Raw genomic sequence first — 144,179 nt, 5'->3', positions numbered from 1 at the left:
AACGACAACTCTTTGTACTCTGTTTTTAAGCCAATGTTCTACCCAAGAACAAGCATTTTCATCTAGACCGAAAATCCAAATAGATCACATCCACTGCAACACCCTGATCTATACTTCTACTTACTTCTTCGTAGAATGCAATCAAGTTAGTTTGACACGACCTGTGCTTCATAAAACCGTGCTGATTTTTGCTGATAACCATGTTCTTCTCAAGGAATTCTTGAATATTATCCCTTAATAACCTTTCAATTATTTTACCAGCCACAGAAGTTAAGCTCACATGTCTATAATTTCCAGGTAAGGATTTTGAACCCTTTTTGAATATAGGAACCACATCTGCCTTCCTCCAATCCTCCGGAACACTTCCTGAAAGAAAAGAATCTTGAAAGATTAAAAACAGAGGTTCACTTATTTCTACACTTAGTTCCTTAAGTACACGTGGATGGATACCGTCAGGCCCTGGAGCTTTGTTTATATTAACTTTCTTTAGTTGCTGCAGCACCTTGTCTTGAGTTAACCAATTACAATTATTCTGCAAGTTTTTAGTAACAATCATTTACACATCTATTGCCATGGGTTCTTCCTTAATATATACAGAGGAGAAATATGTATTTAAAATTCCTGCCTTTTCCTGGTCTTCATTGACTAACATCCCCGTTTCAGTTTTTAGTGTACCTACACTTTCATTTTTGTTTTTTTTAGAATTTATGTACTTAAAAAATGCTTTTGGGCTGGTTTTGCTCTCTTTAGCTATCATTTTTTCATTTTGAAGTTTAGCAAGTCTAATTGCCTTTTTGCACGCATTATTTGCTTCCTTATATCTTTTATAAGATGCATCTGATTTGTCCGATTTAAATGCTTTAAATGCCCTTTTCTTATTTTTAATCTCTTGTTTTACTTTTCTAGTAAGCCACATTGGTTTTAATTAGTTTCTTTTATATTTATTTCCCAATGGTACATACTGAGAAATGTACCGTATATACTCGAGTATAAGCCGAGTTTTTCAGCACATTTTTTGTGCTGAAAAACCCCAACTCGGCTTATACTCGAGTCACTGTCTGTATTATGGCAATTTACATTGCCATAATACAGACCGGGGGAGAGGGGGGCTGGCAGAGCTGTACTTACCTGTCCTGCAGCTCCTGTCAGCTCTCTCCTCCTCCGCGCCGTCCGTTCAGCACCTCGGTCAGCTCCCAGTGTAAGTCTCGCGAGAGCCGCGGCTCTCGCGAGACTTACACTGTGAGCTGACAGAGGGAGCTGCACGGACGGCGCGGAGGAGGAGAGAGCTGACAGGAGCTGCAGGACAGGTAAGTACAGCTCTGCCAGCCCCCCTCTCCCCCCCACTGAACTGCCACTGGACCACCAGGGAAGGAGAGCCCCCCTCCCTGCCATATATCAAGCAGGGAGGGGGGACGAAAAAATATATAATAAATATAATATAATAATAAAAAAAATAATAATAATTCAATAAATAATAAATAATAATAATAAAAATATATAATATTAAAAAATAAAAAATAACATAATTAATAAAAGAATTAATAATATTAAAAAATACCCACCCCCACCAACACATACACAAACACACACTGCATCACACACACTCACACTTCATTCATATACACACACTGCACTCACACACACACACACACTGCACTCACACACACACACACTGCACTCACACACACACACACACACTGCACTCACACACACACACACACACACACTGCACTCATACACACACACTGCATTCATTATATACACACACTGGAAATAAATATTCAATTAATATATACGCACACACACTGCACTCTAACGCACTCACACTGCACTCTAACGCACACACTGCACTCATACACACACACACTGCATTCATACACTGCACTCATACGCACACACTGCATTCATACACACACTGCACTCATACGCACACACTGCACTCATTATATACACACACTGTAAATAAATATTCAATTAATATAATTTTTTTAGGATCTAATTTTATTTAGAAATTTACCAGTAGCTGCTGCATTTCCCACCCTAGTCTTATACTCGAGTCAATAAGTTTTCCCATTTTTTTGGGGTAAAATTAGGGGCCTCGGCTTATATTCGGGTCGGCTTATACTCGAGTATATACGGTACCTTTCTAATATTTGTTGGAAGATGATCCATTTATCCTCAGTGTTCTTTTCACTAAAGAGTTTATGCCAGTCAATATATTGTAAAGCTTCCCTTAACTTATTGAAATTGGCCTTTTTAAAATTATGTTTTAGTATACCCCATGTGTTTTTGTTTTTTTGAGTTTATTTCAAAGGACACTATATTGTGATCACTATTTCCCAAGTGCTCACCTACTTGAATGTTGGTCAAAAGATCAACGTTGTTTGTTAAAACCAGGTCCAGACAAGCGTCCATTCTAGTTGGTGCTTGTACTAGTTGTGACATGAAGGTGTCATTTAACAAGTTTAAAAACCTAATTCCCTTTGCTGAGCTACTAGTCCTTCTGTCCCATTTTATGTCCGGGTAATTCAAATCTCCAATAAATAAAGTGTTACCCAGATTTGCAGCTTTCTCAATTTGCTCAAACAGCTGTTGTTCCTCGTCAATATTAACATTAGGTGGTTTATAACATATGGAGAGAAAAAACGGGTCGCAAGAGTATTCTGAGAACGGACAGCAACTGAAATAGCCTGCCCTTCGGTAGGTCCCCGCTCAGAACTCAAGCTGATTTTAGCTCATCTTGTGCCATTACAGAGAGAACATATCTGAAGCATATCAGACTGGTCCCACCCATACGGGTAGTCCAGATCCGAAATGCCAGCAAGTTCTCTCTGCACGAGAGATACAGCAACCCCAGACGATCGTTTCAGCCTTGTTAGGCATCATCAGTGAGGCATAGCTAATATCTCTCTAGGCACCGTGAGCAAGGGGTCCACGTCTGGATTACCCTTTAAACTTATGGAGAGAAAAAACGGGTCGCAAGAGTATTCTGAGAACGGACAGCAACTGAAATAGCCTGCCCTTCGGTAGGTCCCCGCTCAGAACTCAAGCTGGTTTTAGCTCATCTTGTGCCATTACAGAGAGAACATATCTGAAGCATATCAGACTAGTCCCACCCATACGGGTAGTCCAGATCCGAAATGCCAGCAAGTTCTCTCTGCACAAGAGATACAGCAACCCCAGACGATCGTTTCAGCCTTGTTAGGCATCATCAGTGAGGCATAGCTAATATCTCTCTAGGCACCGTGAGCAAGGGGTCCACGTCTGGATTACCCTTTAAACTTATGGAGAGAAAAAACGGGTCTCAAGAGTATTCTGAGAACGGACAGCAACTGAAATAGCCTGCCCTTCGGTAGGTCCCCGCTCAGAACTCAAGCTGGTTTTAGCTCATCTTGTGCCATTACAGAGAGAACATATCTGAAGCATATCAGACTGGTCCCACCCATACGGGTAGTCCAGATCCGAAATGCTAGCAAGTTCTCTCTGCACGAGAGATACAGCAACCCCAGACGATCGTTTCAGCCTTGTTAGGCATCATCAGTGAGGCATAGCTAATATCTCTCTAGGCACCGTGAGCAAGGGGTCCACGTCTGGATTACCCTTTAAACTTATGGAGAGAAAAAACGGGTCGCAAGAGTATTCTGAGAACGGACAGCAACTGAAATAGCCTGCCCTTCGGTAGGTCCCCGCTCAGAACTCAAGCTGGTTTTAGCTCATCTTGTGCCATTACAGAGAGAACATATCTGAAGCATATCAGACTGGTCCCACCCATACGGGTAGTCCAGATCCGAAATGCCAGCAAGTTCTCTCTGCACGAGAGATACAGCAACCCCAGACGATCGTTTCAGCCTTGTTAGGCATCATCAGTGAGGCATAGCTAATATCTCTCTAGGCACCGTGAGCAAGGGGTCCACGTCTGGATTACCCTTTAAACTTATGGAGAGAAAAAACGGGTCGCAAGAGTATTCTGAGAACGGACAGCAACTGAAATAGCCTGCCCTTCGGTAGGTCCCCGCTCAGAACTCAAGCTGGTTTTAGCTCATCTTGTGCCATTACAGAGAGAACATATCTGAAGCATATCAGACTGGTCCCACCCATACGGGTAGTCCAGATCCGAAATGCCAGCAAGTTCTCTCTGCACGAGAGATACAGCAACCCCAGACGATCGTTTCAGCCTTGTTAGGCATCATCAGTGAGGCATAGCTAATATCTCTCTAGGCACCGTGAGCAAGGGGTCCACGTCTGGATTACCCTTTAAACTTATGGAGAGAAAAAACGGGTCGCAAGAGTATTCTGAGAACGGACAGCAACTGAAATAGCCTGCCCTTCGGTAGGTCCCCGCTCAGAACTCAAGCTGGTTTTAGCTCATCTTGTGCCATTACAGAGAGAACATATCTGAAGCATATCAGACTGGTCCCACCCATACGGGTAGTCCAGATCCGAAATGCCGGCAAGTTCTCTCTGCACGAGAGATACAGCAAACCCAGACGATCGTTTCAGCCTTGTTAGGCATCATCAGTGAGGCATAGCTAATATCTCTCTAGGCACCGTGAGCAAGGGGTCCACGTCTGGATTACCCTTTAAACTTATGGAGAGAAAAAATGGGTCGCAAGAGTATTCTGAGAACGGACAGCAATTGAAATAGCCTGCCCTTCGGTAGGTCCCCGCTCAGAACTCAAGCTGGTTTTAGCTCATCTTGTGCCATTACAGAGAGAACATATGTGAAGCATATCAGACTGGTCCCACCCATACGGGTAGTCCAGATCCGAAATGCCAGCAAGTTCTCTCTGCACGAGAGATACAGCAACCCCAGACGATCGTTTCAGCCTTGTTAGGCATCATCAGTGAGGCATAGCTAATATCTCTCTAGGCACCGTGAGCAAGGGGTCCACGTCTGGATTACCCTTTAAACTTATGGAGAGAAAAAACGGGTCGCAAGAGTATTCTGAGAACGGACAGCAACTGAAATAGCCTGCCCTTCGGTAGGTCCCCGCTCAGAACTCAAGCTGGTTTTAGCTCATCTTGTGCCATTACAGAGAGAACATATCTGAAGCATATCAGACTGGTCCCACCCATACGGGTAGTCCAGATCCGAAATGCCAGCAAGTTCTCTCTGCACGAGAGATACAGCAATCCCAGACGATCGTTTCAGCCTTGTTAGGCATCATCAGTGAGGCATAGCTAATATCTCTCTAGGCACCGTGAGCAAGGGGTCCACGTCTGGATTACCCTTTAAACTTATGGAGAGAAAAAACGGGTCGCAAGAGTATTCTGAGAACGGACAGCAACTCTTGCGACCCGTTTTTTCTCTCCATAAGTTTCTCTGTTCTGAGCTTGCCCCTCCTAACGTCTCCACCCTCCTTATACTGTGCTAAAGCCCATCTCCTTTCTGTCTTATCTCCATTTTGTAAATTGCTTTGACCCTCCCCCCCTACTACTAGTTTAAAATCTCCTCCAACCTTCTAGCCATCCTATCCCCCAGCACTGCAGACCCTCTCCCGTTTAGGTGCAATCCATCACTACTATAAAGGTTGTACCCAATCGCAAAGTCGGCCCAGTGCTCTAAAAACCCCAAACCCTCCTTCCTGCACCAAGACTTCAGCCACGCATTAACCTCTCTAATCTCCCGCTGCCTTTCCACTGTAGCGCGTGGCACAGGTAATATCTCAGAGAATACCACCTTGGAGGTCCTTTTCTTAAGTTTGCTACCTAATTCCCTGAAATCATTCTTTAGGACCTTCCATCTTCCTCTTACTTTGTCATTGGTACAAACATGGACCATGACCGCTGGGTCATCCACATCCCTCCCAATAATCCATCCACTCTGTCAGCAACATGCCGGACCCGAGCACCCGGGAGACAGCAAACTGTCCGGTTGAGCCGAACAATCTAATACAGGGAAATTCTATCACTCAATATTTCAGTCAAAGTATGCAATACATTGATTAACTTAGTGCACGTGTGGGGGTTCTGAGAATATGTGGGTTTCCCAATGTTGTCATAGGTCAAGAATCTCGGGGCCCTCCGATTTCTTCTGCCTCTACCTAGGTTGCTTGGTGGTTGTCCACTAATTTCTTCATTACAGGGTCTTTCGCCCACACCATTGGGAAGGGATCTGGTAGACAGAGGTCCAGATCCTCGTATAGAGTTAGAGTCCCTAACTGGTGAATGAGGGACAAAGCTGGGACTTTCAGGATTCAATCCAGATGAGGGGGAAGAAGGAGAAGGAGCAGAGGTAGAATGGACCAACTGTGTTTCTGGCGCTGTCCACCAGTCTCTGTCTTGGCTGGAACCTGTAGCTTCTTCTGTATCATTAGTTGGTGAAGTCCCGCTGGGACCTTCTCCAGGGTTGTCTTCTGATAGGGGACATAACAGGGATTAAACTGATAGGAATCGTACTACTTAACACACCTTATAATAACGCAGAGAGAGGCAACGTAAAGAGACAAGAGTCTGAAGAAGAGGAGTCAGAGGAGGAAGGTGGCTTTGAGGAGGTGGAAGACCAAACACAGCAGGCGTCCCAGGGGGCTTGTTGTCACCTTTCGGGGACCCTTGGTGTTGTACGTGGCTGGGTGGAGAAAGAGACCTTCAATTACATCAGTGAGGACAAGGAACGAGACATGGCTAGCTTGGTATCCAACCTTGTGCAAATGGGGAGTTTGCGGTTGTGCAAATGGACTGTTTGCGGTTGTTTGTGGTGTGTTAAACGGGGAGTTTGGTCTGTCACTGTGAAGCGGGCGTAACCCTTACACTACCTGATCGATACAACATCATACCTGATGTTTTAAAGCAGGTTATTCCAAACAATTTATGCCCTTTATGGATTAAAACCAGACTCTGCATCAACTATGTAATTTTCCATGGGAATTTTGCCATGGATCCGCCTCCGGCATACCACAGTCCAGGTGTTAGTCCCCTTGAAACAACTTTTCCATCACTATTGTGGCCAGAAAGAGTCCCTGTGGGTTTTAAAATTTGCCTGCCTATTGAAGTCTATGGCGGTTCGCCCATTTCGCCCGTTCGCGAACATTTGCGGAAGTTCGCGTTCACCGTTTGCGAACCGAAAATTTTATGTTCGCGACATCACTAGTGACATTTTTAATTTAATTTTAATGTGGCAAAAAGTGGCAAAAGCCACCAAAGTTACATTATCAAACCAATTGGTAAGGTGGTGGTCTGCCATGAATTTTTGGTATAAGCAGTAAGCTCGGTCGTACGCGGTGTGCGTGTTTTTTGCGAGAGCTAATCTTGTCAGCATCTTGCTGTGATTTAGTAAGTCTTCTATTCCATGATTAGTTCCTGGAGTTGGGGGGCGGTTGTGGCCATCGGTGAGGCTGATGGTAGGGACTCCCTGAACACCTGAAATTGAAAGCGGGATAATTGGTCAGCGGCTGTATTGTATATGCCTGGTACGTGGTAACATACCACATGAAATTGGTGACAGGCTGCCAACCATTTTAGTCGTCTGATGAATTTCATGATGGTTATGGATGCAGACCGGCCCTTGTTTATGATGTGGCAAATTGCCAAATTGTCAGAGAAACATCGGACCGGTCTACCTGCCCATGACTGACCCCATGTTACTGCTGCGGCTACGATGGGATATACTTCGAAGAGTGCTGAGTTCCTATAGAACCCTTCGATCTGGCTTACTTCTTCCAGCCATTTCCCCCTACTGCGTCGGTCCAAATGGTGGGGGAATCTACTGAAACTTGTGGGAGGAACATGCTCCTGCCATTCCAGTTTGACAGGAATGCGTTCCACATGTGTAAGTCTGCCGTGGCTTGTTGGTCAAGAGTGGTGCGTCTGTGCTCGTCTGTAAGTGTCGGAAGAAGGCACAGGAGTCTTGAGATGAATGATCTGCCTTGGGGTATAATACGCATAACAAAATTCAGGGAGCCAATCAGTGACTGTAGCTCTCTCCTATTACATGAGCCCATGCGTAAATTATGTTGAATGGTCTGTGTGATATTGTCAATCTTGTCTTGAGGGAGGCTGGCTTACATTGCTATGGAATCCATTTGTATCCCCAAAAACTGAATGACTGTGTCTGGTCCTTCCGTCTTTGTTGGAGACACTGAAACCGCTATGGAGTTGAATACGTTTATAGCTTTGTGTAGACTGTTGGGGGGGGGGGGGGCTGCTTTCTATAAACAGGAAGTCATTGTGGCGAAAGTGACCTCGCCACTGGTTTTTGGAGGGGCCTATTTGCCAGCCTCCTGCCATGTGACTATGACCCCTGGGATGTATTGCCCTTTAAGGAACTGAGTTGGGGCTTATGGACTCATATTATACTGTTACTGACCCTTTAAGAACTGTATTTGGGCATAATGGATTTTTATAATGCTGTTTCTGGCCCTTTAATTACTTTGGAGCAGTGTTGCAACTTTAAATTGGCACTTTGGATACAGCCGACGTGCCGAAGTAGTCGAAGTGGCTGCCATTCAACAAACGAACACGTGGCGGCGGCCATCATTGTTCATTCGAACAGGGTCAGCGGTATGTGTAGCCAAATCCATGGAACTGAAATCGGCTACACATTTCAACGAACACAGCTGACCCTTACCTTCTCCTGCACTACGTTCGAATGGGACTTAGTAATTTTTTCAGTGTGAAATTGACTGACCGCACAGCCCAAATCTATGGAACTGTTTTGGGCAGGAAAATGTGCTTGCGGTCAGTCAAAGGTGACATATCTATCTCCAGAACGGCTGAACGCATTCAAATGATTTTTGGGTATGTTTGTATTTGAAATATGCTGATAAATAATATGTGACTTTTATTAATATTGGATGTATAGTTTTAGAGTTATGGAAGTTGGGTAAAAAGTATGTTTTAAACTGTACGGCTAATTGTGTTACCTCTCAGGCTAAGGGGAGGAGATGTATGGGAGTGTTTGTACTGTATACTACATGTTTAGTGGTTGTTCTGTAAAATCATGTGGGCGGTCCTGTATGTGTTAAACCTGCATAAAAGAAGGCCCTTTGGTGCCAAGTAAACACAGTTCTTCTTCACCCTCAATCTAGAGTCATGTCTCTTATTGGGGGAATTGCTATATCACTACAAGGGATTGCTATGCTCTGCATGCTCCCTTGGATAATCACTTCCAAGCTCTTTTAAGAGCTTGTTCCTGATTCACTCTCTTGGAGGAGAGGTTCACACACTGGAACTTGGAGCCTTGTCGTAGGTCCAGGGTGGGTAGGAGACGGCGAGACCCCAACCAAGCTGCGGCGGTTCATGGGGTCTGCAGTGGTTGTGGTGTCTGTGGAGCACTTGGAGCACTCTGTAAGCGCTAGGAGAATCCTTCAACGGAGGTACCCAGTCGGGATGCCAGGTGATCGTTAAAGTCATCCAGGCAGTGGATGATGCTATGGTACCTGCTAGTATTCAGGAGCAGCCAGCACAAGGTGTCCGCAAAAGTATTGAATATTTTAGGACTGCGCTTTGATCCGAAGGTGAGCCTTGTGAAGAAGTAATACTGGCTTCTCCATTTGATTCCATGCAAGTGCCATAGCGACAGATGGGTGGGGAGTAGTTTAACCCCTTAAGGACACATGACATGTGTGACATATCATGATTCCCTTTTATTCCAGAAGTTTGGTCCTTAAGGGGTTAAAGGCGTTTACGATATCTGTTTTGCTTAGTCAGGCACCTACCCTGCTGAGATGATGGTAGCTATGGTGTCGTCTATGGTGGTGTATTGCAATGAAAATGCCTCTGATGGGATGAGGGAATTGAGGCTGGGTATCACCGAAGCATGAGGTGCTGATTGATCTAGTATACATCTCTGTTTGATGTTTTCCCCATGACCAATTCAATGGGGTTTGTTCTCCAATTAGAAAACGGGGGTTCAGTGAATGGACCTAAGACAAAGCCTTGATCTTCTTCTATCTGTAGCAAGTTGTCTACTGTGTATGTGTGTATGTGTCACTTAGGGCGGACTGGAGGTTGTTGGATTCCCATGTACACCCTGGCATGTATATGAGGCCAGTGTGAAAACCTTGGGAAAACCCGGAGGTCAAATACTCCACCAAATGTGTTCAAGGGTGTTTGGCAAGTAGCCCTGTCAGAACATCAATATTCACGGTAGTTAGGTACGGTTTAATGTGCATTTTATTGGGGCACATAGCTTTCGCGTGTGCCCTGAAACAATGAGAACATACATGCAACAGTCGGCAAGCACTATAGGAGCAAGCCCCAACTTTAAAATTATTGCATAGCTGGGACTTGCCCAAGTACACGATTGGGCGACCCAGTTTGTCTCTGCCTTGCTTCTCCCCCCTTGATGTGCTTGGGGTGGCATTGTTTGGGGTATAATCGGTGGAGACCGGGCAGAGGTTTGCCGTGTGTGTGGTAGCCGTGCATATTGCACAAGCTGGGGACCTTAGCCCGGCAAAGTACCTGAGGAACAGCTCTGTGTCCATTTGGCTCCAGTCCATTCTGGCATTATACTGGGCCAGAGCTGTTGCCGCCTTAGTTGAAAATGAACGGTGGTAGTTGTAAAACGAGGAACCACCGTATTTGTTGCCCAGGTCCACCAGCTTGTGCATATACAGGTCTAATTCTTCCCTTCTCTGCGGGTATACCGAGCACAGCACGTCCCTGTAAATGCCGAAGGTGATTAAAAATCTGGGATTGCTAGTTTTTTACTTAGTCTAGGGTCTCTGGCCTTGAGGACTACTGAGATATCACCATACGTATATGAGCGGTTCTCTGTGACATCCTGGGAGGCAATGAGAAGCAAGACTAGATTAACATCCTTGCCCTCCAGGATGTCTTTCTTTAGGCTTGCCGGTACCATATGGGCTGGGTTGATTACTTGTGACACTAAGATGGTGGGGGTATTACTGTTACCGGGTTGAGCATACCAAGGGCCTGGAATATCGATAGCAAGCGGCTCAGGTGTCACGACTGGACAGCTATGGGCTTCCAGTCTTTCCAGTCTCTCGTTGATCTGCCCCATGGATGACACTAGAGAGGCGATCATGGTGTGCAGATTAGCATTACTCGTGCTACTAGTGCCTTCCCCTGCATCTGAATTATTAGGATTGGCTTGCATAAGCCTGTATAGCACTGCTTTGCGGGACGTAGCTGGAAAAGGTATACTTTGTCTGCGTAACTCAGCCGTGATTCGTGGCATGGTCCACGATCTAATTGACGATGGACTGCTGGTTTCCCCTTTGCGTGTGGGGGTGGCAGTCCTGGTTGGAGTGCTTGGCATGGACAGTTTGTCTAATTCTTCAGGAACTTGGGAGATACTGAAATATATACATATAGGAATTGTGAGTTCCTTATGGAGGGTGCATACAGTTGTTTTAACAAGTGCCAGAGTGGCGAAATAATTTGTTATACTGGTGACAGGTAAGTCCCTAGTAATTTCCAAGTGGCTGGGTTGTTTTTATCTATGATCGGCACGAGGGGGTGATCTGCTGGATGTGGGTTTACAAGTGGTGAGTTTTTGTTAGTGGAGGGTTGTGATGAGTGATACCCTATCTATGAAACATGCGAGGTGTCTAGCTATGGTTTGGCCAGTGGGGGCTTATTACCTTTTACGTGGAGGATGGGTGTTGGCCTCGCAGGACCTATAACTCTATGGCCGAAGGTGCCTGGGAGAAAATACCTAAGTGGCCATGCCGATGCGTCTCTATGGGTTGATTCCTATATTATCACATTGTTGTCGAAACCGAAACAACTTACCTGAATGCACTGTCAGGGTACCTGTTGTCTCTACCTCAGAGGAGGTGAGACACTTAGAATTCCGCCCTCTCAGAGGGGCTGACTCACTCGTTCCTCGCAGTTCTCTCGGCCGTTTACACGCCGGACGCCTCTGATCCGCCTCCTTTTATGACGCGGCTCTAGTAGCCGACGTCATGACGACTATCCGTTCCGACCTGTCAATCAAGTCCTGTGCACGAATCAGGACTCGTCGGGGGCGTGATCATCTATTTAGAACCAGGGTATAAAATAAGGTTTTGTCTATTGGTTCATTGCCCTGTCGTGGTTCTAGCTAGTCTAGTCACTCAGCGCTCTTATTTCTATTTGTCTCTTTGGTTCTGACCCGGCTCGTATTATTTCTACCCTGCTTACCTCTATTACCTTTTTGACCCGGCTTGTCTCTCGTTTACCTGCTCTCTCGTTCCCTCGACCTTGGCTTGTCTCTAGACCATTCTTTGCTTACTCCTTACGTTAGTCCGGCCATTCTAAGGTCCGGTATACGTAACTTCTCCTGTTTGTACTCTGCGTGTTGGATCCCTGTCCCGATCCTGACATGCACAATGTCTGCTTAAACAAGAGTGATTTAACTCCTAAATGACAGAGCATTGAGCAGTAAAATTTCAGGGGCATGATCTATACAGCAAAATTGCTTATTAAGCTAAATGTGTTTTGGTGACTACAGTGTTCCCTTAACCCTATTTCTACATAGTCACCTTATCTGAATATATATTATAGGGTAAAACAGTGCATGTGAATTCTGCACTTACTGGCAGCTGATGTGAAAACAGTTATGGTTATATAGATAAGAAGTACACAGAAACTGCTGTAATAGATGAGAGAAAACTGGATTCAAACATCTCATATTCAAACAATGTATTGAAGAAGGCTTATCACAGCAAAGTTAAAAGCCAACTGAAATGACTATATTACATCACATGGGCACAGTTACATAACAAGATTTCTAATGCTATGTTTACGTATCCCATGTATCCAACAAATATGTACAAGTGAGGCGCAAACATAATATTAACAGGGTTATTCACTAAACTATCAATTAAAAGGGAATATCAAATGTAAGGCAAAAGTAGTTGAACTGGGCAAAAGGAGTTGAGCTTGGCTCCTTCATGTTAGCCATGTATATAGCCATTGTTATAAGCTATGTCCTTTGCATACCTAAAAGAGGAGAAATTGTAATATTTCTGTTCATTTTTATTACTGGAAATGTGTGCTCTGGTGGTCCCTTGACCGAACTGGATTTTTATATCATCTGCTAAAGTTCTATATATGTTTTATACTTATATAAGAAAATAGAACATTTAATGAGAAAAAGGGTGACACAAACATATTCAAGCTCATTTCCTTTTGAAAATAACGATTCTCCAAATTTTTTTGGTAATAGCAATATGCAGAGGTAGAGACATTTCTACATATGGATTTATGATTATGCCCCCCGATACTATTTTTAGCAAATTAGACACACTCTCTCCAGGCTGCTCTTTTTGCTGTAAAATATCATGTGTAATACTAAAATATAGCTGTATGCAAATATTAAATAAATGTTAAATACATCAATTATTAATAATAAATATAAATAGTATATTAGAAAGTAGCATATATGCTAAAATAGTATGGGAAACATGCATAATATTGACACAATTAAGGATGAAAATATAGAGTTAAGAATTAATAAAAAAAATAAAGAATTAATAAATAAAATGTAAAAAAATGCATACTTAATGTAAAGTGTAAGAATGAAAAGTTATATGAAGCATCGTATATGGTAAATATAAAAAGCAAAAAAAATGGGGACATAAATGCAATATTGAAGGATAGGAGAAAAGATTGAATGGTAAAGCGAAGTATGCAAATATAAAGATAATCACTCACCTTGCCATCTTCCTCAAAATGTTCTGCCTGTAGAGAAGGTCAAATATGCCATGTAGCCTATCTGCCTGGTACTTGTATATCATTTTGACAAGTATTGCAAGAACTCCCTATGTGAAATGTGGATTCTTGCTTATTGTTACTCAGTAAGTGAAAATATTCAGAAAATTTAATGAGGGTTGAATGTCCTATTTACTGACCTTTTGTTAGTGCAAATCGTTTGCAAAATACCGAATGCCCCAAAGTAAATAGAGATAACGTGTGTGTGTGTGTGTGTGTGTGTGTGTGTGTGTATATACACACACATATATATATATATATACACACACACACACACACACACACATATAAGTCCAAATTTCCATTTGTTTTAAAAAAATGTATTTAATTATTTATAAAATATTTTACCAGGAAAGATACATTGAGATTTCTCTCGTTTTCAAGTATGTCCTGGGTCCACAAATCATTGCATTGTTACAATTAGGGTACAATAAAATACAAAAACAATATTAATACACAATAAATACAAAATTTCACATAGAACAGGTAGGAAATATATAATCAACCATGACAGGTGCATTCTGTTTTGAGGTATGTAGAGAGGGATCTCTTAAAGGACTTTAGGCTTAGGGAAGATTTTAAATTGTGCGGGAGGTCGTTCCACAATTGCGGTGCTCTGTAGGAGAAGCAGGATCGGGCTATGTGTGTGTGTGTGACCCAAAAGTAGTTATACAGTATTGATTATTTGCATTTTATTGCATTGTGTTTATTACATTTATATTTCTTTAACACTATTTAATCACGTAAGTACTCAAAATATCTTCCATCAAAGACAGTATGGCATAAATTCTGCATCAATGTCTATAAATGCTTCTGAGATTAACTCTTAATTCATCGATTCTTATTCTTAACCCCCCCAAAAAGTCCATTGGTGTTAAGTCGAGTTGATATGGCAGCCATTCAATGCTACCACGTCACCCCATCCAATGCTGTGGGAAGGTGTTGTCAAGGTTGTCCCTTACAGCAAAAGCATCACAAAGAGATGTCGCACCTTGTTGGAAGAACAGTTTGGCGAAGTTAGCGCTGGTTCTGAAATGTTACATTACCACATTGCGCAACAAGTTTAGTTAACTGTTACTATCTACAGTTCTATCAAAGAAAACCAGTCCTACAACTTCACTGGGCAGTGTACCCCACACTGTGACGTCTTGCTAGATGAGTTGAGATGTAATCAGATTTTCATCTACCCAATACACACATTTATGCCTTTTTACGTGGTATGACAATTTTAAGAATCCTCATCTGATCAGATGATCTTATCAAGAAGGTCTGGTTTGTGAGAGGTTTGGTTCTCAAAGAATTCCTACCAACAGTCTGGGTCGTCCTCCAGAAGACCATGTGAAAGTCTGGGATGGTACAGCTTCAATTTAAGCATTAAGTGTTGTAGGCCATTCTCGTTATGGTTAGCTGCTGAGACGCATGTTGTGTGGACTTTTTCAGACTGTTCACAAATTTCAAAGCAACTCTCATCACATTTTCCTCTGTCATAGATTTCCTAGAACATCAAGATTTGTATACATTAACCACTGCACCAGTTGCTTCATATTTATCTCTAGTACAATAAACTATCAGACGTGTTGATAGAGGTGTGTCAAATGCTCTTTGTCACACTTTGCGTACCCACCTGGCATTTTCAGTCTTACTGTACTGCTTTAGAACTCGCTTTCTTTGTTCTTGACTCAAGTTTGCTGCCATCTTTCACAAAAAACGTAAAGACAAATAATGATTTTATCTGCTCTCCACTATTCTTTCTAACTGTCACTCTGATATTTAAATGCCTGAAATTGAACTGCCACTTTGTTGTGTGTCACTGTGTATGTGTACCCATATAATCTGTGTCTCATGTGATGTATTTAATTGATTCCTACTTGATACCTACTTTTGGGCCACCATGTGTGTGTGTGTTTATGTATGTAATTATATAATATCAATTAGAGTAGTGATAATGATGTGAGTAAATAGAGGGCCTGCGTACATATCGAGTTTATGTGACACAGATTTTTATTCACTTTTGTATCACACAGCTATGTTACAATGCTGCCGCCCATCCCATGTGTTCCTTATAAGGGATTAATAAGCATGTAGGGGTGTGTATAAAAAAATACCCCTTTCTGTCTCATTAGAGATATCTTTGCCAGAAGCTCAAGGAAGCAAGGTGAAAAGGTTAGTGTAATAGCCACCTGAGAGGTTTGCCTTGGCGTGGCAGGTGGGCTAAAGTCTCTCATGGCCATTGGAGAAACTAAATAACCTCCATTTGTTTAAATATGCATAGGGATTTGGAAAGAGTGCAGGTAACTTTTTTCTTTGTTTTTTACTGTATGTATTGGGCTGATGTGTACTATTTTCATTACTGTCACACAGGAGTGATGGGAGTTTGAGCTCAGGACTTTTTTTATGTGGCACAGAATGTTAAAAATTTCAGAGCACTGAGAGACATGAGAGGTGTGAATAAATAAATGACTTGTGTTCAAAATAACATATATATTAAGTTTGTATGATGCAGAGTGTAACGGCTACCCAGGTAGTGAGAGGGTATCAGCCGTTGGAGATGTCCTTTTTCCCGTCAAGCTGCTGTGCAGTAGTGGAGTTGCTTATTCCCATCCACGAGATCCAAGAGAAGAGTCAGGCAAAGATGTTAAAATAGCAAGGTAGTTATGCAGTAAATCCCCTTCCAAGAACGAGACGAGGCTACGTTTTGAAGGGTCAAAAAGAACTGCATTTTAATGACAGGGATTCTCCTTTTATGTGATTCTGCAAGGGAGAACCCCATATAATTAACACAACAACCAATAAAACATAAGGTACATCCCACACATCTCCTCCCCTCAGATAAGCTTGTAACCCAATTAACAGAAACACATTTTTCCCAAAGTTCTGGATGTACCCCAAATACCTGGGGTACATGCATAAATCCTATTCTGGGGGACTAACATATAAAAAAAACAGCCCATTCGGTTCAGTGGTTCGGGAGATATGGGACTTTAACCCCTTAAGGACCAAACTTCTGGAATAAAAGGGGGATCATGACATGTCAGACATGTCATGTGTCCTTAAGGGGTTAAAGTTTTGACCGACCGCACAGGCAAAGTAGCCGAAAATAGTTCCATGAATTTTGGCCTTGCGCTCGGTCTTTGTTCGTGTGTTAGAAATCACAGAAAGGCTTGCCATCCATGCAAAACTCGACGTTCGCTAACATCCCCATAGGCTATTAAGTCTTTCTACCAAACTGCAGGGTGTTCGGTAGTTTTGGCACGAAGTTCCGTTGTTATGGAGGTCTCAGCGGTGTTTGCCTACTCGAGTGTCCGATTTTAGTTCCAGACGCTCGACGGCAAAACACAGCTGTTCGGGAGTTAAGATGGCCGCGAACACGTGTAAAAGTCCCAAAATGGCGGCCACCCAGGAACTGAAACAACGCGTTCGTGCATTTCACTTGGAAGCTGAATGTGCAGATGAGGGAGGTGTAGCGGTACTTACCCTTTCCAGGGGCCGTCCGGGGTTCTCTGTTCAAGCCGCGCGCGGTCCTGCTGCTGCACGAGCAGCGCGTGGCTCATCCGACGGCTGCAACAGGAAGGCGGGCAGTGACAGTTCGAAACTGCTGACAAACAGGAGATTGATGTTACTCCTGTCATTCCCCCAGACAGGATAATAGCTACTACTATTTTGTCTATTTCCTCGTCCCTCTTGCAGGCCATACAAGCGAAACAAAGCATGGCACCTAGCGAGAGGCCTACTGATAAACTATTCGTTGATGTTCCCGAGAGACGGGATATTCTGTCATTGTATCATGACACTAAGACTGCTGGACATCCTGGTATTTCCAAAACGGTGTCAGTTGTTTCTCGGTATTTTTGGTGGGATTCCTTACGCAAGGATGTCACTGACTATATAGGTGCTTGTACTACTTGTGCCTGTATGAAATCTTCTCGTAGAGTTCCTTGTGGGCTGTTGCATCCGTTACCCATTCCCGAGAGACCTTGGTCTAACGTGTCCATGGATTTTATTGTTGAATTACCCCCTTCGAATGGTAACACAGTTATCCTAATGATATTAGATCGGTTTTCAAAGATGGCTTACTTTGTGTCTCTTCGCAAGCTGCCCACGTCTAGGGAACTGGCACTTATCTTCGCTAGAGAGGTGTTTCGGTTGCATGGCATTCCCGTATCTATTGTGTCCGATAGGGGTAGCCAATTTATTTCCAGGTTCTGGAAAGCCTTTTGTTCGGAAATGGGTATTACTCTCTCATTTTCTTCCGCATACCACCCCCAGTCTAATGGAGCTGCTGAACGTGCCAATCAATCTCTGGAGCAGTACCTTCGTTGTTTTGTATCCCACCATCAGAACAATTGGTCTGACATTCTTCCTTGGGCTGAGTTTGCTTGGAATAACGCTACTCATGATTCTTCCGGCAAAAGTCCTTTTTACGTTGTCTATGACCAGCATCCCGTTGTTTTTCCGGCTGCTTTCTCCTCACAGGGCATGCCAGTTCTGGATGAGCATTTGGCTGTTTTGCATAATACTTGCGAGCAGGTGCAGCGTTCTTTGGTGGATTCCGCTGCTCGCCAGAAGGTGCAGGCTGACAAGCATCGCAGGGCGGCTCCTTCTTATGTCGTGGGGGACAGGGTTTTGCTTTCCACGCGAAATATTTGCCTCCGGGGGCCTTCTATGAAATTGGCTCCCCGCTTTATTGGTCCTCATCGTATTTTGCATAAGGTTAATCCTGTTTCATATACCTTGGGTCTTCCTAAGAATCTGCATATTCCTAATGTCTTTCACACTTCGTTGTTGAAGCCTTACATACACAACCGCTATACCCGGCATACTCCTCCTCCCCCTCCTGTCTCTGTGGAGGGTCATGAGGAGTTTGAACCTCCAGTACCTGGTGCATTGGAAGGGCTATGGGCCTGAGGAGCACAGTTGGATTTCCGCTGACGCTGTTCACGCTCCTCGCCTTGTGTGTTCTTTCCATTCTCGTTTTCCTGCCAGGCCTGGCCCTCCCCGCCCGGAGGGCGTGTCCTCAGGGGCGGGTACTGTAGTGGTACTTACCCTTTCCAGGGGCCGGCCGGGGTCCTCTGTTCAAGCCGCGAGCGGTCCTGCTGCTGCATGAGCCGCGCGCGGCTCATCCGACGGCTGCAACAGGAAGGCGGGCAGTGACCGCGAGAAGAGGTCACGTGTCCCTCCTGACTCTAAGAGCGCGCCGCGGGTCTCGGGCGTGCTCTTAAAGGGACAGTGGGAGCCTAAATTGGCAAAGGCCTCCCATTGGTCCCTGTCATTCCACACTCCCCATACACTTACCTTTTGGGGGCTTGGATGTGACAGGGGCCAATCAAAATAGATGTTAAGGCATATATACTCACCTTTTTCCCTTAGTTCCTTGCCCTATCGTAGTTTCTGTTACAGTTCCCTTTAGCGCATGTTGTGTTCAGTTGTTTTCCTTCGTACTTGACCTTGGCTTTGTTTCTGACTACGTTATCTCTTTATCCTTATCTGTTCTGTTTGTCGGCTTGCTGTTTACTGTGTACCAGACCCCGGCTAGTCCTAGTATACGCTGTCTCTTTGTGCCCTTGACCTCGGATCGTTCCTGACTCTGTACTCCTCTCATATACGTCGAGTCCGGCCATTCTAAGGTCTGGTAGACGTATCTCCCCTCTGTGTTGTCTTCTGTTAAGTTGAAACCTGCTTGTTGGGGTATATTTTCGTTACATTACGATAGGGCCATGGACCCCGCAGATTTAGCTCAGCAGATGGCTTCTCATGAGGTTAGATTTGTAGAGCAGGATCACCGTATGGATCAGATAGCCCAGGCTCTCCAGACGCTCTTATCTAGAACTATTCCAGCAACCACACCTCTTCTTCCTGAAGTATCTACTTTGACTAATACTTCGGCCCATTTAACACCTCCTCCTAGGTATGGAGGGGACTCTAAGACATGCAGAGGTTTCATTAATCAAATAGAATTCCACTTTGAGATGTATCCACGTTCCTTTCCCACAGATAGGTCTAAAGTGGGGTTCCTTATGCACCAACTTACCGATAAAGCACTTGAGTGGGCAAATCCTATTTGGGAGGCTAATGGACCTATGGTGCATGATTTCAATAGTTTCCTTACGGCTTTTTGTAGAACTTTTGACACAACTAAAAGGTAAAAAAATGCCACCAGAGCATTAATGAGAATTAAACAGGGTTCTAGGTCTGTGGCTGACTATGCCATTCAGTTTCATACCCTTGCTTCACAGGTAGATAGGACCAACAATGGGTTAACTACTGCATTCTTGGAAGGTTACGTCGAGTCCGGCCATTCTAAGGTCCGGTAGACGTATCTCCCCTTTGTGTTGTCTTCTGTTGAGTTGAAACCTGCGTGTTGGGGTATATTTTCGTTACAGGAGGTAAATAACCACTTAATGAAACAGCAGGGTGGTCCGGTGTTCGGTAGTTTGTATTCGTATAGGGAATACGTTAGAAGTCCCGAACTGCTGTATTGTAATATCCACACGAAAACAGGTAAGGATCTTCAATCTGTTACATGGCTCCCCTTTTGTGGAACACACCGGCAGACCCGGATTGATCCTTTTCGGGTCAACTTGGGGCTGTCCGGCCGACGAATAAGGCAGCAGTTCGGTTCGCCTGGACAGTCCATCCGCGTTCCCGTTGAACTTGCCAGGCCAATATTGGATGGAAAAGTTATATGGTTGCAGTGCTAAGCTCCGTCTCAATAAGCGGCCATTATCTCCAGCCACCCTATTCAACCATACTAGAGGGTTATGGTCAGTAATCAGTGTAAATTCCTGTCCATACAGGTACGGGCTAAGTTTCTTTAACGCCCAGACCAGGGCTAAACACTCCTTCTCCACTGCTGCGTAGCTTACTTCCCAGGGTAACAATTTTCTACTTAAGTACACGACAGGGTGTTCTCCTCCATCTTCCCCGACCTGGCTTAGAACTGCCCCCAGTCCGTACATGGATGCATCTGTATGGACGACAAATCTTTTGTTAGGAATGGGGGCAGATAGAACAGGAGCGTTGATTAGTGCTTTCTTTAATGCTTGGAAGGCTGTTTCACAGGAGGGAGACCACAGGACTATTCTAGGCAGGTTTTTTTTAGTTAGGTCAGTCAGGGGCTTAGCAATAGCGCTATAGTCAGGGACAAATTTCCTGTAATATCCTGCTGTCCCTAGGAAAGCCAGTACCTTGGTCTTGGTGTGGGGCGTGGGCCAGTTGGCCACAGCCTCGACCTTGGCTGGTTTTGGTCGCTGTTTCCCACACCCTAGTGGCACTTTTCTGGTTTCAGAGTTAGGCCTGCAGCCCAAATCTGGTCCAGTACGGCCCCTACATGTTGCAAATGTTCCCCCCAGGTCTCGCTATAGATCGCAATGTCATCCAGGTACGCACATGCGAAGTCCTGGAAGCCATCAAGGAGCCGATCCACCAAGCGTTGGAAGGTGGCGGGGGCATTCTTCATCCCGAATGGCATGACCTTGAATTGGTACAGGCCAAACAGGGTGACGAATGCCGACTTGACGATGGCCTCCTTGGCCAGGGGTATCTGCCAGTATCCCTTGCACAAATCAATAGTGGTCAGATATCGTCCACTGTCAATGCGATCTAATAGATCGTCCACTCGGGGCATTGGGTACGCATCCGTCACTGTCCAGTCATTGAGGCATCTATAGTCCACACAGAACCGGGTGGTTCAGTCCTTTTTGGGAACTAAAACGACTGGCAAGGCCCAGGGACTGTCTGATAGTTCTATGACTCCTAGCCTAAGCAGCTCCTGTATTTCTTTTCTCATTTCCTCCTTAACTGCCTCAGGGATTCAGTAGGGGGTCTGTCTAAGGGGGGTTTGTCCCGGAGTCTCCACGCAGTGGGTTGCTAACGTGGTGTACCCGGGTTCTTGAGAGAACGTTAACCCCTCTTTGGTTAACAGTTGTCTAATCTGCCCTTTTTCCGCTGGGTTTAAGCACTCCCCTAGTTGGACAGTGCTGAGTAAATTATTGGGCCCTGTGTGCGCTAGCAGATCTGGGATAGGTAGACTGTCGGGGTCCCCTGTAGCAGGAATACATATAGCCGCAACATCCTCTGGCCTCTCTTGGTATTCCTTCAGCAGATTAACATGGAAGGATTTCTGAACCCGTTCATCTTTGTTGCTGGCAATTACATAGGTAGTGTCACAGACTTGTGCCACTACCTTGTAAGGGCCCTGCCAGGAGGTCTGGAGCTTATTCCCTTTAACTGGCCTGAGCACCAGGACCTTCTGTCCCACCTGGAACATTCTTTGTCGGGCGCCCCAATCATACCATTGTTTCTGTCGACCCTTGCTGTGTGCTGTGGGGATGTTTTTCAGCAGCCGGGAATGGGAAACTGGTCATAGTTTAAGGGAAAAATGGATGTTGCTAAATACGGGGATATTCTTGAGCAAAACCTGTACCACTCTGTGCGTGATTTGAGGCTATTACAGAGGTTCACCTTCCAGCAGGACAATGACTCCAAACACACTGCTAAAGCAACACCTGACTGGTTTAAGGGGAAACATATAAATGTGTTGCAATGGCCTAGTCAGGGCCGGATTAACATAGGGGCTGATGTAGCTGCAGCTCCAGGCCTAGGCCCATGGTATAGGCCCATTTAAAAAAATATATATTTTTATTTTTACTTTTTCACACTACTCTGACTGGTATTTTAAGGCAAAGCCGGTATTTGAGGCTGCCTGGCCATGACGGTATTGCAGTAATACCAGCAATACAAATGCAAATATTTTTCTCAGTATAAACTGAGATTACCCTGCAATACCAGCACCGGCCAGTAGGGGTCACTGTGTATGGACAGAGGCAGGGATAGGATGTTACAGCATCTCCCTGCCTCTCTCTACTCACTGATCCATGGGGGAGCAGATACACAGCACAGAGAGTCCAGACAGTAGCTCCCAGCCTGCAGAGGCAGACTACAGCTCAGGCATGTGAAGGATGGGGGAAAGGCAGCAGGGAGACATGGGGACACTGAGACACTAGGGCACACTGTGAGACATGGGGACACTGAGAAACTAGGGGTCACATGGGGACACTGAGATACTAGGGGACACTGGGAGAGGTGGGGACACTGAGACACTTGGGGACACTGGGAAACATGGGGACACTAAGATACCAGGGGACACTGTGAGACATGGGGACGCTGAGACACATGGGGACGCTGTGAGACATAGGGAGACATATTGGGACATGGAGACACTAGGGACACAGTGTCTTGATGTCTCCCAGCCAGTGTCCCTAGTGTCTCAGTGTCTCCATGGCTCCCAGTGTCCACTAGTCTGCCAGTGTCTGTGTCCCCATGTCTCTCAGTGTCCCCATGTCTCTCAGTGTCCCCATGTCTCCCAGCCAAGGTCACTAGTGTCTCCATGGCTCCCAGTGTCCACTAGTCTGCCAGTGTCTGTGTCCCCATGTCTCTCAGTGTCCCCATGTCTCTCAGTGTCCCCAAATGTCTGTGTCCCCATGTCTCCCAGTGTCCACATGTCTCCCAGCCAGTGTCTGTGTCCCCATGTCTCTCAGTGTACCTATGTTTTCCAGCCAGTGTCCCTAGTGTCTCAGTGTCCCCATGTCTCTGTGTCCCTAGTGTCCCCATGTCTCCCAGTGTCCCCAAATGTCTGTGTCGCCATGTCTCCCAGTGTTCCCATGTATATGTCCATAAGTGCCCCCATGTCTCCCAGTGTCCCCAAGTCTCCCAGCCAGTGTCCCTAGTGTCTGTGTCCCCATGTCTCCCAGTGTTCCCTAGACTCCCAGTGTCTGTGTTCCCATGTCTCTCAGCATACCTAGTGTCTTAGTTTCCCCAAATGTATGTGTCCCCATGTCTCCCAGTGTCTGTGTCCCCATGTCTCTGTGTCCCTAGTGTCTGTGACACCATTTCTCCCAGTGTACCCAAATGTCGGTGTCCCCATGTCTCCTAGTGTCTCCATGTCTCCCAGTTTCCCCATGTCTGTATTCACAAGTACCCCCATGTCTCCCACGAGGGAGATACCCATCTCTGAACAAAACGTTTTCCAGAATCTGGAGATAAACTGGCTACCCCTATCGGACACGATCGAAGTGGGAATACCATGCAACCGAAACACCTCCCTGGCAAAGATAGAGGCAAGTTCCTTGGATGATGGCAATTTGACAAGAGACACAAAATGAGCCATCTTAGAAAAACGATCCACAATCATCAGGATGACAGTTTTACCATTCGAAGGAGGTAATTCAACAATAAAATCCATGGATAGATTGGACCACGGCCTCTCGGGTATGGGCAACGGATGCAACTACCCACAAGGAACTCTGTGGGAGGACTTCATACTAGCACAAGTAGTACAGGCATTAACGTAATCGGTGACGTCCTTGCGTAAGGAAGCCCACCAGAAATATCTAGAAACTGCTGAGAACGTTTTAGAAATGCCAGGGTGTCCAGCAGTTCTAGAGTCATGATATAATGACATAATGTCTCGTCTCTCGGGTATATCAACGAACAGTTTATCAGCAGGCCTCTCCCCAGGAGCCATGTTTTGTTTAGCCTGTATAGCTTGTAAGAGGGAAGAAGAAATAGAAAGAACAGTAGTAGCTATTATTCTGTCGGGAGGAATGACAGGGGTAACATCAATTTCTAGTTTGTCAGTAGTCTCGAATTGTCTGAACAGAGCGTCAGCTTTAGTATTACGATCACCTGGTCTGTATGTGATTATGTAATTAAAACGAGACAAAAACCACCTGGCCTGCCTAGAAGACAATCTATTTGCTTCACTAAGGTAGGAGAGGTTTTTGTGATCCGTTAAAATGAGGATGGGATCCCTAGTACCTTCTAGTAGATGTCTCCATTCCTTGAGCGCCAAAATGATAGCAAGGAGTTCACGATTGCCTACATCATAATTCTTCTCTGCTTTGGACATCTGTCTGGAAAAGAAGCCACAAGGGTGTAATGGCTTTTCAGGTGAATCTCTTTGAGACAAGATAGCACCTACCCCAATCTCAGAAGCATCAACTTCAAGAATAAAGGGTAGTGAAGGGACAGGATGCTGTAAAATAGGGGCAGAGGCAAATGAAGCCTTCAGGAATTCAAAGGCCTCAAGTGCTTCTGGTTTCCAGACATGAGTATTACCATCCTTCTTGGTCATTCTGGTTATAGGTGCTACAATGGCAGGAAACCCTTTAATAAAACGCCTATAATAATTTGAAAACCCCAGAAAACGCTGAATGGCTTTCAAACCCTGAGGTAGAGGCCATTCCATAATGGCAGAAAGTTTCTTGGGATCCATACGAAACCCCTTGGCAGAGATTATATAACCCAAGAATTGGACTTCTGATTGATCAAATGAACATTTTTCGAGTTTGCAATAGAGACCGTTAACAAGAAGAGTTCTCAACACTAATTTAACATGCATGTGATGAGTCTGTAAATCAGTAGAATAAATTAATATGTCGTCCAAGTATACTATTACGAATGTATGTATATATTGACGTAGGACATCATTAATAAATTCTTGAAAAACTGCTGGGGCGTTACAAAGGCCAAAGGGCATCACAGTATATTCGTAGTGACCACTCCTGGTATTGAATGCGGTCTTCCATTCGTGATCCTTTTTGATACGTATGAGATTGTAAGCACCCCTAAGGTCCAATTTAGTAAAAAAGGTGGCATGTTTAAGCCTATCAAATAGTTCCGTGATCAAAGGTATGGGGTACGCATTTTTGACGGTGATTTTATTTAGGCCCCTATAGTCAATACAAGGCCTTAATTCGCCATCTTTCTTAGATACAAAGAAGAAACCAGCCCCTGCCGGGGAAGAGGATCTTCTTATAAATCCCTTTTCTAAAGATTCCTTAATATAATCCTCCATAACCAGATTCTCCTGAGGAGATAAAGGATATATTCTCCCTTTGGGAGGCATAGTACCAGGTAGTAAATTAATAGCACAGTCGTAAGGCCTGTGAGGTGGCAACTTTTCAGCCTCCCTTTTATCAAAAACAGATTTAAGAGACAAGTACTGAGGGGGTATGACCATAGGCACGGGAGGAATATTAGTAGAATTCAAAGGGGTGATTTTAACAATACAAGACTCTTGGCAAGCATCACTCCAAGAAACTATTTGTCCTGACTCCCAATCAATAGTGGGATTATGAGTACGCAACCAAGGATACCCTAACACGAGGTGAGAGGAAGGAGAAGTAATGATCTGAAACCGAATGGTTTCAGAGTGTAAAACCCCTGTAGACATATGTAGTGGTACAGTTTCATGTGTGATAACTGGAGAGCATAATGGTCTACCATCTATGGCCTCAACGGCCAAGGGTGTCTCCTTCTCTCTAGTGGGTATGTTATTCTCCTTGACAAAACTGGAATCTATAAAGTTTTCGGCCGCTCCGGAATCAACCAGGGCTAGTATATTCCCTGCTATGCAGTTACTACCAAGGTGCAGGGAAACAGGGAGAAGCAATTTATTAAGAGGCAACTGTGAGGACTCTGATGTCACACCCAAGGCCAGTCCTCTATACGGTCTTAGGTGCGATAGTTTCCCGGACGCACGGGACATTCTTGTCTCATATGGCCCCTCCTACCACAATAAAGGCAAAGTCCCTCCTTTCTCCTATAAAGTTTTTCAGCGTCAGTAAGTTTGGCAACCCCTAACTGCATAGGTTCCTCCTCTGACCCTTTAGATCCCTCGGGAGTCTCAGCTCTAGGTGGGTTAACGGGGACAAAGCGTCTATTTCTGGACCTGGTATATAACCTGTCACGGATCCTGTTATCTATATCGATGCGATAGTCAATAAGGTCCTCTAGGGGTACAGGGAGGTCCTTAGCTGCTACCTCATCCAACATAGTTTCAGACAGACCTTCCATAAACGCAGTAGTAAGCCCATTGTTAGTCCAATCTACCTGTGAGGCAAGCGTACGGAACTGAATAGCATAATCGGCTACAGATTTAGATCCTTGCTTAATTCTCATTAACGCCCTGGCGGCATTTTTTGACCTTTTAGTCATTGCAAATGTTCTACGAAACGCAGTGAGGAAGCTATTGAAGTCGTGTACCATAGGTCCATTAGCCTCCCAAATAGGATTTGCCCATTCAAGTGCCTTATCCGTAAGCTGGTGCATAAGAAAACCCACCTTAGATCTATCAGTGGGAAATGAACGTGGGTACATTTTAAAGTGGAATTCCACTTGATTAAGGAATCCCCTACATGTCTTAGCGTCCCCTCCATACCTAGGTGGCGGGGTTAGATGTGCTGAAGCATTAGGCATATTAGCTGTGTCTGGTATAGGGGTTACAGGAGGCGCAGGTACAGGTACCGGAGCTGATCTGGATAACAGTGTCTGGATGGCTTGAGCCATTTGATCCATACGGTGATCCTGTTCTGCGAATCTAGCCTCATGAGTGGCCATCTGTTGTCCTAAACCTGCGGGGTCCATGGCCCTATCGTAATGTCACGGTAATATACCCCAACACGCAGGAATAGTCCAGACAGTCAAGAGACAAGAAACCAGGATTCGTCTTACCGGACCTTAGAATGGCCGGACTAGACGAGTACAAGAAAAGACAGAGTCCAGAACAAGCCGAGGTCAAGGGAACGGAGAGACAGCGTAAAGTAGAACAAGCCGAGGACTGGTACACAGAAGACAAACCAGCGGATAAACAAGCAAGGATAAAGAGAGAGCGGAGTCAGGAACAAAGCCAAGGTCAAGCACCAAAAAAACAACTGAACGATACAAGCACTAAAGGGAACTGGACAGAAACCACGATAGGGCAAGGTGCAAAGGAAACAGGTGAGTATAAATACCCTAATGTTCACTTTGATTGGCCCCTGTCATATCCACGCCCCCAAAACTTGAGTGTATGGGGAACGTGGCATGACAGGGGCCAATGGGAGACTGATTCTAATTTTGTCTCCCACTGTCCCTTTAAGAGCGCGCCCGAGATGCGCGGCGCGCTCTTAGTGTCAGGCGGGACACGTGACCGCTTCTCGCGGTCACTGCCCGCCCGACTGATCTCGTCGTTGGATGAGCCGCGCGCGGCTCGTGCAGGAGCAGGACCGCGCGAGGCGAGGAGAGAGGACCCCGGCCGGCCCCTGGAGAGGGTAAGTACTGCTACAGTCCCCTTGTCTCTGACACTGGACATACTGAGACATAGGGACACTGGGAGAAATGGGGACACATATACTGGGAGACTAGGGAACTGGGTGACATGGCAACACTGACACTGTGATACATAGGGACACTGATGCCAGGCTGGCCTTCCAATTCTTTGGTGGACAGACATGCTCCCTTTTTGGGCATGTTCGCCCCTTTTGGCAGTTCTGGTCAAGTGATTTGCGTCAGTGGCCCACGCTTTTACCCCGCCCATTGACTTCCTGCTTCACTGGACACTGCTGTAAGGGGGGTATGGATTTACTTGAAAGATGAAAGCATAAATTAGATAAAGAGATTAGCATAGAGTATGTGTTTTCTTATAGCTGCATCCTATGAGTTTCCCTCCAACACCAACTAAATCAGATACATGACGCTTGAGAGGTATGACTGTTTTAGTGTTTTTAGTCGATAAGATTCTGTAATTAGGTCCCATAATATTTGTCAGCACCAGGCCCACTGGGCTCTTAATCTGGCCCTGGGCCTAGTCAAAGCCCAGACCTCAGTCCAATAGAAAATCTGTGGTCAGACTTAAAGATTGCTGTTCACAAGCGCCATCCATCCAACTTGAAGGAGATAGAGCAGTTTTGGAAGGAGGAATGGGCAAAAATCCCAGTGGTAAGATATGGCAAGCTCATAGAGGCTTATCCAAAGCGACTTGGAGCTGTGATTGGGGGGTGAATAGTTATGCACATTGACTTTTTCTGTTATTTTGTATTATTTGTTGTTTGCTTCACAATAAAAAAAAATAATAATCTTCAAAGGTGTGGGCGTTACAGAAGCGTTACTGATTTAGATTTTATATGACAGAGTAGAGTGGCAGTAAATGATTTTATAGTTTACAAGATGAAAAAGTAGTAGAAAGTGAGACTGTTAGGGTAAAAATATGTAGAGGCTTGTGTGCAATGATGCAACAACTAAAATATTGACAATATTTGACACTAAAAAAATGTTGTGCCAAAGTTCCAGTTTTTGATGCAAGGGACATTTAGCTTTGTTCGAGGTTCAAAAAGATAACATTATGTATTTTTTTTTTTAATGTGGCATACAGTTGTGCTAAAACTTTTGCATACCCTTGGAGAATTAGTAATCCATTTTTAAAGAAAACATGAATGAGCAGGCAAAACCATTTCTTTTATTTCTTATAGGATTCATATTCAACTTATAACAGAATGGCATACTCATAAAACAAAGCATGGCAACAAAGAAAAAAATGAAATGACCCCTGTTCAAAAGTCTACATACCCTTACTTCTTAATACTGTGTATTACCCCCTTTAGCACCAATGAAAGCGTGCAGTCTTGTAATAGTTGCCTGTGAGGCCCCTAATTCTTGCAGGTGGTAAGAATTCTTCTTGGCCCATTCTTCTGCAGCCATAGAGGGCTATGGGCTCTCCCTTCCAAAATGCCTCCAGCTCATGCAAAGTCTTTGGTCTTCTTGCATGAACCGCTCATTTGAGATCTCCCTAGAGTGGCTCGATGATATTAAGGTCATGAGACTGTGATGGCCACTCCAGAACCTTCTCCTTTTTCTGCTGTAACCACTGGAGCATTAACTTGGTCTGGTAATTTGTCTGCAGGTTTCCTCGTGCCTTTAGAGCTCACACACCCCCAAATCATCAGTAAGCTACCACCATGCTTCAGGAGTGGGGATGGTATTCTTTTCACTATAAGCCTTGTTGACCCCTCTCCAAACATAGCGCTTATGGTTGTGACCATAAAGCTCTATTTTGGTCTTGTCACTCCAAATTACAGTGTGCCAGAAGCTGTGAGGTGTGTAAAGGTGATGGAGGGCATATTGTTACTGGACTTTTTTGTGACAGTTGTGCAGTAAAGGCTTTTTTTCTGGCAACTCGACCAACCAGTTCAATTTGAAACAACCACACCTTCTTTACCTCTGGGTTTTTCTTTGTATCCCAAAGTCCACAGGAACGGTGCAGCCCTTGAGAAATCTTGAAGGTGAGCATCATAGGTGGGAGTACGGACAGAAGATAGACGTAAGTCTTCAGCACAAAATTTAAAACAGAGAAAGGACACAAATGGCGCTAAATTAATAAGATCCGGTGCAGCAAAAATCACCGAAGTGTAATGTCACCACTTACACTAAAATGTGATAAATTCTAAAAAATAAAGTGATTTGCGCACACAGAGAAGACAGGTGTGAGTTTTACCTCTTGCACAGGGTATTCTTGTGTGTTCACACTACATACAGTATGTATCACCTATATACAGGTAAATAAAATACACATAGTGTAAACTGTAAAAAGCAAATAATGTTTTAAAAATGATGTATATCATCAAACTCACACTTTTCAGAGCCCATTTAAAGTTGGCTCTAGACTTATAGCGCTTTTCATCTCACTCTTGAGATATCCAGTATTGGAAAGATGTGTATATCCACAGGAACTTGGAACTGGTAGCTTGCAGTGATGCTCCAAAAAGTCCAAGGCAGGTGTGTAGTTAAAAGTGATTTATTCCAAAAGTTATTTTAAAATACAAAATAAATATATACACAGTAAAATATATATATATTAGCAGCACAACGCGTTTCAACCTTTCAATAGGTCTTTCTCAAGTGCATCTGATTTTCCAATGGGCTCTAAAGCCCTAATATATGCCAAACAATCAGTTAATTACCTTAATAATATTCACATCTGTGAGTTAGTTCCCACCCATGTCCAAACATGGTCACAGCCGGAAGTGTTATGCCACACTCAATATGGCTACATTTCCGTCTGTGCACTCCTTTCCCCAGCCCCCCCCAACATGTCCGATATTTCATTTATCTTAGCCAGTCCGTGTTCCTTCATTTTGCTGTTTATTCTTTCGGTCTCCATTTCGCCGCGTCACTTCCGTTGATGACGTCGTGATGCAGTCCGATACGTCACTTCCGGTTGTAGTTTTTCCGGTCTCTCATGATCTTCCAGCCGGTTTCAGCGCACAATTGTCCATCATTAAGAAGGGCAAAAAATGCCAATAGTTCATATTGCACATAGATAGGAAAACGTTTAAAAGGAAGGGAAAACGACATATTAATGTTGGAAAAGAGAAAAGGTATTCTTGTCTGGACATTAGTGGAACATTTTAAAAATATATGAAAAAATACACAGTAGGATAAGAAAACATATCCCAGAATGATTCTTAATGTTAGGAAATGCCACCATTATATGGACACTGCCCCCTCCATCCAAAAGTGCAATTTTGAAGACAAAAGATATATAGGGAATCTGTATCAAATATATGTGTGCAAACATACCCTATTATAAAATACTATTAATCTCAAAGTCGATGTTGAGACCCAAGGGAGATAAGGTACGTATTTCAAAGATCCACTTTACTTCCTGGGTACTTAGTTTTTTAGGGAGATCCCCTCCTCTCCAGTGAGAATTAATTTTGTCTATAGCAAAAAAGGTTAAAAAACTAGGGTCTGAGCTGTGTTTTTCTAAAAAGTGCTTGGATACACTATGGTTTATAAAACCTTTTTTGATATTCCTAACATGTTCACTTATCCGTACTTTTAGTGGCCTCGACGTTTTGCCCACATATTGAAGGCCACATGTGCAGTTTAGTAGGTATATCACATTTTTTGAGTGACATGTGATCATAGGTTTAATTTTAAATTCTTTTTTAGTGTTAAAGGATTTAAAAGCTGTTACGTGCTTTTCTTTTTTGTCTGTGCTCTTACACGCATTGCACATCCCACAGTGATAAAAACCTTGTTGTGCTTTTGACCAATTATTTAAAAAATTATCATTTTGAGGTGTAGGTTCTAAAAAGCTTCTGGTTAAAATTTGCTTAAAATTCCTCGCTCCTCTAAAAATAAATCTTGGTTTTGGACCTAAAAACTCATGTATCTCCTCATCCTGGCATAGGATGTTCCAATTTTTGTTAATAATCTTTTTGATCATCCCAACATTGCTGGAGTAGTCAAAAATAAAAGGGATCTGTTCTCTCCTATCAGTTGGCACATCACTTTTTCTCTTATACTTCAGAAGGGGGGACCTATTTAGTGCGGATATTTCCTGGATCTGAGTATCAAGGGCAGTCTTGTCATATCCCTTTTGTATAAACTGTTTCTTTAACAGGCAGGCCTGGTTTTCAAAATCCTGTTGCTTTGTGCAATTTCTGCGTAGCCTGAGGAATTGTCCCCTAGGGATATTTGACAGCCAGGGCTTGTGGTGGCAGCTGTCAACCTCAATATAACTGTTAATGTCGACTTGTTTAAAAAAAGTGCGAGTGGCTAAAACACCGTCACAAACATAAATATTGAGATCTAAAAAGTCAATGCTTGTGTCACTCACACTTTTCGTTAAACGAATCCCCCAATCATTTTGATTGAGAGAATTAAAAAAAGTGCTAAAAAGGTCACCCGACCCCTTCCAAATAATAAAAATATCGTCAATATATCTTTTATATAGGACCAGGTTCGCACCAAAGCCATGCTCCTGGTAAATAAAAGTATGTTCCCAAAAAGCCATAAAAAGGTTGGCATAGCTCGGTGCGAACCTGGTCCCCATGGCTGTGCCTCTGATTTGTAAAAAGAAATCATCTTTAAACCAAAAAAAGTTGTTGTTTAAAATCATCCGTATGCCATCTAAAATCAAATTACGTTGGGTGATATTGTATTTGTTACACTCCTGTAGGTAGAAATCAGTGGCCTCACACCCCTTCTCATGTTCAATAATGGTGTAGAGACTTGTTACGTCACATGTGATGAGGAGATAATCATCTTCCCATTTAAAATTGTTGAGGGTATTGAGCAAGCTCATTGAATCCTGAAGATAGGATGGGCATTTTTTCACCAAAGGCTGAAGATGGAAGTCTATGTACTGGGACAAAGGTGATAAGATGGAATTTATACCCGATATTATGGGGCGTCCTGGTGGGTTGACGGGATCTTTGTGCAGTTTTGGTAATACATAGATTACCGGTATACGTGGGTGATCTAGGGATAAAAAAGATAGTTCCCCTTTATTTAAAATACCTTCTTTTTCACCTCGGTCCAGAAAGATTTGGTATTTTTTCTTTATCTCTTGTGAAGGGTCTTTTTTCAATTTTTTATATGTATTAATGTCCTCAAGTTGTTTTTCTATTTCCTTTAGATATTTTATTGTATCCATTATGACCACCCCACCGCCTTTATCAGCCGGTTTTATAACTATCAGTGGGTCATCTTTTAATTCATCTAGACTTTTTTTCTCCTCAAATGTCAAATTAAAACTGTGTTTGGAAAGGGGTTTTATCTTATATATGTCTTCCAGACATGCCTTTTCAAAGACTTTCATTGAATCTGATTTAAGAAATGAGGGATACAAATTCGATTTCTTTTTCAGTTCTGTGTGTACAATACCCTCACTATCCTCACTTGTTAAAAAAGGTGTAATGGCCATATTAGGTTCTGATTCTTTCCTTTTAAAAAACTTTTTAAGGCATAGCTTGCGACTAAAACGATTAAGATCAACAAAAGTCTCAAATTTATTCAAAGAGCAGCTTGGCGCAAATTTAAAACCTTTGGTTAAAACCTTTGTCTGTGCATTGGTTAAAACTTTTTCGGATAAATTAAACACCTCTATATCATTACACGTTTCCTCCTTGCTCCTAACATGATTTCTCCCTCCTCTCCTTCCTCTTCTATTGCTCTGTTTCTTTTTTTAGGGGTACTTTTTGGGTGGTTTGTCCATCTTCCTCCTTTTTCTAAAAAAATGTTGTCAGACTCATCTTTATTTTCTCTTAAAAGTTCAAACCTATTTTCTAGTGGAGTTTCAAAGTACCTTGTCCTTCGGGGGGTGGTATATTTCCTAGGGCTCTTTCTCCAGTTCTCCTGATTTTTCTGTCTCTCCCCATACTGGGGCCATTTTTGGGGGGTAATAAGTTTTTGGGCCTTCACTGGTCTCTCCCTTAGTCTTTCGTTTTTCCTAACTTGCATGTTTCCCTGGTATCTGTCTCTCTCCTGAGTTTGGATTGATCTTTTATGATCTTGTCTCTGATTTGGGAATTTAGCCAGGGATCTGTTGTGTGTTGTCCTTGGGCCTCGTTTATTTTTCTCATATAGGTTCTGGTCTTTATGGTGATGAGGGTTCTTTCTTACTCGGTTGTTGGCGTAATCATCCATATCTCTTTGGAATTTGCGTTTCTTAGTTGCTACCAAAGAATTCTCTATCCTCTCTATATTTAGTCTTACTTTTTCGGCTAGGCTTTCAAAATCTTTAGTGCCCACAAAGGGTTCTAGGCGTGACTTAATTTCTTTGATTTGTTCATCTATCTCTATTAGATTTTCTTTTCTCTCATGAATAATTATATTTATCATGGTTATAGAAAAGGATTCTAGGGCCGACGTCCAGATTTTTAAAAAACTCTCTTTTTCCCTATTGAAAGTTGGGAATTTTGTAAACCTTAGACCTCTGGGAGTAATTTCTTTCTCTAGATATTTTTCTAAGGTAAAAATCTCCCATTTCACTTTTACCTCTCTGATCATTAATTTTTCTAGTTGGTTTACCATTTCATCCAAGTTATCGCTAATTGTGATGTTAGGTTTAGCTTCTGAATTAATTTCCTCAAATCTTTTTAAAGCATAATTTTCCCAATTTTGTCTTAGTTGGAATAGGGACATATTGTCTGAGGTATGTAAAGCAGCCGTCCTTAGAAAGTGACACAAACAGTACAAAATTTAAAACAGAGAAAGGACACAAATGGCGCTAAATTAATAAGATCCGGTGCAGCAAAAATCACCGAAGTGTAATGTCACCACTTACACTAAAATGTGATAAATTCTAAAAAATAAAGTGATTTGCGCACACAGAGAAGACAGGTGTGAGTTTTACCTCTTGCACAGGGTATTCTTGTGTGTTCACACTACATACAGTATGTATCACCTATATACAGGTAAATAAAATACACATAGTGTAAACTGTAAAAAGCAAATAATGTTTTAAAAATGATGTATATCATCAAACTCACACTTTTCAGAGCCCATTTAAAGTTGGCTCTAGACTTATAGCGCTTTTCATCTCACTCTTGAGATATCCAGTATTGGAAAGATGTGTATATCCACAGGAACTTGGAACTGGTAGCTTGCAGTGATGCTCCAAAAAGTCCAAGGCAGGTGTGTAGTTAAAAGTGATTTATTCCAAAAGTTATTTTAAAATACAAAATAAATATATACACAGTAAAATATATATATATTAGCAGCACAACGCGTTTCAACCTTTCAATAGGTCTTTCTCAAGTGCATCTGATTTTCCAATGGGCTCTAAAGCCCTAATATATGCCAAACAATCAGTTAATTACCTTAATAATATTCACATCTGTGAGTTAGTTCCCACCCATGTCCAAACATGGTCACAGCCGGAAGTGTTATGCCACACTCAATATGGCTACATTTCCGTCTGTGCACTCCTTTCCCCAGCCCCCCCCAACATGTCCGATATTTCATTTATCTTAGCCAGTCCGTGTTCCTTAATTTTGCTGTTTATTCTTTCGGTCTCCATTTCGCCACGTCACTTCCGTTGATGACGTCGTGATGCAGTCCGATACGTCACTTCCGGTTGTAGTTTTTCCGGTCTCTCATGATCTTCCAGCCGGTTTCAGCGCACAATTGTCCATCATTAAGAAGGGCAAAAAATGCCAATAGTTCATATTGCACATAGATAGGAAAACGTTTAAAAGGAAGGGAAAACGACATATTAATGTTGGAAAAGAGAAAAGGTATTCTTGTCTGGACATTAGTGGAACATTTTAAAAATATATGAAAAAATACACAGTAGGATAAGAAAACATATCCCAGAATGATTCTTAATGTTAGGAAATGCCACCATTATATGGACACTGCCCCCTCCATCCAAAAGTGCAATTTTGAAGACAAAAGATATATAGGGAATCTGTATCAAATATATGTGTGCAAACATACCCTATTATAAAATACTATTAATCTCAAAGTCGATGTTGAGACCCAAGGGAGATAAGGTACGTATTTCAAAGATCCACTTTACTTCCTGGGTACTTAGTTTTTTAGGGAGATCCCCTCCTCTCCAGTGGGAATTAATTTTGTCTATAGCAAAAAAGGTTAAAAAACTAGGGTCTGAGCTGTGTTTTTCTAAAAAGTGCTTGGATACACTATGGTTTATAAAACCTTTTTTGATATTCCTAACATGTTCACTTATCCGTACTTTTAGTGGCCTCGACGTTTTGCCCACATATTGAAGGCCACATGTGCAGTTTAGTAGGTATATCACATTTTTTGAGTGACATGTGATCATAGGTTTAATTTTAAATTCTTTTTTAGTGTTAAAGGATTTAAAAGCTGTTACGTGCTTTTCTTTTTTGTCTGTGCTCTTACACGCATTGCACATCCCACAGTGATAAAAACCTTGTTGTGCTTTTGACCAATTATTTAAAAAATTATCATTTTGAGGTGTAGGTTCTAAAAAGCTTCTGGTTAAAATTTGCTTAAAATTCCTCGCTCCTCTAAAAATAAATCTTGGTTTTGGACCTAAAAACTCATGTATCTCCTCATCCTGGCATAGGATGTTCCAATTTTTGTTAATAATCTTTTTGATCATCCCAACATTGCTGGAGTAGTCAAAAATAAAAGGGATCTGTTCTCTCCTATCAGTTGGCACATCACTTTTTCTCTTATACTTCAGAAGGGGGGACCTATTTAGTGCGGATATTTCCTGGATCTGAGTATCAAGGGCAGTCTTGTCATATCCCTTTTGTATAAACTGTTTCTTTAACAGGCAGGCCTGGTTTTCAAAATCCTGTTGCTTTGTGCAATTTCTGCGTAGCCTGAGGAATTGTCCCCTAGGGATATTTGACAGCCAGGGCTTGTGGTGGCAGCTGTCAACCTCAATATAACTGTTAATGTCGACTTGTTTAAAAAAAGTGCGAGTGGCTAAAACACCGTCACAAACATAAATATTGAGATCTAAAAAGTCAATGCTTGTGTCACTCACACTTTTCGTTAAACGAATCCCCCAATCATTTTGATTGAGAGAATTAAAAAAAGTGCTAAAAAGGTCACCCGACCCCTTCCAAATAATAAAAATATCGTCAATATATCTTTTATATAGGACCAGGTTCGCACCAAAGCCATGCTCCTGGTAAATAAAAGTATGTTCCCAAAAAGCCATAAAAAGGTTGGCATAGCTCGGTGCGAACCTGGTCCCCATGGCTGTGCCTCTGATTTGTAAAAAGAAATCATCTTTAAACCAAAAAAAGTTGTTGTTTAAAATCATCGTATGCCATCTAAAATCAAATTACGTTGGGTGATATTGTATTTGTTACACTCCTGTAGGTAGAAATCAGTGGCCTCACACCCCTTCTCATGTTCAATAATGGTGTAGAGACTTGTTACGTCACATGTGATGAGGAGATAATCATCTTCCCATTTAAAATTGTTGAGGGTATTGAGCAAGCTCATTGAATCCTGAAGATAGGATGGGCATTTTTTCACCAAAGGCTGAAGATGGAAGTCTATGTACTGGGACAAAGGTGATAAGATGGAATTTATACCCGATATTATGGGGCGTCCTGGTGGGTTGACGGGATCTTTGTGCAGTTTTGGTAATACATAGATTACCGGTATACGTGGGTGATCTAGGGATAAAAAAGATAGTTCCCCTTTATTTAAAATACCTTCTTTTTCACCTCGGTCCAGAAAGATTTGGTATTTTTTCTTTATCTCTTGTGAAGGGTCTTTTTTCAATTTTTTATATGTATTAATGTCCTCAAGTTGTTTTTCTATTTCCTTTAGATATTTTATTGTATCCATTATGACCACCCCACCGCCTTTATCAGCCGGTTTTATAACTATCAGTGGGTCATCTTTTAATTCATCTAGACTTTTTTTCTCCTCAAATGTCAAATTAAAACTGTGTTTGGAAAGGGGTTTTATCTTATATATGTCTTCCAGACATGCCTTTTCAAAGACTTTCATCGAATCTGATTTAAGAAATGAGGGATACAAATTCGATTTCTTTTTCAGTTCTGTGTGTACAATACCCTCACTATCCTCACTTGTTAAAAAAGGTGTAATGGCCATATTAGGTTCTGATTCTTTCCTTTTAAAAAACTTTTTAAGGCATAGCTTGCGACTAAAACGATTAAGATCAACAAAAGTCTCAAATTTATTCAAAGAGCAGCTTGGCGCAAATTTAAAACCTTTGGTTAAAACCTTTGTCTGTGCATTGGTTAAAACTTTTTCGGATAAATTAAACACCTCTATATCATTACACGTTTCCTCCTTGCTCCTAACATGATTTCTCCCTCCTCTCCTTCCTCTTCTATTGCTCTGTTTCTTTTTTGAGGGGTACTTTTTGGGTGGTTTGTCCATCTTCCTCCTTTTTCTAAAAAAATGTTGTCAGACTCATCTTTATTTTCTCTTAAAAGTTCAAACCTATTTTCTAGTGGAGTTTCAAAGTACCTTGTCCTTCGGGGGGTGGTATATTTCCTAGGGCTCTTTCTCCAGTTCTCCTGATTTTTCTGTCTCTCCCCATACTGGGGCCATTTTTGGGCGGTAATAAGTTTTTGGGCCTTCACTGGTCTCTCCCTTAGTCTTTCGTTTTTCCTAACTTGCATGTTTCCCTGGTATCTGTCTCTCTCCTGAGTTTGGATTGATCTTTTATGATCTTGTCTCTGATTTGGGAATTTAGCCAGGGATCTGTTGTGTGTTGTCCTTGGGCCTCGTTTATTTTTCTCATATAGGTTCTGGTCTTTATGGTGATGAGGGTTCTTTCTTACTCGGTTGTTGGCGTAATCATCCATATCTCTTTGGAATTTGCGTTTCTTAGTTGCTACCAAAGAATTCTCTATCCTCTCTATATTTAGTCTTACTTTTTCGGCTAGGCTTTCAAAATCTTTAGTGCCCACAAAGGGTTCTAGGCGTGACTTAATTTCTTTGATTTGTTCATCTATCTCTATTAGATTTTCTTTTCTCTCATGAATAATTATATTTATCATGGTTATAGAAAAGGATTCTAGGGCCGACGTCCAGATTTTTAAAAAACTCTCTTTTTCCCTATTGAAAGTTGGGAATTTTGTAAACCTTAGACCTCTGGGAGTAATTTCTTTCTCTAGATATTTTTCTAAGGTAAAAATCTCCCATTTCACTTTTACCTCTCTGATCATTAATTTTTCTAGTTGGTTTACCATTTCATCCAAGTTATCGCTAATTGTGATGTTAGGTTTAGCTTCTGAATTAATTTCCTCAAATCTTTTTAAAGCATAATTTTCCCAATTTTGTCTTAGTTGGAATAGGGACATATTGTCTGAGGTATGTAAAGCAGCCGTCCTTAGAAAGTGACACAAACAGTACAAAATTTAAAACAGAGAAAGGACACAAATGGCGCTAAATTAATAAGATCCGGTGCAGCAAAAATCACCGAAGTGTAATGTCACCACTTACACTAAAATGTGATAAATTCTAAAAAATAAAGTGATTTGCGCACACAGAGAAGACAGGTGTGAGTTTTACCTCTTGCACAGGGTATTCTTGTGTGTTCACACTACATACAGTATGTATCACCTATATACAGGTAAATAAAATACACATAGTGTAAACTGTAAAAAGCAAATAATGTTTTAAAAATGATGTATATCATCAAACTCACACTTTTCAGAGCCCATTTAAAGTTGGCTCTAGACTTATAGCGCTTTTCATCTCACTCTTGAGATATCCAGTATTGGAAAGATGTGTATATCCACAGGAACTTGGAACTGGTAGCTTGCAGTGATGCTCCAAAAAGTCCAAGGCAGGTGTGTAGTTAAAAGTGATTTATTCCAAAAGTTATTTTAAAATACAAAATAAATATATACACAGTAAAATATATATATATTAGCAGCACAACGCGTTTCAACCTTTCAATAGGTCTTTCTCAAGTGCATCTGATTTTCCAATGGGCTCTAAAGCCCTAATATATGCCAAACAATCAGTTAATTACCTTAATAATATTCACATCTGTGAGTTAGTTCCCACCCATGTCCAAACATGGTCACAGCCGGAAGTGTTATGCCACACTCAATATGGCTACATTTCCGTCTGTGCACTCCTTTCCCCAGCCCCCCCCAACATGTCCGATATTTCATTTATCTTAGCCAGTCCGTGTTCCTTAATTTTGCTGTTTATTCTTTCGGTCTCCATTTCGCCACGTCACTTCCGTTGATGACGTCGTGATGCAGTCCGATACGTCACTTCCGGTTGTAGTTTTTCCGGTCTCTCATGATCTTCCAGCCGGTTTCAGCGCACAATTGTCCATCATTAAGAAGGGCAAAAAATGCCAATAGTTCATATTGCACATAGATAGGAAAACGTTTAAAAGGAAGGGAAAACGACATATTAATGTTGGAAAAGAGAAAAGGTATTCTTGTCTGGACATTAGTGGAACATTTTAAAAATATATGAAAAAATACACAGTAGGATAAGAAAACATATCCCAGAATGATTCTTAATGTTAGGAAATGCCACCATTATATGGACACTGCCCCCTCCATCCAAAAGTGCAATTTTGAAGACAAAAGATATATAGGGAATCTGTATCAAATATATGTGTGCAAACATACCCTATTATAAAATACTATTAATCTCAAAGTCGATGTTGAGACCCAAGGGAGATAAGGTACGTATTTCAAAGATCCACTTTACTTCCTGGGTACTTAGTTTTTTAGGGAGATCCCCTCCTCTCCAGTGGGAATTAATTTTGTCTATAGCAAAAAAGGTTAAAAAACTAGGGTCTGAGCTGTGTTTTTCTAAAAAGTGCTTGGATACACTATGGTTTATAAAACCTTTTTTGATATTCCTAACATGTTCACTTATCCGTACTTTTAGTGGCCTCGACGTTTTGCCCACATATTGAAGGCCACATGTGCAGTTTAGTAGGTATATCACATTTTTTGAGTGACATGTGATCATAGGTTTAATTTTAAATTCTTTTTTAGTGTTAAAGGATTTAAAAGCTGTTACGTGCTTTTCTTTTTTGTCTGTGCTCTTACACGCATTGCACATCCCACAGTGATAAAAACCTTGTTGTGCTTTTGACCAATTATTTAAAAAATTATCATTTTGAGGTGTAGGTTCTAAAAAGCTTCTGGTTAAAATTTGCTTAAAATTCCTCGCTCCTCTAAAAATAAATCTTGGTTTTGGACCTAAAAACTCATGTATCTCCTCATCCTGGCATAGGATGTTCCAATTTTTGTTAATAATCTTTTTGATCATCCCAACATTGCTGGAGTAGTCAAAAATAAAAGGGATCTGTTCTCTCCTATCAGTTGGCACATCACTTTTTCTCTTATACTTCAGAAGGGGGGACCTATTTAGTGCGGATATTTCCTGGATCTGAGTATCAAGGGCAGTCTTGTCATATCCCTTTTGTATAAACTGTTTCTTTAACAGGCAGGCCTGGTTTTCAAAATCCTGTTGCTTTGTGCAATTTCTGCGTAGCCTGAGGAATTGTCCCCTAGGGATATTTGACAGCCAGGGCTTGTGGTGGCAGCTGTCAACCTCAATATAACTGTTAATGTCGACTTGTTTAAAAAAAGTGCGAGTGGCTAAAACACCGTCACAAACATAAATATTGAGATCTAAAAAGTCAATGCTTGTGTCACTCACACTTTTCGTTAAACGAATCCCCCAATCATTTTGATTGAGAGAATTAAAAAAAGTGCTAAAAAGGTCACCCGACCCCTTCCAAATAATAAAAATATCGTCAATATATCTTTTATATAGGACCAGGTTCGCACCAAAGCCATGCTCCTGGTAAATAAAAGTATGTTCCCAAAAAGCCATAAAAAGGTTGGCATAGCTCGGTGCGAACCTGGTCCCCATGGCTGTGCCTCTGATTTGTAAAAAGAAATCATCTTTAAACCAAAAAAAGTTGTTGTTTAAAATCATCGTATGCCATCTAAAATCAAATTACGTTGGGTGATATTGTATTTGTTACACTCCTGTAGGTAGAAATCAGTGGCCTCACACCCCTTCTCATGTTCAATAATGGTGTAGAGACTTGTTACGTCACATGTGATGAGGAGATAATCATCTTCCCATTTAAAATTGTTGAGGGTATTGAGCAAGCTCATTGAATCCTGAAGATAGGATGGGCATTTTTTCACCAAAGGCTGAAGATGGAAGTCTATGTACTGGGACAAAGGTGATAAGATGGAATTTATACCCGATATTATGGGGCGTCCTGGTGGGTTGACGGGATCTTTGTGCAGTTTTGGTAATACATAGATTACCGGTATACGTGGGTGATCTAGGGATAAAAAAGATAGTTCCCCTTTATTTAAAATACCTTCTTTTTCACCTCGGTCCAGAAAGATTTGGTATTTTTTCTTTATCTCTTGTGAAGGGTCTTTTTTCAATTTTTTATATGTATTAATGTCCTCAAGTTGTTTTTCTATTTCCTTTAGATATTTTATTGTATCCATTATGACCACCCCACCGCCTTTATCAGCCGGTTTTATAACTATCAGTGGGTCATCTTTTAATTCATCTAGACTTTTTTTCTCCTCAAATGTCAAATTAAAACTGTGTTTGGAAAGGGGTTTTATCTTATATATGTCTTCCAGACATGCCTTTTCAAAGACTTTCATCGAATCTGATTTAAGAAATGAGGGATACAAATTCGATTTCTTTTTCAGTTCTGTGTGTACAATACCCTCACTATCCTCACTTGTTAAAAAAGGTGTAATGGCCATATTAGGTTCTGATTCTTTCCTTTTAAAAAACTTTTTAAGGCATAGCTTGCGACTAAAACGATTAAGATCAACAAAAGTCTCAAATTTATTCAAAGAGCAGCTTGGCGCAAATTTAAAACCTTTGGTTAAAACCTTTGTCTGTGCATTGGTTAAAACTTTTTCGGATAAATTAAACACCTCTATATCATTACACGTTTCCTCCTTGCTCCTAACATGATTTCTCCCTCCTCTCCTTCCTCTTCTATTGCTCTGTTTCTTTTTTGAGGGGTACTTTTTGGGTGGTTTGTCCATCTTCCTCCTTTTTCTAAAAAAATGTTGTCAGACTCATCTTTATTTTCTCTTAAAAGTTCAAACCTATTTTCTAGTGGAGTTTCAAAGTACCTTGTCCTTCGGGGGGTGGTATATTTCCTAGGGCTCTTTCTCCAGTTCTCCTGATTTTTCTGTCTCTCCCCATACTGGGGCCATTTTTGGGCGGTAATAAGTTTTTGGGCCTTCACTGGTCTCTCCCTTAGTCTTTCGTTTTTCCTAACTTGCATGTTTCCCTGGTATCTGTCTCTCTCCTGAGTTTGGATTGATCTTTTATGATCTTGTCTCTGATTTGGGAATTTAGCCAGGGATCTGTTGTGTGTTGTCCTTGGGCCTCGTTTATTTTTCTCATATAGGTTCTGGTCTTTATGGTGATGAGGGTTCTTTCTTACTCGGTTGTTGGCGTAATCATCCATATCTCTTTGGAATTTGCGTTTCTTAGTTGCTACCAAAGAATTCTCTATCCTCTCTATATTTAGTCTTACTTTTTCGGCTAGGCTTTCAAAATCTTTAGTGCCCACAAAGGGTTCTAGGCGTGACTTAATTTCTTTGATTTGTTCATCTATCTCTATTAGATTTTCTTTTCTCTCATGAATAATTATATTTATCATGGTTATAGAAAAGGATTCTAGGGCCGACGTCCAGATTTTTAAAAAACTCTCTTTTTCCCTATTGAAAGTTGGGAATTTTGTAAACCTTAGACCTCTGGGAGTAATTTCTTTCTCTAGATATTTTTCTAAGGTAAAAATCTCCCATTTCACTTTTACCTCTCTGATCATTAATTTTTCTAGTTGGTTTACCATTTCATCCAAGTTATCGCTAATTGTGATGTTAGGTTTAGCTTCTGAATTAATTTCCTCAAATCTTTTTAAAGCATAATTTTCCCAATTTTGTCTTAGTTGGAATAGGGACATATTGTCTGAGGTATGTAAAGCAGCCGTCCTTAGAAAGTGACACAAACAGTACAAAATTTAAAACAGAGAAAGGACACAAATGGCGCTAAATTAATAAGATCCGGTGCAGCAAAAATCACCGAAGTGTAATGTCACCACTTACACTAAAATGTGATAAATTCTAAAAAATAAAGTGATTTGCGCACACAGAGAAGACAGGTGTGAGTTTTACCTCTTGCACAGGGTATTCTTGTGTGTTCACACTACATACAGTATGTATCACCTATATACAGGTAAATAAAATACACATAGTGTAAACTGTAAAAAGCAAATAATGTTTTAAAAATGATGTATATCATCAAACTCACACTTTTCAGAGCCCATTTAAAGTTGGCTCTAGACTTATAGCGCTTTTCATCTCACTCTTGAGATATCCAGTATTGGAAAGATGTGTATATCCACAGGAACTTGGAACTGGTAGCTTGCAGTGATGCTCCAAAAAGTCCAAGGCAGGTGTGTAGTTAAAAGTGATTTATTCCAAAAGTTATTTTAAAATACAAAATAAATATATACACAGTAAAATATATATATATTAGCAGCACAACGCGTTTCAACCTTTCAATAGGTCTTTCTCAAGTGCATCTGATTTTCCAATGGGCTCTAAAGCCCTAATATATGCCAAACAATCAGTTAATTACCTTAATAATATTCACATCTGTGAGTTAGTTCCCACCCATGTCCAAACATGGTCACAGCCGGAAGTGTTATGCCACACTCAATATGGCTACATTTCCGTCTGTGCACTCCTTTCCCCAGCCCCCCCCCCAACATGTCCGATATTTCATTTATCTTAGCCAGTCCGTGTTCCTTCATTTTGCTGTTTATTCTTTCGGTCTCCATTTCGCCGCGTCACTTCCGTTGATGACGTCGTGATGCAGTCCGATACGTCACTTCCGGTTGTAGTTTTTCCGGTCTCTCATGATCTTCCAGCCGGTTTCAGCGCACAATTGTCCATCATTAAGAAGGGCAAAAAATGCCAATAGTTCATATTGCACATAGATAGGAAAACGTTTAAAAGGAAGGGAAAACGACATATTAATGTTGGAAAAGAGAAAAGGTATTCTTGTCTGGACATTAGTGGAACATTTTAAAAATATATGAAAAAATACACAGTAGGATAAGAAAACATATCCCAGAATGATTCTTAATGTTAGGAAATGCCACCATTATATGGACACTGCCCCCTCCATCCAAAAGTGCAATTTTGAAGACAAAAGATATATAGGGAATCTGTATCAAATATATGTGTGCAAACATACCCTATTATAAAATACTATTAATCTCAAAGTCGATGTTGAGACCCAAGGGAGATAAGGTACGTATTTCAAAGATCCACTTTACTTCCTGGGTACTTAGTTTTTTAGGGAGATCCCCTCCTCTCCAGTGGGAATTAATTTTGTCTATAGCAAAAAAGGTTAAAAAACTAGGGTCTGAGCTGTGTTTTTCTAAAAAGTGCTTGGATACACTATGGTTTATAAAACCTTTTTTGATATTCCTAACATGTTCACTTATCCGTACTTTTAGTGGCCTCAACGTTTTGCCCACATATTGAAGGCCACATGTGCAGTTTAGTAGGTATATCACATTTTTTGAGTGACATGTGATCATAGGTTTAATTTTAAATTCTTTTTTAGTGTTAAAGGATTTAAAAGCTGTTACGTGCTTTTCTTTTTTGTCTGTGCTCTTACACGCATTGCACATCCCACAGTGATAAAAACCTTGTTGTGCTTTTGACCAATTATTTAAAAAATTATCATTTTGAGGTGTAGGTTCTAAAAAGCTTCTGGTTAAAATTTGCTTAAAATTCCTCGCTCCTCTAAAAATAAATCTTGGTTTTGGACCTAAAAACTCATGTATCTCCTCATCCTGGCATAGGATGTTCCAATTTTTGTTAATAATCTTTTTGATCATCCCAACATTGCTGGAGTAGTCAAAAATAAAAGGGATCTGTTCTCTCCTATCAGTTGGCACATCACTTTTTCTCTTATACTTCAGAAGGGGGGACCTATTTAGTGCGGATATTTCCTGGATCTGAGTATCAAGGGCAGTCTTGTCATATCCCTTTTGTATAAACTGTTTCTTTAACAGGCAGGCCTGGTTTTCAAAATCCTGTTGCTTTGTGCAATTTCTGCGTAGCCTGAGGAATTGTCCCCTAGGGATATTTGACAGCCAGGGCTTGTGGTGGCAGCTGTCAACCTCAATATAACTGTTAATGTCGACTTGTTTAAAAAAAGTGCGAGTGGCTAAAACACCGTCACAAACATAAATATTGAGATCTAAAAAGTCAATGCTTGTGTCACTCACACTTTTCGTTAAAACTGTGTTTGGAAAGGGGTTTTATCTTATATATGTCTTCCAGACATGCCTTTTCAAAGACTTTCATCGAATCTGATTTAAGAAATGAGGGATACAAATTCGATTTCTTTTTCAGTTCTGTGTGTACAATACCCTCACTATCCTCACTTGTTAAAAAAGGTGTAATGGCCATATTAGGTTCTGATTCTTTCCTTTTAAAAAACTTTTTTAAAAACTTTGGTAGCAACTAAGAAACGCAAATTCCAAAGAGATATGGATGATTACGCCAACAACCGAGTAAGAAAGAACCCTCATCACCATAAAGACCAGAACCTATATGAGAAAAATAAACGAGGCCCAAGGACAACACACAACAGATCCCTGGCTAAATTCCCAAATCAGAGACAAGATCATAAAAGATCAATCCAAACTCAGGAGAGAGACAGATACCAGGGAAACATGCAAGTTAGGAAAAACGAAAGACTAAGGGAGAGACCAGTGAAGGCCCAAAAACTTATTACCCCCAAAAAATGGCCCCAGTATGGGGAGAGACAGAAAAATCAGGAGAACTGGAGAAAGAGCCCTAGGAAATATACCACCCCCCGAAGGACAAGGTACTTTGAAACTCCACTAGAAAATAGGTTTGAACTTTTAAGAGAAAATAAAGATGAGTCTGACAACATTTTTTTAGAAAAAGGAGGAAGATGGCCAAACCACCCAAAAAGTACCCCTCAAAAAAGAAACAGAGCAATAGAAGAGGAAGGAGAGGAGGGAGAAATCATGTTAGGAGCAAGGAGGAAACGTGTAATGATATAGAGGTGTTTAATTTATCCGAAAAAGTTTTAACCAATGCACAGACAAAGGTTTTAACCAAAGGTTTTAAATTTGCGCCAAGCTGCTCTTTGAATAAATTTGAGACTTTTGTTGATCTTAATCGTTTTAGTCGCAAGCTATGCCTTAAAAAGTTTTTTAAAAGGAAAGAATCAGAACCTAATATGGCCATTACACCTTTTTTAACAAGTGAGGATAGTGAGGGTATTGTACACACAGAACTGAAAAAGAAATCGAATTTTTATCCCTCATTTCTTAAATCAGATTCGATGAAAGTCTTTGAAAAGGCATGTCTGGAAGACATATATAAGATAAAACCCCTTTCCAAACACAGTTTTAATTTGACATTTGAGGAGAAAAAAAGTCTAGATGAATTAAAAGATGACCCACTGATAGTTATAAAACCGGCTGATAAAGGCGGTGGGGTGGTCATAATGGATACAATAAAATATCTAAAGGAAATAGAAAAACAACTTGAGGACATTAATACATATAAAAAATTGAAAAAAGACCCTTCACAAGAGATAAAGAAAAAATACCAAATCTTTCTGGACCGAGGTGAAAAAGAAGGTATTTTAAATAAAGGGGAACTATCTTTTTTATCCCTAGATCACCCACGTATACCGGTAATCTATGTATTACCAAAACTGCACAAAGATCCCGTCAACCCACCAGGACGCCCCATAATATCGGGTATAAATTCCATCTTATCACCTTTGTCCCAGTACATAGACTTCCATCTTCAGCCTTTGGTGAAAAAATGCCCATCCTATCTTCAGGATTCAATGAGCTTGCTCAATACCCTCAACAATTTTAAATGGGAAGATGATTATCTCCTCATCACATGTGACGTAACAAGTCTCTACACCATTATTGAACATGAGAAGGGGTGTGAGGCCACTGATTTCTACCTACAGGAGTGTAACAAATACAATATCACCCAACGTAATTTGATTTTAGATGGCATACGGATGATTTTAAACAACAACTTTTTTTGGTTTAAAGATGATTTCTTTTTACAAATCAGAGGCACAGCCATGGGGACCAGGTTCGCACCGAGCTATGCCAACCTTTTTATGGCTTTTTGGGAACATACTTTTATTTACCAGGAGCATGGCTTTGGTGCGAACCTGGTCCTATATAAAAGATATATTGACGATATTTTTATTATTTGGAAGGGGTCGGGTGACCTTTTTAGCACTTTTTTTTAATTCTCTCAATCAAAATGATTGGGGGATTCGTTTAACGAAAAGTGTGAGTGACACAAGCATTGACTTTTTAGATCTCAATATTTATGTTTGTGACGGTGTTTTAGCCACTCGCACTTTTTTTAAACAAGTCGACATTAACAGTTATATTGAGGTTGACAGCTGCCACCACAAGCCCTGGCTGTCAAATATCCCTAGGGGACAATTCCTCAGGCTACGCAGAAATTGCACAAAGCAACAGGATTTTGAAAACCAGGCCTGCCTGTTAAAGAAACAGTTTATACAAAAGGGATATGACAAGACTGCCCTTGATACTCAGATCCAGGAAATATCCGCACTAAATAGGTCCCCCCTTCTGAAGTATAAGAGAAAAAGTGATGTGCCAACTGATAGGAGAGAACAGATCCCTTTTATTTTTGACTACTCCAGCAATGTTGGGATGATCAAAAAGATTATTAACAAAAATTGGAACATCCTATGCCAGGATGAGGAGATACATGAGTTTTTAGGTCCAAAACCAAGATTTATTTTTAGAGGAGCGAGGAATTTTAAGCAAATTTTAACCAGAAGCTTTTTAGAACCTACACCTCAAAATGATAATTTTTTAAATAATTGGTCAAAAGCACAACAAGGTTTTTATCACTGTGGGATGTGCAATGCGTGTAAGAGCACAGACAAAAAAGAAAAGCACGTAACAGCTTTTAAATCCTTTAACACTAAAAAAGAAGGTTTTATAAACCATAGTGTATCCAAGCACTTTTTAGAAAAACACAGCTCAGACCCTAGTTTTTTAACCTTTTTTGCTATAGACAAAATTAATTCCCACTGGAGAGGAGGGGATCTCCCTAAAAAACTAAGTACCCAGGAAGTAAAGTGGATCTTTGAAATACGTACCTTATCTCCCTTGGGTCTCAACATCGACTTTGAGATTAATAGTATTTTATAATAGGGTATGTTTGCACACATATATTTGATACAGATTCCCTATATATCTTTTGTCTTCAAAATTGCACTTTTGGATGGAGGGGGCAGTGTCCATATAATGGTGGCATTTCCTAACATTAAGAATCATTCTGGGATATGTTTTCTTATCCTACTGTGTATTTTTTCATATATTTTTAAAATGTTCCACTAATGTCCAGACAAGAATACCTTTTCTCTTTTCCAACATTAATATGTCGTTTTCCCTTCCTTTTAAACGTTTTCCTATCTATGTGCAATATGAACTATTGGCATTTTTTGCCCTTCTTAATGATGGACAATTGTGCGCTGAAACCGGCTGGAAGATCATGAGAGACCGGAAAAACTACAACCGGAAGTGACGTATCGGACTGCATCACGACGTCATCAACGGAAGTGACGCGGCGAAATGGAGACCGAAAGAATAAACAGCAAAATGAAGGAACACGGACTGGCTAAGATAAATGAAATATCGGACATGTTGGGGGGGGGGGGCTGGGGAAAGGAGTGCACAGACGGAAATGTAGCCATATTGAGTGTGGCATAACACTTCCGGCTGTGACCATGTTTGGACATGGGTGGGAACTAACTCACAGATGTGAATATTATTAAGGTAATTAACTGATTGTTTGGCATATATTAGGGCTTTAGAGCCCATTGGAAAATCAGATGCACTTGAGAAAGACCTATTGAAAGGTTGAAACGCGTTGTGCTGCTAATATATATATATTTTACTGTGTATATATTTATTTTGTATTTTAAAATAAGTTTTGGAATAAATCACTTTTAACTACACACCTGCCTTGGACTTTTTGGAGCATCACTGCAAGCTACCAGTTCCAAGTTCCTGTGGATATACACATCTTTCCAATACTGGATATCTCAAGAGTGAGATGAAAAGCGCTATAAGTCTAGAGCCAACTTTAAATGGGCTCTGAAAAGTGTGAGTTTGATGATATACATCATTTTTAAAACATTATTTGCTTTTTACAGTTTACACTATGTGTATTTTATTTACCTGTATATAGGTGATACATACTGTATGTAGTGTGAACACACAAGAATACCCTGTGCAAGAGGTAAAACTCACACCTGTCTTCTCTGTGTGCGCAAATCACTTTATTTTTTAGTAAGTCTTCAGCAGATCGTGGCCTAGACGGTACATACTTGTGTATAAGGGAGCATAGATAGGTGGGAGCAGCATTATGTAGAGATTTGAAAGCTATTATAAAGTTCCATGAGGGAAGGTAGAAGGTACCATATAGATGAGGACTGTCCTCAATTATCTATCATTAGCATACCTCAAATACCCAGACGCAAGACGGAGATAGTGACAAATAGGTCACAGCTTTTATTTAATATTAATACTGGCGCGGAACAGGAGTTTCTGTTTCCTGTACCCGGCCGGACTGACAGGAAGGTGCACACTCAGTGTGCACCTTCCTATCACTCCGGCCGGGCACCGCGGACCGGACAGCAGCTCGGTCATGCTACAGAGGAGGGGTGGGTAAGAACAGAGAGGGAGGGGGTGGGGGGGGGAAATGAACAGAGAGGGAGGGGGTGGGGGGGGAAATGAACAGAGAGGGAGGGGGTGGGGGGGAATGAACCGAGAGGGAGGGGGTGGGGGGGGAATGAACAGAGAGGGAGGGGGGGAATGAACAGAGAGGGAGGGGGGAAATGAACAGAGAGGAGGGAATGAACAGAGAGGGGGGAATGAACAGAGAGGGGGGATGAACAGAGAGGGGGGGGAATGAACAGAGATGGGGGATGAACAGAGAGGGGGGGATGAACAGAGAGGGGGGGATGAACAGAGGGGGGTGAACAGAGGGGTGGTGAACAGAGGGGGGAATGAACAGGGAGGGGGGAATAAACAGGGAGGGGGAATAAACAGGGGGGGGAATGAACAGGGAGGGGGGAAATGAACAGGGGGGAAATGAACAGAGGGGGGGAATGAACAGAGAGGGAGGGGAGGGGGGTAAGAAGAAAGAGGGAGGGGGGTAAGAAGAGAGAGGGAGGGGAGTTAAGAAGAGGGAGGGGGTAAGAAGAGAGAGGGAGGGGGGTAAGAAGAGAGAGGGTGAGGGGGGAGAAGAGAAAGGGAGAGGGGTAAGAAGAGAAAGGGAGGGGGGTAAGAAGAGAAAGGGAGGGGGTAAGAAGAGAGAGGAAGGGGGTAAGAAGAGAGAGGGAGGGGGGTAGGAAGAGAGAGGGAGGGGGTAAGAAGAGAGAGGAGGGGGGTAAGAAGAGAGGGAGGGGGTAAGAAGAGGGGGGACGGGGGTAAGAAGAGGGGGGAGGGGAGTAAGAAGAGGGAGGAGTAAGAAGAGGTGGGAGTAAGAAGAGGGGGAGGGGGGGGTAAGAAGAGGGGGAGAGTAAGAAGGGGGTAAGAAGAGAGTGAGGGGGGAGTAAGAAGAGGGGGAGGGGGGGAGTAAGAGGAGGGCAATTGCCCCCTCCCCTCTCTGCAGGCACCGTGCGGGCAGCCGGCAGGGGAGGGAGGAAGAGAGGACCCGGGAGCTCAGCCTGCAGCTCCTCTGGGTCCTTCTTGCACGAGCACAGATCATTGCCGCGGTTACCACGGCAACGTTACGGCTCTTGCGAGAGTAAACTCTAGCCCTGGAGCTACGGGCTAGAGTTCACTCTCAACACTGTGACCACCAGGGATTCCTGGTGGTCGCAGTGGTGAGAGTAAACTCTAGCCCCATAAACACACTGCCCCCACACACCATACACATTCACACACTGCCCACCATACACCCACACACCATACACATTTACACACATTGCCACACACACACATACACTGCTCACCCATACACACACAGCCCCCCATACTAACATTGCCACACACATACACAGCCCCCTCATACACACATTGCCCCACACACCCTTCACATTCACACACTACACCCCCTCACACACACTGAACCTTTCACACACACTGCACCCCTTACACATTGCACCACTGCTCCTATACCCTACTACAGCCTCATATCCCAGCAGACCCCAGGTAAGTTGTCAAACTGTTCTTAAACGGTTTGACTACTTACTCTGAAAGGGGGGTCCGGCCCTCCTGGCACCATAACGACTACACAGAGCAGTAGTGGTTATTGTGCATGGATTATTTCTTTAAATAATCTACAAGTGCCCCAGTAGCCAGCAAGCCAGCCAGCCCACAGGCCAGCCAGCCAGCCCACAGGCCGGCCAGCCAGCCCACAGGCCAGCCAGCCAGCCCACAGGCCACCAGTTAGGCTTACAGCCAGCAAGCCAACAGCCTGCCAGCCGCAGCCAGCAAGCCAACAGCCTGCCAGCCACAGCCAGCAAGCCCACAGCCTGCCGGCAGTAGCCAGCAAGCCCACAGCCTGCCAGCAAGCCCACAGCCTGCCAGCAAGCCCACAGCCTGCCAGCCGCAGCCAGTAAGCCCACAGCCTTGCAGCAAGCCCACAGACTGCCAGACAGCAACAGTATCTAAGGTAAGAGGAGCTAACTTGGCCTAGGTATCAGCAAGCTATGTTGTGTTGCTATATTGTGAATAGGAACCAGAGTGTTGGAGAGACCCCCCTCCAGGCCACATTAGACTCCATTGTAGTCTCTAATGGGACCTGGAGGAAATTCTTTCTAACACACTCTCTAAAGGACACTGAGATAGCCTCTGCTAGAATGCTCCCCCCCCCTCCATGGCCCATTAGCCCTCAAATGTAGTCTATACTGGGGCCTGGAGGCGACTGTTTCCAGCAGGGACACTGAGATGGCCTCTGTTAGAAAGACCCCCTTCCAAGCCTAATAGACTCCATTGTAGTCTCTAATAGGGTCTGGAGGGGATTCTTTCTAACACACTCTCTAAAGGACACTGAGATAGCCTCTGCTAGAAAGACCCCCCTCCATGGCCCATTAGCCCTCAATTGTAGTCTCTACTGGGGCCTCGAAGGGATTATTGCACTTTTGTTCCTTGTGTGTAAAGATTGCGTAGGGTGTGGCTGGAGGCGGTGCATGGAGGCGGGACATGGGTGGCGCTTGCTGCGGAGTATGGGTGGGGCCTGTAAGGGGGCCCTTGATTTATTTTGCCCTGGTTCCTGGTTCCCTGGTTCCTGGCCATATCCATGGCAGCACAACAATGGTAGCTCTTTCCTAACCCTAATTAGACAAAAACTTAATTAAAACAGAAGGTATACATACACCCCCCCCCCCTACACTCAGTCTTTTTGTTCCTGTCGTATCCCTATAAGACAAAGAGTGTTTTTAAGACTAAAATAAAAAAAAATCTTTTTGGCTTACCTGAGAGTTGTTTACCCTTTGCCCAAAGGGAGTTAAACCTCTCTTCCGTTGGAAGCTTCAGGATACGGCCCTGCGCAAAGGTGACCCCCTGAAGAAACCCCCTTAGTGACCGGGTTGTACTTGCTGTGACCCTTGCGGTAGCAAGACCGTGGCATTACCCTAATTACTGATGTGACCAAGGAGTAGCAGGCAGGACTGGCAGTCATAAAATATACAGAATTTGCAGTGACCCTACAGGTAGCAAAATATTTGCCAAGCCATAATATATCTGCAATATGTAATGGAGTGAAGCTGGTGACAATTACAACTTGGACTATTATGGAAATACCATCATTTTCCTCTTATGCATTATTTTAGTAAATAATATAAGTTATGTCTCCATTTATTACCTTTTTGGCCCTTTTTTTTCGATATTTCTTATCATTTTGGCTGATCCTGAGTTTCTGGGAACCGCCATATTAGTTGGCACTCTATCAGCACCATTGCACGTGCGCGGATCATGTGGTTGGCCTGTTCTGTTTACACGGAGTTGGTGCTTTTGGTAGTACCAATCACGCGCAAGCATGCAAATGATAGCGTTCTTCTGTTTCTGTTCGCACACATGCGTACGAACGGAGCGTTCGCATAGGAAGTGTTCGCGCGCATGCACCGGGACGGTTATATAATGCCGTTCGCGTGCGTTTGGGCATTTGTGTGGTTTCGTCCGGGTGCATGCATGGCATTTGGTTCACGCATACGAATAGCGAGATGATGTCATTCTTCCCATTTAAAGCGCCGACATTCATTTCAGCTGTCTAGACAAGTCCTATTAGCTATTCAATAATAATTTGCTTATTTCTTATATTAATTGCTTTGTTTGATTACTTCAGCTGTCTTTTCTGGTGTAGTGGAGCTGCAATAAGAAAATCCAAAATCTCCACTGGTGTTCTCAGAAGTTGTAAAAGAAGCACTGTTTAGCAGATATATCTCCATCCCCCAGTAACCGGACAACACACAGTTCTGGGAGTCAACTGGTTTATTCAAAACCACACACAGCCTTTTATGCAAAAGCCCCTACATAAGGGTTTCCCATGCAAATTTACAGGGTAATCCTTCCCCTGATCCTCTGTGCCTGAGTGATAATTACCTGGGAAAAACATATAATGAAATGATCTCTTGGGAACAGAAAAATCTACAATTTTTATGACACTCATAACACACATAAAACAACCATATGCCCCCTCAAGTCTTATATCCCCAAATAGCCTGGATCTGAGCGCACAAAATATCTGAAAAGCACTCAGATCCCACGAACACAGCTGAAATGCAACAGGGGTAAAGTTCTTGGGCTCTTTCGGGAGCGTGAAAATGCACAAAATACCGAATGGATGCTTTCACCCGTATGCTGATCATGTGCCCCTCATTCGTGGGAATGGTTCCACTGAACAGTGTTCTTCTCAGATGTATAGAAACAAATGCAGGTGGAGATGGAAGTTCAGTGGTGTTTGCGAGGTCGAGTGTTCAATTTTAGTTCCATGCACTTGACGTCCAAACACCGCTGACTGCATTTGCAGGAGCAAGATGGCCGTCACCATGTGTTCGTAAATATGAACAACGGCCATCCAGCCGACCATTTAGAACACTGAGGTGTGAACCATTATGTAAGTGTTAACAGGGGTGATGGAGGTTAACAAGCATACGGGTGGTCTGGATTGTTTGTGGTTTTGCTCAGTTGTCGAACAAAACAAGGGTAAAAATTAGGTGAACGCGGTTTTACTGAACAAACCAGGGATTCATAAGAGAACATAAGTCAATTCTGCCACATCCGGTAAGTAGAATTTAAAGACACAGTCACTAATATTTCTCTATGTATTCCTTTATGAGCATACTAAGTTTTGTTTGGTATTGTTTGCTTTCATTCAGTCTTCCTTATTCAAATGGAAAAAGAAAGATCAGCAAGAATGGATTCTGATTCATTGGCTTTAAAATTAGGTCACAATCTAAGAGCCATAGGTAAGCCATTTTTTCTGTACAAAAGTTTTTGTACATTCTTTATCTTCTGTATTCTCTCACGTATTAAAACAAAAGAGTGCATATTACTAGCTGTCATTCCCTATATGCCAGCTCTAAGAGAAAAAAGGCTTCAGGATCATCAAGATGAAACAAGAAGAGAGCCTTAGAGGGTAAACGCCTCAGAGCAGACTGTTTAGAGGGTAAATGCCTCTGCTTCAGACATAATGCAATTCATAAAGCAAGTGGTTTCCCAGGGCATCAAGGAGGCAAGTCATCCTCAAAAAAGACCCAGGTATCCAGACCATCTTGAGTATTCAGAGGATGAATCTTCTGAGGAATCCATGAAGGTGGAATCCTACATGGACAGAGATTCTTCTTTAGAGAAAGAGATACAGCCTTCTCCAGAATCTCTACATCCAGCTCAAGTGGACCATCTGATTTCTAGAGTCTGTAAGTCTTTGAGTCTAAAAGACACTTCCAGAGAGAAACCCTCCACATCTAACAGATATTTCTCAGACTTAAGTAGAAAAAGAGCTACCTTTCCAGTCCACGATACCATTAAATCCCTGATTATGGAAAAATGGTCTAAAGGAGACAAAAGGTTCTTGGCACAAGGGTGAATATTATGTCTTAACCCATTCAATAAAGCAGACTCTTGATACTGGGATACAGCTACTAAAGTGGACGCAGCTGTGGTGAGGTTAGCAAAACGTATCACTTTGCCAGTGGATAATGCAGGTTCCCTAAGGTATCCTATGGACAAAATGATGGACTCTAACCTGTCAAAAACCTATGTGATGGCTGGCACTGGCTTCCATCCAGCAGTAGCCCTAACATCAGTCTCCAGGGCTTTAAAGATTTGGATTGAGAACCTAGTTAAAGACATTAGAGATGGCAGGAGCCGTTCATCTCTTCTGGACAGTCTACCGGACATTAAATTGGCAGTGGACTTTACTACTGAGGCCTCAGTGGATATGGTTCAAGCTACAGCCAGAAATCTGGCCTTATCCGTGTCAGCCAGAAGGGCTCTATGGCTTAGATCATGGTCTGCAGATTCCTCCTCCCAAAAAAATATTTTATGGAGACATGCTTTTTGGAAAGAATTTAGATGATTACATTAAAAGAGCTGCAGAAGGGATGAGAGCCTTTCTTCCTTAAGACCATAAGCCAAGAAGACCTTTTAGGGGTAAAAGATCTTCTGATTTTTCTTCTTTTTGAGACAATAGACCTTTTAGCCCAGGGAGTATATGGAAGATCTCAGCCATTGAGAAATGGTCAATCTTCTATCAGAGGAGAAAAATCAAGAGAAATGTCCAGTAAGGGTTCCAGAACCTTATGATGGGGTTTTCTCCTAGCCAAAAGGCTTGGGAGTAATCCACAAAGGACAAGTGGGTTCTAAATATTATTCAGAGGATACTTTTTGGAATTCAAAAAAAGCTACACGTTGCAGTTTTCAAAAGACAAAGTGTCCAGGAGACCCAGAGAAAAAGAAAGCCGTAATACATTTCCTCTCATCCCTACAAGACAAAGGAGTCATTGTTCAAATCCTACATTTAGAAAGAGCACAAGGATATTACTCCCATCTTATAAAAATGTATCAGGAGATTGGAGTCCCAGCCTAGATCTGCACAGGCTCAATGGATTCCTAAACATCCAAATGTTTCAAAATGGAATCTCTCCAATCCATAATCATGACAGTTTTTCCAAGACAGTGGATGATGTCCATAGACTTGAAGGATGCATATTTCCACATACCTATTGCTCTGCAACACCAGAGATTTCTAAGAATTCAGAGCACTTCCTTTCGGATTAAGTACCGCACCTCGAATCTTTTCCAAGGTGATGATCCAGAATTAAGGAAAAAATGTATAGCCGTATTTCATTATTTGGACAACATTTTCATTTTGGCGGTTAGTGGAGAGTCCATACTAATACACAAGAATATTTCCAAGAACCTCCTAATGCAACATGGATGGAAGATAAACTTCGCCAAGAGTCATCTACCCCCCTCCCAGTCGATGATATACCTGGGAGCTCAGTCAGAGGTATGGTTCATCTATCTAAAAAAAGAAGGGAGTAACAGGTTACAAAAGTAAGAAATGTAGGCACTTAATCGGCGGACAAGATTATGAGCCTCCTGGGCTCTATGTCTTCCACCATAGGGCTGACAAGGTGGGCACAATGGAGGATGAGGACCTTTCAAAAGAATTTCCTGCAGCAGTACAGACACAACAACCTTCTGCAGCCTTTAAGAATTCCACCGTTGGTTCATCAATCACTGAGATGGTGGTTACAGAAGAAATACCTGTTTCAACGTTTTCCTTTAGGAAAAATACCTTGAAAAGTATTGACTACGGATGCCAGCCATTGGGGTTGGGGGGCATATCTTCACAACAGTTACATCCAAGGGAAATAGACTATCTCAGCAAAAAGTTCCCTTTCCAACATTCTAGAGCTCCTAGCGGTGATCCAAGCCCTAAAGCATTTCAAGACACAACTCCAGAACAGATGGGTAAAAGTGCGGTCAGGCAATGCCACTGTTGTGGCATACTTCAACCATCAAGGAGAAACTCAAAGTCCAAAAGTCATGAGATTAATGAGACCACTCATGACTTGGGCCCAACAGCACCTTTTAGCTCTGATTGCAGAACATCTTCCAGGGGTAGAACACGTGGCAGATTTTCCCAGTCGAGTGGAGTTAAAACTAGGGGAGTGCCTGTCAGAGGCAGTCTGTCAGAAGATAGTGGAGAGATGGGGTATGTTTCAAGTAGATCTTATGGCAATCCAGAACAAAAGAAAAGTCAACAACTTTTTCTCAAGAGAACCTGATCCCCAAGCAGTAGGAAGAGATGTCCTGTCATGCAAATGGCAGTTTCAACTAGGTTATGTGTTTCCCTCCACTCCTCTACTCTTTCCTCTAAGAAGGGGGGATATGATAAAAACATTTAAATACATAAAGGGAACCAACACAGTAAAGGAGGAGACTATATTTAAAATATGAAAAACTACCACAACAAGAGGACATAGTTTTAAATTAGAGGGGCAAAGGTTTAAAACTAACATCAGGAAGTATTACTTTACTGAGAGGGTAGTGGTAGAGGTTAACACAGTAAAGGAGTGTAAGCATGTGTGGGATAGGCATAAGGCTATCCTAACTATAAGATAAGGCCAGGGACTAATAAAAGTATTTAGAAAATTGGGCAGACTAGATGAGCCGAATGGTTCTCATATGCCGTCACTTTCTATGTTTCTATGTTTCTATGTTATGACAGGAGATAGTAACCATGATCCTCATAGCCCCATATTGGCCTTGCAGACCTTGGTTCCCTCTACTTATGCCCCTTTGCAAGGAAACCTCCATGGGATCTTCCAGACATCCCATCCCTCCTCCATCAGGGGCCGGTCCTTCATCTGAATCCATCCTTCTCAATCTGAAGGCTTGGAGATTGAAATGTAAATTGAAATGGAAAGGCTCAAAGACAAGTGATTCTCTAATGATGTCATTGAGACACTACTAAAAGCTCAACATCCTCTACCTATTACAGGATATGTTTTCTACATGGGCTCATACCAAAGAAATAGACATTTTAAGTCTATCTTCCTAGGACATATTGGAATTCTTACAATCAGGACTTGATAAAGGTCTCAGCTATAACACCCTTAAAGTTCATGTATCAGCTCCTCAGCCCTCACTAATCACAAATGGGCTTTGGATATAGATGTGTCCAGATTCTTAACAGCAGTCAAACCTCCAAGCAAATCTATTGCTCCACCATGGAATCTACCCTTGGTTCTAAAAGCTCTCCAAAGAGCTCCTTTCGAACCTTTGGAGTCTATGCCTCCTTATATGCTGACCATTAAAATAGCCTTACTAATGGCTTTAGCATCAGGAAGACGAGTCTACGAGTTTCATGCCTTATCTGTTGAGGAGCCCTTTAGCCTGAGGGGCTAAAGGCTCATTCCACTAGAGCTCTCTCTTTTTCCTGGGCTGCGGCAGCCAAGGTCTCTCCAGAACTTATATGTAGAGCAGCTACATGGTCTTCTAATATGTTTAGCAAACATTATCACTTGGATGTTAGAGCTGGTCAATTTGATAAATTTGGTAAAAGTGTTATTTCGGCATGTAATTGATTACTTAATAATGTATTTGTCACTTTCACAGTTTTTTCTTGATTTGGGTTAATACACACAGTGTTGAATTATATATGAGTTTTGGTGTATTATTCCCACCCTAATAATATGCTTGGATATTAACCATTATTATGCTGCCATGGATATGGCCAGAAAAAGGAAAATGTATTCATAATTACTGTAATTTTCTTTTCCGGGTCATAGGCCATGGCAGCACAAAGATCCTGCCCTGAGATATTGCTGAAGAACAAGACTGAGGGTAGGGGGGGGGGGGGGGGGGATATGTATACCTTCTGTTTTAATTAAGTTCATGTCTAACTAGGGATATGGAGGAGCTACCCATTGTTGTGCTGCCATGTCCTATGACCAGGAAAAGAAAATTATGGTAAGTATGAATTATGAAAAAATAGAGACATGTATTGATATTTAAGAAGATACAAGAAACATTATACATAGGACAATGATGCCTCAGTCCCCTTCAAAGTAGGCATCCTCAAACTGTTCTCTTAGTGCCTCTTCCACTGGTCAAAAAACTCTGCAAAATCCTTTGTTGGAATCACCATCAGTTGTCTTATCTTTTTTACCTGAATCTCATCGACGGTCTGAAATCTCTTCCCTTTCAAAGTAATTTTAATTTTATGAAAAGCCAGAAGTCACAGGGCACCAAATCTTTCAGCAGATTTGAGACCATCTTTGAAGCATATGTGCCATACTTTTATTTGAGCTGCACCCATTGCATCGTCCACAAAAGCCTTCTGAATTATCTGAATAGGTTCCGCGGAGGGATGTTCAAGCTTCAGTGGTGGTAGCACTTCCAGAGAGCTGCTCTTACACAGCCCACAGAGTAAGCTGCACAACACCGTGAAGGGATATCTCTAGACTTAACTACTGGCCTGTGTTGTGGAGGACTGCAGAGAATCTCAGCAGTGCTGGTGCTTGAAAGGTAGCACTGGCTCCGCTATCAGCACAGCCATTGCACACAAAACGTGTTTGCAATGAATGAATTTCATTTGCAATGGTGCAGAGTATGGGTGCATACCCTGGCAATTGTGTATGCATTTGTGCCGATGTGAAGGGGTTGAAGCTCTTTTATAGTATAAATGTATGCAGATTTATTTACTAAAGTGAGATTTCAATTTGAATTTAAAATTTAAAGCCAGAGAAGTCAACATGAAAGCACAGCTTATTTAGTGATGTTTTTCAGTTCAGCTATTTTAAAATTAGGCTTAAAATGTACTTTTATTTTCACATTAAATTCTCACTATAGTAAATAACCATGATAGTTTAAATATTAATGTATATTGATTAATGCAAATTTAATAATGGTCACCAAAACAATGTTTTTAGGTTTTTCTTTATTTGTTTAATACACAAATTAAAGCATGTTTACAAATATGCAGGCTCACACCAATGATATTTTCCTGTAAGTATTCTAGGCACGATGGTGGGTAATACAGTGAAAACCTCTGATTGCGTTTATCTATCCTATTTGAGTACAGAAGTTAAAAAAGCCAGTTTATTGATAAGTTACGGTGCCAAATAATTGCCTGCCAATATGGCTTTTTGGATACACAGATTTATCAGGCCACGCTAGCTTCGAGGTAGAATCAAAGTTTTTGCATGTATCCTGTTAATTACCAATTTCTGCCAAAGAAAACAGATGTTACAATGACAGACATAACGACTCAACTGACTAAAGCAAGTGACAGAAAATAAAGCTATTGTTTCAACTTTCCAAAGACAGAACTCAGATGGGATGTAGAGGGCTGTGTGAAGCTGCCCCCCCCCCCCCCCCCCTACATTCAGCACAAATAAAACATCCAAAGTGTTTTGTTAGTGCTACACTTGTGCTGTTTTATGCTGTAAAAATTAAGATTTGTGCTGCTTTTAATATTAGGATAATTAGCGATTAAAATAAGGTCACCAAAGGTCAATGAGTCCCCCTACAACAGCCAAACAACATGAAACCGGGCTGGTTAGTTAGTGCTGCGTTTGTGCTGGTTTGCGTTGTGGTGCACCCGGTTGTCTGCTTCTGCTTGGGCTAGATCCACCACATGTAGCACGGCCCATTGTTCTGAATCTGGAGTGTGCTCTTCCAAAGGTGCATGCTGATAGTGGTGAGCGGCAGCCCTCGGTGGTTGTGGTGGCCGCTCCCAGCTGTTTCTGCTCCGCTGAGGGCAATGTATTTTGTAGTGCCCTGGCTGATTGCACTGGTGACATACCAATGGTGGTCTCCGGGTAAAACTAGGCTGTGTCGTGGGTGGTACCGTGTTTGGTCTGGGGTTGGCCACAGGACCAGGTGTTGGAGCGCTGGACCTTACCAGAGGACGGTTTCCACTAGCCTCTCCTTTTCTTCCTTCATGATGCTCATCTGCCAGCTTGGCCGCTTCCTCAACTGTGGCCGGCTTCCTGTCCCTGACCCAGTCCCTGGTGTCTGCAGGTGTGTGATCAAAAAATAGTTCGCGCAAGAGGAGTTGCAGCACCTCCTCCAGCGTTGTGGCCTGGCAGCCCTGTATCCAGTTTTGGGCTGCCCGATACATCCTAAAGGCCCATTCGGTCGGTGAAAAATTTGGTATTGTTGCAGCCGCTGCTGTAGCAGCGGCCAGAAAAATTGATGTTTGTTTCACAGGCAGAAAGTGCCCTAAAACATGGCGGCTTGAACCCTAGTTGGTGGCGGATAAGTCACGCAAGTCAAACGTCATTCAGAGCTAAAATACAGCAGCGTGTGGACCATTTTTAGCCCAAGGCAGCTCATCTCATCAGGCCTTTTTTAAGCGAATGTATCGCCCAGTGTCAGTCCCTTCGGGATCCATCCCTCATTCATCTTAATAAAGGTGAGGTAATCTAGACTTTTTTGACCTAGGCGACTTCTCTTCTCAGTGACAATACCTTCTGCTGCACTGAAGGTCCTTTCTGACAGGACACCTGAAGCGGGGCAGGCCAGAAGTTCTATCGCAAATTGGGATAGTTCAGGCCACAGGTCAAGCCTGCACACCCAGTAGTCAAGGGGTTCATCGCTCCTCAGAGTGTCGATATCTGCAGTTAAGGCGAGGTAGTCTGCTACCTGTCGGTCGAGTCGCTCTCTGAGGGTGGATCCCGAAGGGCTGTGGCGATGCATAGGACTTAAAAAGGTCCGCATGTCCTCCATCAACAACACGTCTTTAAAGCGTCCTGTCCTTGCCGGCGTGGTCGTGGGAGGAGGAGGAGGAGGATGACTTCCACCTCTCCCCCTGTTAGATTCCCGTTGTGCTGTGACATCACCCTTATACGCTGTGTAAAGCATACTTTTTAATTTACTTTGCAAATGCTGCATCCTTTCTGACTTGTTGTAATGCGGTAACATTTCCGCCACTTTCTGCTTATACCGGGGGTCTAGTAGCGCCTTACTTCAGTAGTGGGGAAAGTGATGGAAACCATGTTAAAGGATAGGATTGTTGAACATCTAAAAACACATGGATTTCAAGATCAGAGACAACATGGGTTTACTTCAGGGAGATCATGCCAAACTAATCTTATTGATTTTTTTGATTGGGTAACTAAAATTATAGATCAGGGTGGTGCAGTAGACATTGCTTACCTAGATTTCAGTAAGGCTTTTGACACTGTTGCACATAGAAGGCTTATCAATAAACTGCAATCTTTGAGTTTGGATTCCAATATTGTTGAATGGGTAAGGCAGTGGCTGAGTGACAGGCAACAGAGGGTTGTAGTCAATGGAGTATATTCGAAGCTTGGGCTTGTCACCAGTGGGGTACCTCAGGGATCTGTACTTGGACCCATTCTCTTTAATATTTTTATTAGTGATATTGCAGAAGGTCTTGATGGTAAGGTGTGTCTTTTTCGGATGATACTAAGATATGTAACAGGGTTGATGTTCCAGGAGGGATAAGCCAAATGGCAAATGATTTAGGTGAACTAGAAAAATGGTCAGAGTTGTGGCAACTGACATTTAATGTGGATAAGTGCAAGATAATGCATCTTGGACGTAAAAACCCAAGGGCCGAGTACAGAATATTTGATAGAGTCCTAACCTCAACATCTGAGGAAAGGGATTTAGGGGTGATTATTTCTGAGGACTTAAAGGTAGGCAGACAATGTAATAGAGCAGCAGGAAATGCTAGCAGAATGCTTGGTTGTATAGGGAGAGGTATTAGCAGTAGAAAGAGGGAAGTGCTCATGCCATTGTACAGAACACTGGTGAGACCTCACTTGGAGTACTGTACACAGTACTGGAGACCATATCTTCAGAAGGATATTGATACCTTAGAGAGAGTTCAAAGAAGGGCTACTAAACTGGTTCATGGATTGCAGGATAAAACTTACCAGGAAAGGTTAAAGGATCTTAACATGTATAGCTTGGAGGAAAGACGAGACAGGGGGGATATGATAGAAACATTTAAATACATAAAGGGAATCAACACAGTAAAGGAGGAGACTATATTTAAAAGAAGAAAAACTACCACAACCAGAGGACATAGTCTTAAATTAGAGGGACAAAGGTTTAAAAATAATATCAGGAAGTATTACTTTACTGAGAGGGTAGTGGATGCATGGAATAGCCTTCCAGCTGAAGTGGTAGAGGTTAACACAGTAAAGGAGTTTAAGCATGCGTGGGATAGGCATAAGGCTATCCTAACTATAAGATAATGCCAGGGACTAATGGGCCGAATGGTTCTTATCTGCCGTCACATTCTATGTTTCTATGTTTCTATGTTTCTATGTTTCTATGTTCTTCCGCCCAGCCACGTACAACACCACGGGTACCAGATAGGTGACAATGAGCACCCTGGGATGCCTGTTGTGTTTGGTCTTGCTCCTCCTCCTCCTCCTCAAAGCTACAATCCTCCTCTGACTCCTCTTCCTCACAATCCTCTTCCAGCGTTGCCGCAGGTCCAGCAAGCGATGCTGATAAGGCTGTTTCTGGTGGTGATGGTGACCACAACTCTTCCTCTTCCTCTTCACGCTCATCTACAGCCTGATCCAGCACTCTTCGCAGGGCACGCTCCATGAAGAAAACAAATGGTATGATGTCGCTGATGGTGCCTTCGTTGCGACTGACTAGGTTTGTCACCTCCTCAAAAGGACGCATGAGCCTACAGGCATTGCGCATGAGCGTCCAGTAACGTGGCAAAAAAATTCCCAGCTCCCCAGAGGCTGTCCTAGCACCCCGGTCATACAAATATTCATTAACAGCTTTTTCTTGTTGGAGCTGGCGGTCGAACATTAGGAGTGTTGAATTCCAACGTGTAGGGCTGTCGCAAATCAAGCGCCTCACTGGCATGTTGTTTCGCCGCTGAATATCGGCAAAGTGAGCCATGGCCGTGTAGGAACGCCTGAAATGGCCACACACCTTCCTGGCCTGCTTCAGGACGTCCTGTAAGCCTGTGTACTTATGCACAAAGCGTTGTACGATCAGATTACACACATGTGCCATGCACGGCACATGTGTCAACTTGCCCAACTTCAATGCCACTATCAAATTTTTTCCGTTGTCACACACCACTTTGCCGATATCCAGTTGCTGCGGAGTCAGCCACTTTTCCACCTGTGCGTTCAGGGCGGACAGGAGTGCTTGTCCGGTGTGACTCTCTGCTTTCAAGCAAGTCAAACCCAAGACGGCGTGACACTACCGTATCCGGGATGTGGAATAGTACCTGGGGGGCTGGGGGGGTGCCGTTGATGTGGAGCAAGAAGCAGCGGCACAAGAGGACTCAGCCGAGGAGGTTATGGAAGAGGATGGAGTAGGAGGAGTAGAGGAGGTGGCAGCAGGACTGACTGCAATTCTTGGCGGTGTCACCAACTCCTCTGCAATGCCACGCATTCCTTGCTTGTCAGCCGTCAGCAGGTTTACCCAATGCGCAGTGTAGGTGATATACCTGCCCTGACCATGCTTTGCAGACCAGGTATCAGTGGTCAGATGGACCCTTGCCCCAACACTGTGTGCCAGACATGCCATGACTTCCTTTTGCACAATCGAGTACAAGTTGGGGATTGCCTTTTGTGAAAAGAAATTCCGTCCGGGTACCTTCCACTGCGGTGTCCCAATAGCTACAAATTTTTTGAACGCCTCAGACTCAACCAGATTGTATGGTAAAAGCTGGCGGGCTAATAGTTCGGACAAGCCAGCTGTCAGACGCTGGGCAAGGGGGTGACTTGGTGACATTGGCTTCTTACGCTCAAACATGTCCTTGACAGACACATGACTGTGGGCAGATGAGCGGGAACTGCTCAAGGCGGCAGACGGAGTGACGGATGGTTGAGAGGGGGCAAGAAGGACAGCAGTGGTTGACGTGGCTGAAGATGCTGGACCAGGAGGAGGATGGCGGCTTAGAGTAGGCGTGCTGCTTGTACTCATGTGTTGATCCCATAGGCGTTTGTGATGTGAGATCATGTGCCTACGCAAAGCAGTTGTACCTAGGTGGGTGTTGGACCTCCCACGACTCAGTTTCCTTTGGCACAGGTTGCAAATGGCATTGCTGTTGTCAGAGGCAGACACACAAAAAAAATGCCACACTGCTGAGCTCTGCAATGACGGCATTCTGGTGGTGGACACAGCATGCGTTGATTGGCGTGCTGTCGGGCTGACCCCGGGTGCCGATGCATGCTGTCTGACTGTGCCACTAGCTCCTTGCGACGACCCCCCCCCTGCTTCCAACTCGTCTCCTCCTCCTCTCTGTCTCCCCATCTGAACTTTCGCCATGTTCTTCTTCTTGCCGAGCGGGCACCCACGTGACATCCATGGACGCATCGTCATCATCAACCGCTTCGCTTGTATCTGACAACTCAGAAAAGGAAGCAGCAGCGGGTACAACATCATCATCATCACACCGTACCTCCATGTGTTTAATGCTGCCTGCCTGAGACATATCCCTGTTATCTACATCCTCTAGCAATAATGGTTGCGCATCACTCATTTCTTCAAACGGTGTGTGAATAACTCCTCTGACATACCAAGTAAAGCGGCTGTGGTGCTAGTTTTGGTGGTGGCGGCAGGCGGGTGAGTGCTATCTTGAGAGGTGCCTGAAGCTAAGCTGGAGGAGGATGGTGCGTCAAGGTTCCGAGCGGAGGCTGTACAAGATTGGGTGTCCTGTGTTAGCCAGTCAACTAAGTCCTCAGAACTTTTCAAGTTCAGGGTACGTGGCTTCTGAAAACTGGGCATTATTCTAGGGCAAAAGGGAATCACAGCACCACGACCACGACGGCCCCTGCGGGGTGGCCTGCCTCTGCCTGTCATTTTTTGGGGGATTAGTGGTACTATGCGTGCAAGCTACTGTGAGACCAGATATTATTGGCAATGTGAACTGTAACAGTTCTGCAGAGCACACACTGTAGGCCTGAGACACCCGCTTGAAGACAAGTAACTGCTATTCAATCTATAACAGTGAAAAATAAATTTTGGTTTTAAAAGCACGCTATAGAGACACCAAATATGATTGGCAATGTGCACTGGAACAGTTCTGCAGGGCACACACTGTAGGCCTGAGACACCCGCTTGAAGACAAGTAACTGCTATTCAATCTATAACAGTGAAAAACTAATTTTGGTTTTAAAAGCACGCTATAGAGACACCAAATATGATTGGCAACTGTCAAAGCACGCTGGAACAGGTCTACAGAGCACACGCTGAAGTAGGCCTGACACCCAGACGCTTGCAGACAACTAACTGATCTTCTATTACAGTGAAAAAAAATGATTTCTTTAAAATCTAAAGCTTAAGCTATTGTTAAAACAGATATGAGTGGTGGCACTGACTGTGCAAATGGGCAAGGCATCCAACCTGACACAGAAGCTGGCAGGCAGGCAACCGCTCTTCTATTACAGTGAAAACAAATTATTTATTTTAAATGTAAAGCTTAACCAATTGTTAAAACAGATATGAGTGGTGGCACTGACTGTGCAAATTGGCAAGGCATCCAACCTGACACAGAAGCTGGCAGGCAGGCAACTGCTCTTCTATTACAGTGAAAAAAATGTATTTATTTTAAATGTAAAGCTTAACCAATTGTTAAAACAGATATGAGTGGTGGCACTGGGCAAGTAGGCACAGTATCCAATGTGAACCTCACACAGAAGCTGGCAGGCAGGCAACTGCTCTTCTATTACAGTGGAAACAAAATTTTGGTTGTAAAAGCACGCTATAGAGACACCAGATATGAGTGGCAACTGTCAAAGTACGCTGGCAGGGTTGTGCAGGGCACACACTGAAGGAAGGCCTGACAGAGCCGCTTGAAGGACACTGACTGTCTGCTATTAGCTTACACTGGAAACCTTTTTTCTATGTAAAAGCACGCTAAAGAGACACCAGATATGATTGGCAACTGTCAAAGCACGCTGGCACAGGTCTGCAGAGCACACGCTGAAGTAGGCCTGACACCCAGACGCTTGCAGACAACTAACTGCTCTTCTATTACAGTGAAAAAAAAACATTTATTTTAAATGTAAAGCTTAACCAATTGTTAAAACAGATATGAGTGGTGGCACTGGGCAAGTAGGCACAGTATCCAATGTGAACCTCACACAGAAGCTGGCAGGCAGGCAACTGCTCTTCTATTACAGTGGAAACTAAATTTTGGTTGTAAAAGCACGCTATAGAGACACCAGATATGAGTGGCAACTGTCAAAGTACGCTGGCAGGGTTGTGCAGGGCACACGCTGAAGGAAGGCCTGACAGAGCCGCTTGAAGGACACTGACTGTCTGCTATTAGCTTACACTGGAAACCTTTTTTCTTTGTAAAAGCACGCTAAAGAGACACCAGATATGATTGGCAACTGTCAAAGCACACTGGCACAGGTCTGCAGAGCACACGCTGAAGTAGGCCTGACACCCAGACGCTTGCAGACAACTAACTGCTCTTCTATTACAGTGAAAAAAAAATATTTATTTTAAATGTAAAGCTTAACCAATTGTTAAAACAGATATGAGTGGTGGCACTGGGCAAGTAGGCACAGTATCCAATGTGAACCTCACACAGAAGCTGGCAGGCAGGCAACTGCTCTTCTATTACAGTGGAAACAAAATTTTGGTTGTAAAAGCACGCTATAGAGACACCAGATATGAGTGGCAACTGTCAAAGTACGCTGGCAGGGTTGTGCAGGGCACACGCTGAAGGAAGGCCTGACAGAGCCGCTTGAAGGACACTGACTGTCTGCTATTAGCTTACACTGGAAACCTTTTTTCTTTGTAAAAGCACGCTAAAGAGACACCAGATATGATTGGCAACTGTCAAAGAAGTAGGCCTGAGACCCAGATGCTTGCAGACAACTAACTGCTCTTCTATTACAGTGAAAAAAAATTATTTATTTTAAATCTAAAGCTTAACCAAATGTTAAAACAGATATGAGTGGTGGCACTGGGCAAGTGGGCACAGTATCCAATGTGAACCTCACACAGAAGCTGGCAGGCAGGCAACTGCTCTTCTATTACAGTGAAAAAAAATATTTATTTAAAATCTAAAGCATAACCAATTGTTAAAACAGATATGAGTGGTGGCACTGACTGTGCAAATGGGCAAGGCATCCAACCTGACACAGAAGCTGGCAGGCAGGCAACTGCTCTTCTATTACAGTGAAAACAAATTATTTATTTTAAATCTAAAGCTTAACCAATTGTTAAAACAGATATGAGTGGGGCACTGGGCAAGTGGGCACAGTATCCAATGTGAACCTCACACAGAAGCTGGCAGGCAGGCAACTGCTCTTCTATTACAGTGAAAAAAAATATTTATTTTAAATGTAAAGCTTAACCTATTGTTAAAACAGATATGAGTGGTGGCACTGGGCAAGTAGGCACAGTATTCAATGTGAACCTCACACAGAAGCTGGCAGGCAGGCACCTGCAATTACATTACACAGGAAAAAAAAAAAAAGCAGCCTGATGTTATAGCCCTAAAAAGGGCTTTTTGGGGTGCTGTCCTTACAGCAGAGATCAGATGAGTCCTTCAGGATTGTAGTGGACACTGAATACCCTAGCCTAGCTATCAATTTCCCTATCTAATCAGCAGCAGCTAAACTTTCCCTCCTCTCACTAAGCATGCATCTTCCGAATGAATCGAAAATGGATGCTGGGAGGGAGGTTGGAGGGTGTGGAAGGGAGGGAGTGCTGATGATTGGCTGGAATGTGTCTGCTGACCGAGAGGCACAGGGCCAAAGTTTGCCCAATGATGACGAATAGGGGACGGATCGAACTGCGCATGTGTCCGCCCGCCGCGGCGAACGCGAACACGCTAATTTCGCCTGGAACTGTTCGCCGGCGGACAGTTTGGTACATCACTACCCACAGGGGACAGGCACTGTGGCGTCTCAACGACTCTATCACAAGACCCGGGATTCTGCGCCCAATTGACGTACAGCCTAGGGGACTATTTTCAGTTGAACAACATACCAGACATACACCCTCTCTCCCTTTGGCAGGCAGATCTGTTACGCTCGCTGCGGGATACCACAAATGCACACATTGTCCAATCTGCGTGTTATAGCAGACACCATTAAACACCTAAACGAACTCCATCTAGCCAGAACATCATTCACACTGCAACAACTAAAAATGCGAACATACTCTCAGGGGAACAAAGCGGGGAAAGCACAAGACATGATGCTAAAGAAAAAACAAGCACAGTCTAGAATACCATACCTAATATCCAACACAAATACCAAAATCTACAATCCCCAAGTCATAAACAATGAAATGGCCACCTTCTACCACACATTGTACAACCTGAACACTGACAACACACTCCACCACCCCTAAGACTCAGAAATAGCAAAATTCTTAGCTCCTATTACCTTACCAATGCTAACCCTACCTCAACAGGATATATTACAACAACCGATAACCTGTCAAGAAATACTGCAAACAATAGCCTCTCTCCCTTCGGGGAAATCCCCAGGGCCAGACTGCCTAACAAACACATATTACAAAGCTTTTTCACATATTTTATTCCCAAAATTGGCACAGACATACAACTACATCATACGCACAGGGGACATGCCGCATGAGATGCTGATGGCACACGTAGCGACCCTCCCTAAACCAGCGAAGCCCCCGAATCGGAGTCAAAATCTGCGCCCTATCTCACTGCTAAATACTGATACCAAGTTGATAGACTTGTTGGGTGGACTACGGGGAGAGGAACACCCACTGTGATCCTCTCGCTGGATGCGGACAAGGCCTTTGATAGGCTCCAGTGGCCCTTCCTCCTCGCGGTCCTAGGGAAGTTTGAATTCCCCCCCACAATTGATCAAAGCACTCTACTCGTGCCCCTCGGCACAAGTTGTAAATGGAGGCTTCACATCCCGCAGCTGCAAGATGACTAATGGTTCGAGGCAAGGCTGTCCGCTTTCCCCAATACTATATATCCTAGCACTGGAACCCTTGGCCCAGCTAATTAGGAGCAACCCCCAAATATATGGTATTAAGGTAAAGGATAGGAAATACAAGATAATCCTGTTCGCAGATGACATTCTGCTCACAGTACAACAACCTGACTCCTCCCTTCCAGCCCTACATAGCATCCTCCAACAATACAGAAGATATCAAAAAAACTGAATACCAAGCAGTGAGTTTAGAGTGTGAGAAACATTAAACCAACACTTGATATAGGTGCAGCGCTTAAAAAGTATAATATAAATAATCCTTATGCACTTACCCCTTACAATAGGCACGGGGTGTACATGAAAAATAAACAGAGGAAATATATAGGGTAGTACTGTCAGATAACTTGATATTAGAGTAAAAAATACAAAAGGGGGAACTCACATTGTAAAGAGCCTTTTATGAGGGTATAGGCTCTAAACACATCAACCAGTGTGCCTTTCAAGGTAGGCAGCAACACCTAGGAATAGAAGATGCTCCTTTCTTCCTTCTGTCTGTGGATTATATCTCCAAAACAAAGCACAAAAGAAGACTCCTAGTGCAGATTTATCTTCAATTAAGTAGTGTAGAACACAAATATAAATTTGGTGCTCACCTTTTATAGAGCCTTTTGGGGACTGGCTCTAAGTGCTGTAGGCATCAGTGTCAATTTAGAGGTGACACTTCCCTCAGGTGGATACCAGATATATGGAGGAGATGGAGTAAGGGTATTTAAAAATTTACATTTATTGAGTATCACAAAAAAATATAAAATGCATACGAAGTAGCATGTATAAGTATATTACTACTAAAATGTCCAATCTCCTCTTCTCCCAGAAACGCGTTTCGCCGTCCTTATCGGCTTCCTCAGTCTGTGCTTGTGAGTCTGCTGGTATCCAGTTTATAAATCCTCCACTCGCGCCCTTTTCCTCGCCGTCCTGCAGCTGAATTTCATTTCCTGGTTAGATGCCGTCGCGTCACTTCCGGTTCGGCTTGTATTGCCGATACATCATTTCCGGGCTCCAGTTGTTCCTACAACTCCCGGCATGCTTCAGTTTGTACCTCCGATTTTTTAGAACCTGCATGTAGGGAATGAGCTGTGCAAGAAAAAGGGTCCTCTACCATTGCTCAAGGGATGATATATAATTAGTGTATTGCATAAATCTCTCTTCAGGACAATACATTTAGTAATAGCCATATATCAAATATCTAGATGTATTATAGCATACATACTTTTTCATATTCAAACAGGGATAGCAAATAATTTTCAGTGTGAGGTAGACAGAAATATACGAATGTTAATTAATTTTTAAAGCATACAATGGTCATTATTTGTTAAAATTTCCATAAAAGTTACGTTTGCATAAAAAATAAGTAATAAATAGACAATAAATATTATAAAAAATATATGGTCAAAAAATATACTATAAAAAATGACATAACTCAAAATCAACATTAAGACCAAAAGGGACAAGGGTATTAAGGTTAAAAATCCATTTCATTTCTATTTGGCCAAGTTTTTTGATTACATCTTCCCCTCTCCAATTTGTCTCCACCTTCTCAATAGCAAAAAAATTTAAAAGACTCTGGTCACTATTGTGTAATGTTTTAAAATGAAGGGATACATTATGTTTTTCATAACCTTTTTTGATATTTCTTACATGTTCACTGATACGTATATGTAGGGGGCGTTTTGTTCTCCCCACATAATACAGATCACATGGGCACTGCAGGATATAGATAACCTTTTTAGAGAAACATGTAGTCATAGTTCTCAATCTATATTCCTTTTTGTTATGGGGGTCTTCAAAAGATGTAAGGTGTCTCTTGCTACTGCTAGTGCCCCTGCAGGCCAGACACTGTCCACACCCAAAGAAACCTAACTTATGAAAAAAAGGAGTCGACTTTTTTTCTTTGATGTGGTTTTTAGTTAGAAAACATTTTAGATTGGGAGCACCTCTGTATACAATTTTCGGCTGGTCTGGTAGTATACTATACAGCATAGGGTCATTTCTTAATAAGGGCCAGTATTTTTTCATAGTTTTCCTGATTTGATTGCTGTTCTGGTTAAAACCACAAATAAACGAGATCTCCTTATACTTTTCCTCTTTCTTAGGCTTGTATTCTAGGAGGGATTTACGATCTATATTTTCTATTTCCCTCTCAGTGTTTTGTAGTGCCTGATTTTCGTAACCTTTCTCCAGAAATTGTTCTCTAACTCTATGGACTTGATTTTTAAAGGTGTCTATATCCGAGCAATTCCTCCGAACTCTTAAAAATTGTGACCTTGGAATATTTTTTAGCCACGGGGAAAAATGACAGCTTTTAAGACTGATGTAATTGTTGACATCAACTTTTTTAAAATGAGTTTTAGTTTTTAATATGTTGTTTTCCACATAAATGGTTAAGTCTAAAAAATATACGTATCAGTGAACATGTAAGAAATATAAAAAAAGGTTATGAAAAACATAATGTATCCCTTCATTTTAAAACATTACACAATAGTGACCAGAGTCTTTTAAAAATTTTTGCTATTGAGAAGGTGGAGACAAATTGGAGAGGGGAAGATGTAATCAAAAAACTTGGCCAAATAGAAATGAAATGGATTTCTAACCTTAATACCCTTGTCCCTTTTGGTCTTAACGTTGATTTTGAGTTATGTCATTTTTTATAGTATATTTTTTGACCATATATTTTTTATAATATTTATTGTCTATTTATTACTTATTTTTTATGCAAACGTAACTTTTATGGACATTTTAACAAATAATGACCATTGTATGCTTTAAAAATTAATTAACATTCGTATTTTTCTGTCTACCTCACACTGAAAATTATTTGCTATCCCTGTTTGAATATGAAAAAGTATGTATGCTATAATACATCTAGATATTTGATATATGGCTATTACTAAATGTATTGTCCTGAAGAGAGATTTATGCAATACACTAATTATATATCATCCCTTGAGCAATGGTAGAGGACCCTTTTTCTTGCACAGCTCATTCCCTACATACAGGTTCTAAAAAATCGGAGGTACAAACTGAAGCATGCCGGGAGTTGTAGGAACAACTGGAGCCCGGAAATGATGTATCGGCAATACAAGCCGAACCGGAAGTGACGCGACGGCATCTAACCAGGAAATGAAATTCAGCTGCAGGACGGCGAGGAAAAGGGCGCGAGTGGAGGATTTATAAACTGGATACCAGCAGACTCACAAGCACAGACTGAGGAAGCCGATAAGGACGGCGAAACGCGTTTCTGGGAGAAGAGGAGATTGGACATTTTAGTAGTAATATACTTATACATGCTACTTCGTATGCATTTTATATTTTTTTGTGATACTCAATAAATGTAAATTTTTAAATACCCTTACTCCATCTCCTCCATATATCTGGTATCCACCTGAGGGAAGTGTCACCTCTAAATTGACACTGATGCCTACAGCACTTAGAGCCAGTCCCCAAAAGGCTCTATAAAAGGTGAGCACCAAATTTATATTTGTGTTCTACACTACTTAATTGAAGATAAATCTGCACTAGGAGTCTTCTTTTGTGCTTTGTTTTGGAGATATAATCCACAGACAGAAGGAAGAAAGGAGCATCTTCTATTCCTAGGTGTTGCTGCCTACCTTGAAAGGCACACTGGTTGATGTGTTTAGAGCCTATACCCTCATAAAAGGCTCTTTACAATGTGAGTTCCCCCTTTTGTATTTTTTACTCTAATATCAAGTTATCTGACAGTACTACCCTATATATTTCCTCTGTTTATTTTTCATGTACACCCCGTGCCTATTGTAAGGGGTAAGTGCATAAGGATTATTTATATTATACTTTTTAAGCGCTGCACCTATATCAAGTGTTGGTTTAATGTTTCTCACACTCTAAACTCACTGCTTGGTATTCTGTTTTTTTGGTTTCAATATTATAGTGGTTTTGGAGTATCCACTACAAGTGCATATAGCAGCTATACTAAATAAGTTTGCACCAAATAAGCGTTAAGCGCCTTATAGCCACACCTTCTTTGTATCTTTCTACCAATACAGAAGATATTCCTACTATAAATTAAATGTATCTAAGACGCAGGCAATGGGCATCAACATCCCAAAACGCAAGCTCACTGAACTTAAAAGTACATTCGCATATGAGTGGCGAACAGATTCGATCAAATTCCTGGGAATAGCCCTAACGCTACAGCCAAGAATGACATAAAAACACAATTACAGGGATGGAGAGGAAAATTTATCTTGTGGACAGGTAGGCGACCAAGATGCTAACAGTACCAAAGTTAAAGTACCTTTCTCGCACCCAACCCATAAAACCTCCGACGCACTACCTATGCGAGGCTCAAAAGACAATCAATGCCTTTATATGGAACAACACGAAGCCAAGAATAGCGAAACACCCCAAAAAGTGTGTAATGCGGGCATGGGTGGCGTGGGAACAGTTCCTCTCCCCATGCAGCACATTAGCATTTTAAAAAGCCTTATCTCAAAACGAAATACATATATACCACAGAAATCAACCGACTCCGACAGGCGTGGCCATACTATTGATCACAACAATTTCCATATTATCCACAACACTACTAGCATTGATACCCATGTTGAATGCACCAACTCAGAATATGATCACTGCACTTACGCATAAACGAGGCGTTCCACGCAACCATGGGTCATTATCAAACACGACCTGAAAAATAAGACAATACCACACAACCAAGGACTCTCCTAAAAAGTATCCGTATCAGCGACAGCACTAAGCGGAGGCTGATTGTGGGAAGTGCACCAATTCCACAATGAACATACCTGACATTACCCCCCCCCCCTCCCGTCCCACTCCCAGTTAAGGTTTCATAGACACAAAAAAAAGGTGTACTAACAAACAGCAAAGTGTTTTAAGGCTAAATTGTTCAACATAAGCATGTACCTTACACTATCATGACTAGCTGATCTATGTTAGCATTATATATATATATATAAATGTGTACACATGTATTGAAATAAAAAACTGCAAAAAAAGAAATAAAAATTATACCATTCATTTGTGCTATACCATTTGTTTGTGCGGATTTGGTTTGGGAGATATTAAGAATTATATATGGTCAAACTCTGCCCACTAAAGTGACCTGACAATGTTGACAACACAAACAAAAGTTTAAAAAAAAAACCAAAAACCTGTAATAATACGTACTATACCATTATACACAGGGCAAAGCCTAGGCTCACAGACACACACTCACTGACAGTCACACTGACACACACTCTCAATGACAGACACAAAATCTCACTGATTTGAAATACTCACTGACAGACACATTTATATATTTACACATTCTTGAACACACCCTCTTGTGGCACAGCAGATAGAAAAACAGAGGCAGATACCACCGCATTCCCACCTGCAGGAAGCAAAGCACTATTAGGGACAGAAACCTGTGACTGACTCTCCCACTGGGCCAAGGAACCTTTGAAACCCACTATAAACCCTGTAAACTACCTCTGCTGACTGCTGAGCCACAGTGACAGGTAGCTGTTACGTCTGGGCATCCAGACGCCTAGTGGAAACAGTCTTGGCAGCCTCTTGGCGGTGTAGAGCAGGAAGCTGGAGCAGAACTGGTGGCTACAGGAACAGCAGAAAAATGAGGAAAAGAAGATGGCAGAGTCCCAAGTATAAGTACAAACAAACAAAATATGTGAACACAACCCCAGTGAAAATAGTGATAATTGAAAACAAAACGGAACTTCCCTGTGTTAGATGAAGTATCCAGAAAAGGTCCCCAAAGACTTCCTCTTGTCTTCGGCATAAATACAAAATAGAGTAGGGGATATTTAATAACTTACATATAAGTTAAAAACAATAAGCATATCACCACTGGACGCCCAGTGGTGATATGCGTATTGTTTTTAACTTATATGTAAGTTATTAAATTTCTTTTTTACTTCACTCTGGAACTGCACTTTATTTCTCCATATATTTTCTCTTTTGAGCAAATATTCTAATTCACTGATGGGAGTATGAAGATGAACATAGGAAATATTGAAGAAAAGGATTTCACTCAAAGCTGTTTTACATCTAACAATTTGTGAGTGGCCAATTGTATATCATACATCTTCATTTACTCTCACACAGTTAAACGCTATGTTTTTCCATTTGATCTGTATTTAGCAGAATGTCCCAAGTATAAGTACCTCAGTGGAAGAGGTCAGCAGCTCAGAAACAGCATCCACATCTGCCAGCACAGAGCCTATGGAAGAAGTAGAAGAGAGACCTGTCCCTACAAACCAACAGGTAATTAGCAGGCAGGAGCAGGGTCATAGTGGTAGACAGGAGAGGGGACATGGAGTCTACTTTCTCCTGGGTGCTGCCTAAAGAGTCTGACTGGGAGTGATGAGTGTTGGGGCCTTATTATCCCTGCTGCCCCCTACCCCAACACATACAGTACCTGGTGCACCTGAACGTGCACCACCACGCTGGAAACAGTGGAACATCAGGCGTGCCCCCCCCCCCCCCCCCACAGCTGCACAAGACATATGCATACCATGCACAATGGAGTGGGAGAGGCCACCAGCTAAGGACACTTTGAGCATGCACGAGCTAGGCCGCATGGGGCTAGGACCGTGTACTCTCTTTCATGACAGGCACGGAAGAGAGGGGCTTAGGCATTAAACCTCTGCACACGTGACAGACTGGCTGTGGTGGTCCCCAAGAATTCGGGGAACTGCTGGCACAAATAATCTTTGCCATTTTGAAGGGCAGCAGTTCTAATAGATTCCAAAAGGTAATCAATGTGCGGCAAAATGAGACTAAAAAAGGGAGCGAAAGTAAACTTAAAAAAGTAGAAAATTTACTCAGAAAATTGGGCAAAATTAACTAAAAAAGGGGAAAATAAAACAAAAAAATGTAAATAAAAATGGCAAAAGAACAAAAGACACAAGCAATGAAAAATAAAAAAATAAAGAAAAAAACTTTAAATAAAAAAATAGAGGGAGTGGCGCTAACCAAAGGGGCCTAGAAGCAGGGGCGGGCTGGCAAGGGGGGCAGGGAGGCAATTGCCCCCCAGGCTGCCCTAAACCCAGGGCCGCCCACACCCAGCAAAAAAAGGAAAAATCTGAATCTCCTGCCTCTGGCTGAGGACTCAGATTTCTCAACTTACCTCACTCTCCCTGAAGCCAGTGGACTCGGCTGGCCTCTCCTGATGATGTCAGGAGGAAGGGGCGTGACTTTCACTGATTTCTCACAGGACCGCTGGGGAGTATGGGAGAAGAGCAGAGGAAGTCACGCCTCCTCCTCCTGACATCATCAGGAGAGGCCGACTTCACTGGCTGTTACTGTATGCTGGTTGCTGCTCCTGCTGGCTGCTGCCCACCCCTCCCTGGCCTAAGGTAAGACTCAGGGAGCGGGGAAATACACTTTAGTTTTATTTTTATTCCCCTCCTCAGCCCTGTTCCCTTAGTCAGCCCCTGTCACCCTTCCTCAGCCCTGTCCCCTTAGTCAGCCCCTGTCACACTTCCTCAGCCCTGTCCCCTTAGTCAGCCCCTGTCCCCCCTCTAAGCCCTGTCCCCCCTCCTCAGCCCTGTCCCCTTAGTCAGCCCCTGTCATCCTTCCTCAGCCCTGTCCCCTTAGTCAGCTCCTGTCCCCCACCCCTCAGCCCTGTCCCCTTAGTCAGCCCATGTCCCCTCGCCAGCCCCATACCCTTGGTCAGCCCCTGTCCCCCCTCCTCAGCCCTGACCCCTTAGTCAGCCCCTGTCCCCTACCTCAGCCCCTGCCCCCCTTCCTCAGCCCCTGTCCCCTTAATCAACCCCTTTCACCCTTCCTCAGCCCTTGTCCCATTGCTCAGCCCCTGACCCCCCTCCTCAGCCCTGTTCCCTTAGTCAGCCCCTGTCCCCCCTCCTCAGCCCTGTCCCCTTTGTCAGTCCCTGTCCCCTTAGTCAGCCCCTGTCCCCCCTCCTCAGCCCCTGTCCCCCCTCCTCAGCCCCTGCCCCCCCTCCTCAGCCCTGTCCCCTTTGTCAGCCCCTGTCCCCTTAGTCAGCCCCTGTCCCCCCTCCTCACTACTCAGCCCCTGTCCCCCCTCCTCAGCCCCTGTCCCCTCGCTCAACCTCTGTCCCCTTGCTCAGCCCCTGTCCCCCCTCGTCAGCCCTGTCCCCTTAGTCAGCCCCTGTCCCCTCCTCAGCCCTTGTCCTCTTGCTCAGCCCCTGTCCCCTTGCTCAGCCCCTGTCCCCCCTGCTCAGCCCTGTCCCCTTAGTCAGCCCCTGCCCCCCCTCCTCAGCCCTGTCCCCTTAGTCAGCCCCTGTCCCCTCCTCAGCCCTTGTCCCCTTGCTCAGCCCCTGTCCCCCCTCCTCAGCCCTGTCCCCTTAGTCAGCCCCATGTCCCCCCCTCCTCAGCCCTGTCCCCTTAGTCAGCACCTGCCCCCCCTCCTCAGGGCCTTCCCCCTTAGTCAGCCCCTGTCCCCTCCTCAGCCCTTGTCCCCTTGCTCAGCCTCTGTCCCCTTAGTCAGCCCCTGTCCCCCCATCTCAGCCCCTGTCCCCTTGCTCAACCTCTGTCCCCTTGCTCAGCCCCATGCCCCCCCCCATCCTCAGCCCTGTCCCCTTAGTCAGCCCCTGCCCCCCCTCCTCAGCCCTGTCCCCTTAGTCAGCCCCTGTCCCCTCCTCAACCCTTGTCCCCTTGCTCAGCCCCATGTCCCCCCTCCTCAGCCCTGTCCCCTTAGTCAGCACCTGCCCCCCCTCCTCAGGGCCTTCCCCCTTAGTCAGCCCCTGCCCCCTCCTCAGCCCGTGTCCCCTTGCTCAGCCTCTGTCCCCTTGCTCAGCCCCTGTCCCCTTGCTCAACCCCTGTCCCCTTGCTCAACCCCTGTCCCCTTGCACAACCCCTGTCCCTTTCCCTTTCTTTGCCTCTGTCCCCCTTCCTCAGCCCCTGTCCCCCTTCCTCAGCCCCTGTCCCCATTTCTCAGCCCCTGTCCCCCTTCCTCAGCCCCTGTCTCCCTTCCTCAACCCCTGTCTTCCTTCCTCAACCCCTGTCCTCCTTCCTCAACCCCTGTCCTCCTTCCTCAACCCCTGTCCTCTTTTTCCCAGCCCCTGTCCCCTTCCTCAGCCCCTATCCCCTTCCTCAGCCCCTATCCCCTTCCTCAGCCCCTATCTCCCTTCCTCAACCCCTATCTCCCTTCCTCAACCCCTATCTCCATTCCTCAACCCCTATCTCCCTTCCTCAGCCCCTATCTCTCTTCCTCAGCCCCTATCTCCCTTCCTCAGGCCCTGTCCTCCTTCCTCAACCCCTGTCCTCTTTTGCCCAGACCCTGTCCCTTTCCTCAGCCCCTATCCCCTTCCTCAGCCCCTGCCCCCCTCTCAGCCCCTGTCCCACCCTTTCAGCCCCTGTCCCACCCTTTCCCTGCTCCTTTCCCCTCTCAGCTCCTGCCCCCTTCCTCAGCCCCATGCCCCCCACCACAGCCCCATAACATCCCACTACAGCTCCTCTCCCCCAATTGCAACCCATATCACCCACACCACAGCCCCTTTCCCAAATTGTAGCCATCAACCTGCTTCAGCCCCTACCCCCCCTACATTTCCTAAACCCCCAATTGTAGCTTATACCCTCCACTACTGGTTTTAAAAGTGTAAAGTTTGGCTGTATGTCTGTGTGTGTCAGTATGTTTCTGTGTGTGTGTGTCAGTATGTCTGTGTGTGTGTGCGCCAGTATGTCTGTCTGTGTGTGTGCCAGTATGTCTGTCTGTGTGTGTGCAAGTATGTCTCTGTGTGTGTGTCAGCCAGTATGCCTGTGTGTGTGTGTGTGTGTGTCAGTATGTCTGTCTATCTGAGTTGATATTTCTGTAACAGTGTGTCTTTCTGTGTGTGTCTGTGTGTTTTTTAGTGTGTGCCAAATCAGCAAGTGTGTATGTGTGCCTGTCATTGAGTGTCTGTTTAGGTGACTGCTCCTCCCCGCCCCCCCCCCCCCCTCTTCAATCACATGGGAAAGTTGTTTTTACTCTCCTCTTGGTGCAATGGGCCACTTGACTGGATTTGCCCCCCAAGCCTAAGGCTGCCAGCCCTCCCCTGCCTAGAAGGGACCAGGACACAAACCTGCAGCTGAAAATTCTTCAAGGGTAAGAGGATGTGATACACATTTATAAGGCTTATCTATACCACTGCTGGGCTGTCTTAAAATTAGCATGCCCAACTCCATCTCCTTACTAATTCTGTCATGGGCCCCTTTCTTTTAAGCTATGCTCTCTTCCCAGTGACTTCCATACTGTGTAATACTGCTTTTACCTTGTTTTTGAATATAAGCTTGTTTTAATTTTCTGATTTATTGGAGCAGCATTTGTCATTCTTTTTCACTATGGCCATGGGCATTGTTAGCAGGCAATCCAACTTGGCTTTGCCATTCGTTCATTGATGTTGAAATGTTACGACACTTAAAAAAAATATGACAACAGCCCAGCCTAATTAACAATGCTAAGCTTTATTATAGCACTGGGTTAATATGCACCTTCACCTTCTCATCCATCTAACCTTGCTCCACATGCCTTACTCTACCCTTGCATATCTCCTCTCCCTATGTCCCTTCTTCTCTTCATCCATGTCACAAGATAAAGAGAGGGTAAGAGAGAAATAAATACATGTATACTATGTAATTGTGTAGTACTGTCACTCTTAGTTTAGGTTTTAATTAAAAAAGTTTTAAGGTTTCAGAACTTGCTTATTTCCAGTTTTTTTACGTTTCATTTATTGCTACATACCTACTAATTACATTATATTACAAGCATCACTGAAGCTTTCTCTGGATAACCTTCCTTATTGAAAGATTCAGTCAAACAAAATAAATATTGACAGTATGTGGACGTCTTTTAGTATATGTATATTAAAATCTTGGGATGAAACAGAATGAATGTGTTGTCAGATTAGCTATTGTCTTTGGAACAAATGGATACAGGGAACAGCCGAAAAAGAAGGGAAAATCCACTACAGGCAGAAAAAAATAGAGATAGGTGCATGCTAGCAAAGGTTTTTTTAAGTTCAACACAAAATAAAGAATGCAAAACTAAGTCTAATTATGTTTGCAAGCACTTCTCTAACATACTAGAAACGTGTACTTTTTGTACATGGCAAAACTAAAGATACATTTAGATAATGTTAAAGTGAATAACAGTAGTATTAATACTATACAAATTAAGGGGGGCGTGGCCGACAGCGAAACAGAGCGGACGTCTTTTCACGGAGCTCCGCTCAGAACCAGAGCTAAGACGGAAAATCCTCAATATCGTGGAATTCTGACCCAAGAGACAGACACCCCCCAAAAGCAGAGACAATGGGGAAGAAAAATAAGAGGCACCAAGGTCCGGCCAAGCCCCAACAGCCTGACATCAGACTAGCTTTTGAGCGGCCGGCGAACACACAGGTACCTAAGATGGCGCCTGAGGCCTGCTGCTCACCCGAGGCATCTGAAGCCTCCCTGGAAGAAGAAGACTCACTGCCTTCTCCTAGATCCTCTGCCACAGAATCTGAGGAAGATGAGGCACCTGCCACAAGAGGTGATATAAAACGGCTCCTGGTGGAGATGAGACAGATATGGAGGGGCGACCTCCAGAAAATGCAGACAGAAGTGGAAGGGGTACGACAGAAAGTAATCTCCCTGGAAACAAGAGAAACCTCCAGAGATGAGAAAATAAGCACCGCAGGCCGAGACATACAAGAACTTACCTCACAGGTAAAGCAACTGAAACGCACACTCACCACAATGGAGGTCAGACACAGGCGGAAAAACCTGCGCCTCAGAGGCATCCCCGAAAGAGTTCACAGCACACAGCTCTTGCTCTACTCCCACAGCCTCCTGACAGCCATGGGAATTGCCGATAACCCCGACCTACCACAGATCACCTCGGCGTTCAGAGTGCGGAAGTCAGCGGCAGCACCAGACTCAGCACCTAGAGATGTAATCGTGTTGACCCGAGACATCTCCGTGAGATCCACCATACTCGCAAAATCCAGAGAAATGGGGACGGTATCAGTGGACGGCCACAATATAGCTGTCTACCCAGACACTCCATTCTCCATCCTCGCGGAAAAGAGACAGCTGGCACCTATAGCCAGGAAGCTAAGAGCCGCCAATATCAGGTTCCGTTGGGGCATGGAAGGGTCCCTCCTCACGGAAATTAAAGGAGAGAGCTATACACTCACCTCGGGGGACGACCTGGAGCTCTTTCTACAAAGGGCAGGCCTGACAACCACTCCACAGCAAAGCACCCCTCATCCCACCAAAAACCCGGGGGACTCAGAGAGTGTTAGCAAACGACGACACAGTGTACCACCCAACATCACACTTAAGAAACTGACTCCACTACCTAAAGCTGCGAAACCCAGACCCGAAAAATAACGGAGACCACACAGAGGAAACAGGAGTTATATAGACCCCTTTGCGACACACCGTGCTACAATGGTCCACAGGACTCTGCCAATCGACACTGACCCTTAAGATCCTCTAACGACCACAGTAACAACTTGAATAGCAGAGACTGCCCTACACTGTATTATTGTTTACTACTGTTAACCCTTTAATTCTATTCCCATTATGTTGCCAATATGCTCACATATTACCCTAAATTTTAATATATTGGAAAAAACAATTATATATGTTGTTCTAAATTTAATAAAAAAATACTATACAAATTAAAATATGAATACGTATTTTAAAAAATGGTTTGATCCAGGCAGTTTTTACCTCTACCACTTGCATTCTGAGTGCTCTCATTTTAGTAATTGACCAAACATATTAAAAGTTAACATGTGTTGCGATGGAGCTCCCTATAACCAGGGTGGGTACCTCTGCCAAGTGTGCTTCCTAGCTGTAACCAGCTTCTGCTTGACTAGGGTCTCTCTGGAGCTTTTCCACGCAACCAGGCTACAGCTCTACTTCCAGGCAGGTATTGTCCCCTCTGCCTATTCTGTTGCAGCCCTTCCTCCAGGCAGGTCTGTCCTCTGTCGTCAATGTGATTTCTATTGCCTCTACAAATGCACTGGCGGCTCTCAGGCCAAGAGGGATCATTCAGCCAGCCAACAGGTTAGAAGACTCTGTTACTGGGATTTCTAAAAATCTACACAGGACACAAGTTCCAAAAGGAACTAACATACAATACTTTATTTTACCTGGGACTAGCCCATTTCTTTGTTAAATCAAACTTGCTGTGACAAACCCAATAAAATACAATTAACCAAATCATATTAGAAAGATACTGGAACATAATAATACATAAATATATTAATAAAGGGGCTGGGTAGACAAAAACATGAAATATCTCTCCTGTCTGCACAACCCATAATATGCAAATCTACCTGAATATGCAAATTAACAAGCCTTGCTATTCAGGTAGTGCATATTGCTGTTGGTACCAACAGGTGGCGCTGTACAGGCTCCACAGCAAAATCCACCTACTTGGAAGCATGCATCAACAGTACAGGAGAGCATACAAAACATATAGCAATAAAAAAAAAACACACCCTGCACCTATAATGGGTACAGGGTGACTTAGACATAGGCGTACTGCAGGGTCCTAAATAAAGTATCCGTATGAAACACCAGGTGATGGTGACTACCGTCATACATGTGTTTTAACAATATTACCATATGACTTTTATTTGTATCTTATTCCTTTGCATATATTATGTAAATAACTCTTCCTTGTACTGAATATATCATGTGTAGATTGATGTTCATTAAGGGAAATGTAAATTGTATGTACAATATATGACACTATGGTGTTTTAATTCTAACGAACCCTCCTCTTTTTGTATTTAGTCTTCTTTTTTTAAGCTATATTGGAGTTTAGTTGAGTAGCGGCAGCATGTATTAATGTATACATTCTATTGTATATTTGAATGTTCTTATAGCATTTTAGTGCCAGAAAAATATGAATATACCATTTTGTATTTGATTTCAATAAATGTTATACTGACTTACTTCAAAACAAAACAACTTGTCAATGATGAGGTTAATTAACAATGACAAGAAATTAAATTCAATCTTATTAAAACAGAGATTCGAAAACCTAACACGTATTTCTACTAGTACTTCTAGAATATAGTTGGTAGTTTTTGCACTATTAAAGTAATACATGTTAACATGCCAGTGTTTAAATCACAGTATATTTTTGTTTTCGGTCCATGAGGCACTATTTCAAATTGCTGGAGCATATGCAAGCAATAAAATTACACCGCTTGAAAACATAATTGGTCCTATTTTATTATTTGTGCAATGATCCTTTAGTTTTTCAGACAATGCTAGTCTCGTTGCTAGTGTCAAAACATTAATAACTGAGATTATTTTCATCCCTACCCCTAGGATGATATAATTTCCAAAAGAAATGCTGGTAATTTACTTTATATTATCTGAAGGTGCCTGAAAGACCTTTATATTATATTATATTATATTATATCTTTTGATATTTCACCAAATGCAGGATCCTTACAAGGCTTTAAACAGATCCTCTCTGTTAACTGAAGCCGCCTTTAGGAAACATGCATAGCCCAAGAGAGACATCTTACTGTGAGGTTTTTGCTGTTCACTTAACTAGCTGATACATTTATCGCAATCCTTTCCATCTGAGTAGGCAACAAGAAGTATCTCTCCCTCCCAAGAGACCAATCTCTTTAACAGAGAAGAAGAGATAGTGAGATAAAGTTTGATGGACATAAAATGGAAATGTTTTATAGGTTTATAATTGCTCTATTTGCCCAGAGGTTTTATGCAAACTAGTTCATAGCAACCAATAGATTCGTTCACTAATAGAATAAACAATTATTTAACTATAAATGTAGATACATAAAGATTTATATATTTAGGATGCTTAACAGAATTTGTTGGATGAAAAGTGAAACATTGAAGATTGCATGTTTTAAAAACAAAAAGAATATCTCTGCTTACAAGCAGCTCCAGTAACTGAATGATGAACATTGGGATTTTGGAGTTGTGCAAAAAGGTGTTTTAGGCAATCTTTATTTTTTTAATTATTTACCTTAGGGGTAAAACACAGGTTTTGGTTTGATAAACACTTTCTGAGGCTGTTTTGGAATCGAAGCATTCATGTAGGCCGTCTCTGTCACATTGGATCTGAGTCCCTCTGTCAGTGTGGTTAAGGTAAAATACTTAATTAAGCCAAATAATTGTGTCCCCTGGTGTTCCTGTTGTATCCTTGCACACGGTGAGAAGAATGCTCCAATGATTTCTAAGACCCTTGCTGTACATCCACAATGGCAGCATCATGCGTCCCCCCCCCATTCCCCCTGGTTCCTACGCCCATGAGCATAGCCATGCCCCCTATTTAGCACTAGTGAATTTGGAACTAGGTGGAAAAAATTGCTAGAATGTGGTGGTGGTGGTGGGGGGGGGGGGGGGGGCGGGGAGGAGGGTAAAAAGCATTATAAAACAAATATTTTATTGTACTAATCGTATTAGTCATCCCCCCTAGCATCCTGGAACTACAAAATAGGATACCTAATACCTAAAAAGGACAACAGCGCTAATATTGACAGTCATAATAATGTTAATTTTTTTTTGTGGTATATTAAAAATCTAGTGAATAAGGCTTAATTAAATTTTCATTAGTTTAAAGCTTTAAGTGTGTGCATGTATTAAGCTGCATTCTGATATGCGAATGTAATTATGTCATAACTTTTATATTTTTATTACATTATGCGTTTATATTAAAATACTCTAATGTGCTTACCTGTAATCTAATTATTACTATTTCTATTTTATAATATATCCACTAAACTATCAGCACAAGTACACTTTAACGTACTCTACACATACAAAAAGCTACTGTATGCAAAACCACTTGTAATTTTTAAATAGTGAATTTGCATTCTTCTGTTCTTGATCTTTTTCCATCCGGTATGTCTGGAACATAGATTATATCTGTGTTTGTAATTATTTAGTGCAGAGGAGTTCATTATTTCAGTACAGTTAGTTCCTCGAGAAATTACGTTGCTGACTGCAGACTTTTTATTTATTGAAGAAAAAAAATGAAGTCACTTAGTCTTATATGCTAAACAGATATTTCGATATGGTGCCTCAAAGAAGAGTTTATGATCCTGACCTGGTGCCATCAATATACCATAAAAAGAGTTACAGCAGGCATCTCAAATTCTGCCCCTCTCCGCTCAAGAGGTAGCTGAATCACAATTAATGTGATTCTTTTGTCATATATTGCATTCAAAGAATTCTGGGAGTTGTAGGCCATCATCCTCTGGGGGGTCCAAGTCTGAGATGAGAGAATTACAGATAAGTCACAATGGAACTATGAAATAACTAGAATATTTAATGATAAACACCGCCATAAAAAGGAGCCTAAGTAAATCACAAATGCAGCTGAATTGATGTCATAATGATTGACAGTTAGCATTATGGGCCATTTATAAAAGAGAGCCACAACTTTAAGAAAAGCATTTCATAGCAGAACAAGACAACCAAATAAGTTCCAAATATGCCGATATGACTGGGACTCATGTCACCAAACAAATGACAATGGTTGCAAGCTGATGCTCGATGAAAGAAATATAAACATAAGTATACTATTCCAAATTGAACACAGTATCAAATCAGCACTACCATGGCAGTCTCAACAAAAATGGTACATTACGAGATTCACACTGCTTAAATTTGTGGCAGGGGAACCATTCATAATATATGGTATTTAAGACCAGTTTACAAAACGGCATAGCCTTGTTGTGAGGAGCAAAAAACTGTGGTTGGAACCTATCGGAAAATGTTGTCATATTTGAGTATGTTAATACTCTAAATCACACGGTGCCTCCTCATAAAAAAAAAAAAGAAAATCCTCCTCGTAAAAACAATATCCCTTATAATACTAGATATATGGTACTCACCCCCTCCAAAGCTTCTTGTATAAATACATAGGAATACTCTTTCTTTATAGGTACAAATATTGCATTTAACATTATTGGTAAATCATTTAAAACGTACCGGCAAAGCAGATTGCAAATGTTTCTTGCTGTGAAAAGAAACCAGACTTCTGAGAAAGCAAAAAAAGGACAAAGACAGTGACCAGGAGAGGTGGAGTATAGCTGCAGAGCTTTATACTGAATTACAGAAAGTATGTTCAAAACCATAAAGGTCCCAACCAATATTGTTTTGTTTTTTTATTTGTCTTAATATTGTAATGTGTGTAATATAGAGTTTTTTACTATATTTGTTTACTTTTGTTTTATGATACTGCAAACAATCCCAAGCTATTGTAGACAATTATCAAGCTAAGTTTTTTTTTCTAATTTCACTTTTTCACAAATGAATTTAAAGCTACAACCAGCAGAGGTAAATTAAAGTCAGAGTGCATGCTTCCATATTGTGCTATTTCACTTTCATTATGTATTGTTTTTTGTTCCAAACACATTATTGATAATTGCATTTGACTTAAATGTGTAGCTTATTCACCGCCTTATATTCAACGTATTTTCAAATATATAAAGGGAGAATATAAGTCCAGTCTTTTTTAAAGAGAAACTGGATTTCTTTATCCTTGATGTATACTGGTTATAATACAATATAATCACTCAAACAAGTATTTTAATTATTTTATTTTTTGCTGGAGAGACAAATCTACATCTGTCACACTCAGATATTTGCCAGTGGTAGAGATTTCCATTTTAAACCAGATGTAGCTATTGAAGTTATTTTGTAGGAGAATTCCCAAGAAAATTGCCCATGAAGATGATGATCGACACTGTAGCATCAAAAAAGTCTTGTGGCTGTAGGCTACAAGCTTGTAAACTAAGATAAATAGAGGTTCTAAGCCCATGTATAGCTGAGGAGTATGTTAGTGTGATGGAATTTAGTGTAGCTTTGTAAAAAAACAAAAAAAACAAACACTGTTAATGCATTTTTGTGGTAGTAGAGACAGAACTCTTTTAATATTCAAGGTTGTAAGTAAAGTGATAGATAAAGGTAGAGTGGATCTAGCATGTACTGATGATGGAGCTGTTGAGGTTCAGGTCAGTGAAATCCTTCATACTTTGAACTCTATGTTATATAGACAGTGAAAACTCCTGACTGTTTAGCCATCATTTAACCCCTTAACGCCGTTACAGCGTTCTATGCCATCCTGCATTAAATGTGCTTTAAAGCCGTTGCAGCGGCATAGAACGCCGTAACGGCTTCAAGCCCCTGGAGGTCTGTGGTACTTACCTCCCCCGCAAGCTGATAGATCAATGATCAATCTGCTTTTATGCGAAGATTTACCAGTGATTATCCCAATAGGATTTGTCCTCCATGAGGTGAAAGGGGGGGGGACCTGAAAGGGCCAAGAACAAATCACTGTTCCAACTCAGTCTTTATCAATTTATTCAACGATTCCTGATCTGCTAGGGCTGACTGCAAATTATTACATTCAAGCGTACCAGATGGCAAGTGAATGATACCAGTGTGAAGCCCCCGTGATAATCCCTTAACTAGAAAGTTAACCAAGTGTTGTGAAGGGTGGCTCTTCAACAGTTAAGCAAAACATACAATGTTAATACTTGTGAGTTAGGGTTTAGGAACCATTTTATTCAGACACATGGACTTGGTATGAGCCTGGAAGCAATAGGAACAAATGTGCAATAGTCTGCAAGCACTAAAACCACAAGTGCCTGCATTAAAGTTGCTACATATTTGGGACCTGTCCAAAAATACAATGTCATGACCCAGTTTATCTTTAATTAATTTACTTTTTTAATTCTAATTAATTCTATTTTTATTTCTATTTTTATTTATTTATTATTTATTTATTATTTCTTTATCTTTAATTTTATTTTTGTTTTTATATTTTTATTTTCCAATGAGTGTTTATAATGTCTCATTGTTAGTTATGTCTGATGTTTCTACTTATGTATCCTTTCCCAAGGTTAAGTGATTCACCTGCACACTATTTTGTCCAGCTTCCAGTTTGTTTTTTTTGTTTTGTTTTTTTGTTTTTTTGTAATTCTTTATTTTTGCAGTGCATATGTTGGCTAACATGCTTATAATGACATTTAGTGAGAAAAAAAAATACAGTGAGCTTAAGAGCAGAATTATGAACAAATGTCAGAGATATAGCACTTTTTGTGTTTATAGTGGGGGAAACAATGGGGAAAACTGTACATTGTGTATAGTTATGGAAAGGTAGTTACATATCCTAGGCATTGATCTTGATGGTCAACTATGTTGACGAGCTTAGGCAAGGTAAGTATCTAGAAGATGAGAGAGCTAGAAATCATCATGAGATAAACATGTGTACGTTTACCACCGGGTTTCAGCCACAAGATTATTTGTCACAAACGAGGGAGTAATGAGCGGAGCTGCCCCATGGTAGTACAACAAGTAAGCCATACCAAGATGTGGAAGATTATACTTAGTAGCAGGTTGGTGATATTGGAGATTGGTTTCCAAGATCCCTGTTGCGGGAAAGTATATTATATCGTGCTCATCAGCCGGCTTTATTGGGCTGTTTTGTGTTTATTTTTTGCGGGAGTGCAGATAAGCCCAAGGGAGAATTAAGTAAGCGCCATATCCCCAGAGCTTAGGGGGGGGGGGGGGAGGGGGAGGGTTGCAGTTGGGGAGCAATTATGGGCATTGTCGCATTACATAGGGGTATTTATGACCTGTATAAGTCTGAGGGTCCCGGAGGACATAGCTCAGGGAGAGCATACAAGAACGTAAAAACTTTAACACAAAACAGAGTGCAGAGGTACAACATTAAATAAAACAAGTTTAACGTCAAGCTGTAGGCTAACATAAGGAGGTCAGTCAGTTAGTTGCCTCATCCTGGAGCCGTTGAGTAAAGACCGCTACGTTGTCAACGTCCCACTCGTGTGTAGGTCTGTTCGGCCTGGAAGTGGTGGTAGTGGTCAGTCCCAGAGATTGCAGGAAGCTGTTGGACACTGAGGTGAGTCTAAAGCTCCCAATCCCCCAAACATGAGTCGAGACTTCATGAAGGGGTAAAACGATCTGCTTTTTTATGATCAGCCCTTTTATGATGGTCTTCCAGCAAGGGAACTCCCACATGGGACCTTGTGGAAGACAGTGACAAAATATACAGCACCAATCAGTGTACAGTACAATTATTAAACACACCCACAGTAACAGTGTAACCCCTCCTCTCTATCCTGGAGATAATTAACTTAAGTGATTGAAGAGAACCTAATTATCTCCAGGTAGAGAAAAACATGTCCTTTTTTATATTTTAACAAAACTGTATTAACATCTATAACTTATATTTAGCCGAACATATTCCCCATGTTCCACATACCCCCAGATAGCTTGGATCTGAGCGCATAATATAGGCGAATAGCGCTCAGATCCCACGAACACAGTTCTCAATATCGTCGAGTAAAGTTTTAGTTCACCAATTGTTCGGGAGATTCAATCAGAAAAGAGTTCCATAATTGCAGCTACCTGGGGTCAGTATATCTTGTGTCAAAGGAATGTCCCGAACGGCAAAGTGATTAATGTGTTCGGGAGGTATTAACCGTATGAACGAGGACTTGGTGTGTGTCAGCGCTGTGTGGCAGAATAAGTGTCCGAAAATAGTTCCAGAGGATTGCTGCCTTTCCACCGCTGAGCGTTCAACGACTTTAAAATGGCGACCACCACGTGTTCGTCAAACGAACGAGGACCACCATGCCTTTCATCAATTATCTTGCGGTTAACCGCAAGGTCTGGGTGGTAAATGAGCGGCACACAACCTCAGTGGGAGGTCGGGTGGTTCGGTAGTTGTTCGGTTTTTTGAAACTGAACGAAATCGGCATACATACGCATGTTTAAACTAAATGCTGTTCCTCTGAGGCTTGTTAAAACAGGGATTTCGTTACACCGGGTGTGGCTCTCACTTGAACCCCTAGATTTGCAGGAGTGCTTGCCCATGGTCTCCTGTACCAGTCAGTGCTTTTTATGTGCAGACCAGGTTACCCGATTAGGTTTCTGCTGGAAGCAGTGGTGGCTGCTCCAATGTGAAAGGAGTGTCATGAGTAGTGGGATGGATTGAGACCTAACCTAGCCAGCAATACTCTAATATAGAGCATGAATTTACTAGTGATGAGAGCATTACCATGTAAGGTAAACAACAGTTGGTCAGGAGAACCTGGAAAAGGTATGTATCTAGTACTTGTACCGGGCACCATTTGTTGCTGGTAGGGTAATAGGGTATCTTTACCACTTGATTTGTTGGTGTGATTTTAGTGTGGTTGAGGGATAGTATGTAGTGATCTTGTATTTTTACAATCTGGGATCTCTTAATGCTGTCTTGAGATGTGATGTTTGTAGTGGTAAACTCTCCGGGTTTGAGAAACCCATAGAAAGCTAAGTAGATAGCAGTTTTAATGACATGATTAGTGTGGGATTTGAAAGGGGTTGTATTCAGAAGATCTGATAATGATTGGAAAAGTTGACTATGAATAGGTGATCTAGAAGATGGTGGTATGGGGTTTGAATTTCGAATGCCTTTTAGTATGGTTTTGATTTGATAAGATGATAGGAAACTGTGGTTGTTGGCCAAAGTGTAAGTATATGGTGTTGTATCCCTGTCAGGTATAATTTTAAGATAATGTAAGATAATTTAATTTAAGGTGGCAAAAAAAAAAAATGAAAGCTACAATAGTTTCCATGGAATGTTTATTTACAACCTTTATTTACAAGTCCAACAAGAATCTGTTATAAATACAGAATGCCCTGTTGTATGACTTTCTAGTATTGTCAGACAAAGCTAATTGTGAAAGGAGTCTGCCATGAGTTAACAGATCTCTGAATCCAATATCATGTTCTGCCATGACGGAGCCGGGGTAGCCACCATGCGGGACATATCAGAGTGAAAGCGGGGAAACAGATTGAGCAGCCTAGATATGAAAGCCCTGTCCTGTGGGATAATTTTCATAGCAAAGTTGAGGGAGCTCAAGGGGTGATTCTGTACGATTACAAGATCCAGCAGAGAGATATAGATCGATGCATGATAGGATGCACTCAATCTTATCTCTAGGCAAACTGGCAAGCATATTAACCGAATCTAGCGTGATATTCAGGAAATTAATCAATGTGTCGGGTCCTTCTGTCTTTTTAGGGGAGACGGGGACCCCCAGGTATTAGAATAGCTGGATTGTGGTACTCAGACTACTAGGTCGAAATAAGTTACTCTCGATAGTCAAGAAGTCATCCTAATAGTGAATAACTGTGGGGAATCTACAGACATTGAGCAGTAGCCAGCATAAAGTCTCAGCAAAGGTAACAAAAATCCTGGGGGCCCTCGCCAGCACCGGTGTAATTCGTGTTGGTATTGAGTAGCCTATAACGTTCTGCCTTCCTGGCAGTGGCAGGGTAGGGAATATTCCTGCACCTTAATTCGGCCATGATCCTAGGTATGATCCAGGACCTGTGGGAAGACAGGTTGGCATTGTCCCCTCCATGAGATGGAGAGATGGACCTTGCAGGAGTCCTGGGAATTGATAAATCCTTAATAGCTTCTGGTAGGCAGACATGCTAGAATAGGACAAAAGATTCATAAGTAACCAAATACTGATAATACTGATAATAACGAATGGCAAAAAATTATCTAATAAGGGAGAGGGGAGCCCTGCTATTTGCCAAGCGGCATGAGAGGCTCTAGCTATGTGTTGACCCAAGGGGATTTTGTGGCCACTGAGATTGTGGCGGGGTGGTGGCCTCTCGTGACTAGTAAAGCAAAAGATAGCATGGGAGTGACAGGGGGAGGCCCTTTCTATACCACCATGCGAGGCGACTAACTATGAGGTGCCCGTTGGGCGCAAGTACCTCGAAGTATAAGGATGAGTGTTGGCCTCATGGGACCACTAAGACTAGGCAAGAAGACCAGAAAAACTAAATAAGCGGGTTCTGAAGCATAGCAGCCAGTAGCCAAAGTGGTAGTCACAAGATGGGGAGGGGGGAGAAGTGTAACGACCTCTGGGTACACCTACCTGTCATGTCAGATGGATATAGAGTAGGACAGAGTAGATGAAAACCAAGCAATACCTACGAGAGGTAGTACCTATAACGTGACTGTAGATTGTAGTAAACCAACATGAAAATAATATGGGATGCCTACCAGCTTATAGACTAGGCCTAAAATGAACCAGGCAGAGTTATGACAGAGTGTGATAGTATAACCAGTAGGCCTAGCACCTAATAACATAAAGAGGAATCAATTAGGTTATCTGAGCAGTGAGGGTCAGATCGTTGATACTTAAGACAAATCTAAACCACTAACCAATGTGAATTTGTGGAATCGAAAGAACAAAGATGATAGTGAAATGGTCGAGTAACTTCAATCTGTAATATATAATATCACTCATATTAAAACTTCAAGAGAGAATAACTGATTACTAATTGAGAGGGAAAAAAAATAACAGGACCCACCTAAAGTGATTTGGACAATTGAAATCTGAGTCAACCAGAACCTATGAGACTTGAAAACCTCACAGCACAGCAAAAAGAAGGAGCCTGGCAACCTATAAAAACAGCTTGTTTTTAATATATCAAATAACAGAACAAAATCTAGCAACAATGTGCTGCTCAATTAAAATGTAACAAAGTATTTGATCAAAATTTTATAAAAATGTGCAGGGGTCAGCAGCATATGCATGTAATTATACGAATGTCCGCATGGACTCAAGGAATTGCTATTACTATATTAGGGCATTCGACTGTAATCATACGAACGGCCCCAAACAAGGCAAAATGCAGTTTATCAACCGAACGCTCCAATATAACGAAACTATAACAAACATGTTTGTGCAAATTGTAAGTGATGTTTGTGCGTATAAACTAAAGGCCGAACGGATGAGCACAACCTCACGAAAGTCAATGTATACGAACTGACAAGCAGTAACATGGTGAACAAACTGCCGAACCGTACGTTCATAAGGAGTTTAACGAAAGTCTATACAAAGGCATATGAAATAGAGGTAAGTATGAGAAATAGAGTTGGCCCGTGATGGCAGGGTCGCGAAGGTCAACCAACTCACTGTTACTGCGGCCTTGGGATAGTTAGCGGAAGCGACCGGAGGAGAGGGGAAATATCCTGGAGGCCTTGCCAGCTGGAAACTCAAACCAGGAATTGGCAGGACTCTAAGAGCAGGTAAGGTATCCACGAGGAAAGGTAAGCAAAATGGCGATCTGCTGCAGCCAGAAGTCCAGGTAAGCAAATCGCCAGGAAATCATACCCCTCCCACAACTACAGGCCCATCCTTCCATATATAATTAATACATTGCTAAACACAAATTCACACACCAGTCAAGCCATAGAAATCTCCCTTTAACAGTGCTCTCACTACTGCAAGGGATTCTAGTTAGGCGTATGCAAATGAGCTCAACAAAATCTTTTATATATGTTTTCATAAATTTCTGTTTTTATACTCTTTAGCGCTACCTCTATCTCTCCTGTTTGACCTATCTCTGTTGTGTGTAATGCTTAGAGGGAGCCTTATGTTTTGAGGTGTGTTTCTGTGTTTAATATCTTTTAGTTAGGTGTATTAGAGCCACCATTTTGTTTATCAAATAATGGAGTAATCTACTAAACAGCTCCTTAATTTGGTACCCTTAAACCTGATCGGATTTAGTTATGGTAAATATGATAATTGCCAATGTGGTCAGAATTAGATTGGAATTCGGACAAGGCATACCACAAAGACGGGATGGTTATTGACGCCATCGCTCTGTGCAGAGAGTGAAGTAGGAGCCTGATGGTTGGATCCTACCTTAGTCTGACCAAAGGTGAATGAATCTAGCAGGGGGATCTAGTGTTCTTTAACAGTAGGGACCAGATTTCCTAGTATTTTTAAATATGTTTCATTTAAAATAAATGCCATATATTTTCATTACATGCTGTAAGGATTCTTGTAATAATAATATTAATAATAATAATAATAATAATAATAATAATAATAAATGAAAAAAAATAACTCTTGTGACAGTTGTTCTTTGTGTAAGAGTGAAATATATTAATGATTCATCTGGATTATGATATGGTCTACTAACAAGAAAAGAATAAAAAAATATAGTGTATTAATGCTAATAGTATTTTTATCACTGAACTTGCCGCTTCAGAAGTGTGTATTTTACCATTTACTTCTAAAATGAAAGAACAGATCAAAGTAATAGAAAGTACGTCCTAAAAGTATTTTGTCCTTCCATGTTATATTAAAAGATCTGTCCCTGAGATACAGAAAAGCAGAAAAAAGATAAAGACATTAGAGATCAAAAGAATAATGGCACTGGCCCTACAGAATAGTTTGAACAATAGACAACTAAATCAAAGTATTAAGACGTTATTATGGTTGAAAGAATCTTTAAAACGAAATTCTGTTCCTTCTTTAAAGTGCTTGTATTCTGTGCATTATTGTACTTCAAATGCTCATTTATAGTTCAAACCAATAGTAAAGTGGAATTACTATACTAAAAGTCAGTAATATAATTATATATTATAGCACTATGTATGAACACGTTTATTATTTAATCTGGTTAAATCATTGCTAGAAATGTAAAATTTCAATTAATTTCCTTCTATCATACTTGGTTGAAATTGTTTGCCTCCATTTAAACAGACAAAAATTGCGATGAAAATTATTTAAGGAGAAATAAGATGTTTATTCTTTCAAAGTAGGTCACAAGCAAATTGTATCTGTTGATGAAAATGCTTTACTTGCAACAATAAATGCTTAACAAGTTACGTACTTACCATTTCCTTCAATTTAAAGGACCACTATAGGCATCTAGACCACTTCAGCTTAATGAAGTGGTCTGGGTGCCAGGTCCATCTAGGATTATGTTTACCTATGGGTTAATCCAGCTATGTTTACCTATGGGTTAATCCAGCCTCTAGTGGCTGTCTCATTGACAGCTGCTAGAGGCGCTTCCGCGCTTCTCTCTGTGATTTTCAAAGTAAGAAGACGCCAGCGTTCATAGGAAAGCATTGAGAATGCTTTCCTATGAGACTGGCTGAATGCGCGCGCGTCTCTTGCCTCGCATGCGCATTCAGCCGGTGACGTCAGAAGAGGGAGGAGAGTCCGCATGCGCCGAGGTAGTCCGGCACTGGAAAAAAGGTAAGGGATTAACCCCTTCTTCCCCCTTCAGCGCCACGGGAGTGGGACCCTGAGGGTGGGGGCACCCTCAGAGCACTATAGTGCCAGGAAAACAAGTTTGTTTTCCCGGCACTATAGTGGTCCTTTAAATTTTCTCCACTGACCGAAAAAACAAAAACCACTCTGACACAAAGGTTGTGGCCTCATGACATATTAATAATGGCAACTATAATGCCCCATACCTTCTATGTGAAATAAACTGTCTGGAAATACTAACACATGCAAAACAAGTAGTGTTTTGCATTCAATACACAGTCAAGCATTATTTTAGAGTTAATTTAAGGGTAAGCAAAAATGTCTTCTTAGGGCCTTTCGCTTCCCACCCTTTGGTTGTATCTAAATGTATGTGCACCATAATTTTGCTTTTGTTTCTAACATCTGAGTAAATAATAATATTTATATTGATATGCTGTTAGGGTCATTGTCTTATTGTGACTCTTAAAGTGGTTCTGTCTCCTCAAATTCACATTTCGCCTATTGTTTATTCTTCACTTTTGCTTTCAGAATCTGTTGTTCCTTTCTTAATTTCTGATCTATTTCTATTTAAAACACAAAACAAAGTAAGGACTACTTTGTCTTATGCATTTTCCTACGCGTGACAATCTTGACAAATGGCAGGACCTAAGGCAAGCTTCAGTTCCTTTGTCGAGATAGTGTTGCTTGCCTTAAACTTCACCCTTTGTTAAAGCAAAACTCATGCTTTGGATAAAAAAAAAAAAAAAAAAAAAAAACGGTGTTCAAAAAAGTCTTCCATTGCAAAGGATGCATGTAGGAATGTAGGATGAAGTCTGCAACATGAAGCCTGTCTGTGCGCATTTGCAGTTTGAGCTTGGAATTCTGGTACAGTTATGAAAACATGGTTTCTCCAAATTTCTGTGCCCAAAGTAGACTTTACAAGTAATGCCCAGCAACCATTTCTGAATTTGAGGTTAATTATGTTACCACAACATTTGTGGCAACTATATGTTCACCTGGAGACTTCAATTCCTATTCCAGAACTGGTGTTACACTGAAAATACAGATGTTTAAAATATATAGTACATGGCTGATCCTTTTGGATCAAACCCCAGGATATGTTTTAATATGTTTACAAGCGCGCTGTCTTGGCGTCATACTTGACTCTGGTCTCACCTTTGAGTCTCACATCCAGTTTGTTGCCAAGTCCTGTAGGTTCCAACTCAAAAACATAGCCCGCATCCGCCCCTTTCTTACGCAAGATGCTACCAAGGAGTTTGTCCATGCTCTAGTAATTTCCCGCATGGATTACTGTAACTCTCTCCTGATTGGTCTCCCCAAAAGCCGTACTGCCCCGCTACAGTCTGTAATGAATGCTGCAGCTAGACTGATTTTCCTATCCAGTCGGTCCTCTCACACCTCGCCCCTCTGCCAGTCCTTACATTGGCTCCCTGTATCCTATCGGAGTCAATTCAAAGTGCTAACCCATACATTTAAAGCACTGAACAATTCCAGCCCCTCTTATATCTCTTCACTGATCCAGAGGTATGCCCCTCCTCGTACCCTCCGCTCTGCCCGCGACCACCTCCTGACCGCTGCTCGCACCCGTACGGCCAACTCGCGCTTGCAGGACCTCTCACGGGCGGCTCCTCTCCTTTGGAATAACTTGCCTACTGCCATCAGACTCTCCCCTAGTCTTCAATCATTTAAGAAGGGCCTTAAAACCCATCTCTTCAGGAAAGCGTATGGCCTCCCAGAGTAATCTCTCCCTTACATACCTGTCTCTTGCTCTCTCCTATGGGATAGTGCTTTGCTCTCTTCTCCAGCTCTGCTTCACTCCTACCTGATATTTCCTATCCTAATGTTTCTAATACCCCACCTCCTATAGACTGTAAGCTCATTTGAGCAGGGTTCTCTTCAACCTATTGTTCCTGTAAGTTTTCTTGTAATTGTCTTATTTATTGTTACATCCCCCCTCTCAAAATATTGTAAAGCGCTACGGAATCTGTTGGCGCTATATAAATGGCAATAATAATAATAATAATAATATAGTGTTAGTGCCTGCAGAAATGCAGCATGAAGTCTGGAACATGATGCATATCTGTGTTCATCTGTCTGTTGAACTTGAGTACCAGTACCAAAGGTATTCTGTCTCTAAAAGTCCAACTTAAGATATAAATATATGCATATTGGAAGTAGGTACTACTGTTGAGGTTTGTGGACATCTAACTTCTGCATTACTTCCATCTCTGGTGGCTTCTAATTTTTTTAGATGACAAAGTATACACAAAATGCCCATACAATCGATTTTAATGCTATGTCATAAGCATTGAGTGCTCACAATCTCACTCTCCCTGGCAGCAAAGTCTTTGATCAGAATAACAGTCAATTTTGCTTTGAAGTATGGAAATGTTCCCTTATGGATAAGAGTAAATGGCATAATATAAACTTTAAAAGAATAAAATGAAAAGGTTGTATGCATTTCATTCACCTGCACAATTTTCTTTAGAGACAAATCATGGAGATCATGTAGCACAAATTTTCCCTGTTCCTGCTCAGCATCTTATTCTCTGGTTTATGCCTGCTTCTCAATATTGATGATATTTTTTAGGTCCAATTCCTTTCTCTTTTTAGATAGCCATTATCTAACTGCCTGTGAATCTGTGCATCTGCAGGTAAGCATTTAATCTTACTTAAGCATAAAAGCAATCCTCTACATATAAGTTTCAATGTTAGACTAATTACATAGAGCATACAAGTTGGCTAATAATAATATTAATATAAACAGAGCATATACAATGTTTATAAGATCCCTTCCAATGTATAGTAAATCTCAGACTGCATTCACGCTAATATTTAATTATAGAGTAGGCTATAATTGGACTGGTTCCAAACGTGTATATATCTGATCTTTGAAACTGTTCAACTCTTGTATATCTCATAAAATAAAATATTTAAATAAGCTTTGAAAACATGCTTAATATAGAGATACTATACAAAGTGATACACCAAATTTACATGTACACATGGACACCTGACTACAAGTAGATCTCTTCATATATAAAATTCCTGTTTTCACCTTCTTTTCTGTACCCTTCAAATACCAGCAGATTCTTTGAAAAATAACCATACTACAAAATAAAACATAGAAAAAACACCCAAAATATTCTAAAATACAAAGACTTTAAGCTCGGTTGAGCAGGGTCCTCATCAACCTATTGTTCCTGTAATATTTAGTAATTGTCTCATTTAATGTAAACTGTCCCCCTTTTATAATATTACACAGCACTGCAAAATAAGTTGACAGATTGTAAATGCCAATAATAATTATAATAAATATTCTGTTGTAAAAAAAACTATAGAGGAAGCAGATAGCTTAAATCTATCAGCCCACTATTTGTCAGTCAATATTTTAATATCTTCTCCTCACAATTCTTACTTGAACTATTATATCCCTAAACACACATTTATTTTATTATAATTAAAACATTTATTGTAGTACATTTTTACAAAACATTTTATATTGGTGCTCCATAAGCTGTTTCTTAGCCGGTCTAGTCATTCAGATCACATACAGGGCTCTGCAAGAGCAAGTTGGGAAATATATCACACTTTCAAAAGTATATGTTGTCAAGTTTTATTTTTAATTTTAAAATGTTTACCTGTTATTGTAGGGAGTAGTTTGCAACCTTTACATTTACATTTTAGTTACTTTTTTGAGAGAAGTTTGCAACCTTTACAGTGTCCTTTACATTGTCCACATTAGTGGTACCTGCAGCGGACCCCGGGCAACCCGACCGGTTACCTCTGCTATTACCTTCCTTCAGCCGCTCAGAAACCACTTCAGAGTATAACAAGTCCCATTCCCCCCAGTAACTGGATTACACACAGGCCTGGAGGTAAAACACAATTTTATTGAGCCACACTCTGCTTTTATGCATGTACCTGTGCAAGGGATTTTCCTTTCAAACCAACAGAGGTCATATCCCAGGAGCCTCTGCACCTGGGAGCCAAAGCACAGAAGAGGGGGTCGTTGTCCCTTTGTCTCTCAGGTAGAAAAAAGTCTGCCACACATACAAGGGGTCTTCCACCCCTTCGGACAGGGCATATTCATCCCAGGAACCTCTGTGTCTGGGAACCAAAGCGCTGGAAAAGAAGCTGTTCCTTTTTGTCCCAGGCACAGAAAAGCCCGCCAAAGTAGCCAGTGCCCCAAAAGTGTCCCCAACAACCTCTCCGTTCGCAAGGCCCCGGTGCTGAAACCCGCAAGGGAAGCGTTCATCCATACGAAAGGGCAGCCACCCAGGGGTGCACTCATTAACTACTTCCTTTGCGGTTTCACACTATGTTGCCAGTGCGAACGTTCTGATTAATTGGTGGGAACATTCTAATCGGGCACCATTCCTCATTCGGGAGACGAAAAAGTCGGGAAACAATCCACATACATTCCCCCTGGCTAGCATTTCTCTGTAGTGTAGCGGCCAGCCAGGGAAGCCCTTATTAATGGTTTCCCTTGTGGTTTCATGTGAATGAGCGAGGTGAGAACCTTCTAATTGTACATTCTAACCCATGTTCTAAATGGGATTTGGGGGTGGTCCCTGTTCAGCAGACAAATGAGTTTCTTTCGTGGGAGCTCTTCCAAACGGGGAGTGGGGCACAGTTTATGGAAATTACAGGGGAACACACACAATAAGGAAGGAACTCCATGAATAGGCAGTTGTTCTGCCACTCAGCTCCCCCTTAACCACAAGCCGGGGGAGTACTCACAGATCACTTCTCCAGCTTTGTCTGTCTTGACAACCCGTCACCATTTTGCTTATTGGTTCTGTAGTGAATGGTAAAATCATACAGTTGTAGAGCCAGGCTCCAACACAACAGCCTGGCATTGTCCCCAGTGACCTGGTTAAGCCACACCAACGGGTTGTGGTCTGTGAGTAGTGTGAACTGCTGTCCATAGATGTAGGGCTGCTACACCACCACCAAGCACTCCTTTTCGATGGTGGCATAGCTCACCTCCTGGGGTAGTAATTTTCTGCTGAGGTAAGCTATGGGGTGTTCTCCGCCATCAGCCCCGACCTGGCTCAGCACTGCCCCCAATCCAAACATGGAGGCATCTGTGTGAATAAGAAAATGTTTATTCAGTTTAGAAGCAGCTAGGACAGGGGCATTTATCAAAGCGCTTTTTTTTTTTCGCACTCTGGGGTCCAGCATACTTGTCAGGTCAAATTCTTTCAGGTCAGGTCATGAGAGGCTTAGCTAGGGCACTGTAGTTGGGGCCAAATTACCTATAATAGCCAGCGGTCAATAGGAAGGCCATCACCTGGATCTTCGTGTGGGGATGGGGCCAGTTCCCTACTGCCGCTATCTTGGCTGGCTGTGGCTTCTGCACCCTCTACTAGATGGGGTACATTGACGTTGTGGCAGGCTTATGTAATGTATGATCATATAATGTAACTAAATCCCCATTATTTTTTTGCCTAGATTAGGTGTTTTTAAAAAAACTTTTAAAAACGAATAAAAGCTGTCAACATTGAAGTTGCTGTTTAGTAGATAGGAGAGTGCGCTGGATCTTGTGTATTGTATATTGTCCAAGTATGCGCACGCATAATCTTGGAGGCCATCCAGCAGCTGGTCCACCATCTTCTGGAAAGTGGCCGGGGCATTCCTCATCCCAAATGGCATGACCTTAAATTGGTACAGGCCAAATGGGGTGATGAAGGCCGACTTGGGAACAGCATCTGTCACTAGGGGAATCTGCAAATCTTACACAAATCTATAGTGGTGAGATTCTGGCCACGAACCATCTTGTCCAATAGCTCGTCGATACGAAGCATGGGACCGTCTTGTCATTGAGCCTCCAGTAGTTTACACAGAACCGGGTGGTCTCGTCATGCTTAGGTACCAGCACTACTGGGGAAGCCCATGGACTCTTGGATGGTTCAATTACCTCTAGTTGGAGCATCTCTTGGATCTGCTGCCTCATATTTTCCTGAACCGCCTCTGGGATCCAGGTATGGAGTTTGCCGCAGAGGTTGTTGGCCGGGGGTCTGTGGGTGGCCAGTGGGGTACACCGAGGCAGGTTAAAGTAGGTCTCCCTCTTGGACGACATCATCTACTGCACTTGTCGGTGTTCCCTGTCGGTCAGTCAGTCCACTAATTGGACCTCCTCTATGGACCCGGACTGAACTCTGTATTCCAGGAGGTCAGACAGGGAAAGATTGTCAACATATTACGTGGCTACACCCTCCGTCTGCTCATGGTTTGGCTTGAGCATGTTAACATGCAACTGGCATTTAACCCCTTCACCTGAGCAAGGACTGATAACGTAGGTAGTGTCAAGCAGCCTATAGCCTGTCATGTCAGACCGGTTTCAGAACCAGCACCTTTTGACCAACCTGAAAGCTACGACTCCTGGCTCACCGATCATACCAGGTGCGGTGGCACCTCTGGGCCGCCTGGATTCCTACGCACCAGGTGGGTGGGTTCCTCCAGTCTGTCTCTAAACTCCAGTACATTTGGGAGGATGGGGGTCCCTTCCTGCTCCCCTCCCCTTCTCAGTAGTCTCGGACCAGGTCTAGGGGTCCCTTAACCCTCAGTCAGAATATCAATTAAAACTGAGAGAAACCAGTAGATTCCAGGGGCACCTCCAGGTGAGCAAACAGGAGATGCAGCAGGAATCTCTCCCAATCCTTGCGAGTCTCTGCAAAGGTATGGAGCATCTGCTTCAACGTGCCATTGAAGCGCTCGCACAGGTCATTAGTATGAGGGTGATATCGAGAGCTCAAGATTGGTTTAGTGCCGCATAACCTCCACAGTTCGTGAGTCATCTCAGTAAAATATGGCAGTGGTAATATGCTAGCAAATATATAATGTTGCTTTACATGCAATATAGTGCTGGATTGGCCAGTTGGATATACATATTGCAGTCTGAACTATACTAATTTATAAAATACAATATAAACTTAAAAAGATATATGCAGTTAAAAAAGAAAAGTAAAAGGTTCTGCACAGTTGTCTTGCCTGTCTGTATATCTGTCTATCTATCTATCTATCTATCTATCCTAAATTTACTGGTATGCATCACCAGCATACCTCAAGTAGAACTCTGAGAAGTCCTTCATGGACACAGAAACTCGAGTTTGTTTCCAGAGCTACCCTAGGGTTCCTAGCTTGACATGCAAAGGAGCACAGACAAGCATGTGATTTATATATATATATATATATATATATATATATATATATATATATATATATATATATATATATATATATATATATGTATATATATATATGTATATATATATATATATACATATATATATATATATATATATATATATATATATATATATATATATATATATATATATATATATATATATATATATATATATATATATATATATATATACACAGTATCCCACAAAAGTGAGTACACCGCTCACATTTTTGTAAATATTTTATTATATCTTTTCATGTGACAACACTGAAGAAATTACACTCTGCTACAATGCAAAGTATAAGTGTGTACATTTGCTGTCCCCTCAAAATAACTCACCACACAGCCATTAATGTCTAAACCGTTGGCAATAAAAGTGAGTAAACCCCTAAGTGGAAATGCCAAAATTGGGCCCAATTAGTAATTTTACCTCCCTGGTGTCATGTGACTCGTTAGTGTTATAAGGTCTCAGGTGTGAATGGGGAGCAGGTGTGTTAAAATTGGTGGGGGTTTTTTCTCACACTCTCTCATACTGGTCACTGGAAGTTCAACATGGCACCTCATGGCAAAGGACTCTCCAAGGAGCTGAAAAAAAGAATTGTTGCTCTGCATAAATATGGCCTAGGCTATAAGAAGATTTCCAAGACTCTGAAACTAAGGTGCAGCATGGTGGGCAAGACCATACAGTGGTTTCACAGGACAGGTTCCACTCAGAACAGGCCTCGCCATGGTCGCCCAATGAAGTTGAGTGCACATGCTCTGTGTCATATCCACAGGTTGTCTTTGGGAAATAGACATATGAGTGCTGCCAGCATTGCTGCAGAGGGTTGAAGAGGTGGGGAGTCAGCCTGTTAGTGCTCAGACTATACCCCGCACACTGCATCTAATTGGTCTGCAGGGCTGTCGTACCAGAAGGAAGCCTCTTCTAAAGATGATGCACACGGAAGCCTGCAAACAGTTTGCTGAAGCCAAGCAGACTAAGGAGATGGATTACTGGAACCATGTCCTGTGGTCCAATGAGACCAAGATAAACTTATTTGGTTCAGATGGTGTCAAGCGTGTATGGCAGCAACCAGGTGAGGAGTATGAAGACAAGTGTATTTGGCCTACAGTCGAGAATGGTGGTGGGAGTGTCATGGTCTGGGCCTGCATGAGTCCTGCTGACACTGGGGAAATACAGTTCATTGAGGGAACCATGAATGGCAACATGTACCGTGACCTACTAAAGCAGAGCATGATACCCTACCTTTGGAGACTGGGCCACAGGGCAGTATTCCAACATGATAATGACCCCAAACACACCTCCAAGAAGACCACTGCCTTGCTAAAGAAGCTGAAGGTAAAGGTGATCGACTGGACAGGCAGGTTTCCAGACCTAAACCCTATTGAGCATCTGTGGGACATCCTCAAACAGAAGGTGGGGGAGCGCAAGGTCTCTAACATCCACCAGCTCTGTGATGTCGTCATGGAGGAATGGAAGAGGACTCCAGTGGCAACCTATGAAGCTCTGGTGAACTCCATGCCCATAAGGGTTAAGGCAGTGCTGGAAAATAATGGTGGCCACACAAAATATTGACACCTTGAGCCCAACTTGGACATTTCCACTTAGGGGTGTACTCACTTTAGTTGCCAATGGTTTAGACATTAATGGCTATGTTATGAGTTATTTTGAAGGGACAGCAACTTTACACTGTTATACAGACTGCACACGTACTACTTTATAATGTAGCAGAGTGTCATTTCTTCAGTCGCATGAAAAGATATAAAGGACATTTTATTCATACTTACCATAATTTTCTTTTCCTGGTCATAGGCCATGGCAGCACAACAATGGGTAATACCCAAGCAATAGCCAAGGGAGGGAAAGAAGTACACAAGACTTCCAAAATATGAATACAAATTGACAACACACACACACCTCATAAGGACATTGGAAATGAAAAACTGATTGCCCACTATTGGCACATTATCAAATTGACCAACTCAAATGTACCAAAAAAAATGTCTGAAAATTGATTGAGGACCAAGCAGCCATTTACCTACAAGTTCCATGGAAACTTGGCCACTGTTGCTCAAGAGGGAGAAATGGCTCTAGAGCAAACAGACATTTAAGTACTGTAACCCCTAGGGCTTAGTAGCCTAAAAAACAGCCAAGACTATCCATCTGCTGATGGCTTATATAGAGGCTTGAACATCTTTATGGTCTATTAGTAAAGATAAACAGACTATCAGAAGAAATCCAGAAAGTGGATCTATAAAATTAGATCTTAAGGCATCTATCTAGGACAGGAGGATAAAGTTTTATTACGACTCTACATTCTATGCAAAATAGTGCTTGAGGATCTAATATCCTTCAGTCCATGCCAATGTCACCGATAGAGCTAACTTAAAATTAAGCAATTGTGAAGAGATATACTCTCATGGTTAAAAGGGGTAAAGATTTCCGAGACCTAAAAAAAAAAAAAAAAAAAAAAACAGGGAAGAATTCCACGGAGAGCAATAGATAACTGTGGGATCATATAAATACAGCCAACAGAGATATTTCCATATTAAAGCCCTTTCACGAAAAGAGAGATCAGTGCTGAGACATATATCTCTGGGGTGATGTGGCTAATTCCTAGATAAGTCTTGGATTGAAGAACTTAGAACCTTCTTGGTATTTGAATGAAAACCTAATTAGAAATAGACCAGGAAAAAAGGCATCTCAACTCTGTAAAGGTAGCCAAGGATATAGGTTTTCCATGGCCCTCAGAAGGGTATTAATTAATGTAGTTCAAAAACGCTTATATTTAAGCCCTTCTACATTATCAAAACCTTCAGAATGTGGAAAGTAGCACTGGACCTGATGGAAGAGGGAAGAACTATTTTAGGAGATCCCATGGAGGTACTGAAGAAGATAGGTAGAAGTGGAAACCATGGACTGGGTACCAATATGGAACTGTCAGGATGACTGATATTGGCTCTTGCAAACTATGCAGAAGAGAAATGTTGGATGTGAAGGGTGTCCCTTTCCTGAACATATTTGATTTTGGAGAAAAGTTCCTCAACCCCAGTGGATGGTATTCATAGTTAACACTATCGAAAGGATTTCCATAGGAAAGTTAACATCCGCCCTTGTGACATCTTATCAGATCTAAGGTGGAGGACTTGGATCATAACTCTCTCTGCTGGGGTAATATGCTAGTCTGAAAAGAGCTGTACTGTGCCTTGGACCATGTCGAACTGTATTCCCAGCTATACCCTAAACTGTGAGGGAGCAAGGTGACTACAGCAGACATTCATCTTTCAGCATGAAGATGTAAAAATAAAAGTGATGTGAGGCAAAGGATACATGGTAATAAGCATTTTGAAAATGTACTAGGATTACTACCTTTATAAAGAAGAATGTTCAAGAATCCTGTAAATTAGAATGGATCTCCAACACCTGTTAGAAACAGATTATTTGTGTTCTAGTTACTTTAAAAAAAAAAAAAATCTCACAATAGCTTCCTCTAATTGAAGGGAAGCCATGAGATTTACAAAGCATCTCTTTTCACCTTTTCTCTTCCTCTGGTAGAATAATGACCACTTACATCAAGGTTGAGATCTACCACAGTCTCTTCCTGGTGTGAAATACCTTGGTCAGAGAAGGAAGTTAATGAGAATCTTTGGATCGAAAGGGTCTCCTGAATCTTAGGTCTTGAAATAGACAAGCTTTCCTGCCCTCTGCCGTTCTCTTGATCCATTAATATAGGAGGATGCATCTGTGGACCAGGTACTACGCCAAAGAGCCCAGCTTATAGACAGAAAGAAAGTCATATTTCTGGCTAGAATATAATGCAATGTACATAGGCTTCTTAGCTGAAGACTATGCCTGGATAAATGACTTGTAAATTGTCACGAGACAAAGGAAATTTATCTCTGATATGCTCCTCCAAATTATCCATACCAATCTTAGATCCTTAGAGATTGAGGTAAAACCTTACAGCAAGATGAAAGCCTGTGCCAGCTGCCACATAGGCAGGACCATGTATACTCCATGGAGTCTCAGAGAGATCCTGCATTGTTTACAGGCAGAGAGAAACATTTAGCCAATCTAAGGACTGCATCGACTACTTAGGAGCAGAGTCCCAGGTACTAGTGTCTGAAATTCCAATGGATAAAGACTGAGATACTCCCTTGTGTTGAAAACCTATCTCAGTGTAGAACCATTACTCCATTAAGGATTTTAATGGGACCGGGAACTGGAAAAGATACTCTACACCCTCTGACATCCGAAAAGAAAAGCGAGAGGTACAAGGACTCTGGAAATCAAATGAGCGGATTCTGGAACTACTGAAATAGGCTGAATATCCTCATCTGATGATTCCATATCTCTGAATGGATCCATCTCCAAGGATTCCTAAGAGTATTCATTCTGGGAATTGTCCAGAGGATCCAAGCTTTAACAGCTTCTCTGACATCTTGAGATACCTCCTGTTAATATTGCATAATACACGGCACATGGGTAGATGGGCCTGTAGCCACTTTCAGACAGTCTGTGCATAGACTTTACTTTTACAAGGATCTTTAATCATATGCCTCACAAACAATTCTTTAGTGTGACTTCCCTTGTATGATCCAGATTATTTTCTTCCCGTAGAGCTATCATCATAGGGAATTCCAATTATTGATAGGCACTTTTTTGTTTAGTAATGACAGAAAAAATAGAATGGCTTACCTATGTCTCTTAGAGTGTGACCTTTTTTCCAGGAGCAGAGGGATCTGAATCCATAACTGCATAAGATTCCTTTTTATCCTTAACAAAGAAAATCTCTGCTAAACAAGTAGAGATTGATAGATACAGAAAAATAAGTAATATACCTTCAATAAAGAAAAACTTACCAAAACCAAAAAGAAAAATTCAAAATAAAGGACCACTATAGGCACCCAGACCAGTTCAGCTTAATGAATTGGTCTGGGTGCCTGGTCCAACTAGGGTTAACCCTTTTTTTTTATAAACATAGCAGTTTCAGAGACACTGACGGTTAATCCAGCCTCTAGAGCCTCTAGTGGCTGTCTCATTGACAGCCGCTAGAGGAGCTTGCGTGCTTCTCACTGTGAAAATCACAGTGAGAAGACGCCAGCGTCCATAGGAAAGCATTGTAAATGCTTTCCTATGAACTGTCTGAATGCGCGCGCGGCTCCTGCCGCGCATGCGCATTCAGCCAATGACGTCGCTAGGAAGGAAGAGAGGAGGAGGTAAGCTCCCCGCCCAGCGCTGGAGAAAGGTAAGATTTTAACCCCTTCCCCTCTCCAGAGCCCAGCGGGACGGGGACCCGTAGGGTGGGGGCACCCTCAGGGCACTATAATGCCAGGAAAACAAGTATGTTTTCCTGGCACTATAGTGGTCCTTTAAGATGAAAACTGCACACAAATATAATTACTTAATATAGGAAAAAAAACTATAAGAAAACATTCAGAAATTTTCTGGTTTCCAAAGGTATCCTGGGGATGTTACTTTTACCCAATTTAATGGCACACATTTTATTTACATTAACCCCTTAAGGACACATGACGTGTGTGACACGTCATGATTCCTTTTTATTTCAGAAGTTTGGTCCTTAAGGGGTTAAAGGACCACTCTAGTGCCAGGAAAGCATACTCGTTTTCCTGGCACTAGAGTGCCCTGAGGGTGCCCCCACCCTCAGGGACCCACTCCCGCCCGGCTCTGGAAAGGGGAAAGGGGTAAAAACGTACCTTTTTCCAGCGCTGGGCGGGGAGCTCTCCTCCTCCTCTCCGCCTCCGTTCCTCCCCGTCGGCTGAATGCGCACGCGCGGCAAGAGCTGCGCACGCATTCAGCCGGTCACATAGGAAAGCATTCATAATGCTTTCCTATGGACGCTTGCGTGCTCTCACTGTGATTTTCACAGTGAGAATCACGCAAGCGCCTCTAGCGGCTGTCAGTGAGACAGCCACTAGAGAATTAGGGGGAAGGCTTAACTAATTGATAAACATAGCAGTTTCTCTGAAACTGCTATGTTTATAAAACAATTAGTTAACCCTAGCTGGACCTGGCACCCAGACCACATCATTAAGCTGAAGTGGTCTGGGTGCCTAGAGTGGTCCTTTAAGGACTTAGTCATCCTTGCTGGGAATTGAACCTGTGAACCCCAAGGGATGAACAAATTCTTCTGATGAAGTATTAGCCCACTGAGATATCTCACCACACTTAAATGCAGCAGCTGCAATAAAAGGTTTAACAGAGGCCTAGGAATAAGTGAATCCAGCGGTTATAATAAAAAGGCCCAACAGAGGCCTGGGGAAAAGTTATTCTAGCTGCTATATTAAAAGGCATTACAAGGCCTAGGAAAAAGTTACTCCAGTGGCTGTATTAAACGATACAGAGGCTTAGGAGTAAGACACAGGAGCCTGGGAATAAGTGACTCCAGTTAAAAGGCCTAGGGATTGTGGTGGAATCTCGGTAAAAATAAATTTAGTAGGCCGAGATTACCACGTGGCATGTGGCATATGTGGCATATGCTGACGTATCGATCAGTTGGTTGCACGAGGCAAGATACGATCAGTAGTGTACGGAGCATGTGCAAGAATACAGGATGTAGTATTCCCCCTCCTCCATTGTGCTGGACAAGCCATGCGGTCAAGCAGGAAGTTAATTCTTATTTGTATTGATTGGTCAAGAGAATGTGCGGGTGGAGCTTAATATGGGAGGAGTTATGTGCCTATATAAGGAGCCTGCACTATTGTCCGGGGCTCAGAACTTGTGGTATTTTGGTGACGCTAGTCCCTCTGAGTCCCGATCGGTGATCCAATAAAGAATCTCTTCCTTCCTGAAGAAACCTGTGTCCATCTCTCTGTGCTTCGCTTCCGTCAGTTTCTCCGGTATCATTTGGTGCATTGGCCGGGAAGCTCATCGTTCAACGGTAGCTGAGAGGCAGAGGCGTGAGACGGTCTATCTTTGCCCACGTTCTCTACGGCTGCACCCCTGAACTTCTGCGTGGACCTCCCTTCGTCTCGGCGCCACTGGTCTGTTGTCCAGGAGATCATCGGCCTCTACGTGAGAAGTGCTGGGGTGTCCCCGTCGATGAGTGTGAACTCAGGTTCAGGAACGAGGAGGTAAGACAACTGCTGTTTTAGACGGCAGACCCACTAGGGGTATACCGATTGTGCGGTAGGCCCAAAGGGGTTTAAATCTGTGTATCTGCCCCCTCTGTCGGAGGGAAGGAGCGAAGGCGCACCGCTCGATCGAACGCTCTTTAGTCAGACCGTTTGATTTTGTTAGTCAGGCGGGGCTCTGGTGTAAATAGCCCTAGCCGGACACCGGTGTCTTGTCTAGACTAGCGTTCTAGGGTGTATATTTTGTTCGCTAGGTCGGAGGGACCGGGAGACTAAGCGGCGTCTGTGTAAATTCGGTTCGCTAGCTCTCAACCTATCTGGGCTAAGTGGGAAGGCGTGTAAATTTGGAACCCACTAGACTTTTGATAGTTATCGACTAAGAGGCGTCTGTGTAAATTCGGTCCTCTAGCTCGCTATATGTGGTGCTTGGGCAGTGTGGCTAACCAAAACGTATGTAGATTGTTTTTAGGTAGTCCATCAAGGTACTGGCCAATAGTTTAGTTGGGAATTGTAAATGTGATAAAGATTGTTTAGTAAAGTGTATATCTTGTTAGATAGCGCGAGCTCAGACGTCTAGCGAGAGTGTTAATAGTGTGTTGCTGTATCATAGTGCACGGTACCATAACCCTGTATATTTACTGACACTGTATATAAGTACTAATCACTGTCGTCCATTGCATGTTTAACACCATAACCACTAATAATTGTATTGTGACCTTAAATTGTGCTTTGACCTATGTTAACCGTACTGTAACCGCTATTTGTAAAAGACGATGTTACTGGGGTGTGTTATAGACGGGTAATTCGTATATAGAGAATTATAGCGTGGGTGACTGTATAGTTACGCCAAAGGGCATAATATTGATTATTTAGTGACTGGTGTAACAGCTGTGTGTGTACGGGAATTCCCTGAGTGTTTATTGTGTTATTGTATACGTTTCACTTGGTAACTGTACCACGTGGTGCTGTTGCCAGAGGAAACGGGTGTGACTGTTGAATAGTACGCGTGTATAGTATTCGTTGTCGACGACGTTCCATTGTTAAGTATGGGTGCGTCGCAGTCAACGATTCCGGATCCCTTAGGTTGTATGGTGAAGAATTTTAAAAAGGGATTCAAAACTTGTGACTTTGGGGTTAAAATGTCTCCTGTACGTTTGGTCACTTTGTGTACTAGGGAGTGGCCTACTTTGGTTGCGGCATGGCCGCCACGTGGCAGTTTGGATCCAACTCTGGTACAGCGCTTACACGTGGCTTTATCCGGTAGGCCTGAACTTTACGGGCAGTTTCCTTATATTGATTGTTGGAGACAGGCCGTAAATGACTCGCCAAAATGGCTCCAGACATGCCACGAGGAGCAGTGTCGCCTCATGGTAGCTAGGACTTGTTTGTCCACTAGGACTGGTGTTAGGCCCATTTTGGACACGCCCCCTGAGTCCGAGATCCCTTTGCCGCCCCCTTACTTTCCGTTAAGAGGAAGTGACGCAAATGCAGGAAGTCCTGCAACCCTCCCCTCATTACCCTCATCCACTTCCGCTTCCTCCTCCAGTACAGGATCCACCCCCCCTCGTACTAAATCTCCCCTTCCGGAATCAGAACCAACCCCCATTAAATCCGAATATCCTGATTTGGCGCCACTTCAGACTTCCGGTCAAGCTTCTTCTAGCTCGGCTCGAAGTGTTTTATTTACAACCTTTTCCCAAAACCAAGCTCCCACATCCCCATACCCTATTTCTCCCCGACTGGAACCTATGACTGACGCCCCTCCACGTAGCCCCATACAGACCCGACAGCTGACCGGTGCCCAACAATTAAAACACTATCAGATGCCTCTTCGTCTGAATCCTGGGCCAGCCTATATCGTTGCCGCAGGCCAAATGGCACATGCTGACCCAGTCTTTGTATATGTCCCATTCACGACAACCGATCTCTTAAATTGGAAGACCCACAATTCCTCGTATACTGAGAAACCACAAGCTATGACTGATCTGTTCACCTCAATAGTACAGACACATAACCCGACATGGGCTGATTGCCAGCAGTTATTAATGACTTTATTCAACAATGAGGAAAGGACAAGAATTAATCAAGCGGCCATTAAAGCACTAGAGGATAAAGCCCGTACTTTAAACCAAGCCAATCCATCAGCATGGGCCGCAACACATTATCCCAACACCGATCCCGATTGGAATGTAAATGGTGCTGATATGGTTCAACTCAGAGCCTATAGAGACGCTATAATTGCTGGCATGAAAGCTGGAGGAAAGAAAGCTATTAATATGTCGAAGACAGTTGAGGTGATTCAGAAAAGTGATGAAGCGCCCAGTGTCTTTTATGACCGATTATTGGAGGCATACCGCTTGTATACCCCCTTTAATCCGGAAGACGCAGACAATTCCCGAATGGTGAACTCCGCCTTTGTCAGCCAAGCTTATGGAGACATTAAGCGCAAGCTACAAAAGTTAGAAGGGTTTGCAGGTATGTCCATCACCCAACTAATGGAGGTAGCGAATAAGGTATACATGAATAGGGAAACAGAAAGTAAGAAAGAGGAAGAGCGCAAGATGCGTAGAAAGGCAGACATGCTAGCGGTAGCGATCGCAGGCGTAGATAGACGGGGCCCAGATAGAGGCGATAGTAGATGGAATGAGGAACCTCTAAGTAGAAATCAGTGCGCATACTGTAGGGAAGAAGGGCATTGGAGAAATGAGTGTCCTCGAAGAGAACAGTGTGAGAGAGACAGACCTAGGACAGGTTATGGAAACTTTAGAGGCAGAGCGAGAGGAAGAGGAGGCCCCGGAGGGAGTAATGGTAATAGAGGGAGCAATGGGAACAGAGGAAGTGTTAGGGAAGATAGGTATATCCCAGCAGCGCAAAGGTCCCGCGATAGAGAAGGCAGGGACTTTGTAGGATTGGCTGACACGGTCATGGAGGACTATTGATACCGACCGGGCTCCATCCCCCTTGGTCGAGCGGAGCCTATGGTCGATGTATCAATAGGGGGAAAAAGGAGTGCGTTCATGATCGACACTGGTGCTGAACATTCAGTGGTGACTAATCTAGTTGCTCCTCCATCTGGAAGGACTATTACTGTAATAGGAGCAACTGGAAGAAGTGCTGAAAAACCGGTTCTTAAAAGTCGACTCTGTACATTGGGAGGCCACGTAGTAAAACATCAATTCCTTTATATGCCTGAATGTCCAGTCCAATTGCTGGGACATGATATGCTATCAAAATGACAAGCGCAGATTACGTTCCTACCAAATGGAACAACATCCTTAAAGTTTAATGGACCTTCAGGTATCATGACATTATCCGTACCAAAGGAAGAAGAGTGGCGACTTTATACAGCGTTGACTAGCCAAAACCCTAGGAGTGATGAGTCATTATTCAACATACCAGGAGTTTGGGCAGAGAACAACCCACCAGGACTGGCCCGCAATATTCCACCTATAAAAATTGAACTAAAACTTGGGGTTTATCCAGTGAGCCTAAGACAATACCACAACCCGCAGAAGGCTAAGAAGAACATCCAATCCTATCTGGATAAGTTCATACGGTATGGTATCCTAAAATTCTGTACTTCCCCCTGGAACACCCCATTGCTGCCTGTTCAAAAGCCCGGTACAGATGAGTATCGACCTGTGCAGGACTTGAGAGCAGTCAATGATGCGGTTGTTAGTATACATCCAGTTGTACCCAATCCATATAACCTGCTTGCTTTAATTCCGGGCGGGGCTACTTACTTTACAGTCTTAGACCTCAAAGATGCCTTCTTTTGCCTCCGAATTGCCGCAGAAAGTCAATGTATTTTCGCTTTCCAATGGGAGAACGCTGTAACAGGCTCAAAACGCCAAATGACTTGGACAAGACTGCCCCAAGGGTTTAAAAATTCACCTACCCTATTTGGTTCCGCCCTAAGTCAAGATCTACTGGATTTCGAGTCCATCCCAGGAGAGTGTGTATTGTTACAATATGTAGATGACTTGTTGATAGCAGCAGTTACAAAAGAAATCTGTCAGCAAGCAACACACAATCTACTACACATTCTCTGGAAGGCAGGATACAAGGTGTCTAGGAAGAAGGCTCAGTTGTGTTTGCCAACTGTCAAATATCTGGGATTCCATATCTCTGAAGGTCAAAGAATTATGGGGCCAGAGAGAAAAGAAGCTGTGTGCCAAATACCGATACCCAAGAATAGAAGACAAGTGCGAGAATTCTTGGGGGCAGCAGGCTTCTGTAGGATATGGATTCCCAGCTATGCGATACTGGCAAAACCTCTGTACGCAGCTATCAAAGGTACAGAGCACGACCCCTTCTTATGGACCCAAGAACAGCAAACGGCATTTGAAGATGTGAAGAAGGCTTTGATGAGTGCCCCAGCATTAGGTCTACCTGATCACACACGACCATTCTACTTGTATGTACATGAGCAAAGAAGAATGGCTGTGGGAGTATTGACACAGTACTTGGGATCATGGCAAAGACCTGTTGCCTACATGTCTAAGCAATTGGATGCAGTGGCCAGCGGACTTCCACCTTGTCTAAGAGCCGTAGCTGCAGCCGCCCTGCTAGTAGCTGAAGCTGACAAACTCACTCTGGGTCAAGAACTTTATGTACGAGTCCCACATGCAGTACAGACGTTGTTGGATTACAAAGGAAATCATTGGTTTAGTAACAGCCGTATGACCAAGTATCAAGCAATGTTGTGTGAAAACCCCAGAGTGCATTTAGAGACTGTAAACACCTTAAATCCAGCTACCCTTTTGCCACAACCTACTGAAAGTCAACATGATTGTTTGGAAGTAATGGATGAAGTATTCTCAAGTAGACCAGATCTTCGTGATTTTCCCATCCAGAACCCCGATGTTCAATATTATACCGACGGCAGTAGTTATGTGAAAGAAGGGATCCGCTATGCAGGATATGCAGTGACAACAATAGACAAGGTGATAGAAGCTCGGCCACTGGCGAAAGGAACATCAGCACAAAAGGCAGAATTGATAGCACTGACACGAGCGTTACAATTGGCTGAAGGTTTAAGAGTGAACATCTACACGGACTCCAAATATGCGTTTTTAACCACTCATGCCCACGGAGCTTTGTATAAAGAAAGAGGACTACTGAATTCAGAAGGAAAAGAAATCAAATACGCAGCTGAAATCCTACAACTATTGGAAGCAGTGTGGGAGCCGAAAGAAGTCGGTATCATACATTGTCGAGCGCATCTGAGAGGAGATGGTGATGTAACCAAGGGAAATCGGATGGCAGATAGTGCAGCTAAGCGTGCTGCTGAATCAGGAAGACAGGAGTATGTGGGGCATATAGCTGCTCTTATACCAACTCCACTGTCTCAATGGACTCCAGTTCATACAGCTCAAGAAGAGGAGTGGTTAAAGACTGAACCAGGAAAGTATTTGGAGAACAAGTGGTATCAGCTAGAAGATGGAAGAATAGTCATACCAGCATCACTAGCGGTAGAAATTGTCCAAAATTATCACAACGGGACACATTCTGGGAGAGACAGTACTGAAGAATCTCTCAGAAAACATTTCTACATACCAAGATTGTCCAACTTGACTCAGGCCATTGTACGAAGATGTGTAACGTGTGCTAAAAATAATGCAAGACAAGGACCAGTAAACCCACCAGGAGTCCAGTTTATGGGGGGACTCCCCATGTCCGATTTACAAATTGACTTTACAGTGATGCCTAAATCGGGTGGACATCGTTACCTGCTGGTAATTGTGTGCACCTATTCAGGCTGGGTAGAAGCATGTCCTACTCGTACAGAGAAAGCAGGAGAAGTTGTGAGATTCCTGCTACGAGAAATAATACCCCGATATGGACTACCCTGTTCTATAGGATCGGACAATGGTCCAGCTTTTGTTCATCAGTGCCTACAACAACTGACTCATATGCTTGGTATAAAGTGGAGGCTTCATACAGCATATAGACCCCAGAGTTCTGGTAAGGTAGAGAGAATGAATAGAACTATTAAGAATCAGTTGGCTAAAATGTGTCAGGAAACCCAACTTAAGTGGAACGTTCTCTTACCCATAGCTTTATTGCGAATCCGCAGTACCCCTACCAGAAGGATGGGCCTCTCTCCTTTTGAAATCATGTATGGGCGACCACCTTCCGTACTTGGTAACTTAAGGGGGGACTTGAGTCAGTTGGGAGAAGGAATTACCCGGCAGCAGGTTGTAGAGTTGGGTAAGACTATGGAGGAGGTACAGAAATGGGTACAAGATAGATTACCTGTGAATATTTATCCCCCTGTTCATAGTTATCATCCAGGAGATCAAGTGTGGATTAAAGAGTGGAATAATGTACCGTTAGGGCCCAAGTGGAGAGGTCCTTATGTTGTTCTTTTGTCTACCCCTACAGCGATAAAAGTAGCCGAAGTGACTCCGTGGATACATCACTCCAGGGTTAAACCAGCAGCAGTCGATTCTTGGCAAGTTACAGCAGATCCAGAGAATCCCTGCAAGATCCGGTTAAAACGCACGACTCAGTCGGAGTAACGAGGAACTATTGTGGATTACAAATTTTATTGTTACAGGGATTTGGTGAAGTGAGTGTTTTTAGACGGCCATAATAAAGCCTGTCCGCTCACCGACATATAGTGTATAAGCCAGGGAAAGTCTCGAAGGGACTCCTGTGAAGACGAGCAGAACTCCATTCCCTGCAGCCCTTACATCCTGGAAGCTGAGGTGCCTTCGCACGGACGAAGACTGAGGATGACGGCGAAAGATGTGTTGATGATAGTGTTTATTTATGTGTATTTTTATATTCAGGAAGGTAGAGGTACCGACACTCCTAGCTGTGAGGTATGCATTAAGACTACAAGAACAGGTAACCATATTTCCCAAACCCTAATTTGGCATTCACAATATGAGTGTAAAGGAGATGTATCGAGATGTAGATACCTAAATATAGACTATAGTGTGTGCCATTTAGGAGTAGGAGAACCTAAGTGCTTCAGTCCGGAGTATCAACCCCGTACAGTTTGGTTGACTCTCAGGAATGGAGATCCTCAGGGGACCCTAATTAATAAGACGGTGTTAGAATCTGTACATTCTTCGGGTGTTCTGCTATTTGATGCGTGTAAGGCGATATCAAGTGGTAGAAAGCCGTGGAATGTATGTGGGGATCTTAGATGGGAGAGGACGTATGGGTCTAATGATAAATATATTTGTCCCAGTCATAAAAAGAAATATGTGAGTCCTAGATGCCCGAATAAAGACTATAACTTCTGCCCATATTGGTCTTGTGTGGGGTGGGCGACTTGGGGACAGACAGTAGACAAAGACATGATAGTGACTAAGTTGCCTACCAGCCCATATTGTAAGTCTATGGAATGTAATCCCATCCATATACTTATAAATAACCCCGATAAGTTCTTAGACAAATATGGCAATTTATTTGGGTTTCAGATATACGGGAGGGGTTTAGATCCTGGGACAGTATTGTTTATAGGGATAGAGACTGATACGGTATCCTCCCAAACTCATCAAGTATACCATTCCTTTTATGAAGAGATGAGCATAGATAATAAGATCCCCCATAATGCTAAAAACCTGTTCATTGACTTAGCTGAAAGTATTGCCGGTAGTCTTAATGTTACCAACTGCTATGTGTGTGGAGGTACTAACATGGGAGACCAATGGCCTTGGGAAGCAAAGGAGGTAATGTCCGGTTCTGAGGCAGTTGACCAATTAATATCTACACAAGCCGATTATCATATGAGTGTTAGAGGTAAATCTGAGTGGAGATTAAAGACCTCCATCATAGGTTATGTTTGCATAGCAAGGAAAGGAATAATGTATAATACTTCTGTAAGAGAATTAACTTGTCTAGGGCAAAAAGCTTATGATGATGATACAAAGAATACAACTTGGTGGTCGGCTTCAAATGTCTCAGAACCATCTAACCCGTTTGCTAGATACGCCAATTTAAAGGATGTGTGGTTTGATTTATCCATCACATCTACCTGGAGAGCCCCAGCAAATTTGTACTGGATCTGTGGTAAGAAAGCCTATTCGGAGTTGCCACAGGACTGGGAAGGGGCATGTGTGTTGGGTATGCTCAAACCATCCTTCTTCTTGTTACCGATTGAAACAGGTGAGACTTTAGGTGTTAAAGTGTATGATGTGAATCATAGGAAGAAAAGGGGACCCATAGAGATAGGCGCCTGGGAAGATGATGAATGGCCTCCCCAGCGTATCATAGATTATTATGGGCCAGCCACGTGGGCAGAGGATGGTACCTTTGGTTATAGAACCCCTATTTATATGCTCAACCGTATTATAAGATTACAGGCGGTGGTTGAGATTATTACTAACGAAACATCACAAGCGCTCAATCTTCTAGCGAAGCATAACACCAGGATGAGGACGGCAGTTTACCAAAATAGATTAGCCTTGGATTACCTTTTGGCAGTAGAGGGAGGTGTATGTGGGAAGTTTAACCTGAGCAATTGCTGTCTTCAAATAGATGACGAAGGGCAAGCAATAGCTGAGCTTACTAGCCATATGGTTAAACTAGCGCATGTGCCTACTCAGGTATGGAAAGGGTATAATCCAAGTAGTTGGTTTGGTAGCTGGTATGAGTGGTTTGGAGGGCTTAAGGCAGTGGTAGGTGGAGTCCTACTGATTTTAATGTTGTGTCTACTCCTGCCGTGTCTTATACCCTTAGTAGTTAGGTCTGTGCAAAGCCTGATAGAAAATATAGCAGAGAGGAAGGCTGCTGCACAGATAATGGCGATTTATAAGTATAAGGCTCTAGATCAGGGAGAACCAATGCAGGAAGATGAGTGTTGAAGATTCACATCATAGATAAGTCTGGTCTGGTTCATGGTAACTTGAGGTGTATGCAAACCAAGGTTAAGTGATGCCTCAAGTAATTGTGAAATATCAAGAGGCATCAAAGGGGGGAATGTGGTGGAATCTCGGTAAAAATAAATTTAGTAGGCCGAGATTACCACGTGGCATGTGTACGTGCATATGCTGACGTATCGATCAGTTGGTTGCACGAGGCAAGATACGATCAGTAGTGTACGGAGCATGTGCAAGAATACAGGATGTAGTATTCCCCCTCCTCCATTGTGCTGGACAAGCCATGCGGTCAAGCAGGAAGTTAATTCTTATTTGTATTGATTGGTCAAGAGAATGTGCGGGTGGAGCTTAATATGGGAGGAGTTATGTGCCTATATAAGGAGCCTGCACTATTGTCCGGGGCTCAGAACTTGTGGTATTTTGGTGACGCTAGTCCCTCTGAGTCCCGATCGGTGATCCAATAAAGAATCTCTTCCTTCCTGAAGAAACCTGTGTCCATCTCTCTGTGCTTCGCTTCCGTCAGTTTCTCCGGTATCAGGATAAGTAATCCAGTGGATATATTAAAAGACACAGAAGCCTAGGAATAAGTGACTCCAGTGGCTATAATAAAAGGCCCAACAGAGGCTTTGGAAAAAATTAATCCAGCTGCTATTTTAAAAGGCCCAGCAGAGGCCTAGGAATTAGTAATCCAGTGGATATATTAAAAGACATAGGGGCCTAGGAATAAGACACAGAAGCCTAGGAATAAATTTGATTGAAATTCAGATTAGCAGGAATCTCTTACCGTTTAGATGAAACCGATGAAGGGTAGAAGGGGTTATATCCATATATATGCTCTGTATGTGCCAGCCCAGCCTGCTACTCCTTGGTCACTGCAGGAAATAGGCTGATGGCAAAATCTAGCTACCTTTAGGGTCACAGCAAGTAAATCCATGGGAAAGTACAAGATAGTGAGTTGTACTTTAACCCTTTCAGTGATGGAATGCTAGTCCATCTCACATTAACTGTTTCAGTGATTAAATGATAGTTCAAGGGCAGGCAACCTTTTAGCAGCACTGTACTGAAATAAGATTGTGATGTCCCGTAGCGTGCCGGTCCTATTTTTTTTTAAATTGATGTATGTTGCCGTATTCTGCTTGTGTTATATATGTTACAGTGTGTGTATGTGTGAGGCTGCATGTGGGGTTGAGTGCATGTATGTGGATTGTTAGTGGTGTTAGGTTTGTGGGGTTGTGTGTGGGTTGTTCGTATTATTTGTATGAGGGGAGGGTTATTCTGCAGCTCTATGTATATCTAGCAGTGTGGGTGGCTTTCAGTGGGGAGCAGGCTGGCCAGGTACAGGTCAAGGACAGGAGCTGCAACAGCAGCTGCGGACTGCTCTACTACAGTGTGGATTCCCATTCACAAGTGCTGGGAGGAAGTGATCTGAGATGTGATCTGAGATGTGCTGCAATGCATAAATTGAGGATTGTCCTTCCCCACCTTTTCGTAATAGCAGATATCTGAAATTTCACTGGGACTCCTGATAGGCCAGAGCCTTTTTTGGCTCTAGCAGCCTTGAGTGTCGTGCAAAGACACCTCGAGTGCCATGCATGGCACACGTGCCATAGGTTGCCAACCCCTGTGATAGTTAATCTCATAGAATCCTTGCAATCCATGTGCTCTGTATGTGCATGTCCAGCCTGCTACCCCTTGGTTACTGCAGGAGACAGGATGATGGCATAATCTTGCTACCCCTAGGGTCACTGCAAGTAAATCCATATGCTCTGTATGTGCATGCCCAGCCTGCTACCTCTTGGTCACTGCAGGAATTATGGTGATGGCATAATCTTGCTACCCCTAGGGTCACCGCAAGTAAATCCATATGCTCTGTATGTGCATGCCCAGCCTGCTACCCCTTGGTCACTGTAGGAATCATGGTAATGGAATGATCTTGCTATCCCCTAGAGTCACAGCAAGTTAGAACCCCCGGTCACTAAAGGGGTCTCTCCAGGGGGTCACCTTTGCACAGGGCCATGTACTGGAGACTGCCCAAGGGAGAGAGGCTGAACTCCCTTGAGGAAGAAGGTAACAACCATCAGGTAAGCCAAAAAGAAAAATTCTCTAGTCTTAGAATGACTAAGTCTGTCCTAGGGTGGGAGGCGTAGGAGGGGTTACTTATACCTTCTGTTTTAATTAGGTTCCTGTCTGGTTAGGGATAGGTAGGAGCTACCCATTGTTGTGCTGCCATGAATATGGCCAGGAAAATAAAATATTTACAAACATGTGAGGGGTGTACTCACATTTGTGAGATATTGTATATGTGTGTGTGTTTTGATCTTTTAAGCTGTTATATATATATATATATATACTATGTAAATGATACATTGATACAACTGACTAACTGTTTTCTAATTGGCCACTTTTGGTACAAACTAGACACAATGGAACTGTACAAACTGTAGCTTTATTAAACCTGCATCCTGTTTTGAAACAGCAGACAAGACCGACCTATAATAAGGAATTACCAATTATATCTGCATAGTTTATGTACACATGATGCATAATGGAATGGCAATTTAAATTAAAGTTTGAGAATATTCAGTCAAATATTCCTGGAGCATCTTGGGGATCACCAATGTCTCTGCCCTGTTCTGCTCTGGAAGTAGCATCAATCAAAAGAAAGCTAATTTAACATTGTGAGTGCACATCACATGCTCCCAGTTGATATCAAGGAGAAAGAAAGATTTGCAAAAATATTGGCATGCCTACTGTTAACTCTTTAATCACTTCTCTCATCTAATATATGTACTTAGGCCATATTAAGCATACAGAATATGTTTAAATTGTCAAACAGGGAAGTCAGTTTGTCTAAAAAGATCGACACAAACAAGGTGAGTAAAGGGGTACCAGTGGCAGGGAGTGTGTGACAGGGTGAAGGGGGTAAATGGACAGGGCGGGGTTGTGAGGTTTGAGGGAGTATGACATGGTTTGATGAGGAAGTGTGAGAGGGTGAGTGGAGGTAAGTGTGTCAGGGCAATTGTGGCATGGTAGGAGGAACGAGTGGGACAGGATTAAGGGGGGGTTAAAGTGACAGGGTGCGTGTGGCAGAGTGAGGGCAGGTGAGTTTGGATTGAGATTAACAGGATTAGGAGTGGTTAATGTGAGTGTGGATGCATGAGGCTGACAGGGGTTATGGGGAGAGTGGGTTATGGTGATATTGAGAGGGTGATGGTGAGAGGGAGAGGGAGGGGGATAGTGAGGGGGTGATGGTGAGAGGGAGGGGGAGGGGGATAGTGAGGGGGTGATGGTGAGAGGGAGGGGGTGATGGTAAGAGGGTGGGGCGTAATGGTGAGAGGGTGGGGGGGTGATAGAAAGAGGGAGAGGGTGATGGGGAGAGGGAGGGGGTGATGGGGAGAGGGGGTGATGGGGAGAGGGAGGGGGATAGTGAGGGGGTGATGGTGAGAGGGAGGGGGTGATGGTAAGAGGGTGGGGGGTAATGGTGAGAGGGTGGGGGGTGATAGAAAGAGGGAGAGGGTGATGGGGAGAGGGAGGGGGTGATGGGGAGAGGGGGGTGATGTTGATGGGGGGTGATACTGCGAGGGACAGGGGTGAGGTGGGAGGGAGGGGGGTGATGGTGAGAGGGAGGGGGTGATGGTGAGAGGGAGGGGGGCGATATTAAGAGGGAGTGGGTGATGTGAGGGGGAGGGGGTGATATTGAGAGGGGGATGATGGGGAGAGGGCGGTACTAAATACCTTTATTCCCTGGTGGTCCAGTGGGCTCCCTGGTGGTCCACCCTTAGGCGGTTTAGGCGGCCGCGAGGCCCCAGCCAGCGCAAGGCCTTAGGCAGCTGCCTAAATCACCTAATTAGAGAGCCACCTCTGTACTAGATAATACAAAATGCAAAACATAAAATAAAAACATTACCCTTTCCTGACCAGTAAGATGCTCTAGCATTCAATACCCTGTCATTATGGTCTATGTGATCTGATCTTATCCTATATACCACTTCCAGCAGGATTTTTATGGAATAAATAAACTCCCAGTACAGTTTTACTCACTCATAGTTTTGTGAATGATACTATGTCCGGATAGCTGCTAAATATCCTGTGTGTATGTGTACAGTCACAGCGCAGACTCTCTTTGCAGAGGGTGAAAAAATATATATATTTTCTTGTTTTGCATGCCCAATAGGAAAGCCAAAACCACATGTTGGATAAAAGTAACACAGCAACGGCAGAAGTAAAAACATTTTGTTTGCTGTTTAGAGCCAGGGCATTAAGTTAATAACTTTAATTATACACTCCTCTTTACAGAAAGTGTGTGTTAAATCCTCTTCACACCATCATTTGTGCAATCTATCAAAGTTGTTGTAGTGTATGGATCAATACGATATAACTTTTATTCTGTAGCAATGGATAGGGTTTCTTGCATGAAAGAGAACCAAGTCAGCTCTCAGTTAGCAGAGTCTTCCTTGATCAGAAGTTGTTATGTTGAATTCTGGTATGTGTAATTTCTCCAGGTATAAATCAAGTTTCAGTTCACAAATGTATCTGACTCTGTTGGTTTGAAAATATGATTATAAATTAAAGTCAGAACTTGCATTACTTTTGCTTTGCATTTTTCTGTGTCTACTACTCTTGCTATAACCTTATATTTAAGTAAATGGCAACCATTAATATTATTAAATAGTTTCAGGTGACTGTATATTGTTCTTATTCTCAATACATCCTGTGTGTGGTTTGCTTCCTATAACGTGGAAACATTTCTTGATAGATTACAGACCAGTCAGTCCTGCTCCACTGTTCATATATATATATATATATATATATATATATATATATATATTTTTTTTTTTCTATTGCAACAAACACAATCTGTATTTTTAGACTCTGAGTACAACTATTAATATTTTATCACTCTTGTTTCTTTCTGCACATAGGAGGTGACTCAATTGGGATATTCTTCCTTCCCTTGTTCTTCCACCTTTATATTTCTGTGCTTGTCCTTCTGTTGTATGTTGACATTGATTAATGGGACTTTCCAGAGCTAATCAAAATTTCTGCTGGTATAAGCAAAATTTGTGGATCAACTCAGAACAAGGTATGGCAAATGTGCACATATGCAGAAACAAACGCTAGACTTTCTGCTTGGCCTGATAGAAGTTGCAGAAAAGATTACTTAACAATTGTCTTTAACGTCAATGTTAAATGAAACCAAAAAGAGCAAATAAAAAAGATTACCTTTCATGAATAGTGAACTTAAATGTACTACAGAGTGAGAAAATAGAATATTATCTGTCTAACATTTTACCCTTTAAGTACAAAAACTGTAGAATGCAGGATAAAAGCCTGTTACTGTACTTAAAAAAATAAATAAATATATATATATATATATATATATATATATATATATATAAACATTATTGAACAGCAATATTTTATGCTACAAATGTAATGCCTCAAATAATGTACACATTTGAGTTTTGCCATTATTTGTTAAAAGTTGCACAGATCAGTCAGGATGTATATGCGTTCTTTACAAAAACATAAATGTAAATGATCAATTTTTTATGCAGGCCGTGTTGCGTTGCATCTATAGGCCAAGTTTTTCTTTAGGAATGTTTAAATTCATGTATATATTTCTGATAAGAAATATTTATTTTACTGCTGCCAGTGCTAAAACATGTGTCAAAATCAAACGCTCTTAAGGAGGCATTTCATTCTAAGAACTTTTTTTTTTTAATTCTTTATTTTTGGAATGACATTGGTATACACACTTGTGTTAAGACATTAGTTACAAGGCATATTCAGTCGTGTACATTGGTTTGGAAACAGTTCACGTTTCGGTTTGTATTTGAATATGCTGCGTCTGCCATTCGGGTGTGATTACTTAGGTTTGCATACATTCGCTTTTTGGTGTCATTTTTGTATATTTCGTAGATAAAGCATAGTAAGAACACAGTAAAAAAGGAACTCAATAAAACGTAAGAAAAAAACATGCTAGGAGGGTCATGTCGGTTGGTCAAAAAAAATTCTTACTCCGGGTTCAGATCTCTGGTTTATACACCTTCCAGCGTTACGGAGTGGCCGGATTTGTGAGGAACATGACCTCCCCTGGTTGTGAATGGATAGAGGTGATCAGTCCCCCATCCATAAAGTTATGGTGTAACAGGAGGGGGAGGGGGGGGAAGGAGGGGGTCCTCATGGTGGAGGTCGGAGCGCCGTGTTGAGGGATGCTCTTTCTATCGGCTTGGAGTGCTGGGTCGGCGGGGTGGGCCTGTTATGGTCTCGTGTTATAACTCCCAATCGCCAGCCATCCACAATTCCCATATTTTTTCGTAGGTTTTTATGTTGCCTCTCACTAGTGCTGTGAGGTTGTCCATAACCTGTATGTCTTTTATTTTGTGGATTACCGTGTTTACCTGGGGGATTACTGGTTTAAGCCACGCCTGCGCCATTGTAAGTCTGGCCGCCAGCGTAATTTTATGTAAGAGTTTCTGTTCCTTCCTCGGCCAGTCGTCTAGCGATCTAGAGAGGAGGAACACCCATGGATCCACATTTATATGCCTATGGAATACCTTTTCGAGTAGGATCCCAATATCCCTCCAGAAGGTCCGTGCTTTTGGGCATTCCCACCACATATGGATGTAAGTCCCTTTATGTCCACACCCTCTCCAGCACAGATCGTCTGGGGTTTTTTGCATGCGGTATAGTTTAACCGGGGTTGTATACCATCTCAGCATGGTCTTGTAGGCCTGCTCTTGTTGGGTGACGCATACTGAGATAGCTTTATTTGCGTCCCATATTTCTCTCCAATCTGTGCCCTCTAGGGTCTCATTGAGGTCGGTTTCCCATTGTGTGGTGTAATGCAGGTCACCCCAGTCGGTGCCGTTTGTGCATATGTGTGCGTAGAGATTTGTGATAAGTCCCTTTGGGGGGTTTTCTTTGAGGCATATTCGTTCGAAACCTGTAGGCATAGTTTTTGCTGCCGTTTTTGCTAGGTTGTGTTGTGCAAAGTCTCTAAGTTGGACATATCTGAAGAAGTCTGAGGGGCCTAGTCTGGTCCTTTCTGTCAACTTGTCGAATGACACTATTTGATTCCCTTCATACAAGTGTATCGCCCTCTGTAGTCCCGCCTCCTCTATATTTTTGAAATCCCGGGCCCTCATTCCTGGTGGGAAAGCTCTGTTTCTCAACAGGGGCATCATTGGGGAGGGTGTCGTGGTTAGTTTATGTTTTAGGGCTGCAGTGTCCCACAGCCGGAGAGCGTTTAGAATGGCTGGGCAATTAGTGCGTAGGGTGGCCCTGTGTTCTCTGGGTAGCCAGATATAGAATTGGGGCAGGTCGGCTCCTGTCATGCCGGATTCTAGGTCTGCCCATCTACGGTCGCCCGGTGTCGAGTGCCACATGGCCACCTGAGCCAGTTGGGCCGCTAAGTAGTAGTTATAGAGATGGGGCAAACCCAGTCCCCCTCCATCCTTGGGTCTATATAATATGTTGCGGGCCACTCTATGTCGTTTGTGTTGCCAGATAAAGTCCCCAATTGTCCTCTGCAGGGGGGCCAGGTCCGATTTAGTGACGGGGCAGGGGAGGGCTTGGAAGAGGAAGAGGAGTCTGGGGAGGATGTTCATTTTTATCGTGTGGACCCTACCTATCCAGGATATAGGCTTATCTGTCCACCTGTCGAGGTCAGCGCCAAGGGTCCTAAGAAGGGGGGTGTAGTTCGCCCCGTAAAGCTTTTTGGGATCTGCAGTCAGTTGTATCCCTAGATGTTTTATGGCATTTTGTGCTATAGGTATGTGATGATGGTTCCTTATGCGTGTCGTGTCGTTTGCGGACATGGCTATCGGGAGAGCAGCGGATTTGGACAGATTGACCTTGTAACCTGAGAGGGCACCGTATTCTGTTAGTTCTTTGTCCAATGCCGTCATTGAGTTACCTGGGTTTGTAAGGGTGAGAAGGACGTCGTCTGCGTATCCCGATACTTTGTATCTTTGATCGCCCACCGTGATTCCCTCTATGGAGCTGTTTGATCTGATTGCTTGTAGTAGGGGTTCTAATGTGAGTACGAACAAGAGGGGTGACAGTGGGCAGCCTTGGCGTGTGCCATTATGTAGGGCGATGGGGGTTGTTGTGGCGCCTGGGATCCGTATGAGAGCCTTAACATCGGTGTACATGGCTTGGATTGTTTTGATGAACATCTCAGGGAATCGGAGATGTCGTAGGAGTTCAAACAGGTATATCCACTTAACTCTATCGAACGCCTTTTCAGCGTCGAGAAAGAGGATGAGCGTTGGGGTTTGTGAAGTCGTTTGTGTCCAAATTAGGTCTATGTTGCGTCTGGTGTTTTCAAATAACTGTCGTTCGGGGATAAATCCCACTTGGTCTGCGTGGACTAGGTTATGTAAGTGTGGAGAAAGTCTGTCTGCTAAAATCTTGGCCAGTAGTTTTACGTCGTGGTTGATCAGTGATATGGGTCTGTAGTGTTCTGGATAGGTCGTGTCTTTTCCGGGTTTTGGTATTAATACTATGTGGGCAGTGGACATATCTGGGTCAGGATGTCCGCCCTGCATCAGGTGGTTGAACCACTTTAACAGGTGGGGTGTCAGTTCTTCTCTATATGTCTTATAATAGCTACCCTCGTATCCGTCCGGACCTGGGGCTTTACGTCCCTTAAGGCGTGATATGGCTCTGTCGATTTCGTCTGCCGTGAATTCTTCCCCTATGGATTCTATTGCTGAGGGGGTCAATTTTGGGAGGTCTATTTTGCTAAGGTGTTGTCTGATCTCATCCCGCATGTGAGGTGTTTTGTCTGCAACCGTGGGGGTATGGTTATATAAGGTTTTGTTGAACTCGGTAAATATTTGAGCTATGTCTGTAGGTGCTGTCTTAATCTGACCTGTGCGGACCCTCATTGCCGTGATGTGTGTTTGTTTTGGTCGCGGGCAGAGTGTGCGTGCCAATAGCGTGTGCATTTTGTTGGCCTGTTCAAAGAATGTTCTCTTAGACCATGTCATCGCCTTCGCTACATCGTCTAGTAGGGTCTCTTTGATGTGGCGTCGGGTCGTTTGTAGGGCTGTGAGCCCTTCGGGGGTGGGGTTAGATTTATGTCTCTGTTCTTGGTGTGAAGGTCACGCAGGAGGGATTTTAGGCGTCGTGTTTTTAGTTTCTTTTTTCTGGTAGCTTCCCTAATGAGGGCACCTCTGATGACCGTTTTATGAGCGGCCCATATGGTGGTGGGTGTTAGGTCCTGAGTGGTGTTTAACTGAAAATATTCTATTATCTCCTTGCGTATAGTTTCTTTGATATCTGGGTCCTGTAGTAGGGAGGTGTTTAATTTCCAGTTCCATTGGGTTGCTGTGCAAAGGTTGCCTAATTCTATGCTTATGTCTGCATGGTCGGACCATGTGATAGATCCTACTGTGGATTTTATGGTCCTTTGGATAGCTTGGTCGTTAACTAGGAAATAGTCTATACGGAATACGAGTCGTGGGGTGTGGAGTAGAATGTGTAATCGACCTCTCCTGGTTGGTGGGCCCTCCACACATCTATGAGTCCCGCTGTGCTAATGAAGTCAAATACCAGTCTATCTTGTCTCCCTCTGCCGTGTGAGCGTGGGTAACCCCTTATGTTCCCCCTGTCAATGGCTGGGCACGGAGCAGCATTAAAGTCGCCTCCCATTATAATCATGCCGTGTTGTAGAGCCTTCAGTTTGTCTGCCATTTGATCCCAGAAATCCCTGGTTGGTTCGTTAGGTGCGTAGATATTTATAAGGTGAATGGTGTGTGCGTATAACGTCCCGGAGAGTATGATGTATCGTCCGTCTTTGTCTGTGTTGACCCCTGTGACCCGTAGTGGGCAGCGTTTGTGTATTAGTATAGCTACTCCGTTGCGTTTGGAGTGTGCTCTAGCTTCATAACCTGTACTGTAAATGTGGTCTCTAAGGGATATTCCCAGAGTCTTGGGTAGGTGGGTTTCTTGCAGAAATGCTATGTCTGGGCCTAGTCTTTTAAGTTCTCTGTATAGAAGCCTGCGCTTTTTAGGGGCGTTCAACCCTTTGACATTTAGGGAGTTTATGCGAGTGGACATTGTGGTGTCTGGGGTGAGTGCATGTGAGCTGACTTACGGGTGTGGTCGTCTTGCTGATTCCAAGGTGTTGCTTTTGGGGTGTCCCTGATCCTTGTTGTTTTGATCGCCTCGGTTGGGACGCTCCGGCCACCATGAGGAGGGGAAGGGGTGGGGAGGAAAAAAGAGAGGTCGTTAATTTGATCACATTCACATTTACATAAACAGGTAAAACTTATACAACTTAAAAGAAAAATAAACTGTCTGGTCTTATCTCTTACCAGACTTGTGTGGTGCGTCTGCATCAGTGCTGCTAGCCCTTTAAAGTTGGGTTTAGCGCACGGACAGGGCCGGCCTTAGGGGTGTGCGAGCTGTGCGGCCGCACAGGGCGCCATGGAGCAGGGGGCGCCGTGGATTTAAAAAAAAAAAAAAAAAAAAAATTTTTTTTTTTTTTTTTTTTTTTTAAATTTGCAGCGGGGGCGGAGCTAAAAGCGCCGGGAAACTGCTGCAGGGGAAGCAGGAAGGAGTCCCTGCTTCCCCACCAAACAGTCACCAGGAGCTGCACTGCCTCCACAATGAACTCCACAGGTAACTGTGTGCTTGTCATGTGAGTGTGACTCCCTGCCTGTGTGTATTACTGTCTGTGTGTGTGTATGACTGTCTGCCTCTGTGTGTGTGTATGACTCTCTGCCTGTGTGTATTACTGTCTGTGTGTATGACTGTCTGCCTCTGTGTGTCTGTGTGTATGACTGTCTGCCTCTGTGTGTGTCTGTGTGTATTACTGTCTGTGTCTGTGTGTATGACTGACTGTCTGCCTGTGTGTGTCTGTGTGTGTGTATGACTGCCACTGTGTGTCTGTGTGTATTACTGTTTGCCTCTGTGTGTGTGTCTGTGTGTATTACTGTCTGCCTCTGTGTGTGTGATTGTGTGTATGACTGCTTCTGTGTGTATGACTGCCTCTGTGTGTATGGCTGTCTGCCTATGTGTGTATGACTGTCTGCCTGTGTGTGTCTGTGTGTATGACTGTCTGCGTGTTTGTCTGTGTGTATGACTGTCTGCGTGTGTGTGTGTGTGTGTGTGTGTATGACTGTCTGCCTCTGTGTGTGTGTATTACTGTCTGTGTCTGTGTGTATGACTGACTGTCTGCCTGTGTGTGTGTGTGAGACTGTCTGCCTTTGTGTGTCTGTGTGTGTGTGTAGGACTGTCTTCCTGTGTGTGTGTATGGCCGTCTGACTCTGTGTGTGTGTGTGTGTCACATACAACCAATACACGCATATCACACACTGTTAATACACCCATTACAAATATCACACATAGCATACATATCACACACCGTCATCACACCTACAGACAACACAAACATTACAGCATACATGGATGACGGGGGGGGGCGCTGTGAAGATTTTTCACACAGGGCGTCTAAATGCCTAAGGCCGGCCCTGCGCACGGATGCATGGTCCCGAACTTGTACCAACTAGTCCTTATAGGCCCTATGGATTATGCGTGAGCACGCCTGCGAGGTTGTCGTCATGCCCTGGTAATCTTGCCCGTTCATGTGTCTCTTAGGGGAATTCGACCTTGTCAGTCCTATGAGTTTTTTGGGGACTGTTCCTTCGGGCTTCCCTGTACCCAGGAGTCACCCCACGTCTGGAGGTGTAAATTTAGCATCTCTGCCCCATAATGCATGCGTCATTATCCTGTACCGCTGCATGCCATCGATCGGGGCAGGTTGTGGAGCAGTCCCGCCGTATCCTTGGAGCTCGTCCCGGTCCCCCCTCCCAAAGCTATCTGAAATCAATTGCCCCAGTGACGTTTTGCCTTCTCAGGTTGGCATTGGAGCTTTTTTTTTTTTTTTTTTTATGATTGTTTAATTTTAATTTTTTATATATTTTTATTTTATTTTATTATTTATGCCCCCTGATTGAGTTATCTAACCCCTTTTTTGTTGTTATAGGTGCTTGAAAATATATACGTACTGGCAGATATACACATTCTTTTCCCCCCCTTTTTTTACAAGTCTATTTATTTTTGTAAGATTAAATGGGTATATTGATTTTCGCTCTTTTTTTTTTGTTTTGTTTTGTTGTTTTTTTTTTTGATTGTTTATTTTATTTAAATTTTTTTTTTCTTCTTTTATTCCCTTTATTTTTTCCCGGTTAGCCCGTGCCTCATACTAGGTGCAGCTAGAGGGGGGGGGGGGTTGTGGGGATCTGTACTTGCCCGTAGCGCCCCTGAATATCTCTCCCATCTGGGGATGTGTGTCCATGCGAGGTGGTTTTTGGAAATAAAATGTTCGGTAAGTCTGTGCTGCTGGTCGCGTCTTTACTCCCCGGCTGTGTACCACTCTCTGGGTAGCAGTTGGAGGTTCTCCGGAATTGCGGTCTGCCATTGCAGGTTCAGCGGGGTTTGGATGTCCAGCGCTTGGAGAAAGGCCGCCGCGTCTCCATCAGGTGTTAGTATCTTCGGTCTGCCGTTCTTGAATGCCATGAGCTTGAAGGGGTGTCCCCAGGCATATTTTATGTTGTGATTTCTGAGGATGTCTGTGATCGGCCACCATTCCCTGCGCCTCTGGAGGGTCGCAGGGGCCAGGTCTTGGAACAGGAGGATAGTAGCCCCGTTGTAGGTGATGGGGCCCTCTCTGCTGCGTTTCATGATGGTTTCTTTCGGCTGTTTTGTGTCCGCTTTCCTTGTGCCTAGGGCTCAGTGCACCCGATCAAGGTGCCACTGGTTTTCTGGGATGCCTGGTGCGAGGGGTTGCAGGATCGCCATTACTGTGGCAGACAGGCTTCCCTCACCTTCCTTTTCTGGTAGGCCTCTCAGCCTAATGTTATTTCGGCGGGAGCGGTTGGCCAAGTCCTCAAGCGCAGTTTCTGCTGCCAGCAGCCACGTGGCTAGGTTGTTCACATTGCTGGTTACCACATTGTGTGCTTTAATGGTTGTCTCCTGTCTTTGTTCCAGGATGGTCGTGCGGTGTCCCAGCGCCGCGATCTCAGCTTTGACTTCCGCTGTGGATCTGTTAATTTCACCTGCCAGGTAAGTTTTTACTTCCATCAGCTTGGCGAGTATCTTGGATGTTTCCCCTTGTGGTGAGTTAGGGCCCTGGGGAGACTCCGGGTGCGCCGGCGTCGACAAGGTCTCGGTGCTGTGACGGCCGCCATCTTGACGATCTGGCTGGGCCGCGCGGGACACCGCGAACATGTCAGCCACTGATGTTCCCGCTTCTGACGGCTTCTTGTTGGGCTTTCGCTGGATTCTTTTATCCATGCTGCTGCACAGGGTGATTTTTGGAGTGGTTTATTGCTCGTTTGTGGGCTATTGTGTGCTGCAGGGCCTAGATTCGGCGGGAGCTCAGCATCGCGGTCAGGCCACGCCCCCCTCTAAGAACTTTTTTAACAAACCTTTTTTTTATTATACTTTGGACTTTTGTGAGTTTTGGAAAATACTTTTTTTATCAGGAGTTATATAATGAAGACCGATGCTGTTTCTACTCCCCAAATGGTCCTTTGTGATCACTACTGGTAGAGTCAAGGCTTTTAAGACACATCACACACAACAAGCATATGCCTGTGGTGTAGTGTGACTTCAGTGAGAGAAACCTGCTAAATGTATGCAATAAACATGAGAATAGTGAAACACCCCATCTCACTACTACTGGCTGTGCGCTCCCTTCCTGCCAGTCACACAGGCATTTTGAGCAGGCAACTGCCTAATCCCCCTAGCGGCCGAGCCGGCCCTGCATATATATCTAATACTTTTTACTGATACTTATTTTTGTGTAGAGGATTTGAATTTTGTAAATGATAAAGCAAACTGCACAGCACTCCATAATTTTGAAAAGTTTAGATTTAGAAACATAATTTGTTGAATTTGGTAATTTGCCTGTTGTAAAAGATTGAAAGGTATACGAGAGTGTCAGCTGAGTATAAACAGGTGGACAAAGACCAAGCTTGGAGGCAAGAGCACATAAGGAGAAATGCTGGTACATAGATAAAAGAGTTTGGTAGAAGCCTATTTGACTGATATATGATGGAATTGGAACAATTATGAAAAGAAGCGACTGACTATATAAGCGCAAATGAAACAAGGGTGGAGGAAAGAAAATAATTAAGATGTTAAGGATAAATGAGAATGGCTACATACAATTAGTGAGGGAAAAGGACATAACAAAGGCAGAAAATGTCTACAGTAATCCATGGACACCACAGATTGATGTCCCAAAAATGTTTTATAACAGTTTTCTTTGCTTTTCTAGTAAAAGTGTGTACCTACTTTGATTTACACTCAAGTGTGCCTAGTATATTGAACTCTGGCACTGACTCTTTTAGCTATATCTCGGTTTGCTCAATACTAATCAAGGTCTGAGATCTGTCAGAGTTGTGCATGTGTCCTTTAGACAATAATTAATTCAGAAACAAACCTGTCATAATGATGGGGAGAGGTTTATAATAGTTGTTGTGGCTGCCATATGGACTATTAAAAATATAATTATCTAGCAACATTTCCAAACACATTACTATACAGTAATGCCTTTGACATTTGACATGTAAAAACTGCTACGTTTGTATCAAACGTAATCACAGTTGCATGTAGTTTACTTAATGCATGTATAGCAGCTTGCACAATTATAACATGGTTTCCTACGGATGTTGGACACGTGTAAAACCACGTTATACTTGTTAACATTTTAAAAATGTAGATTTTTCTTGAATAAGCATATGCAATAATAAACACACAATGGCTAGCATAATGTGTAGAAGTTAAATCCCTCTAAAGTAGCATCATAGGCATGCGCAGCCTATTGCATTAGGGTGTGCACCCTAAAGCACAAACACACGCCGCATGTGTATGTGTGTATATATATATATATATATATATATATATATATATATATATACACACACACACACATAGGCGTGCGCAGCCTATTGCATTAGGGTGTGCACCCTAAAGCACAAACACGCCGCATGTGTATATATTTATTCTATTTTTACTATATATATATATATATATATATATATATATATACACACACATACACTGCTGTGTGTGTGTGCTGCTAGTGTGCTATGTGAGGGTGGTGTGAGGGTGGTGTTAGTGGGATGTGTGGGTGAGGGTGCTGGTAGTGTGCTATGTGGGTGAGGGTGTTTGTGTGGGTGCTGTTTGTGTGTGAGGGTGCTGGTAGTGTGTTGTGTGAGGGTGTTTGTGTGTTTGTTAGGGTCCTGTTACTGTGCTGTGTGAGGGTGCTGTGTGTGTGAGGGTGCTGTTTGTGTGATGTGTGTGTTTGTGTGATGGTGCCGTTTGTGTGATGGTGCCGTTTGTGTGATGGTGCCGTTTGTGTGATGGCGCCGTTTGTGTGATGTTGTGTATTTGTGAGGGTGCTGTTTGTGTGTGTGTGTGTTTGTGAGGGTGCTGTTAGTGTGCTGTGTGTGAGGGTGTTGTGTGTTTGTTAAGGTGCTGTGTGTGTTTGTGAGGGTGCGGTTAGTGTACTGTGTGTGTGAGTGTGCTGTATGTGTCTATGTGCTGTGTGTGTGTGGGGGCTGTATGTTGGGAGGGATTGTGGAGGTGGGGGCAGATTAGTAAATATCCCCCCTCCCTACCTTCTGTAGGGAGGGGGGATCCTTGCTGCCATGTGCCATCCCTGGTGGTCCAGTGGAGAGTGAACTCTAGCCTGCGGAGCTAGAGTTAACTCTCGCGAGATCTGAGTGTTGCCGTGGCAATGCTCAGATCTCGTGAGAGGAACCTGGCAGAGCTGCTGTCTAGAGCTCCCCGGGTCCTCTCCTGCCTCCCTCCGTGTTGCTGTGGGTTGGTGAGGTAGATCTTTGATCTCCCCGCCAGGCAATGGAGGCTAAGAGCAGAGCCGGCACTCAGATAGCGCCGACTCTGCGTGAGCCGTCAAGGGAGATCCAGACATCTCCAGAGAAGTCCTGGGGAATAAAGTGTGGGAACTCTTTTCCCACCCCCCCCCCCCCAAAAAAAAATATACACGTGTGTGTGTGTGTATATATATATACTGACACACAGATATATATACGCGTGCACACACACATACTCAGACACACACATACATTCACAGACACACACTCAATTACAGACACACACACCCATATACACACATACACTCACAGACACACACACACACACACTCACAGACACACACTCACAGACACACACTTACAGACACACATACACTCACAGACACACACACACTCACAGACACACACACATACCCATACACTCAGACACACACATACTCACAGACACACACTTACAGGCACACATACACTCACAGACACACACTTACAGACACACATTCACAGACACACATACACTCACAGACACACTTACAGACACACATTCACAGACACACACACATGCATTCACAGACACACACACATACATTCACAGACACACTTACAGACACAAGTTCACAGACACACTTACACACACATACATTCACAGACACACATTCACAGACACACACACTCAGACAGACACACAGACACACACACACATACAAATATTTTTTTTTTATAAAAAAAATGTCCACCCAGCCTCCCTACCTGGAGTGCTGATGTGGACTTGTCCCTGGGGTCCAGTGGGTCGGGTGCCTGTGTCCATCTCAGACGCGGCGAGGGAGCTTTGTGCTCTCTGCTTCCTCTCGCCGCGCGGGCTGTCTGCAGTAGCTGGGAGCCGGAATATGACGTCATATTCCGGCTCCCAGCATCAGCAAACAGCGCGCAGCGAGAGGAAGCAGAGAGCACACAGCTCCCTCGCCGCGTCTGAGATGGACACAGGTACCCGACTGGGGGGGGGGGGGGGGGGGGACATGGGGGCCGGAATGGGGCATTTGGGGGCAAATAAAAGTGCAGGAACACTGTTCCTGCAGGACTCAATACATAGGCGTGCCACGGGGATTAGGGTGTGCCCAGGCACACCCGGCACACCCCGTGCGCACGCCTATGTATACACACACACTGCTGTGTGTGTGTGTGTGCTGTTAGTGTGATGTGTGTAAGGGTGCTGCTGTGTGTGTGTATGTGTGAGGGTGCTGTTAGTGTGATGTGTGTGTGAGGGTGCTGGTAGTGTGCTATATGGGTGAGGGTGTTTGTGTGTGTGTGTTTGTGAGGGTGCTGTTTGGGTGTGAGGGTGTGTGTGTTTGTTAGGGTCCTGTTAGTGTGCTGTGTGTGTGAGGGTGCTGTTTGTGTGATGTGTGTGTGATGGTGCTGTTTGTGTCATGTGTGTGGGTGTCGTGTATTTGTGAGGGTGCTGTTAGTGTGCTGTGTGTGAGGGTGTTGTGTGTTTGTGAGAGTGTGGTTAGTGTACTGTGTGTGTGAGCGTGCTGTGTGTGGGTGCTGTATGTGTACTGTATGTGTGTGGGTGCTGTGTGTGTGCTGTTTGTGTGAGGGTGCTGTATTTCTGTAGGTGCTTTTTGTGTGTGTGTTCTGTATGTTTGGAGGGATTGTGGAGGTGGGGGCAGATTAGTAAATATCCCCCCTCCCTTCGTACCTTATGTAGGGAGGGGGGATCCTTGCTGCCATGTGCCATCCCTGGTGGTCCAGTGGAGAGTTAACTCTAGCCTGCGGGCTAGAGTTAACTCTCACGAGATCTGAGCATTGCCACGGCAACGCTAAGATATCGCGAGAGGAACCTGGCGGAGCTGCTGTCTGGAGTTCCCTGGGTCCTCTCCTGCCTCCCTCCATGCTGCTGTGGGCCAGTGAGGTAGATCTTTGATCTCCCCGCCGGCCCATGGATGCTTAGAGTAGAGCCGGCACTCAGATAACGCCGGTTCTGTGTGAGCCGACAAGGGAGAATAAAGTCCTGGGGAATAAAGTGTGGGAACTCTCCCAAGATCCCCCCCCCCCAAAAAAAAATAATATACACTCCAATGTGTGTGTGTGTGTCTATATATATATATATATATTGTGACCGAAAGCAAGGAATTGTGCTGGAGGGAATCTATATACCTCCCCAGATTTTGCAAGGATCCTACTTTGTGTAATTAGCCCCAGGGAAATGTGTTATGTTATAATGAATGTTGCCCTTTAAATATGTGTATATTTGGGCCCTGGGGTGGAGTACTTGGAGAGTAGGGTGGGCCAGTGCTCCGCTCCACATTTTGGAAGTTGCTTGTAACCTACAGGTGAGAAGTCCAGTTCCAGAGTTTGAATCCTAATTTAACTCACCTGAAAAGGATTTTCAATTGACAGTGCTATTAAGTACTCCCCTGCCAAGGAAGGAGGGAGATTGTGTTTGGTTTCTGTGAGTGGAAACAGAGAGCTGAAAACCTGAAACAGTAAGGTTGTTTATGTTGGGAAATGGACAAGCCATCCAACCCAGTTAGCTGATTATTTTGTTTAGTTAGTGCTCAGAAGAGCAAGGCTTTTGTTTTGTATATTTTTGTTACCTTTATACCTTACTGTGCATTTATTTTGGAGCCACAATAAAAGAGCAAGTCCTTTCACCTCATCCAGCGTGTGAAGTGTCTCTAAAGCCTGAAAAGACTGTGTGTAACACTCCAATCCCAGGACAAGGTACCAAGGGAAAGGAGTACTTTTGTCACAATATATATATATATATATATATATATATATATATATATATATATATATATATATATATATGTGCACACACACACACACTGACACGCATACTCAGACACACACACATTCAGACACACACACTCATACATTCACAGACAAACATACACACACATTCACATACACTGACACACACTCATACATTCACAGACACCCATACATACATTCACAGACACACATATACACACACATTCACAGACACACATACACATTCAGACATACACACACACACACACACATACACTGACACATATACACACACATTCACAGACACACAAATTATTATTTTTTAATTAAAAAAATGCCTCCCTACCTGGAGTGCTGGTGTGGACTTGTCCCTGGGGTCCAGTGGGTCGGGCGCCTGTCTTCATCTCAGCCGCGGCGAGGGAGCTGTATGCAGTGTGTGTGTGTATGAATGCAGTGTGTATGTATGAATGCAGTCTGTGTATGAATGCAGTGTGCATAGTGTGTGTGTGTATGAATGCAGTGTGTGTAGTGTGTGTATGAATGTAGTGTGTGTGTATGAATGCAGTGTGTGTATGAATGTAGTGTGTGTGTGTGTGATGCAGAGCCTTGGTGGGGGTGGGCATTTTTATTATTTTATTTGTAATTATTATTATTATTTTAATATTAAATTATATTTTTTATATATTATATTTTATTTTTATATTATTATTATTATTATTTTTACTATTATTAATATATTATTTTTATTTTATTTAAATTTTTATTTATATTTTTTCGTCCCCGCCCTCCCTGCTTGTTAGCTGGCCAGGGAGCAGGGCTCTCATTCCCGTAACCCGTGGCAACGCTATGACCCCGCGACTCTCGCGAGACTTGCAGAGGGAGCTGACCAGAGGAGAGAGAAGGGAGCTGACAGGAGCTGCTGTGAAGGTAAGTAACAGCTTCCTGCCAGCCCCCAACAGGACCGCCGGGCTTGTAATGAGCCCGGCGGTCCTTGTCTGTATTATGGCAATGTAAGTTGCCATAATACAGACATTAACTCGAGTATAAGACACAAAAAATGTGCTGAAAAACTCGTCTTATACTTGAGTATATACGGTAACCTTGTTACACCCCCCTGGCTGTCAGACAACTGGTTCTGTTATTGCCTGATTTGGTTAGCTCAGTGAAACTAAACTCAATAGGCAGCAATTGCCCAGAGCACCTGCATTGCAAAGCCTTCTCATTGAGCTGCATTGGGAAGTCTGTGATTGGACAACCACAGAAAGTGTGAGTTCGGTTAGAAGGGGAGGGCTTGCAAAGGTTGAAGAACAGAGATCTGAATAAAGCTGTTTTTTAGATAAACCCCATTAAAAATGAATGATTAAATGCATGCAAGTTTTCATTTGAGGTAAATCTACAAAACAGTGATTTGTATTTATTTTGCATTTGGGCTCTGTAGTGTTCCTTTAATTAAGCAGTTTATGTGTACAAATCATGCCCAGGTAGTCTCTCTCCTCAATTCACTGCAATTTAGGAAGGAAAAATAACTCTTAGTGACTTTGACAAAGGTCAAAACATGATGGCTAGATGATTGAGTCAGAGCATCTCCAAAACAGCAAATCTTGTGGATTGTTCCCAATATGCAGTGGTTAGTATCTACCAAAAGTGGTGCAAGGAAGGACAACTGGTGAACTGGCATCAGGGTCATGGGCACCAAAGGCTCATTGAGGCACATGAGGAGCAAAGACTAGCGCAATTAGAAGAGCTAGCGCAAATTGCTGACAAACTTAATGCTGGCCATGATAGAAAGATGTCAGAACGCACAGTGCATCATTGTTTGCAGCTTATGGGCATCATAACCCCAGGCCAGTCATATTGTCAATGATGACCTATATCCACTGCCGAAAGAACCTTCAATATGAACATGAGCATCAGAACTGGACCATAGAGCAATGGCAAAAATGGATGGCCAGTTGCATGTATGCTGTTTACCTTGGGAAGATATGGCAGCAGGATGTGCTATAGGAAGAAGGCAGGCCAGCGGAGGCAGTGTTATGATCTGAGCAATGTTCTGCTGGAAAACCTTGTGTCCTGACATTCATGTGGCTGTTACTTTGACATGTACCACCTCCCTAGAGATTGTTACAGATCACATGAATCTTCATGGCAGTGGTGTTTCTTGATGGTAGTGCCTGCCACCCCGACTAGTGCTCGCCAATGACCATCAGCACCGCACTCAACACCATAACCACCGCAAACCCCACGAAACGCCGCAGCTTGGTTGGGGTTTCGCCGTCCTCCAACCACCTTTGACCCAAGATCAGGCTCCTGCTCCAGTGAACCTCTCCTTAGTCCAGAGTGCGAAATAGGAACAGGAACAGCTCTGTTTAATGCAAGCCAGCACTATACAATTCCTCAGGCCAGAGGCACACCCCCTGGACCTGATGGAATACAGGCACACAAAGGACACAAACCCATCAGAACAATACAACAATGTCTGTCACGGCTCCCGGCTCGTCGCGATGTGCGTCTGTGCCCGAGCGGCACGACCGCGCCAGCATGCTGAGCTTACCTGCTCAGCTGTGAGCCGGGAACCACTCCTCCACGCCACGACCCATGCGGTCGCGTCCATCAATGGCTCCACCCCTCCAAATTATACGAAAGTGCGTGTGACGTCACAACATCAATGCACGTGCACGTTCTGGGGTCAGAGGTCACCCTCTGACCAATCATAGCATAGAGAGGGATATTTAAATCCCTGATTCACCCCAGTACCTTGCCCTGTCGTGGTTCCTGTTCCTGGTTCCCGAGAGTGCGTCTATCCTTGTGATTCTGATATTTTGACCTTGGCTATTCCTTGTTGTTCTGATTTCTGGTTTCCTTGATTTGGCTTGTTTATACGGTATTTGTGTATTTCTGGCTTCCTTGACCTCGGCTTTCCCTTTGACCATTCTCTGTCTCTAACGTATTAGTCCGGCCATTCTAAGGACCAGTTTACGTTCTATCCTTTTATTTCCTTTTCATTTTCTATGTATATGTTTACATAGTTTCTGCGTGTTGGACGCACAATGGACTAACTCAATTAACTCAAACAGAAAAAAAATACCTTTTTGCAAACCCCAAAAAGTACCCCAAAATACAACATATCCCCACAATCACACAGTCACATCCCCTGATAGCCCCGATCTGGGTGAACAACATATACAAATATCACCCAGATCGGTTCAGGGGTTCAGGAATTTCCTGGAAGTCTTATTTTTGCCCCACCGTGCACATGGCCCCATGCCCAAAACAGTTCCATACACTCGACAGCAAAACACTGCTGGACAATTTAAGATGGCCGCCGCCACATGTTTGAATCTGTTCCAGTTAAAAGTCCAAAGGGTAGAAACAGTGCCTTTAAAATCCAATATGCCCAAATAGTGTTTTTAACCCCTTAAGGACCAAACTTCTGAAATAAAATGGAATCATGACATGTCACACATGTCATGTGTCCTTAAGGGGTTAAAGGGCAATATATCTCAAGGGCCATAGTCACAGGGCAAGAGGCTGGCAAGCAAGCTTTCGTCACAGTGGCCTCTTTTAGCAGGATACTGTACCATGCCACATTGCAAAAAGTGTTTATGAATAGTGTAAGCCAAAGAGTTCAAGCTGTTGCCTTAGCCTCCAAATTCCCCAGATCTCAATACGATTAAGCATCTGTGGGATTTGCTGGAACATCAAACCTGATCCATGGAAACCCCACCTCGCTGATCAGTGTTATTATTGGATTTGTGCATTTGCAAACCACAAAACTTTCAAGTAAAATAAATAAATAAAGAAAACCAGGTTCATTGTTGCATTCAAGTTTATCATACACATAATTATTTAAATAGTACACATAATATTAACCCCTTAGCGACCGAGGACAGTTCAGGACCGTCATCGGCATTTTTGCATTGCCGACCGATGACGGTCCTGAACCGTCCTAACGGTGCAATGTACTTACCCGATCGCCGTCGTTCCCCCGGCGGCGATCGGCGGTGCTCCTGGTGTGGGGAGACTGCCTGCAGCCCAGACAGTCTCCCCATGGCGGATTAGGACCCCTGGGGCCATGTGATCGCTCAACAGGGCGACCACATGGTCACAATAGGTGTCCATGTGTCTGCCTGCAGGGGGACTGTCTGTGCTGACAGGCAGTCTCCCTGCATGTGTAAAATCCTAAAAAAAAAATTAAGTTAAAGTTAATAAAATAAAATTATTATTATATTTGTGTATATATATATATATGATATATAGACATATATTATACCTATATAATATATGTCTATATATCATATATATAATGTCATGCTAAGTGTATTTTTATCTTAATATGTACATATATTAATATAAAAATACACTTAAAATTAAATTACACACGTATATATAATATATATATATATAATAACTATATATATATTGTATATATTATTATTATTATAAAATACAAATAATAAGTAAATTAAATTAAATTAAAAAAATTAAAATAATAATAAAAATGTTTAAACAAAATTATATATCTATATGAAATGTTATTCTAACTGTATTTTGATATTAAAGTATATATATTTATATCAAAATACACTTAGAATGAAATTGTATATATATATATATATATATATATATATCTATGTATATATAAATAAATAAAAATAATACGAAATATACATATGTCCATATACAAAATTACATAAATAATTATATAAATATACACGTAGACTTCAAATATATAAATATGCATATATATTTAAATTCTACGTGCATATTTATGTAATATTTTTACATAGTTAAGTAATTTTATTAATTGCAATTTGAGGGACCTGCCTGCCAACCCAGGCCTAAAACCTGTACATGGGGGGTACCGTTTTACTCGGGAGACTTCACTGAAAACAAATATTAGTGATTCAAAACAGTAAAACCTATCACAGCGATGATATTGTCAGTGAAAGTGACTTTTTTTTTAATTTTTCACACACAAACAGCACTTTTACTGATGATATAATTGTTGTGATATATTTTCCTGTTTTGAAATACTAATATTTGTGTTCAAGAAAGTCTCCCGAGTATACCAGTACCCCCCATGTACAGATTTTATAGCGTTTTTGAAAGTTAAAGGGTCAAATATATGGGTCAAATATTTTTACATTGAAAATGGCCAGTTTGGTTACGTTGCCTTTGAGAGCGTATGGTAGCCCAGGAATGAGAATTACCTCCATGATGGCATACCATTTGCAAAAGAAGACAACCCAAGGTATTGCAAATGGGGTATGTCCAGTCTTTTTTAGTCACTTAGTCACAAACACTGGCCAAAATTAGCGTTCAATTTAGTTTTTTACTTTTTTCACACAGAAAACAAATATGAACGGTAACTTTGGCCAGTGTTTGCGACTAGGTGGCTACTAAAAAAGACTGGACATACCCTATATTAAATACCCCGAGTTGTCTACTTTAAAAAAAATATGTACATGTGGGGTGTTATTCAGAGACTTTTGACAGATAATAGTGTTACAATGTCACTATTGATAAATTTGAAAAAATGTATGTTTTGAAACCGCAATATCCTACTTGTACCTATAACCCTATAACTTGC

The sequence above is a fragment of the Pelobates fuscus genome, chromosome 11 (genome assembly GCF_036172605.1).
Source record: "Pelobates fuscus isolate aPelFus1 chromosome 11, aPelFus1.pri, whole genome shotgun sequence".
Taxonomy (NCBI): Eukaryota; Metazoa; Chordata; class Amphibia; order Anura; family Pelobatidae; genus Pelobates; species Pelobates fuscus.
Note: the sequence above shows the minus strand (reverse complement) of the source record.